The sequence below is a fragment of the Salarias fasciatus genome, chromosome 10, assembly GCF_902148845.1.
Source record: "Salarias fasciatus chromosome 10, fSalaFa1.1, whole genome shotgun sequence".
In the NCBI taxonomy this organism is placed as follows: Eukaryota; Metazoa; Chordata; class Actinopteri; order Blenniiformes; family Blenniidae; genus Salarias; species Salarias fasciatus.
In genome coordinates this window covers 10,478,316-10,621,408 of record NC_043754.1, presented here as the reverse complement: position 1 = coordinate 10,621,408, position 143,093 = coordinate 10,478,316, and the positions used below count along the sequence as shown (strand labels likewise).

The following is a 143,093-nucleotide window of genomic DNA, read 5'->3' as shown; positions in this document are numbered from 1 at the left end:
TGCAGGTAGAGGAGGACAAAGCAGGGCGTGGGGCCGAGTGTGTGAGGCAGCGATCTGATCAGGGAAGTGAAAACACCGGAGAGGCTCCAACGCTGCAGAGTCCAAAACGTTCACACACCTGGATCCGAGCAGCATGAACGTCCACAGAGCGAGTTTAGACCAGATGAGATGCTGAAACGAAGTTTTTTAAACTTCAGGGGAACGATGGAGCTGCAGAAATAAAACACAGGAAAAAAAAAAAAAAGAAGATAATTTTCAGAGATTTTTGTCTCTCATTAAGTGAAAACGATACAAACAGCTAAATTTAGCTGCTTCAGCTTCAGGATCAGAATCCTGGACTCATGCATGTTTCCACATCACTACAGTCAAGGTATATTACAGCAGGTAATGTGCAGTATAGTGAAGAATGGACATCCAACAATATCTAAAGTGAGAAAAAAATACATATTAAAGCCTAAAGTTACATGTAGAATCAGATACTTCAATAGCAGAGCTCCAGACTGCTGCCACACACATTTATGATACGCAAACATTGGAAGTATAAAGTGTGGAGAAAGGAAGAAAACTGAACACCTGTACTCAAGTTCAACTTTAACAGCAGCCTACAGTTACTTTTTGAAGTACTCCTAATCACAAAATACTGAAGTAATCCTCAAATTACTTCTGGAATTTCTGGAAGAATTAGATTCTTTCTGAACCATCAGATGTTTTAATGCACTGCCAATAGCAGGCATTTCATTAAATTTATCTACATGGAATACAGGTAAAGTCTGCTTTAAGCAACAGGAACAGCTGCAGAAATAATGCTGGAATCATGTATGTTAAAAGAATCAACTGATTAACTGCAAACACGTGAATCAAAAGGTTTGAGTGTTAACAGAAACTGTGTTATGATTTTGAATTAGAATAGATTAGCTGCACTTAGGTATGAGTAAAATTATCAACGTCTAAAAAATACTAAAATACTATTTATTTGAAGAAATGTGAGTATTTGAGATCCACTGCAGGTGAGAGTAAACTGGTTTATTTCTCTCTCACTAAACTCCGGCTCCACTTTCAGATGATAGAATCAGTATTAAGTCATTAAAAAGAAAGAGAAAAAAAAAAACTGAAAGATTTGACTTACTGACCCCGTTAGGAAAAACAGAAATGAAAGCTTTTTGTCTGTCAGGCAACTTTTCTTTTAGAAGAGATAAAAAAAAATCCCTGAGTGATTTGTTTTGAGAGCTGCGTCATGTTAACAGCGTTGTAAATCTGCAGCACATGCCCTCGTTCAACAAACACCAGAGCGCTAAAAACACAGGGAACTTTTTCTGCTGCGTTTCTCGTCTGTTTTGCTGCATTCTCCTGATAATCATGTGCATGTGAGGAATCTTTCCCGATTCCCTCTCGGCTGCCGTCTGCTTTCTGTCGCTTCATCGCGACGGTGAACGTGCTGCGTGTGTGTGCACGGCGGCAGCGTTTCGCAGAATGGAGGGAGACGTTTGACCCCGCGGTGCCGTGTGTGACGGTGTCGGCATGCCACGCACCCCGCGGCTCCGGCGTCGTATGGAGCCAAACACACACACACACACACACACACACACACACACACATACACATACACGCACATGCATGGACGGCACATATCCACACACTAAATCCCTGCTGCAGTCTTTGCAATACATCCAGTCTGATTCTCGTTAACCCATAAAACATGTCTGACATATTAATCAGGTCTGCATGTGGGGGTAGAGCTCCGCCATGGCACCGCCGTGCGGGGGGAGGCCTCTCATTGGGCCGTCTTGCGCGTCTGAGCGGCCAATAAGAGGAGGCCGAATCGCTCCTCTCCTAGCAACAAGACTCCTTTTTCTCTGCCCGGCGCAATCAGCAAACTGACACCCCGAATTCTGCAATACCAATAAGTGCAACTTTACAGCGTTCTGCGGCAGACGCGGGGAAACACGAGTTTGTCCTTTTCCACGCGGGGTGGAACCTCTTTGTTTCCTCTCCCTTTCTCCCTCCTCTCTCTCTCTCTCTCCTCTCTCTCCATCTTGGCTGCAGCTATGTGCATTCAGGCAGCTCCTGTCTCACAATCTTAAAGGAACAGCCCTGCATATTTAAGGGTTTTTTTTTTTTTTTTCTTTCCAGCGCAGGGGCATTGTGGGTAATGGTCTGTACTTGTTGACCTCACAATGCTGAATGGCGGGGCCTCTCTCAGGAGGGAGAAGGAATACCTTGGCACAGAGCTATCATTTCCCCGAGACACTACCAGCCGGCCCGGCCGCTCTGAGCTCCTCTCTGTGTGCAGATGTTGCGGTCGCGGCTCGGCGCGTTTCACAGATCCAGCACAAATCTACGAGGAAGGAGGAGGAGGAGGCCGAGATTAAATATTCCTCGACAATGGACGTCTCGAAAGCAAACAAATTAAAAGACAAGACTTGGGAAAAGGACGAAACAGAAGAAAATTTGAGCGCGATTGAAGACTGATTGCGATCTGTAATGGCTGAGCCTCGCTCCGCGCAGCACCTGTTGCCAGGCTACAACGCCGCACGTGTACATGGCTGCGCGACCCCTGACCCCCGGTGCATTCCTGTCCTTGGCCCTCTGGGAGTTGTGGAGAGCAGAGCACATGTTACATGTCTGCACAGCAGTCTCAGATGACCAGAAATACATCTTACGGCTATTGTCCCGCTCAGAGCCGGTTCAGGTGGGGGGAAAAAAAAAGACAAAAAAAAGAAAAAAAGACACATGAGATATTTTGCATTTCTGTTCACGCAGCGTTCAGTCTGTCACTGTAAACATATTTAAATCAGAAGAGGAAGCAGCGGGGTTGAGTCCGAGGAATGCCCGGACTCCAGTACAGTCATAGCTGTGTGAAATTTGACATGAGACAATGGTAGAACAGTTTGACCTTCCACTCGCCAGGCCTCTCAAATACAGCCCACCAATATCTCGTGGTCGTTATAGGTCAATTGGGGTGCGACGCAAAAAGCGTCTGGCAGGTTGAGAAGTAGATAATTAACTACCCATATGACCTCTTGTCCTTTTCAGCATCTTCCGTCGAGTCTCTGAATTGTTGAACAGCGGGAACAGAATCCCCCACAAAGCTCATTTAGCCCAGTTTCAATGAAGATGGACAAGGAGAGAGCGCCGGCCCTTTGAAGTGTTCTCCCTCCGTCCTCCTCCGGCCCCATCTCCTGCCCGGCCGATCAAACCGTTACAGTAGGAGCAGCCCCGCCACGGGGCCACAGTTCAACCCGAGGTGACCCTTCCTCCCACCAGACCCGCCCTCCTCGGGAGGAATGCTGCAGATGGGAGTTTTTAATATTCCCCGACACTGTGCGCCCTCAAATTTGGCGGTGCGGCGTTAACACAAGCTGACACCGCAGATTAGCCACAGACATCAGGAATGCCGCGGCCTTTCTGTGCCACGTGGACTTCGGCCAAAAAGGGCCTTGAGGTTGCAGTGGCCGGAGCAACCCGCGAAAAACAGACGAAGGCCGCGACAGGAAGACTCCTCGGTGCGGCCGTCTCACCGTGAGAGACGGCGGGGAAGGGGTGAAGTACTTCGGACGTAGTTTTCACAAATACACACTTTTCACACAAATATCTGTTGCATGTATTTCATCTGGTGAAGTCTGATTTATTTAAGTTGGTATTAGAGAAGATTTATTCAATTCCTCTTCCTCCCAACAGGACATGTACTCCTCACAGCCATACGACTGTAAATAACACCGAGATAACCTCCGTAGGATCTGTGATGTATCCGATGCTTTTAATGAACTTCAGCTTCCCTTATTAGGAGCTGCTGTTTTTTGTTTTTAATCACCGTTTGCCACTCTGTCAAGCCGTCATGAGTTCATTAGCCGGCTTCCCGATCGGGCGTTTTAACACAGGAACAGGTGAGAAGGTGTTAAACTGAGCGCTGCGCGGCTGCCGAAAGCGTCATCCCTCTCACAGCAGCGCACGGCGCGGAAAATTCCAGACTTTGATAACAACCGATCAAATCAAACACACCGAAATAACAGCTCAGCTCATATGTGCCACAGCAGCAACACAGGAACATCCACACTGGACGCCCACGTGCTTGAAACTTTCATACTCTTCAATTCAAAGGTCAATGGAAGCAAACTCGTAACGAGAAGTCAGCCGATTCAAATCCAGCGTCGCTTTTTCCCTCAGCATGTCCTGTTGCTTCCACACCCAGGTGAACCAGAGATACCGACGTTACTGCCGGTGAAAAAACATGAGCCTGACATTCATGTGAGGCCAGGCTGCAGGCTGAAGGCTGCAGGAGCCGAGCGGCAAAGAAGCAACAGGCTGAAGAGGACAGAGTTTAGCACGTTTCTGAACGCTTCACACGCCAAACAGAGAAGGCTAGTATTTTGACTGTTAAACCTGGGAGCCTGTTAGAAATGTCAAGACTTTCGTGATGTGTGAAAAGATATTTAATTCAGATCAAACTGGGCTGTGTGAGGACGCTGGAAGTGAGCAGCCGGAACGCCCGCCTTCTCACTTTGCCTCTTCTTTTTTTACTTTCAGAGAGAAGAACTTGAGTCGCTGTACTTCATCTCGTCCTCATCCAGGGGTCTCAACAAACGAAAACACAGCTACTGCTTCGCACTCAAGGTTGATGATTTCCATACCTGGATGATGTTAGACACACGCTGAAATGCTTAAGAGAACGCCACAAGATTGAGAGAACGATTTCAGATGGCATCTGTCGGATTACACTCGGGAGTATAATGTGTCTTTGTTGCTCCAACCTGTGTTCGTCTCTGCAGAAGGATCTTTACGAGTTTATAAGAATATGAACATGCGAGTGACTGGAGGGCTGGGAGACAGATCACAGCAGGCACTCAGACAGCTGATCACCACAGACATATTCACAGAGAACAGCAGGTTTTTAAGAGGACGAAGCTCTGAACACCTGATGTGTGACCCAATCCTTTAAGCCCCACTGAAACAAATCAGCTTTAGGTATTTATCCACACATGCATATTAACACCAACTTTTACAAGCCCGGATTGAGCTGATTTAATTACAGAATTAATTGTGAACACATTAAAATCAACACCTGATCAGGAAAGTGCAACAAGTGATTCAGACGCAGCGTGTTTAGAAAGTTCCTCCCAGCGAAAAGATGCACCAGTGCGTGAATGATTTCAGCAAAATCCTTCATTTTAAATTCAAACCTCATTTCGCTAAATTCCCTGATTTTCATCTGCGGTGGCATGTGAAGTAGACACACACACACACTCACACACACAGATGAAACACACCGTCAAAAGGACGAATCCGCGGCTTTATCTGACAGATATTTCAACCTTGGTTTAGTTTGATTGAAGTGATTTACAGGCTGTGTCATGCTGCTCATCGCACTCCGGGAAAAAAAAGTTGTTCTACAGCGAGAGCTGATCTATAAGGAGGGAGGTGAGGCGTTTGGAGCAAACATCTCCAAACACAAATCACCGTGTTGTCGGCTTCGAGCAAACAGCTGCAGCAGACTGAATATATTTTTCAGGCATATTTTTTTATTTTTCCGAGTACTTTTTAGTTTTTACTCCGAACACGCCAACACAAATACATATTCCTTCTACTACATACCGTCTTAAAACTGGTTTTAACTTTTTTTCAACCACTACAGGGACAATTTATAGACTGAAACTGTAAAAGGAAACAAAACAGAGATGAAGTTACGTTAATGATGTTTTTTGCCAAGACTTTCCAACCACTGTTATAATTATTTAGAATTCTTAAATTTGGAAAATAATGTAGTTTCTTTCAGAGTCGCCCCCTAATTTCAAATGCATGTTTTTGGACTTCAGAATGAAAACATTGTACCTCGAGAAAGCTGGTGTGTGCACAGGGAGAACATGCAGAGTCCACACAGGACTGGAGTCCAGTCTGTCTGAACAGGACAACACAGTGGAAAAGTTCATGTCTTTATTTTGTCCATACATTTTACATTACAGATAAATCTAAATAATTTAAATGTTTAAAAATATTATATTTACATGTTATGAAGCTGCAGTCAGGGAAAAACAGCATTTGGAAATACTGGAACATTTAATTGATTCTGATGTTTTTCCAGTTTGTTTTTTTAAAGTGGAAGTCGAAATAATCACACTTGAAAACTTTGGAAGCATTTCAATTGAGGTTATTAGCGTAGAAAAAAAAAATCTAACACAGCAATTATTATTTTAATCTATTTTTTAATATCATTATGTAGCAGCTTCTCTCTGGATTGAAAATCAGAGGTGCTGGAGCAGGGGACAATATTTTAGACAATATAATAAAACAGAGCTGAAACAAAACTAAAGTCTTTATTTCACTGAATTAAAACTTATTTCATGAAGACGAGGATAACTGGATGTCTCACTAAAAAGATTAGGGATGCACTCTACCTGACGGCAGGGTTTCACATAAAGAAACAAAAACAATCTTCACAGATTTCAGAGATAAAAGTAGCACCAAATACCTGAAATTACTCGCAATTAATTGCAATTTACAATTTAATTATGAGTTACTGAGCCAATAATATTATTTTACTGCTTTACATCTACATTTTGTTCCTAAGTTAATTTCCACATGATTTTTTTATACATAGAAATGTGCTTTAAACACAAACAGGTGAACAGAATAGAGAGACAATGCAGTCAAGTATCTAAAAATCGGAGTAATGTATGCTTTTTTGGAACAGTACCTTGTAAATTTAACTGTAGTACCGGAGAACATTTTGAGCATTATGAGAGTTGTTGTACTTTTTTGTACAGATTTTCAGAACTCTTTACCTCTCTGATGATGGACAGAGTAAAGTCAAACCCATGAAAGTGTTGTTTTTATTTAGAGACAGTAAATTTGCATTAAAAACCATCAGTAGTTCTCTTTCAAAGTGAAGATTTAACTTGAAACTGTCATCAAAACTGGAGACAACAAAAGGATCATCACTGCTCCTGTCAGAATGAATAACTTTGTTTGTTCTCTCGTTTGAAAAACGAATTGTTTCAACTTTAGAATCAGATGCTGCAGAACAACCAACACGTCACATGAAAAGTGAAGAAAATGATAAACTTTCAAACTACCTATAGACGGCTGAAGTGTGTGTGTGTGTGTGTGTGTGGATACTAAACTGATCGATAACAGACGTTCGTCAGCAGCTAAAAAATATCAAGTAATGGAAGGAGAGTCGTATTTTACCAATTAGGTCGACATGTTAACATGGGATATTTAATCACTGTAGTCAGATTACAGTGTTTCTGAATGACGATAAGGCATAATATTAATACAGACATAAATTACAGAATAACAGAAAATTGACTTGTACCAATAATCTAGAGGCAATATTGCAACTGTAAATGGTGCAGATCAAGTCTTCACAGTGAATAAGTAGCTTGATAAATCAGTGTGTTTGCTGTTTGCACTGTGCACATATGACCATGATTGATTACATTGGTCTTCTTCGCATTTTTTTCCGCAGGATATACTGCATTTTATTGTTTTTTGCTGCTCTACACAAATTCCAGCATCATTAAAATGGGTTGTAGACCAACAGGAATCTAATGAGATCACAACTGGAGAGATCATCTGTCTTTCTGTAGAAGGAATGTGTTTCTTATTGATCGGTAATGTATTGACTCTTTGTGTGTTTTCATGAGCCAAGTGGGTGTAATAAAGGGTTAAGGTGTGTTCTGCTGGTGTGTGTCAGACTTTTATAGTTGATCCATTTGCGATGGAAGCTTCATGTATTGAAGAAAAATCTACAGGTCATTTAAACTGCAGCTGATTATTTCCATTTGAGAACAACATTTACTGAAACATTGTGTTTAGAACGTTGTTTTTCCCCCCCTTCATTTTGGAACTTTACATGAAAAAAAAAGTGCAAAACATCCCAACAATTACAGCTTGAGAAGAAACACGTGACAACTGAAAAATTACAGTTGCAGCGTCAGTTTGGACAGCCTGTAATTGCTCTCTGCTTCCCTCACAGGTGCGAAAACCTCGACAGGTTGTTCGGCAGACGATTTTGGGGAAATAAAGATTTTTTGCAGAGCACTTCTGTAAAGTGAGGAAAAATGTCCCCCTTTAATTCAGATGGCAGAGTTTATTCTCATATAATTGGTTGGTAGTTCAATCCCCCAGCTCTACTTGCTTTCTTTTTTTTTTTCATCCTGTGCCAAAGTATCCTTGCGCAAGATCCTGAAACCTGATTCCCTCGAGTATAAGGACCTTTATCGAGGCGGCTCTATCTCAAGAGGTGTGTGTGTGTGTGTGTGAGAGTGTGTGTGTGTGTGTGAGTGTGACCGACAGTGTAAATTGCTTTGACACTGATAAAACTGATAAAAAAAAAAAAGAAGCCATATCCTTTCTATATTTACCTTCTATAGTCATGCGAAGGAGTGTAAATGCCAGATGTAAATGTGATGCGAGAGTGGATGAAATGCAGGTCGAGCTCGACTGTTTATGCGATGTAGGAAAACAAATGTGATCGCTGAGCCGCTCCACCGACACACGTATGAACTCATTTCACACGTTCAGCTAAATGTCACAACTCGACCCGCGATCCCCTCACAGAGCGAACCATCGCGTTGTTTCCATGCCAGCCGGAGTCCGGCGCACCGATCAGCGTGACGATTTGTGTCAATTACACGGGATATTTTTATAACCGATGTAAACCGTGTGGTGGTTAGCACCCTCGCTTCACAGCGAGAAAATCCCCGGTTTGAGTCCAGGTTTGGAGGTTTTGGTTTGCATGTTCTCCCTGGGTCTGGGTGGGTTTTCTCACAGGCAGTCGGTTTGCAGAAGATGGACGAAGCTCACTTTTATGTAAGAAAAACAAAAAATGTCTGTCAGCTTCCGTGTTTGGTGAAACAGCTCGCCCATCATCTCATGACCGAGCTACAGTTCGACGCCAACACGACACAAACATGTCAGAGATCACCGCCAACCTCCAGACACACGAGTGTGAAGATGACAGACTGGATCGATACTTTGTTTAGCCCGAGAGCAGCTGCTGACGGGGGAGCCGAGATCACAAGAGCTCGATTTCAACGACCACACGAGACGCCGCACGGAGACGCTCGCTGCCGGGAGAAGGACCTGAGCCGGCCAGACGCCTTGTGTGGTGCAAAAGCTCCATCTGCTCCCCGGAGTCCCGGATCACCCTCCAGCATCAGGCTAATTTTGAAAACCTGCCCGGGTGTTGGTTATCTAATTGAACTGTCCGCAGATGCCACCAGTAAAAAAAAAAAAAAAAAAAAAAAAAAAAAAACCCGCGAAAATACTTGTGTTCTTTGTTTCGGCTCAACTTTCATTCATGAATCCATCCAATCTGATGAGATTTACATGAAGTGACGTTTACATGTAGCAAAAGCAATGATGTTTCAATGTGTTTAGGCTTTTTGTTTATTTACAGAAATGCTATAAGTCACTCAAAATGATGATATCTGAAGTCTGGATTTGGAAAAAAACTCTTCGTCTTTAGGTTTGCATGAAGACAGGAGGAGGCGGGGTTTAATCTCACAGCTTGTTTGTTTGCATTTCCAGGATTCGGATTGGCTACCATGGCTTCCCGCTTCTCGTCACACCGCCCCCTATAGGTCTGGCATGCTCACAGAGGCTCTTAATTGAGGTTTTCATGCAGATTTGTGTGAATTATTCTTTTCTCTTTGAAACAATCTAGCTTGAGCCTCGTTGCTTTTGAAAACACATAGAGGTAAATTTCCTTCTCAGTGAATACTCGGCTGCGTCAACGAAGTGAGAGGAGAAACAACATGGAGGCAAACAGCAGAGCTGACTGTGAGAGTTTGCTTCTGAGTCCTCTCTATCTTTATGCTCCAAAAAAAGAAAAGAAAAGGGAAAAAAAAATCACATGCAGGGCCCCGGTCTCATTTCTATGGCAACCTGAATGCTATTATCGTACCTTGCCATTCATTATGAAAGGACTCCAGTTGATGGGGAGCGAGACGGGGTGTAGCGAGGGGAGGACGGCGCGTTGCATTTTCCCTGCTCACAGCTAGGAAACGGGAGCAAAAGTAATGAATGGGCGCGAAGAAAGAAACACTGTGCTGTCCAGCATGCAAGAGAATTTACCGACACTCACCGGGCAAGGGTTCGATAACCACAGATCACTTTCAGTTGTGATGACTGCGATAGATGTGATAAAAATAAATAAATAAAATGAGAAACGTTATGTCCCTAAGATATTCTCTGCTTTGTTTAGAGATAACTGTTGTACTTTCTGCATGAGCAAGTTGAAATACATTATCCTCATCTGTAACATCTGTCTAGAAAAACTCGTCTGTTCATTTATCAAGTGTGTTTGCATGTTTCAAGGATCTACAGTACAGATCCGAGCGAGAAACGCAGACAGCCGGAGAGGAACTGAACCTTTTTCAGAACGTTAAACCGTGAGGATGCAGGTTGTTGACACAGGAAAATAAAACAAAGTTGCATCCTGCAACAGGAGGGAGATGCAGAGCAGCTCCATAAAACGTCAGGAATGGAACTCTGACTGAGATCTTTGTCCTAACCTGTTATATATCATTTTTATACTAATTATAATAATTAACTGGTAGCCTGTCCAGGGTGAACCTGGATGATGGATTAACCATATAAATACAACATAGATCAAGAATTAAATAAGTACATTAGTAAGAAGTGCAGTTTTTTTGTATTATAAAGTGAATCCAGTCAATGTGTGTGTGATAAAACCATTTTGTGTTTTTTTTCTTTCAGATTAGGGCATCAAAAACTCGAAAAACACTTCAGTATGCCCTTTTGTCATCCCACGGTCTGGATTTAGTCAATGCTCTGCATTTTCTCTCCGCTCAGGTGACCACAGCTCCAGCAGACGGATTTCACTCTCACCTCAGCAAAAATCTTTCAGGAAATAGTTTCAGTTACTCAAATGTCACATGAGTGACGCCTAAACTCTGCTCTTCAGATTTGGTGCAACACCGCGGCAGGTATGTCATTAAAATAATCCATGACGTTCACCCCGGGTGGAGCAAACTGCCTCCAACAAGCCTGTTGTACGTATGGCCCTAATGAAAGGAGAATAATTACACGCGTTAAATAGCCCGCCTATATAACTCTGCCTGCAGACGCATGTGGTCAAGTTAGCCACTTATGGGAAAACACAATTTACAGCAGCTTTTAATGATCCTGTGAGTTGTTGAGTGCAGTTAAATACATGCGAGGGCAGGAGCGGCGGCGCTGCTGCTGCTGCTAACCGTGTGAGCAGAGTTAGCGAGGTTAGTGTGACAGTGCATTAGCAGCCAGAGTCCATTCTCTGCGTCCCCAGAGAGGCCAGAGCGGGCATATTAACATTCCCCTCAGAAGGGCCACAGGATCTGCCTTCAATGCCGTCTGACTCCAAACAAAAGACGGCGTGTCTGTGTGTGCGTGCGTGCGTGCGTGTGTGTGCATGTGTGCAAGATGAGGAGGAAGGAGGGAAAGGGTCTACAGTAGGAGGAGGAGGAGGAGGAGGAGAGCAGAAGTATATAAGTGTACTGCTGCTGGCTCTGTATAGATTTACATCCCTCCTCAGGCTGCAAAGTGAAAACCGATTAAGAATTCTGACTCCCCACATCTGCTCCAACATGAAAACATAACATTTTTCAGGCAAATGAAGCTTCTCATTAGCTTGTTTCTCTCACTATGTGGCTGACTTAAAAAAAAAAAAAAAAAAAGTTTTATCAAATGGACAAACAAGTAAAAATCGATTCAGACTGACATCATTATTTCTTCACATCGGTTTGAGTTGCTGTGTTTGTCTTTGTACGACGCTTGAGATCAGCACCTCCGTGACACCTGAACTCCATCAGAAAGCAGATTAGTTGCTATGCAAACTGTAACCAGGTGATTCGTGAGCAGCTCCTCTTACCTTCTCCCTCATATGAGGCTTCTATTTTTATTCATGCACTTCAGTTTATGCGATGTTCCTTGACGGCTGTTGTTCAGACCTGCTGCATGCAACACTTACATGCCGGCGAGTTGCGCCGCGAGACGGCCTTCCGAAATCTCATTACGGAGAGGATACTCGCACTGCCGCCTGGCCGCATCGCCGTCGTACAGTACCCAGTAGCAAACTGTAGACAACCGACTTCCTATGCATTACTGAAACATCTGGGCTTCATCACCCAGTGCCTGAAATCTCCCTGCATTCCGTGTGCAAACTGCAGCATGTCATGCAATCTGTGTCTCCTCTGCTGCTGTGGAGATAATTCACCGCAGTCTACCGGGGGAAGCCCGGATTCTTCTTCTATTCAAGCTCACGGCATCAAAGTATTTCACCAGATTTAGAGGCGTTTACAGCACAAAGTGGACAAACATAGATTGAGCTTTTTTTAAAGACTCAAACACGCCAGCAGTATATTTCCTGGTGGAGAAATGAAGAAATCATGAATGAGATTTTCTGGAAACCTTGAATATTAAACATTTTTCTGTGAATTTATCCCATAAATGGTACAGCAGAAAAAGTGAAACAGCTCACACAAAAATTACTTGCCATATTTGTATGCGATTCCTGGACAATAATTTGTTCTTAGTGGTTTGAAGAGTCTTAAAAATTACTGTAGTTTCAGGCAAACCTGAGTATAAACCACATCAGTGGGGAAAAAAAAAGCATCAGGGAGCACAAAACAAACATGCCTTTCACTGTCAGGTTTCTGACCATCCCGCATTTAGACCATTAGCCTTCTTTATTTTGTTGATCACAATAACAATTTCTGTTTGTGCTCGATTTTTTTCTGCTCTGTTTCTGTTTCATGCTGCATCTTTTTTCATTTCCAGTTACTGTAAATTCTGCAGTTAGCTTTTTGCCTTTGGTGACATACTTAAAGCATTTTTTTTTCTTTTTTTTTGGGTGGTCCCGTAGCAGCATGCTATTGTCATACAGTCCCATCTAGTGGTCCCTGCTGGTAAGTGCTGTTACATTTTTTGAGGTGAGTAGTTTGCCGTGCCAGACAACAACAACAACAACAAAGTGACTTATCATCCTGAAAATACGATATATTTAGAAATGACTTATTCATCAAAATGAGAAGTTTGGGTTGACGCTGTTTCAAAGCAGGATTTATTTTATTCCAGCATGTTTTTAAAAAGAAAGCTTAGTAAAAATATAAAGGAAGAGGGTATTTAAAAAAAAGAAAGAAAGAAAAACTAGAATTTACTGTAATTGTAGTACAGATAAATAAAAGTAGAAATTAGGCTTTAGAGTAAACCCTGAAAGTGTAAACATTCCAGCAGTTGCAGATTGAAAACATCTAACTTGCACAAGAACATTGATGCTTTTTATTTACCAAGGATCTTATCATCCGGTAACAATATGATCAAGCATTCAGCCAGATGAGTGATTACCCGAGGTGCAACAACGTATGAGTGGCTACAGTGTGGTTCAGACTCTGGGAGGGGCAGCTCATCCTCCGACGCTTGAAAAATTGATTGTAAATTAGCAAAAAGTTGAGTAACCATGAGTACTATAAGCATTTGGTAAATATGCGATTCAGATTTGTCTTTTCTTGCCAAATTTAAAGGTCAGTCATGCATCAGGAGTTTGTTCATGTTTCCAGTTGTTTTTTCCTTGCAAAGGATGCAAGTTTGCAAGTCTGCAAAGTCAGTGCTTGTTTGCAGTAACGCTATGGGATGCCTTCTTTTGCATTTGGGTGCAATGATTGTTTTTGAACAGTCCCTGTATCAGATTTGCATGTCGGTTTCATGCTGCATTCACCTATTAGGATTTGTACTGAAGCTAATCTAACTGGTGCAGGCAGGTATACTGCGCATCATCAATGTAAATCAGGTACTTTAGAAGGTTTTTGCATTTTATGCAGTGTGCGCAGTCGACCTGTCAGCTAAAAATGAAAGCAGATCTTTGATCTTTAACTCTGGAGGAGTGGGCTAAATACCGGGGAACACAACTGTAATCTGGTCTAGTCAGATGTGATCAGGTGCAGAAATGATGGCACATGGTTTCCCTTTTAAAACAGTGTCTCTTTCATCTGCGAATGATCCCCTGAGATCAATACAAATATGGCAATTCACAGACTGACAAAACATTCGGAGCATCTGACTTTAATTAACCAAATTATTTCTGAGGCCCTGAATTAAAGAATTTGTGTGTTGTTCGCTAACTCTTGTAAAATAAAAGTCCAAATACGATGTTTTCTTCTGCAATTTGGCATCACTTCACAGTCAGACAAAACACAGACACACATTTCCATACATGTTCCAGCCGTGGATTTGGCGTCTTTTTTCCTGCTTTGCCGTGAGCCAACACACAGACGCAGGAAACGTCTCTGTAATTTGTGCGTTTCTACTGGGCGTGATCTCACGGCTCTGCCTCAGTCAGCTGGGGGGGATCGTGGCTCATTTCCACTGACCTAAAGAGGAGAACATCACATGAAATCCGGCAACATTTGAACCCTGCAGCAAAGCAGCCTTTGACCTTGTAAATACAGCATTTCCGCAGAGCTGCAGCATGTGTACATCCACAGACACAAGTAACAAAGTACCACTGGCAACCTCGGATGCATGGATGTATTCTCCAGAGACGGCTTGTTTTCTTCGTGGTCTTTATGATTTCATTAGTATGGTGTCTTCTTGGCAGAGAGTCTGAGTGGATTGGGGACCTTCTGAACTCACTGTTGTATCACTCTGGCCTCCGCCTACTCACATCCACATGTTTTCCACCAAAGCACGGTTCAGTGCAGCAGCAATACCATTTCCATACGTTGAAATGTGTTGTCTAGATTTGGATCATTTGTTTACGATGCATCTTTCACTGAAATTTAAATTTTAAAAAAAATTACACAATTCTGTGCCATAATCAGATTCTGTGCTTACTGATAAGTGAAGGTGACGGAAATGAGACATTTCAAAAATTGAAGATAATACAGAATGATTTTTAATGTAATAATATTGTATCGACTCTGGGCAAACGGCAGAGTTTCTGTCGGGCAAAATTAGGGAGGACTTTCTGCACAGGGTTTTTTCTGCTACCCTCCCTCTTTCTTTCAGACACACACAGAAAGATGTCCTACGCACAGTGCATGTTATATAGAAGAAGTGCACGGATTAAAATCAGATTAAGGGACAGACGATGGTGCATGTGCTCACTTGAGAGGTTAGAAATTGATCCTGCAAAAAAGAAAGAACACATTTTTTTTACACCATCAGTCGTGAAGGGGTAACTCGACAGAATGCTCACTTGTTTTAATGCAGCAATGCGCAAACTGACACTCAACAAGTTGCGGTATGTTGATGTTCTGACATTCTTGATTCGGTAAATCTCATCACCGAAAAGTTCACATTTTCTTCTTGGAACAAAAAAGTGCAAATGATGGTTTATGACAGTGTGATCTAGAACCGACTCTCCCGTTAAAAAGTTGCAGGTACGTCAATTTGCGAAGCGCATTAATAAGCTGTTGCACAGGAAAGTAAAGGGATAAACAGTCCAGGTGGCAGAAGAAAGAGGGACTGGCGTTGTGTCGGCCGTGTCTGGGTTCGGCGGTTCGGTTTAAGTGCAGCAGAGGCGGGCAGACTGGCAGCACAGGCAGTAACAAGATGGCGGCGGTCTGCAGCAGAGAGTGTAGCGAGCTCTGTCCAGACAGAGAGAGAAGAGGCAGAAAGCCGAAAGCGTAACCTGCTCGGGGGCACCCGGGTGCCAAGTATCACAGTGATTCGGAGCCGGTCCTTTTCCACCGGGGTGGGGGGGGGGGCAGAGCGGTGCCAGCCCCCACAGGAGCACTGATAGGTGAACGGGGTGCGAGAACAATGGAATGGCTGCCTCCCAGACAGAGCCGCCGTACTGCAGTGATAAGGGAACAGGAAGGAGAGGAGGAGGAGGAGAGGGGGGTGGGGGGTGGGGGGGCTGCTGCACAGGAGGTAGACACACCTGCTCCTGCCGCTGGAGCAACAGCAGCTACTGGAACAAGCAGCAGACAGAGAAAAGAGAGCCGAGCTCGATTCAAACGGGGGGCGTCCAACTCAGTCGTCCAGCGAGCAAGGGGCATCTCGGGACTCTGTGGCGGCTCGACTGAGGTCGCAGCAACACGGGGCAATAGCTGCAAACGACAGGTGAAATCACGCACTGACATATGCCACACATTCACATGCCTCACATATCCTTTCATGCATTTGAGTATGATGAAAAAAAACTGGGAATTTTTACATTAATTCAACTTGGATGGTCAGAAATAACTGCGTGCGTGCGTGAGTGCGTGCCACCCTTACATTTCATATTCAGTGCATCATGCCTGAATCCTGAGCTGAGCCTTCACAATAACATGATATGTTAATTTCGAAGGCAACAGTCGATTCCTACTGCAGGTAAGTGGAAACTAATATGTGCTCAGGAACAGGCGCCAAAAACAATAAATAATGTGCATCTCCGATTCCGAAAAAAACAAGCTGCATATCCAAAATGTTGAGGTTTGCTGCGAGGATAGGAGCTTTGGAATCGATAGCATTCCGTCTTCACTTAATGCATTTAAAAGCTTTTTGAATCCAGGAAAAACGATCCGACAATCTGTTTTCTCATTAAAAACAACATTCAAGTCACAGTTAAACTTTTTCAAACTGAAGGACGGTTACATAGTTCTGGGTAATGTGTGATGCGGGAGCGTCGTCCTCAAACGACCTCCACTCTAGTCGGTGAGAGACCGATAGCGGCGAGCTCAGCGCACTATTTAGCGATGAGTCTAGTTAATCTGAATATAATACCATCAAATAATAGGAATTATGATTTTTTTTTTTTTACATTGAATTAATCCCTAAATAAAGAAGCTGAACATCTGCTTGCCTATTGTCAACCAAAAGCCTGTCATATTAATGTCTGCATGTCAATCAAACCTCCTTCTCTGCAGATATCATACAGTATGTTGTGGAGTGTAATACAGAGAAAGAAAAAAAAAAACCTTTCACACTGGCAGAAAATGAAAGATCTATAGTCGTATCAATGGTCTGCCATTCTCCAAGTTGAAGGAAAGAACCTAGCCTGGGGGCAAGGCTGCAGGTGGGGGGTCTTAACAGTGTGTCGTGTGTACTCCAATACTGTACACACATGCAGTGATGAGCGTGTGGCATGAGTGCTGGAGCTGCACACACGTGGACGCTGGCTGCTGCTTCCCTTTGTCTCGCTGCTGTTGCGTTTCTGTATTAAGCTGAGGTGACATTTCAAAACCAAACACAAATCAAATCCTGAGGCTCTACAAAGGTTTGGTGCGATTCCTTCTCGCTGCCTGGATGTGCTGGTTCCACTCGGCGCCGGAGCTGAACGAGGCCAACGTTGACACCGTGACCTACTGCCGCAGACCCACTGCACTGACACCACGTCACGTTACGGCGCTCACATTTTCCCATCAAAACATGGAAAACAAAATTGTGATTTTTGCAGAGATGAGAGGGATGACATGTGTTTACTTGACGCACGTCTGCTGGGAGTGGATACTTTTCTCCCTGACAGAAACATCAGAGCGATTTAAATGTGGCGTTACAATAGCAGACGTGCACATCAAACCTTTACATATCAACTTTTTCCGTGTGATACTGGCAGCAGCTGTGAAATGTTAGTGACAATGGTGATGAAAGATCAAGTAGCTTCGAGTTGTTAACACAGACCAGACATCTCAGACAGCAGCAGCCAGATTCTCCTGTGTACGGATGTCGTTGGCGTGTTTGAAGCTCCCTTCTCGCAAGCTCATTGGCTCTCACAGAAATGTATCTATCTTGTGTTATACGCTGCCTGCATGCTTTTCGTCAAATGCATCTTCACACAGTCTACTAAAACCAGGCTGTGGAGGAAAAACTCTCGATACGATTTGAAGTGCGTGACAATGCCAATGAGTTGCAGATTTGTAGAAGTCACTGCTCATTAGGAGACTTTGACCGCATGGTAAAAAAAAAAAACGCCTAACAAACTTCCAAATTCCTTGAGGATACTTGGACCAGAAATGGCATCTGTTTGTGTTTGATACGACTAAAAGTGCCTTCAAATCAAAGTTGAAAATAGAATTCGGGCTCAAAGCTACCTGTCATTCAGCCACATAATCGCATCTCAACACAACTAATGAAAGAATGGGGACAAAGCATCAAACAGTATCCCTGCTGAAAGACTGAAAGCAACTTGAGAGAAGGAGGAGGAGGAGACATGTAAAGGGTTATGTACTGTAAGAGTAGATGAAAGGAGGGGAGAGCTTGAAATGAAGCTGTTAGTGTGATCACAGGATCGACCAATCACAGAGCGCATGAGATGGACGGCGAGGCGGACAGTCCTGGACGGTGATGCTTCAGCCGCTGACGACCTGGAGTGGCCTCACATAAAGAGCAGCATCAAAGCCAGGGCTATACGCTTACTGACTGCACTAACACCTGTTAAAACGGCTCTAAAATGCGACGCTGCTGCTCGCTGCCACATCGTTTTCGTGCATTGTCTATAAGGGAGACACCCTGCTGCGCACGTGTGCCGGCGGAATATAATTCCTCCTCAACCACACATGAACGTTCCCTATTCAACGTCTTCTATTCACCCACAACAAGACGCACACACGAGTGAGTGTATGTATAAATGGTGGCGCATAAAACGAGAGAGAAGAGTTTTCATGAGGTCAAACACAAGTGTACTGAGCTTTCAGTGTCACGCTCTCACCAGTACTTTGTGCTGCTCTCAAGATCAGGCATTAAGAGCCTCTGGACAGAAGAACGGAAATTCATAAGGGAAATGCAATGTCATAAAAGATTATAATCACCTTATTCAAAAGGCTGATTTGTATTTTAGAGCCTGATGTACAATATATCTGTTACAGCCTTTATGCATTTTGCTGTCAGCGTGTCTCTGTAACTACACGCAGCACGGCGGTCTTTTACAGCCTGACTGAGGTCCTCTGTCTGTGTTAACACGTGTAACATTAGTCACCATGGGTGTAACCTTAGTCACAAATTCCTCATTCATTCATTGAACCTGCCCAAAAACGCAGGGATACTGTAAATGTGACAGGCTTTCGCCATGTCACCCCACCTCGTCTGGACATCTCAGTCACATGTCCTTCATGCCCACATTCCTCTACTCATCTCTCCCCCACCCATCGCCCCACACGCTGTGTCTGCCTCTGGGTCTTAACCCCTCCGTATCCCGAAAGGAACTCAGCGCTCCTCCATTTTGGCCCTACGCTATTTTTGCTTTGGGCGTAGATGAAATAAACATTCTTTATCGCTGCGTCTTGCTACGAAAAACCCAACGCTGTCCCTTCTCCGCTGCGCTTTGTGTCTCTCCGCCATGTTCTGCCTGTTTTACGGTACAGAGATGTGTGAGTGCCCCTCGCAGCTCCCAAGAACCCAACCCGTGCACATCACAGCAAAACGTCACAAGTTAGGGTCTCAGGGAATGAGAGAGGTACAGATAGCTTTATGTCTGGCCTTTCCTACGCAACACGCAGCCGCTCGTCTGCTGCACGGGCGCTATGGCTGACACTGGAGCAGACAATGGCAGCTTCCTCTTTTCCTGGCTTTGTGCTGTGCTGTATCCTCCCGGTGAAGCGCTCGGACCCGGCGTACTGTACATTAGCTTTAGCTCATCCATTAATATCTTTTCTGGAGCATGAGGCGATTAGGAGCGTGCCGTTCCGGGGTCTGAGTCAGACGCTGGTGCACGTCGTAAATCACAGGCATGAAGTCAGACGTGAAGTCTCCGATACAAAAGCCGGCCACAGCATTGCCGCTGGTGGGGACACACATGCTGCACACACTGCCCTGTGGTTATCACTGCACGTACAGACAGGCAGCACTGTTCTATCACATGACGTTCAGAAGAATGCCTCTGCCTCTGCCTCGGCATATTTCGGCCCTCCTGTCGCAGCCGGGCTCAGACGGACGTGCAACAAGAATCGATTCTCAAACATCTTTTCAGTTTCCACGCCAAACGCTGAAAATCCTGCGGCGTGCACGCACACGCGGCAGTACTCAGTCAGACAACAAGGGCAGCAGCAGAGAGCAAAACTGGACTACAAGGGTGTCACGCTCGTAAAAATCCGTCCCCAAAAATGAAAAAGGCACATTTCGGCTTCCTCCCTCTGCCCCAGTGAGCTCTCCTGACACGCCGGGCCTGTCAGTCCTCCGAGACCGCACCTGCCAATCACACGGCTCTGACTTTTGTGGAGGGAAGGCTCATTCGTCAGGTGGACTGAATAAAATCGGACTGCCGCTGACACGGAGAGGAGGAGGAGGACGAATGCGAGGCTGAAAGGAGTGGCGAGATGAGATGCGAGAAGGGAGAGAAGGGAAGACGAAAACTCACCCAGCTGACCGAGGTTGGCGGAGGCTGCCGCAGTCCTCTCTCTGTGTGTATGTGTGTGTGTGTGTCTGTGCCGGTCAGCCTAGCAAGAGGAAAAGAGGATGGGGCCAGACGAGAAGAAAGGAGAGAGAGCTGCGAGAATAAAAGAATGCTGCGGAGAGAGAGAGAGAGGGAGAGATAGAGAGGGAGAGAATAGAGGAATATTTTAGTGCTGCTATCTCAGGCTTTGTTGAACGGATCATTCGGACAAGCACATGAGGCTGCTCTAGCAGATTGCTGCTGTCTAGCCGTCTGCTGCTCAGACATGCAAGACTGTACCATGTGCAACCAGAGAGAGAGAGAGAGAGAGAGAGAGAGGGAGAGAGAGGGAGAGAAGCAAGGATGAAAGAGGGGCAGGTGTCAGGTTAAAGGGTTAAAGTAGGTGAATGAGCAAACTAGTAGGGAAGGATTAAAATAGAAAAGTGATGAGCATGACTGACACAAAGCTAAATATAGAAAATATGGTTAAACGTGGTTAAAAGTAGCCTCCACATAAATGGCAGGAACCAATTTGAAATATATTTTTCAAAAGAGGGGCTGAAACGGGATGCACTGCAGTGAGGTCCAGCAGACAAATGGCATGCACAAGGAGGAAAAAGAGCAGATCAATGGGCCTGTACCACTACCGCACACGCATGCTGACTAGTACACGAGAGCAGCAGCAGATCACAGGAGACACACAAGAAAGAAAAAAAGCAACACACCACTGACAAAGTCCCAAGTCCTTGACCACGAAGAATTACGATACATGGTATTACAAACATTCATGCAACACACATCCAGTCTTGTCGCTCAGTATTACACACATGACGACACAAGGCTCTCGTTTATCATCTGAAATTAAAAGATATGGGTAAACGTTTAAAAACGGCAATGACAGAGAACGGCAAAACAGCCACGGCAGTGAATAATAGGGAAAAATGTGTCACGCCTGTTGCTGTCGCCCCTCAGCCTGCAGCTACTCACCCCTCTTTCTCCATGTGACACTACGACCCATCTTTTTCTTTCTCTCTCTCTCTCTCTCTCTCTCTCTCTCTCTCTCTCTGTCTGTCTGTCTGTCTCTGTCTGGCTCCATCTGTCTCACATTTTCTCTGTACTTGTGCTCGGCGCTTTCGTCTCACTACATCACACCTCTCCGCCTGTGTCTGTGCCTCTGTATTTTCTTTCCCTCCTCTGCCTTGCATGCTTCATATATTGCAGGCTCAAGTCCCCAGGGCAGGCAAACTGTAGAGCCTCTGCCTGCCTCTCGCCTGCTACACAGAGCAGCGAAAACAGAGTGGGAAAGAGAAATAAATATCTTCTATTCATTTCCTCCCGCAGCTGAAATCACTTAGACTCTAAAGGCCTGCAATATGCAGGAGAGAGAGAGAGAGAGAGAGAGGAAAAGGAAAGGTAAAAGAATAAGGGAGAAAGTGCTAAAGAGAGCATGAACACACAGTAGCAGAGAAAAGAACGGTAGGAAGGAAAACATATATTTGTCTTACAATGTTTGTGTCAAAGCTCCTTTTCATTTAAAAAGAAAGAGAAAAAAAAATCCTCCTCCAGTCAGCAAGTCCAGTATTCTGTTCCTGTGTCTCTCGCCCTCTGTGTGTGTGAGAGTGACTGGGTATTACAGCGTGTTTCAGGGAGAGGGTGGGAACAAGAGAAAAGGAGGGAGCAGGGGAGAGAGAGCGGTAAAGGAAATGTAACTGGAAGCTTGGCAGTGTGCTCGTCTTATATTTTATCAGTATTAGTCACTGCGAAGCGGCAGAAGAGGATTGTGAAAAAAGACGGGAGACAAGACAGTAGGAAAGCGAGACAAATGTGGAGGGGGGGGGGGGGGGGGGGGGGGGGGGGGGGGAGTACAGAGGGAATTACCGGAACAAGGTTTCTCAACAACACACAATAGGCTGAGATCGGTGACAGCAGGAAAATGGCCTGTGTGGTCCCACATTATCCCACTCTGTCTGTCCCTCCGCTGCTCCGAACGGATTCGTGTAAGACGACGTTCGCCTTTGTTTTAGAAGGTCAGTCAGAAAATAATCAAGACAGAGCAGAGAATTCTCCCTTCTGGATCTAATCTTTCTTTCCTTTTTTTTTTTTCCTTTTTAAATATCAGCATTATTAACTCATCCTTTCAGGATGAAATCGTTTTTTTTCAAAGAAACCGAGTCACAGAAATCACATGCTGTGAAACATCCTGTGTATTGAAATGTGGCTTTACATGATAACCATTTTTCAAAGTGCCTTTCTTTTTTTTCTTTTCCACTTCCCCTCAACACACACACACACACACACACAAGCAGAGCTAACATTGGCACAACTAAACGGGACTATTTATAGAAATTTTCAATGAAGACAAAAATCTACACTTTTATTCCACAAGGAGGGTGGGCTGTGTGTGTTAGCGGGTCACTGGGGAGGAGAGCTCCTGTGTGCCTCCTGCTGTATACTGTAACACACTGCCTCATGCCCGAAACACCTCGTTCAGATAGGCTGCAAATAGAAAAATAAAAACTGAACTATTCTCTTCTCACTCAGGCAAAAACAGACAAAGCAGGGTGATTGTGAGAGTGGAGGGGGAAAAAAAAAAAAAAGAAAGAAAAAAAAAAAAGACCCTCACGCCGTATTTACTGTAACTGAACGCTCCTTCTCTCGCAAAAAGCGCTGCCCCGTACCAAGGGCCCCTTCTTCATTCTGGCCCACAGAGCTTCTTACTCCACCTCTATCAAACCCGGTGGCCTTGGGACGGAGAGCAAAGAGTTTAAGTGGAAACAGTCTTTCATCACCATGACACTCCCGGCTCTGCACATCTGCACACAGCAGCGTGCCGCACTACTGGGATACCATGGCTCCCTGACAGGGCTGCATCCAGCCTCTTGTTTTATTTAATGGTTTTGTTCTGAGGGAGAGCCATGCAGCAGGCACACTTTCATGTGGCAATAAAAATAAAGACATACAGGGAATAATTAATTTCACTACTGCGCTACATGATGTTGACATAGTTTGCTACAAATAGCTCATAGTGACCCATATTACTGAAAAGAAAACACGTAAAAATAATCCAACCTAATTGAGAAAAAGAAGAGAACCAGCACTTTTTAAACACTGATTTAATTGACTGTCCATTTAACCAGAGCATGAATTAAAAAAAAAAAAAATGTATGACCAGCAGAGATCACAAACACGCAGCTGAAATACTGTACATGAGTGAGGAGTAGTAAAAAGTCCCATGAAACACGGCGCACTAAATTAATTTGAACGCACCCCAAAGGAAGCGACAGATCGTTGTGTTTTACAACGCTGTCAGGACCTCAGATGAATTCAGGGCTCTGTGGGTTTTTTTGAGGGGGTTTGAAGCAGTGAAAGTTACTGACTGTTTTGATCACAGCAGTGTGTATCTTTACCACACTGCTGCGCAGAGGAAATATGTCGTTTTGGTTAAGTGAAACTGAACTTTGTACATAATTGGCTGCCACGACCGTATTCTTCCCCTGCGGCTGTATGGTGTTTCCCTTCAGTGGCATCTCTTTCATCAGGGTGTCCCACAAACCTCACTGGAGCAGCATGTTGGGGCTTTTTTCCTCAAACTCCCACCCTAATGAACTTATGGCTATCACAATAATTTGATCTTCTTCTCGCAATTAAAAAAAAAAAAAAAAAAAAAAAAAAAATCAAATGGGAGATGATGATGTTTGTTCAACACGCGTTTTCTTTCTTCCAGTGCGCGACAAAATTAAAAACCTTAACGGAAGGAAGAATAATGAAAGAAACTGTATTAAGGAACCAGTGCATTACTAATGACCGGCAGTGTGTGAGGTGTGTCCTCAGGGAAAGCTAGGAGGCTGTACAGTTATCTCCTGTGGTGTCACTCTGAACTATACAACCTACTACCTCAACCTGCGAAACACAAGACAACTGCAGGACGGCCGCTTCGACGGAGAGGAAACCACCGGAAAAAAAAAACAAACAAATATTCCACATGTTGTGATTCCAAATGATATCAGGATGTAGACCGGCGTGACGATTCTGGTGGATTTTAAAGAACACTAACTGAATTTAGCGCAAAACATCTTGTAAGATCCAGTTATGCCATGAGGAAGTGTGATTCCTTGAACAGCAGCCAGTAATATTACAGCGTCACAGCGTCATCCAGCCCAGCCCACCCAGTCTGGGTGGGGTCACTGCGTAAAGACACAGGAAAAGTTTGGCTGGCAACATCCTGTATCCCTGGTTTCAAGGTCAGATGGGGTAAAATGCAGAACGCAGACATTAAGGAGCAGTCCCAGTCTTCATGGCGATCCGGCGAAAAAAAAACCCAAATAAATTAGAAATAATTTCTCTGGTCTTGTCGTTTTTCAGGGAAGGTGCTGCACTGGCCAGGATGACACATACCTATAGACACGAGCTTGTGCAGACAGTCACCACAAGTTCGGATCTACGGGTTTGTGGCAGCTAGCGTTTGCCCCTTCAAGAGCTGATAAGAAACACACACACACACACACACACACACACAAAAAAAATGTCCAGGCAGAAACCTTTTAGCTCCACTCATTCAGCACACCACTCCTCTCATTGGCCGTTGAAGCTAACACGCCACAATGGGCAACACTGTGATGTTGTCAAGCACTGAGATTTAGGAGTTCAGTCTGTTTCAGCCTTTACATTCATTTAGAATTAAAGCGTTTGGTGACAGTACAACGACAGAGAAGTAAAACACGGGTCCTCTCATGTAATTTTCAGACTTTATATTTATTTAGATAATTTTTAATGTGGCTATTAAGATATTTGCCCCTTTTCAGGCATGCAGCATAGACCACCCTTTAAATCAAGCAATGGTCGTGAGTGAAGAGGCCAAAGCACATGACTGTGAAATAGACGTGATGCTCAATGTTCAGATCACAACATAAATATAAGACAGGATGCTGTACTGCATGTTTTATATCTGCACATAAAAATGCACCATAGCCATTACTAATGACTGATTTAAAAGCAAAAAATATCTATTTATATTGTACATAATAACATTTGAAGCTGCATGGAATTTTTAAGAAATACCACAGTGTCTCAAGACAATCACAAGACCTTTGTATTCTCAGCAAAAAAGCCCAAACACAAGTATCAGTTCCAGACAAACATGCAAAAGCCAATTTTACCCCACAACAAGCTTCTTCAGTCAAAAAACTGAGAAACCGCATATTGTAACTAAAATCAATTTAAACTATAAAAATCGCACCGACGCAGGACACAAAATAAAATATCAGGTCTTAAATCCTTCATCTAAGACTAATACTTTGTAAATACTTGCCATGGCGTGCAAAATTTGCATTTCCATTATGTGTTTTTTGACCTCCATGAACTCAAGTGAATATTCAGTCAGAAAACAAAAAGCAAATAAATAAAACAACATGCATCGCAAAAAAGGAAATTTAATCCGAATCATATCCAGCGGAAAAGAAATGACGCCGAATCACACAAACAGAAAGAAAAGTGTAAGTGTTATAAATCGCTAACATACCAGCAGGGCACAGGCTGGACCTGGTGGTCAGACGTCCTCTGGAATCAGATGGAGTCAGGCTTAAGGAGTAGTGTAGGCCGGTGCTTCAGCGTAAATCAAGAACCCTGTAAATACAGACACACAGGTCACCCCAAAGTGACTGAGAACACAACAGCAAGCCCAGCATCCACAGAGGAGGAAGCCCGTAGACACAGATCCCCCAAAAACCACACACTCTCAAACACGTGGTGAGGAGGTAGGCGCAACCTGAAAACGTGAAAACGGCTGAAAACTACAAGCAGCACCACAACAATTGAGACTTTTTTCCCCCCCCCCCTCCTAAAACAGCTAAATAACAAACAAAAGTAAGAAGGTAACATCCCCTCGTTCTCTCCCTGTTCCGCCCTCATAACCCGCTGTCCGGTTCCCATTTTCCGGGGTACAAAAACCTCAAGTCGGCTTTAAAAAAAAAGGTACGGCAAGAGAGAAATGGCAAAAGGTTGAATGCGGTAAGATGTGGATGAGGAGGAGTCGCAGCGCAGGGCTGGCTACAGAGAAAGTGGAATTTGTGACAGAGCAAAGGAAAGGGTGGTGTTTTCTTTTTCTTTTTTTTTTTTTTTTTTTGGTGCTTCATTCTGCTTGGCTTTTTTGGATCTCAGCAGGATCCTTGGCTACAGCTCTGTCTCTTCTTAGTGCTGCCAAAATTTGGACATATCCCTTTGTCTTTAACTCTGTTACATAAAATCAAATTGAGAGATGAGAAAAGATATAACTTAAAAAAAAAAGACAAGCGGGAAAGGACCGGCCAGCAGAACTACGGCGCAAGTTATTCAAGAAAAGGAAACAGCATGAGTTAAAGTGCTCGGCAACGAGGCGAGAAGCTTAGCAGCTGAATGCAAGGGAGACGAAAAAAAAATCTTAAAAAAAGGTCAAGATGAAAGAATTGTTTTTTTTTTTTTTCGCGTCTGAAATTTTTTTTTCCCCCTGCAAACATATTATCTCCCAAGAGCAAGCTGCAAAGTGTGTCTCCTCTGCTGCTACTACACAGCAGCCGAAGCCTTTCCAGAGCTATGCCACGTAGTGAGAGAGGGAGAGAGAAAGCAGCCACTTTCTCCTCTCTCCAAAATGGCTGAGGGCCGGGAGAAAGCGCAGAGAGGAGGAGAGGTGCTCCCCGTCCCGCTCAGGGGAGGGCTGCGAGACTCGGCGAGCATCTCTCCCTCTCCTCGCCCGTGCCCTTTGTCCCGTTAGCCGTCTCTCCGGCTGGACGGATCGTGCACAGCTGTGTTGTCAAGTCCATAGGAAACTCTGCCTGGCCCGCCGTGCGGGCGGAAGGCTGCCACTGTGAGCGAGTCGGGCTCATACGGTTTATTGTGCGGCTCCCACATGCTCACATCGTGATGCTCACCGCTAATGTGTATTCCCGCCGACGCCACGTGCTTTATGTTTTCCTTTTAATGCCCGGTCTCTGCATAAAGCACGGCACAAGAAAGTATAAAATAAACCTGATGTATTGAAAATTTTACACTTCTATGTGAAAGTGGCTTTATTCAGCATGTAATCACATCTTCAATTTTTAGCCTACTTTTTTTTTTTTTTTATAAATGTGTTAATGTTTTTTAGCACATAATGTCCTCTTTTAGATTTTTTTGGGACATCGCCATACAGTCTGGAATTAGACAAACTATGAAGCGTTTATCAAGTGGATTATTTCTGATGAATAGGCTTGTTTCTTGTGCTCTTGTGAGTCTGCCTTTCTGTACATCCCCCCTTGTCATCACAACAGCACAAGTACGTCACTCGATAGCTTGACTACTGCACTCAGTTGTCATACATCCTCATACTTCTGGTATCTCAAGGTTTCATCTACGGGGCGATTCGGTCTGTTGTGTCTTTGCTGCTGTAAAGACCATATAAAGCCTTACTGAGTCAAGTCAAAAATGGAATCAGAAATGTAAAGCTTTTAAAAATGGTAAAAGTTACAAAGACTGCAGAGTGACGGAAAACAAGCAGTGCTTCACTTATAATGCAGATACAACAAAGAACAAAAACACAATGCCATGTTACACAAACAAAATCCTCTACTTGTTCTGTTGACTCTCTATTTAGTGACATTTTATTATTCTCTATCAAAAGATGCACCAATAATCTAATTATTGTTTTATATTTCTTTTTCAGTAAAAGGAGACTTTTTTTTTTAAATCGTATTTTGGGGTCAGATTATGATCGCCTCTCAATATATTTTGTTTATCTCTTAAAAAACTGCTGTCATTATCGTTGGTTAATTGTTCCCACCCAACATTGACATGGAGTTTCCAGACTTGACTACTGTAGTTCTCTTAGGCAAGACCTGAAAATCCCAGGAGGACGTTGCACCACCAAAAGCAAGAACTCAAGACAGATTTTAAGCAACTGCACAAATGGCCAGACATTTCATTTAAAAGAAAAAAAAAAAAAAAAAAGCATACATTCGCCCATGCATCTCAGCTTATTAGTGTCATGAAGGCGCTGGTTCAGGATATGAAGTACCCTGCATACTCGTTTTGCCACAGCATGCCAATGGGCTGCTGTCTGCTCCATGGTCACCACTTGAATCTAAATGAACAAATTTGACTTTCAGGATATTGCCAAGAACCCTGTCACAGTGCCGACACAGAGAAGGGCCTCTCCAAAAAAACAGAAGGTTGAAGAAAACAGGGCGACCGACATGGGCATAACCCCAAACCTCTAACAAGGTAACCCCTTAAAGCCACTCTCGGAGCCTGGGAAAGTGGGGAGGAGAAAGAGGGCTGCCAACAAAGGGATAAAAAAAGAAAGAAAAAAAAATCATTACTGCAGTTTGTCATGCAACAGCTTTATGTCAGAAAACGACGGCTCAAGCCTGAAAAACAAATTAATATTGTATTTGACTGTGATGGTTTGATTTTCCTCAACCTTGTCCAGTTGGTACCGATAACCTGTAGTCATATAAGACAGTTATTCACCTGTCCACTGTTAAATATGGTCATGTTCCTTGTTTTCCTGTCCTCACACAACGTAGAAAATTTTTTGCTCGTCTTAAAATGCCGCTAATGAGAGGACATCGCTACAGCACATTGCAGCCTACTCACTAATACTAATCTCACCTTGGTGAGCTTTCTGTCAAAGAACTCCTCGTTTCTGGTTTTGTCCTTACGGAGGCTCCCAGCTTTCACTGAGACCGAGACGAAACACACCGCAAGAGTTTCAGTTTGAAACCAGATAGGAACACTTAAAATGCCTTCACACTTTTCTATCACAAGGTGTGTTAATTCCTCACGTTTTGTAGCACTCAGGGGCCCGATGCACACATCAGATGCTTTTCTGTCCCTTTTTTTACGTCCGCATCATGAAGTAGACTGATTTTAATTACAGCTGTAATTTTTTAACATTTAGAAAGGCAAGTACTTGAACCCGAACAATTACCGCAGCTACTTTAAATCTTCATTGCAGCAGAGGAATGAAACAGCAATGATATCAACTTCTATTGGTAATGATTAGTAAAAAAAATCACTATATAACAATGTCATAATGTTATGAACAATCACATCAAAAATATACTTTTTTTTCTGCTAAATCGGACGCTTCATAACTTTGTCGGTGAGTTGCAGGAAGTTTCTCCAAAGCAAGCAGACATCCGTCTAGTCACCGGCATCAAGTGGCTTTGCAGCCCGATCCGCCGATGCCAGACATGATTTTTCCCGTATTGACATTTTCAGGGAAATGACAATCAGTTTCTGAGTACCTTCATGCAATATCTGGCTTCCCAAGGGGACGGGTCCTGCCAGTGCCTGATTTTAATTGTTTGGCCACAGCAGTCAAAACATGAATCAACCGCCTGCAGTCCAGTCTGTCCGCTGCACCGTCTGAGGGACTCGTGCAAACAGCAGAAACCAACAGTAGCACCTGTCAATACACCGGTGCTGAGATTTCAGGGACACCGAAAGTTTGTTGCGGGGACATAGTGCAACACAAACAATGAGCCCGTTTCTTCACTGTAGCGTGAACTCCGCGCTAAAAATGCGAGTGAAAAGATTTAGGAGGAGAGATAAAAATCTGCTCAGCGCTTCCATGAAGTCTGTTCAAAATGCACAATAACGCTACATCTATTTATATATTTATTTAGATGTAGACAAACACACACACACACACACACACACACACACACACACACACACATTGAATATGAAAATATTTCTGTTTATAGTCACTTGGAACAGTTTGTCTACTCAAATGTGCTTTTGTGCAGAAAAATGTTGCTGCTCTCTTTAAGCCCACCCACAACAAAACAGACATAAGGACATCAGACAAACCCATCTGCCCTGTCTGAGACTTTTACACAAAAAAACAAAGTAATTCACAGCTTGGCATAATGATAAAAAAAAAAAGAAAAAACCGTCTTGACTACAGGTGTGCAGACTGCCTTCCTAATGTCTGAGTTGCTCATGTATATATAATGACGGTTTGACGATGTGCGTCCAAAAGCTCTGCACGTGTGTTTAACCTCAGTAAAGCGTCCGGCGGTCGCCACCTACAGAACCCAACGCAGGAATAATCAGCTGTCTGTGAGGGAGGCCTTCATTGTACATTTCATTTCCATATTCGGCCCCCTGCAATTGAGTAAATGTGTAAAAGCTGCGCCACATGGCGCAATCAGACACGGGAGCGGGATGAAGCAGCAGCGGGAGACGGCAGTAGTATTTATTACTGTACGTTTTCATTCACCCTCGTACATCGTTGCTTCTTGATGTTTCAGTCCATTTTTATCTCGTCCACCAATCCCCCCCCCCCCCCCCCCCCCCCCCTTCATCTCGCCCATCTCTTGCAGTTGCTTGTCCCTCACTGTTCCCTCCTCTCGCTTTTCCCCTATCAAACATTCTGCTCACGCACAACTGCGGCACCCTTTCTCCAGTCCTCCCCATTAATCCACACCACAGACATCTTGGCCCACTGTCTCGTCTCTCTCTCTCTCCCTCTCTCTGTCAACGTGCACTCCCAACGTCTCGGAGTCTGGGCCGTTTCAGCCGAGAGGAGCGCCCGAGCCGTTTTTCACAGGCCACGAGGCCTCCTGAACGCGCTCTTTACTGTACAGACAGTCTGCAGCGTCCAGACAGCAGTACATCACACACCCCCTCCCTCCGAACACCACTCATTAGAAAACATAAGACGGCATCCTAATGAAAGCAAAGGTCACATCAGGATAAGCTGTGCTCCAAATCTAACACACACGCACACACACACACACACACACAGAGTATCTGACCAATACGTTCATCCATCTGTGCTCAGCATTTACTTTTACTTGCACAAAAATATCAACACAAAACAAACTGGTGCTGCAGCCGGCTCCGATCAGACTGAAGACGCGAGAGATGAGTCAGGAAACTACGCCGTCTTCACAAGTGGAGACATTACGTTCAGCGAATTGGGCTCGCTTGATGAATCTGGGATTGATCTGATTAACCTGCTTCTACGAGTTCCGCGATCCGATTTTGTTTTAACCGACTGCAGATTTACTCAGAAAAACACGGTTCAGCAGAAACCATTCGCAACATCTCCTGCTGTCACTTTCGCCCGAACTTACTTTGTAGACACACTTAAATAAAAACAAATAAATAAATAAAGTTGCTGATTTTTTTTTTTTTTCTTTCAGTGTGAACTTTCTTTCCTGAGGTTTAGCAGTCGTGGCTGGACTGCACTGCAGTGTTTGACAACATACTGGCAGTAAACTGTATTCATCAGATAATGTACAAATACAATCCATTATGGCACCCCGCTTCTGAGAGCGAGTTAAAATCGGGAGCAAGTACAATGACATAGCGGGGGTAAGGCTGTAAAAGGGAGAAAAAAGATCTAATTACTGTATTAATTACTTAATTTCTATTCATCGGCAGGAACCATTGGCTTGTACTAATCACTTTAAGAATGCAGCCAAATGCTCAATATTAACACATCTTCCATGACAGGGGGAAGAGTGCGGGGTCTAGGAGGGGGATAAAGAAATGCTGAGATTTATGGGGAAATGAAAGCAACCGGTGCCATCGGGCTCGCAAAAGGAAGCAGCTCGATGTGGACATCAAGGAAGAAAACTCAAGGAGTCCAATTTTTCCCTTTCTTTTTGAAGAGCACTTGTTCTTTATTTAAATGCCTACTTTTATCTGGGGAGTGCACAGAACCGAGATGCAGATGGACAGATGTGGTATTTCCAGTTATGAAAACCCCGGCTGGGTCTTGAGTTTCGCCCCTCCATCTTCCTTTTCCTCAAATAAGGTCTCAAGTTAGATTTTACAGCGGAGCTTAGAAACCGTCCACAGTGCCTCATCAACCACCCTCCTCTTTTTGCCATTTCTTTCTTTCTCCCACCCTCCACTCCTGCCGTTTCAGACCCTTATTTCCCTGCCCTCCCTCCCCTCCTCTGCCCTCCCTCCTCCCTCTCTCATTCATTCAGTTTAATTTTGAACTCTGCACTGGTAGGCAGGCAAAGAGGGTAGCTCCATGGTTACCTGGCACCAGGCCATCTCATTACACTGCCAATTGATTCTGGCCTGCCGCCATGTCCGCTGCCTACATCCCCCACACCCCGCACCGTCTCTGCACCCCAGACTGTCTGCAGCAAAGGAGATTTCAGAACACACAGGGCGGAGAGAGGCAAACAGCTTCACTTACGTGCATCAAACTTGGCTCGCAGACACGCACCACTGCACACAAGACCGACCACAAACAAATAAATCCGATACCGACCCGCACAGAGGCGACATGAAAAGCTTTGTTCACGAGTGAAATGTGTCTATTTAAATCTACATTTATAGCCGCAGCCCTCCACAGTTCGCTGCAAGTCTACAGAGCCGCAGCTGCGAAACTGTTAATATGAACAAGAAAAGGAGCAAATAAAATCAGAACAAATCACGCGCCCGAAGACTCAATCTTAAATACGAGGATCTTTTCGAGGTGAATGATTCATACAACTGCAAATTTCTATCTTAGTCTGATTTCAGACGCCTCAGATTAAAATAGCAGTACGTTAGGACGACTTGGAAAAAAATGTTAGAAGCTAAAGAGAAACAAATACAAATGCATGCAGGATACTGTGCATGTGTGTGTGAGAGTGTGTTGATAAATTTACACTGGAGAATATTAAAATTCTGTCTTTAAGTCCGAACCAAACTAATCAAATTTCAATTCGATTGGCCTTTCTTCAACTCAAATTCCAAAAAGTTTGAGAATAAGTGTAAGCGGTTATAAATTAGATAAACTGATTTCGCAATCCTAGAAAATATGATATATTATATCAGTGTAGGATTTGTTCTAGAAGAAGCATATCAGTGTTTACTGGTTTCATGACTATAACCTCATTCATTTTACAATATCAGCAAATCTCCAGAATTTTGGAAACAACACCCAAAACAACATGACATTTTCAAAAAATCCAAATAGATTCATCTGCACCATGTCAGTCACTTGAATGGGCATAAAAATTATATTTTGGTTTTTGGAGGTTTGCCAATCAGCAAAAAAAAAAAAAGTGCTAAAAAAAAGTTATTCCAGAAGAAATGAAAGGATCAATGGAAGGGTCGATATTATATATGTTTCTATTCATTCTATAAGAATAAATATGGACTATAGATGTGACGGCAGTCTTGGTACAAACAAGTGGTCCGATTTTGTCTTTTAAAAAATCAAATCAAATGTTTGATTTACAGTTTGTTGGTATTTCTCACATTTCCAAAGACTGAAGACCCAAAAGCATTTCTCCTTCATGCTTTTCAGTCAATTCAAACCAGAATAATCCAACATAATAATGTCAGATCAAGATTCGACCTGGAGCACTAACAAATTCTGCATATACTGAACAGTTTATTTAGTTATTTATTAATTTTTGGGTTTTTTTCTGCATACTTCAGCGCTTTGCAGGCGGCCCTGCATCCTATGAAGAGTTTTTAAATCTGTCAAGTTTCTTTATTAAACTCTGGTCAATTCAGTCTCGACACAAACCCTGTATGAGCTACTTTAGTTGTTTATTAGTTATAATTATAAACCATCTCGAATGGATCGGTGGCACTGAGGAAGAAAAAAAACTCACATCTGTACTCTCACAATGTCCCAAAAGCACAAACCCGATACGCCGTTGACAGGCTGAAGGGAGGAAGAGAGCGGAGCGGGTGACCACGATACGTCCCCTCTGTCGGATCGCTGAAAACTCACAAAGTCACGTTGGCAGAATTTTGACGCCGCTGTAACTTCTCACTAAACACTGTCAGATATTGCTGGCGCTGACTTTTAAAGGGCGTCCGATAATAGGCGACGCTTGCCTGAGTCTGAGGAGTTTAGCTGTACACTCAAAACTTTCCCCATTTCATGCAATGACGCACATTTAGTGCAGTTTCAAACCAACATGTTCTTTACAAGGTGATGCAGATATTGAGATAATTCAGTGCAGATTTCCGGATGGATGTTCAGTGACTCATCTCGCCCTGTGAGAGTCCCGGCGGCAGCGAGCGTCGGGGCGCTCTCGCTGGTGAGACTTCATCCTACACAGCATCTGTCTAGGTGTGACTCAGACTTTGCCTGCCACTCCTTCTGCCACTGGTGGCAGATGCCAGGGTCACGACCTCCAGCTCCCGGGGGATTTGAGGGGATCAGGAGTCAAAGGGATCATAAAGCCATATGACAGCATGTCTACTGTGCCTTCAATGTCCCCGTTCATTCATGTTCCAGTTAAGAATGTACACTGCTGTTTTTAAGTTAACTGTGGTTTATGTGCGGCGGACGGGGTTGGATCATGGGCGAATGAGTTGGAACTGTGTTTGTTGGCTCCACTGAATACGTAGCTACGGCCCATATTTAGTGATTTATCTGAATACGGGGCGTAGTGGTTTCCTGGACTGTTTACTGGAACACATATCCAGCGCAGTCTGTGCTCATGGACACCACAGCCATTACAGATGTAGCTACTCAGACTCGGATTTCCAAGACGCACCTCCACACCAGCACCCACCTGTAGGTGCTCTGCCCTGTCCTCTTTTGCCATCAGCTATCGCCTGAATTTTCTTTACATTAAAATCCACAAAACATGATTTGGAAATCTACAATGTATAGATTTTGTAAACTGAAAAACCAGATTATTATTATTATATAACAAAAGCAGGAAAATATCCTATGCGAATGCAATTCAACAGCAAGTGCAAAAAAAGAATAAACATATTGCTAATTATTATTCACTTTTATACCCGCTGTCATATCCCGCTAATTTAAGCGTGTTTCATTCACTAAAAAGTAGGCTAAATCAAATCAGTGCAAGTGCACCCCCAAAACGTCTGTGAATCAAACCCAATCAAAAGGTGCTCTTTTCTTCATTTTGGGAGGTTTGCACACTTCATTTGCAACTCAATCTTGAGAAGTGATTTAACCGTTTGTCTCCGGCAGCAAAACAGAGAAGCCGCGAAATACATCAGTACCTTCCTCTTTGAGATTCGACTGCACAAAGCCAACAGATGCAAGCTATAACATTCATCTGCTGCACTGTACGGCCAACCTTGTTTTTCCTTTCATGCGTGCTGAAGGTGCCTGGATTTGTTTTTACAAGCAACCTAAGCGCTGACCCCATGGTACAGAGCTCACAAAATCATCCAAATCAGTCAATAAGACAGTTTTATTCCCTTTCCCAAAAACATCCATTGTGGCAGCCTCGGCCACTTAATTCTGACTTTTACGGTGTGAACGTACAGTTGTGTTGGTGCAGTCAGCGAGTATAGAAGGAGCAGCTGCAGCGGTTAACATGAGATTGTAAGTCTTAATTCTTTGCTTGTGCAGTGACCTTGGGGATTTTTTTTTTTCCTTATTCCAGCCTCCAACAGTTTGGTAATTTCATGGCCCAAAGAGACATCACTTGTGTGGAAATGGATGGAGGAGCACCACTGGAAAGAAATTTCACAAAGCAGGTGCACTGTGCATTTCGGCAGAAAAGATGAAGCTGGTGCCTCAACTTACTTATTTATTTATTGCAAGTATCCACTTCTCCACTTCGACTTTCACAGCTTCGGTTGGCGAACACAGACCTTTCTGAAGTCACATTCGACTTTGTACAATCTATTGTGGTTTACTCAGAATTTTACACCTAAACTCACATCCAGACAGATGCAAGCACGATTCATGTTCATGTCTGAAGCAAACAAGAGGAAAGCAAAAACTATATACACGTCTAATTTGTAGTCACCTGTATCTGCAGTTACTGTATGAATCATTTCCTTCACCATAAAATCAAAGATGGCTTCAGTTTGATTTATTAGTTTGACTTCAAGTCTTTCAGCACCCAAAGTAAACTCTGCCAACGTCCGCACATCAAATGCTCATCAGCTGCATATGGTTCACCTCACGACCAGTAAGAAAAATTTGCAGCCTTCCTGTTTTCCCCATCTCTAGATGATAAAAGAATGAAGTAGAATCTATGGCGAGTCTCTGTAGAAATTCCATGCAACTGACGAGCACACACTCATGACCGTGTACGATAACATATCGTTTTTAAATAGTCTGCTTTGCGTTAAGACGATAAACCTACTTTATAGTTCCAAACTGTTGACATTGCATAAATATTTAAATTTTTATCTATATTACTCATTGTTATCATCATATCCTCACAAAATGTTGCAAGGAAGAACACAGCAACAAAAGAAGCAAAAGGAAAAAGATGATGAAGATGCTGATTCTGAATTTTTTAAAAATGCTTTTCAATCCACTGAAACACACAACAGGCTCAGTGGAGACCATTCCTCCTATGTGCATCCACACTCATTAGATGGGATCAACAGTTGTTACTGTTGACTGTGTTAATTAATACGTCGGTTATCAAATAAGAAGAATCAGTATCGAGACTTCTCAAAGTGAGTCTGTCTCTTCGAAAACGAAGGATTAAAGATGGGCCTCCCTACTTTGGGGCCCCTTTCCTGTACATGCACACGGGTTGTTTAAGGACACAGTGAACCAGGCTACCCGATCTAGCGAAGAAGGGGCCAGGCAGGGGGAACAGTGACGGGACGGCCAAGTGGAATAAACTCTCATGGAATCCTAAGAGCCGGAGCTGCTGGCTTAAAGCGAGAGGGAGTAGAGAGAGACGGCGGAGGCCGGGGATTGGCTGACGGCAGAAGAGAGGGAGGAGTCCGATCACCGGGAGGAAAGGAGGATAGATTTATGGACTTCGCCTGCAGTCGGGGGGGAAAAAGTAGAAAGAGAACAATGCGAGTGTGCGAGTGTCTCCCAATGTGACAGTTTCTTAAAGCAAAGTCACAGTACAGTCGAGAGACGGATTGTAAAACATCTCCATTATAGCCCCGAGTCTGGAATTTGTGACATACTCCTAGAGATGAATGTCCCCGCAGATCTTTCCCCAAACAAATCCGCACGCTGCACCTCAGAGCAGATTTGATTTGGTCCCCTTACAGATGACAACCCATCACACCTGCATTCTTGGGAGAATGGGAGCTGCCACACAGGCATTCTCCTGCTGCCCCCTTCTGCCCCTTCTCCATTTTCGCTCCCCTTGTTACCTTGCCCCCCCCCCCCCCCCCCCCCCCCCCCCCTCTCCTGCGTTCCTCTCCTTCTGTTGCTCCCCTTTCTGTGTGTGAGTGTGTCTGGGTCCTGCTGGAGAGGCTTTGTCTGTGAACACTGGAGCCCGGGCTGGCCCACGGGGGCCCGATCCATGAATACCCACACTGTGAGAGCCGCTCTTTCACTTCACACCACTTTCTCTACTGGAATGCCTGAGCAGTGAGGTAAGAAACACGTGCGCGCGCCGCCGTGCGTGTGCACGCACGCACGCACGCACACACACACACACACACACGTGTGTGCAAACAGTACAAGTGCGCACGCACACACACATTTTCTCTCTTTCTCTGCCTTACATACGTGCACGCGCGTTCACACATACACCATACTTTACACACAAACTGAGTGAGTCATGCAGTGATGAAAAGCCAGTGTTTTGTGTGTGAACCCTCTCACCCTGGACTAACATCCTGAGAGCCTTTCTCCTCCATCAGTCCCTGCCAAGCTCTCTCTCTAATTAAAGACCACTGGGTCCAATAGCATTGGCCTAGCTTCCCTCCAGACCATGCCCCCTTCCCCGGCTCACAGAGGTCCTGAGCAGAGCGGAGTCTATGTGGAATGTGAATGACGGCGGTGATTAACAACTTCCAAGGATTTCTAATTCTCCCACTTAATGGTATGCCTGTTGCAAGATTCATGTCAGCGTCGGGGAGGAGCTGCCAAAAGAGAGAGACTTCCGCTGACGAGAGGCCGTCTGCGTTTTCGAAGCACATCACTCTGTGCCTTCCTGTGTTTGATTTGAAACCTGCAACATCCGTGCTTCAAGCAAACAGAATCTATTTGAAGTAAACATAAATCCGGATAAATATTAAAAGCGAATAGTGACTGTGCTTTCGCCCTCATGAGGGATCACTTTTGTCAGTACACACGCAGGCCCATGAGATGGAAACCACCTCATTTGTGTGCAAATACGCTATGATTGAATCTGCACTGGTCTGTAGAGCCTTATTTTTACCGAGCACATTTGTGCCGCATTGAAAATCTCAGCAAATCACCAAGGAAGCTTGTGAGCGGCAAACAATTAAGGGGAAGAATTTGAGCGCGCACTAAAAATAATAATAACATAATGAAGCATCTCTTAGTTAACAGAATAACTACATGCAAAGGAATAATTGTCCTCCGAATATCTATTAAATTGTTGCTTTTAGTTTTATGCGATTGCATCATATTGTACTGTTAGACTGTAAAAAAAAAATAATCAGATGAAAAACAAAATAAGGATCATGCCTGAAACGCTGGAGCCATTTCATATCTAACTACGACAGTGTGCTGAATTTATCCATACTGGCTGGAGTGTGTTTGCAGGGCTGCACCCAGACCTGGATCAGACTCAGGAATTTGTTTTCATGAACGGCAATCCGCTGATTAAAGCTTGATCTGTTTCTGATCCTGATGACAGTTTATTCAACATTACAATACAGTCAGTGGCATGATAAGGCAAAATCCAAAATGTTACACAAAGTCAAATCAAACCATCAAATGACGACTCTGATTAAACTTAACTGGGGTCATCAGATAATCATAGTAATAATAATAGTCAGCGCATAATCATGGAACAAATATTGACTGAGGAATGTCTACTTTTAGTTTCCTTGTCGACAGCCTCTCACAAATAGCCGTGACAGTTTACAGAAGCCTCCTCCCATTTGCCCAAATTTGGGTTGCTAACCAAACCAGGATCTGCCCGGGTTGGAAAACCACCCCTCGGAAACCTGCCGGTGACGTCGCAGACGCTGCATCCTCAAAGTGTGTATAGTCTGCGGTCACGCCTTTCAAAGTTACGCTTTTTCATTCATTTTCTGGAGGCTGCACCTCTGAGTCATTTTACCAAACAACAAGCGGAGTGCTCTACTTTGGGAAATGCCAAATATTACAGAGACATTACCAGACTGTTACACATGTCTGCTGCGGAGGAGGAACGGGGCAGTCAATCATCTCGACCTATGAGACGGCAGTAATTGGTCAGAAAGAAGGAGAGTCAGAGTAAGACCTCAGACAAGTAGCAATTAACTCCTAAACCCTTTACCACACAACAACAGCACGCCGACTGTCAGCGGACCTAAACGGGTGTCTCAGGCAGTGTACCTGGAGCCGCAGCAGAAATCCATCCTTCACCAGTTCTATCACATTATTGGCAAGTTCCTCTCAGATAAAGAATGTCTAAAGAAAATCTACAATATTTATTCAGACAGTGAAGATAGGGCTGAATTCATCAATGAAATCTCAATCACATTCTGCCAGGTTTAATGATATACATGTTGACTACACATTGGCTCAGTGAGAATTGTCCTACCCCTTTAATGAATCCCGACGGATTTCTACTATTTCTACTATGGATAGAATACTATGGATTTCTACTATTTCTACGATTTCTACTGTGGAATTCACTGGACGAGATCTGCGATGTCTGTCAGTATCGATGACTTTCAGTTCATTACTGTTTGTATGTGTATCACCTTTTTCGGATAAAAATAAATGTTAATAGTTTTCACGAGCGATCCTCGATCCACCAAGTCTGAGTGTGTTATGAGCAGTTTTGGGTCAAGAGGTCCGAGCAGTGGCGCTGAACCTGGATGGTTGAGGCTTGAATCCCACTGGATCATCATCAACAGTCTAATTCACCAAACCGCCATGTTATTAAAGCCACATAGCTAATATATCATACATCTAGGCACAGAAACCGAGGTCAAAAATGCTTCATCCAACATGAAAGATGATAAACCAGCAAAAACAATAACCAAAACAGGAAAACCGCTGCACTCACATAAGCTAAACATAACTTACATCTATCATAACTACATGAACCTACATCTGTGCAGTTTGCATATCAGTCACACACTCACACTCCCTCCCATCAGGCTTTTGGAAGTGGTCAAATCATTTCCTCTGACAGCTAGTATTTTCTGAGAGCTTCATCCATGACAGTCTTAATTCTGGGCTGTCTGACAGAATTTCCTCCCTGTTTCTCGTCTTCAGCACAGACATCAGGAGAAGCTAGGAAGTCATTTTCACTCATCATGTATTTATTTCCTCTGTGGCAGCAAAACATATTACACAAGTCTTCAAAAAAACTCCTACAGGTCAAGCTCTGCTTAGTGACTCAGAAAGACTCTGACGCTCGGTGGCCCAGCCACATTAAAGCCACTAAATTCATAGCATAGGCAAATGACTGTCTGCTCCAAAAATACTAAACGACGCTGCGATTCAAACCTAAGGTCCAGTAAAAAGAAAAATCTTTCATGTGTGGCAATAAAAAAAAAAAGCACCCAATCCTCAAAGAATAATTTCACTGCACATGTCTTTCTAGTCACAGCTAATGCTACCGAAGCAGCACAATTAGTGTCACTCTTCCCCAACTGCAGGTCAGCAGTTCAGATGAATGATTCAACGCTGTCTCCGCAGAACAGCAGCTTTCTGCTCCAAAGCGATAAATCAGGCAACTTGGTTGGGTGTGTCTTCACAACACCATTTGAGACGTGATTCACAACAGTCTCGATTTCACCAATCAAGTGACTCGCCTGTGCGTGCGCGCGCGCACGCGCGCGTGTGTGTATGTGTGTGTGTGCTTACAGTTCTAGGGTGTGTATTCAACACTGTGGTTTCCTCCACCATTGTGTCTGTGTTTGCCTGATGACTCAGTCGCACTTTTACTTGCGGTGAGCACATGAAACAAGCTGGTCATTCAACCACATTTGCGCCAACATAACTGGGAATTGAATCATATCCTCGGCCACACACACATACGTGCCGTTGTCAACCCGAAACAGTCGCAAATGGGTCCACTGTGTAGCGATCAGGGTGTGAGGGAGAGGTCCAACCGAGTTAATGCTGCTCTCAGAGTCCTCAGCTTTTCCAACACGCAAGAAAAAACCAGAAATATATGAACAGAGAATACACACTCCACACGGTCATTCACCACCCAGAGCAGTGAGGGGGGGGATGGAGGAGGGCGAGATGCAGACAGTGGTGCTACAGCGGTTGGCAATCTCTCGTCTCTGCAGCTTCAACAGAAAAGCACAACCAGCACCAACCAGCGTGGCGATCGATGCAGCCGGAGAACACTAAATATTCGACAGGACTTAAAAATCGGCATTGACGTTGTGTGACAGACAAGACTGACGCCTCATTCTTTTTAGGAGATGCTTTTTTTTGTAAGCTAATGAGGCTTGTCTGAAAATTACAACATTTTGGCAATATTAAGGCTCAGATTAATACGACTCATCTTTTAGTGGCTCAAACTGTGAAGAGAAACATCGACGCCTGCTTTTCTCGAGTTTCAGTTTTTAAAGAGGGTCTTTTCCAGGTGAATTCTGGAGGTGACACAAAAACTCTGGCAAAAAAAAAAACAATCTGATTGGATCGGATGTCAGAAGAAGTGAACACACTGAGTCCACATGTTCAATAAAGCGTCATGATGCATAATTTAAAAGCTCAGAGTTATTACGACTTCGCAAACTAATGCACGGCAAACAGCTTGGGACATCACTTGACTGAAAAAACCAGAAATTTCAACTATTACGGGTGTTACATGAGTACGATGTGCATCACTAAAAGTAACGGGACGATTTTCAGATGGAAAGTTTTCAATGGCATTACCAACAATGCATACATGTGTTATTACAAGGAAAATTCAAAGATTATTTATTTGAAGATGTCAATGGAAACTTCTGGAGGTTGTATTTTAAGTTAATAAGATCAAATCTGTTTAAAATAATTCATAAATGTTGAATTTCACAAAGAGACAAGATAACTGTCTTTGTAGTAGGATTAGTGGTGGGCAGCACAGCAATTCATGAATGCCAACCTTTTTAAGTCTTTGCACATTAATTGTTTATTGTTGTTGTTGATGTTGCTGTTGTTGTAACCCCACAATAAAGAAACACACACTTAACTCACCAAATCACTATGTATTTTGTTTTCATGCCCAATAGTAGGAATGTTGTTGGGGCTCTTAATTTTGTTTTGGCGATGTGCCCAGGTTAATGCAAACGAAAACCACCCATTGAAATAATGAAACACAAGTGAAAATTATGTAAAAATAAAAATATCTAAAAAAAAATGTTTATACCTACAAACAGGCTGATTGACATTGCAGACACTTTTAACACTTGGTACCAAAACAGTCTCTTTCGGTGTTTCAACTGTGAAAGGATCAGCGCTGTACCTTGTTTGATATGACTGTTGTTGGTAAACCAAAAAGTATTGTACTTCTGTATACAAAGCAATACTTTTTATAAACAATTGCACAAAATACTACTTTTGACTTCGTTACTGAATTTTGCATCTACCAATCATCAATTTCAAAAATCCATGCAAGTATTGGAATTAAGAGTTTTAACCATTACCCAGGACTAAATTGGAAAGATTCTCCTTTTAATATGTTTTTATTGTTTTCATGACCGCCTGGGAAGAAGCTCTTTGCGGTTACTGTTGGGACAACAGCAGCCGGGGGAACACGTGGCTTGAATGTGGTTTTATTTGAGTGAAAGGAACTCAACATATTTATCATTTCATAGTTAAAGCTTTTTGAACAAACATGTCACTGCCAAGTCAGGAGAATGGAACAAATAGTTTAGAAGCATTAAGGCTCTGAGGGACGATCATACATGGACCTGACATTTTAATCAAGCGGGGAATTTCAATGGAAACATTAAAATTTTAAAGAATTTTTCATTTCACGGTGAATTGATTCAATGAAAATCCCCTTGACCCATGTCACCGTCATCCTGACCCCACATCACAGAACTAACTGCTAATTTGCTTTTTAACCGTCACCTGAACTTTCCACAAAAGCTAATCGGACTGAAATCGTAACACTCACAGACGTGAGGTTGCTCACCGTGATAAGTGTGTTAAGAAATCAAATGTTGAAATCTTTTTACACAATCAAGAAGCTGTGAGAAAACAGTATTTTTCTCCTCTGCTCATTTTTTACTGGTGGCCTCCAAAAGTGAAGAATGTACCGGAGTGAGTGACTCTTTACAGACTGGGAATTTATAAATATTTTGTATTGTTCTGGTTATAAATTCTTACATTATTCTGAAAAATACCACTGCTGCACCATGGATTACACAGAAAAACACATTTGTATCCATCTGATTAACAGACTAAATCCACTAGTTAAATGGTTCTCAGACTTAAGGCCGGGACTCCCCAAGAGAACATCAATGTCTATTTTATCCACTTTAAATTTTTGAGAAAAATCACAATCAAAATTATTTGAAGAGCTTTCAAAACTATAATAAAATTGACAACTGAACATTCTCGTGTATGATAATAGCCTCAAAATGTCACATTTTGAAATCTAGAAATATATATATTTGTATACGGACAAAGTTTTTCATTCAGATTGATGCCGTCTCAAAGACACTGAATGGAAAAACGTGAGCCTGTGATCTGGACTCGTTGGGAGTAATCGTCTCTTGTTGTCTCGTTGCAGGTACCTTGGCTGGCACCAGAAGAGTCATGACATGTAGAGCAGAGAGCTCATTAATGGAGAGCTCCTCTGTCGGCTGGCCTGTGATATCTGCCATGTGTCTGCTGCCGTTAAGGCGGTACTGCCACGCTGTGTCAGATGAGGTAATAAGCTTTTTTTCTGCTGTAACTGAGTTGGCGAACGCTAAGCTGACAAGCTGCATCCTGGGCTCGTTCCTTAAGTTTTCAGTGCAGTAGGAAACAAGAAGCTTCACATATTTGAGGAGGGTTTATTCTTTTTCTTTCAACGCGCCGTACCAGCGCAGAAAACATCTACACTGCTTCAGTGCCCAGAGAAAACTCGCCGGCATGGCGTTTTACAAAATGCACTGATTACTGTTGCACCGGCCTTGTATGAATAAATGATTGTCCTTCATTCAAGACAGCAGATAATTACATGATGCTGCTATAGATCAAGGTGAGCTGTGGGGCAATCCAGCCTGAAACCCAGAGGAGAGGTGAATGAATGAGGGTTTCAATGACTGTTATTCAAGCAGGGACCAAACATCCACTCTCTCATTTGTCTTCTTTGGTCTTCGCTCAGCGGAGAACAATATATCACTTGGAGGTATCAGGAACAACCATGGCATTAGCCAATGTTGTCAAGAGCAACCAGGGGGTGGTTGGTGAGATGCAGCTGATTGGGATCCTTCTGGGGTGTAGTTTCGAGTGAAATGATTAATAATGAGCATTTTTCATCATTTAATTAAAAGTATAGTGTGAAAAATGAATAATCATATGGATTGATTGAGAATTATGTGCACTCCTCAATGTTTCCGAGTCATGCGTTTCCCCATTATATCGTAGTGTAAGTTGTGACTGTGAAAAAAGGCTGCAAAGTTCAACCCCCCTCCTCCGAATTGCATTTACTCTTCTTTTACTAATGCTTCTTTCTTTGCTGCAGTGTTCTGTGATTGGTTGGAATCATGTGTCAAGTCCCTTCAGTCCTGTGTGGATTAGGAGTTTTATTGGTTGCTGCTCCAGCCTTGCTCTACCTCCGCCAACCGCCCAGCTCCGGAGGCCAACGCAAAAATGAGTTGGCAAAGTGGTGGGAGCATCAGGTGGGGCTGCACTCCCGAGGAGGAGGAGGAGGAGGAGGAGGAGGAGGAGGAGAAAAGGCACGCTCTGGGCCACACCAGGTAACAGCGCACCCAACATGGGGGCAAGTGCTCGTCACTCCTCTTGACTTACATCCACTCTAATGGAGGATGGAGGGATGCAGGGGAGTGTTTGAGCACCTGTGTCTGGTTTATTGAGGCAGCGGTGAAGTCAAATTCAAAACGTAAATCTATCCCAGAAGTAACATCAGTGTGGTGAAAGTAGGTCACACAAGGGTAGAGAATTACAGATAAGTCAAAGTCATGGCCTCTCCCAAGTCTCATTCAAGCCACCCTGTCTGCACAGACTCACAGACGAGCTCTCAGCTCACATCAAAGCTGAAAAGTATTAGCAAGACCGGCTGGCATCAAACTCAGACATCGCAATGACATGACGGCAGAAAAAAGAATAGCAGATTTAGGACATGTCATTGCCGTGATTCACTTCATGGAGCGTTTTAGCATACATGACAGACACAAATAGCATCATCCTCACGCAGACAAAACAAGAACCTCACTCTCACTCACACTGTGTAGCCCTGAGGTGATCATCAACATTCGCCTGGTGACATTATACCAAATTTGACAAACAGATCATGAAATGGGAGTGAAGATTTTTTTTTTTTTACAGTGATGATGATGTTCCTGTTGCACTCTTGTAAAAAAAAAAAAAAAAAAAAGCACACAGCGATGGGTGTGACTTCCACCTGCAGGTCAGCACAGGAAGTGAGACTCAATAAGGACTCAACTTACCAGAGAAAACTGGCTGGTGCTCTCCATGCACCACAGAAGGTCCTACAGCCACCTATAGAGGAGAAGAACAACGATGAATACATCATAAATAGCTTATTAAACTGTCTAAATGTGGATGACAACAGTGCGACAAAGTACTGAGTATTTAACTGCTCTCACACGCACATCAGGGCTGGAGTCTAATATTCTGATCAGTGCCAGAGTGGCTCTTTTGCAAAATGAGGTCAGGATTTGGCTGCGAGTGTTATGTAACCCGGTATATGGGCCAGAATAATAGCATTACATATGAGATTGCAGTTCAAACGGGAGTCATGGTGGTGAAAAGCGGGCTGATGCAGACTGCGGCAGCGTCTGTGTTTTTAGGCAATGGCTCTATGCTCACAACAGACAGACATGCCCCAGAGAGTCGTCTGAGCCTTTTTTCTTCTTGCCTCTTTTCATTTCGCTTTATGCTCTCCCCTTGTCTCACCCCTGTGCTACCATTCTGTTTCTTGCATTTTGTTTGTTTTTTTTTTTTTTTTTTTTTGTTCTTTTGCAAATTCCCTGATGTCGCTGGAGTGACTCTTTACTACCTCATCTTTCCCATTTTGTGTCTTTGAGAACAACTAAGAGACCCCCAGGATGACTGGTTGATAGATAGATAGATAGATAGATAGATAGATAGATAGATAGATTCTGTGGCGGGGATCTCATTAGGGTCTTGTCAATCTGTCATTGCCACTTTTGTTTTGTTTTTTTTCTCACTCTCTTGCTCTGGAAGGGTGGGATATCCGCATTGGTTGCTATGGCACCAGACAGCTCCTCATTTCCTCAGACAACAGCTAACTGTGATTGTGTATCAATGTGTGCATGTGCGCCGTGTGTGCGCACACATCCACATGTCTAATTGTGTGTGCGCGCGCGAGCGACGCATGCATGTGCAAAGTTGCAGCAAAGTGATAATCATTGGCGTCTGGTTTTGCAATCAATGATGAAATCCACTTGAGATTCAGAATCTGCGACACGTTAACAGCTGTAACTCCACTCCGTGCTATATTTTCAATTCATCTTCTTTTTAATGACTCGCTTGACTTATTCATGAGACGTTATTGGGGTTACAGCCGCCATTCAAGTGCAATAGAAGCGGAGCCGGTCTCCATCAGTTACTGAGCTTCACACTTCAGTGTCTGGTTTCGCCTCTGCTATTTGTCTGTCCTTTTGCCACATGTGAGTCTTTGTGATTTCACAAACATACATCTTACTGTAGATCTCACATCGGTCCATGCCGACCTGCTCTTTCTTCTCAGTTTGCACTCCAGCAGATGGCAGTGTCTGCTCGACTCTGCACTGTGCTTCTGCCAAAGTACTTCCATCTGAATGTTTATCTAAAGGAGCGAAGGGGCTGAATTTGTCTCAAAACATATTTTCAACCGGTCTTTAAAAGAAAAAAAAGCTGAAAAGCAATCAACGCCTTGTGTTATTTTACTTTCCACTCAGTCAAGTTCATCCATCGGCACATTTATTGCTTGAATTAAGCAAAATATCAACTGTTAAATGAAAAGAAGAGTTAATATCCTTCACAGAATCAAAACTCACAAAACACTTTTTAAATCTAAAATAATTGCTTTTACTAACAGAACTGGTTAAAATAACACAAAAGTGATTCGCAGAAAAAAATCTCCAAATGATAGCATAAAGTAGATGAGACCTAAAAAGAACTTGATGTTCTGACAGCGAAGGTGGTAAAGAAAGCCAGCAGTTGTCTGTCTGTCTGTCTGTCTGTCTGTCTGTGAGTCTGTGTGTGTGTGTGAAGAGGCTATGGTGTTGGGTGAAAGAGGTGTGTTTTTTTTCCACCCTGAGGGGCCTCAGGCTGGGGTAGGGTGAGGCGGAGCTCTGGGGAGGCGCAGCATGGGGCGGGCTGTTTTAGCTGAACTCGGTGCACTGTAACAGCACTCGGGGCGGGAGGTCACAGAGTCCAGCATTCCTCCAGAGCGCTGTCTGTTTACACGACTGCTGCGGTGCCTGGGGGAGGTGGCAGCTCCGCATAACTACACCATCAGATAACAGTCATTGCTTGCATTTATGTTCATCATCTACCAGTCAGATAAGAATCCTTTATTCATTGTTTCAAATATTAAGAAGTGTTTGGACTTCATACTCTGCTTGGCCCTTTCATTCTAATTGCCCAGGACTTCTAAGTGGTCTTGAAGGCTTCAGAGGAGTCTCAACCCTTTGTTTATCCAGTCAGACAGGAACAGTGATATACTGTACACTTCCTCATTTCTGTTTCTCTCTACATTTCACATACACACAGATAACGAGGAAACACATGCGATATTAATGTATGAACTCAGTATGACCTAAACACTGGAGTACAGTAATTGTAATGTGCACAGAGTGATTTATGTGCTGTACAGTTAGCACACAATACTGTGCACTAATGAAACAAATGGGAATTTAATCTTGAAGCCATTATGGGACATTACTCATTTTTTTTTTGGGTGGATGCAACATATATATTTTGATTGGCATTAGAATGCACGACTATACAGTCTGTACTGTTTGTTCTAAAGTTTTGCATCATATCGCTACATAAATACCGTTCAGTTCACTGCACTGTGGAGCTTCTAGACACACAATGACTCCAATAACCGCGAACAGATAAAGTCAAAGTTGAAAGTATCTCCAGGCAGGACCAAGGGGCTAACCATAGCTGACATTATATGAGGTGGGTCAGACTAAAAAGGGCTGTTTGAACCTCTTCACAAGTGGCCAAGCCTATCAAGTTATTTATGCAAGAACAGCTTGGGCTTGGTTGGGCCGAGTTGCTGCTGGCCTCTCTGCTGGACTAATCCGGGCTGAACTTTGTGTGTAGCTCTTCTGTGCTTCTGCTCTCACATCTCAGAGACGAGAAGCCAGCTGGTCAGCTCCAGGAGAGCACAACAGAGATGGGGAGTGACACCCAAGCCCCAGAGAGACAGTGCTCTGACTGTACTGCGGACGAGGGAGGGGGGTACGGCTGTCAAAGGCTCCATTGTTTGACGGGCCAGCATGTTTTCACGTGCAGCGCATGATTCTCACTGCGGGTCTGAACTATAGCCCAGTCTGATCTAAACTGTCCGGGAGGATGTAGCTGTGGCCTCCCTGGGCAGGTTAAAGTGTAACTGTGTCCGTGTTTTCTCAGGAAAGTGTGTTTATCTAGAGGACCAACATGGAGGCCCTTTTGTTTAACTAAGTAGCAAGGCTCGCCCTAAAAGTAAAGCTCTCTGAAACACACCGGAACCAGGTGGCCCTTCTGTGTTCCATTTACTGCTAGTTAGGAACAATTTGCATGACCATGTGTGGACCCAAGTGTTTGTTTACATGTGTGGCAAGGGAAAGCCGAACGGAGATACACAAACTCTCACATATTAAACAAATATGTATGATTCACAGAGAAACGTAAGATGGGTTTTGACATCGAGCCCCGTGCAGATGGGACACAGTGAGAGCGCGCACCATTCAGAGGCACCTATCTCGCAGCGAGCGCAGGACAGCTGTGGTCAATTAAATGCAAATTGTGCGGCAGCGCTAAAAGGCAAATCCCAGTATTTTTCAACCTGCTTCTTGTTCTTATGTTTGTGGCCAGTTCTGACTGCAGGTCACAACTTTCCACTTACAACCAAACTGATCACAACAAGTGCAACGGCGACAGTTGCAACATGAATTTTTAGAGGGCAAAAATATAAACTCTTTTCATGTTATTGTCCTAATGTCCGCTTGCTGCTCATGCAGCCCAATGAATTTAGAGCAATCAATCACTCAGTTGTCACTTAACCACAATGGTCATTCATATTTAAATACACTGCAAAAACCACAAAAATGCATGAAGAGAGGCAAGAAGCAACAGATTTCATTCTGAGCAATAATTTGTGTGTTTGACAATGTTAATGTTACGCTTGGAAAAGGACTGTTACATATCAGCTGGCATGCAGGCATTTAATAATCAGCCTACTACGATTAGCAAAAGCAGGAAGATCACCAGTTTGCAGGAAAATTGATAAAGTGCTGATTTGAGTTGAAATTAAAAGTAATGGAGTGATCATAATTCACCCTGAGAGGATCGTGAACAGCCAAGCAACCAGATTACTGAGATAATTCACTGCAGACCAAAAATGTTGACCTCATGGTGGCGCTACAGGAAACATCATAATCCCACAATCAATCTAATAAAACCTATATTACTTGCTTATCTATCATTCTATTTCCCATACCACTTTATTACTCTGGACGGGTCACCAGTCCATGATAGAGGAAAAACAGAGAGCTGGACAATCTCATAATTCACACCTGTAGGCAGGTTGGAGTTACAAATTAACCTTTAAGGCATTTTTGAGTTAGAAGGAAGAAAGCAGAGTGCTTGAGGACAGTCCCACGACTATGAAAATCCCAAATAAACACTAAGATGGGAGTACTAACCACTACACCCTGCTGCAGCTTTGATCCAAGCGGTGTGAAAGGTGTGGACCAAACATGCGGCCCGGCAGTGTCTAAACACTCACCGACAAACGTTTCATCAATTAGCTTGATGCGGCCTGGTCTGTCCTCATCGACCAAACTGTTACGGATACCACCACCAACACAACACGACAGTGGATCGTCAGCTTCTTCCCAGCACAAGTTTGTTTACTTTGTTTCTGCCCGCCGCTGCCGGGGACCGGCGTGCCAACTGCTGTCAATCAAACACACACGAAAACAAACCGCTGCAGCAGCAGCAGAGAGAAATACAAGCAGATCTGATATTTTCCGAAAGGGCTTGTTTTTTTTCTTCTCCTGTTTATGCAACAAAAACATGTCGACAAAGAACTGACAAATCACTGTGACATGAATTTTGACGGGTGAACGTAATGACAAAACTTGCTTTCAGCTGAAAATGAATTTAGCCACGGTGGAGGGCAGTCAACTGTAAATATTATGTTCATATTAGAAAAATGTCAGGTTTTCAGTTCAGCATCTACCTAAAGCTATTCATGCATCTGACATCCATTTCTATAGCGCCTCATCCAGTTCAAGGTCACACACACACACACACACACAAGGTAAGGTTAATTTGGTGACCCTGCAGTGCACGTAGGTGTGAACGGTTCTTTCTCACTGTGTTTGTTCTGTCATGGACGAGTCACCCGTCCAGGGTGTTTTCTTGAGCCGTCCATGCTGAGCTGGGATTTTAAAATTCAATAAAGTCAAAATAACTTTAACAAATTCTTATTTCAGGCTTCTTGACTTCTCCCTGTGTCTGATTGCGGTTCTCTGTCCTGATGTGTTTCACCTGTGTCTCAGTGTGATTGTCTTCACCTGGCAGCTCTGGTATATGCTGGGACCTTTCTTGTGTTCTTGCTGGTTCATCTGTGTTTCAATAGTTGTGTGCCTGTGATTTTTGTTTCTTACGCTCCAGGCTTTTCTCTGTGTTTTTTGTCTCGACTACATTGATTTGTTGACTGCTTGTTCCACCTCTGATTTCCTTAGTGGTTCTAATAAAGGTCCTCTGACTTAAACAGTGGTGTTTGGCCCCAGTGAGCAATCTCCAACAGGACATGCCTAACAGTAACCTGAAAATAAATGAAAACTGGACATTTTTTTAATTTATTTTTTCAAATGTTGAGAGAACATGTCCAGGAAAAGGATCACATCTTCTCCCTGTACCTACAGCAGTTGAGTATACACAAAAATCAACCAGCGATAAGACTAAGATGGTTAAAGCAAATGTTAGAATAATTTTATAGGTGCACAGGTAGACAAAATGACACAATACAATCCTCTATTATAGCCACAATAATTTGGAGGCCTTGTGCTGATTTGCCAGATACCCTCCTGTGGACCAAGCATGCACACTGAAAACATATGGACCGGCCATGTTTGAAAACAGGTCAGTGAGGTTCGCCTGACCTCAGTCTGTGGCCCGGCAGTCGACCCTGGTTTTCCACAGGTCTGACATTAACCAATTTTTAGTACACCGGGACATTTTAATCAAACATAATTCAATGTCCTGAAGTTGACTCTATGGAAGTGCAAGTTATAAACGGAAACGGCAAAACCCCGCGAGTGAGAGCCTGACGTCAGACTGATCTCATTTCAACTGTATCGCAGCAGTTTATTCAATTACATTGTGACCTGGAGTCTCCTGACTGCGATGACCAGATAACAAGCTGACATTATTTCAACACCACAAGTTGAGTCACAGTTGACTAAACTATATCAACTCACTGTTTCCGTCTCTGCCCAGAAGTAGCTGAGAAACTTTAACAATTGAATTTTAAGGCAGAATTATCATGAATGATTGTTCATATTAGTCTGTGCTCAATACTGTCATTTCCTTCACAAATAAATACCCACATACCCACTCCGCAAAGATTTCTAACATTTTAAGGTGATATGATGCCCTTTCCCATGCCCAAGGGTCCTGAATCAGTCTGCTACGAAGAAGAGTACTGTGAGGAATGGAAAGCAATCAAGGATGTTGGCCAATGTAAGCGAGAAAAGGCGAAAGAAATGATCTCATTTCATAAACAGAATAAATCCCAAGGACACCGTTATTTTAGCAACAAAACATGACAACTGCGAGTTTGGAAAAAAAAACTTCCTGGTTACATTGTTTTTCAAATTTTTCTAAACTTGCACATGCAGACTGGTGGTGGTCAACAGGTTTGTTTGCCTATTTTGCATAACGAAAAACACACCACCGACTAGTAATATGGTGTTTAAAACAGATTTTTGTTTGTAGTATTGCGTATGCTTGCTATTAAGACTTTGCCAGCTGCATGTGTAACTATTCTGAAAAGTGAACGGGGAAAAAAGATACTTTTCTGGAGATTGTTCTTCTGAGTAAAGGACGACAGCTATCCAAAAAATGAGCGTGGATCTCCAGGAAAATGGAAATATTTTCTGCATGTGGCTTGTGTGACAAAAGCCTCACAGCTAATGTCAAAAGCATCTGTACAATGTTGTTCTATCTCATTCTCATGAAACTTGCATGCTCAGCAGTAGTGAATTTGCACCTATGAATTGCTCCAAGCTTTGCTGTGAAATCAGTGACGGAGAAGCATTCAGTTTGTTGTTTTGATTTAGCGTCACTGCCGCAGCATAGGAGCGTGGATCTAAAGTGGACATACGTTGTGGAGACAGGAGTGAAAACGTGACAGTGCTCACACTGAGAGAGAAAAAGGTTATCTGACAGGAAACAAGACGGACTGTCTCTTCTGGGAATCATTGATTAATGGGCCTCACTCGAACCTGCCTTTGTCTTTCAGCTCAACCTTAACAAGGCTTAATTACGACACACGTCTGACTCTGTTTTTTCAATAGCCTTTCGTGCCTGCTGCCAAATGTTTCCATATGTCATAATTGTAAGCTTTCACGAGATTCACAGTGTAGTGCTTAAATAATAAATCAACTGGGTCAGTTTTGGGTTAATATTATTACAGGTGTATTGTATCAGCACAAGATTGCCAAAAGAAATGCTGGATAATAAACGCTACATATGGCTGCCATAATAGTTAATCAATTTTAAGGCTTCCTGACCATTATAGGTTTTGTGCTTCAAGCAATGTAGTTTTTTTTTTCCCCTGAATTTTACTTCATTAAGTTCTGTGAGAGGATTAATTTGCAGGTTTAGTAAATGGACTTCATCTTTATAGAGCTTCTTTTTTATAAAAATCTCTTTAGCACCGTGTCAAAAGGCTCCATATTGTAAATAACATTCAGCCACAAATCAGTGGTAAAAGCTGCCATGCAAGGTGTTCACACACCACAGGGAGAAATTTCAGGTTCTGTGTTTAGCCCAAGGACACTGGACACAAAGGCAAATGGAGGACTGAACCACCAATCATGAGAATATAGGACAACTCCATCATGAAACTGTGAAGGTTTTTCTCCCATTTGAATGGGCATACTTGACATACATTCTGATAGCCTCTTTGTGAGCTGGCGCTCACCATGATATTAAAACATGAGTTTTAGATTCAAGATCCCTCAATGGGAAAAAAAGTCAAAATCAACCTGAAAGAGATTGTTCACTGTTTACTACCTCGAATGTAAAATTTCACCTGTTCTGTGCAATCTAATGTCAAAGAAAGTTCATGGTGAGGATCTGTTCTGATTATTTCACAATTCTTAAACTCTAGCTACTACTCTTATGGTTTTGTACTAAAGCTTATTTTATTAATGTAGTTTGTCTTCATTATATTCAGTTATAAAATGTAGACTTTGATCAAGTACATACCAATGTCCTTATTTGTTGCTTTGTCACAAAATGCATCCTGGAGTTAACTTTTTCCAACGAAACAGTCATCCTGAAAGGCTCATCTTGTGTTATTTCTTGAGAATGCAGTCAAAACTTTGAGTTTAGACTGTTTCTGAAAAATAAATTAAAAAAAACCCACTAATTTTTAACAGCTGAGACAACAAAAATAAAAACACAATCTAGCGGCATTAAAATGAATGACAGCCCCTTTTTTGTGTTGATTACTGGGATATCTGAATCTAATGGAGCCACCAACAATTAAAAAACCCAACTCATTACCATAAATTTAAGAATGCAAAATCCTTCCCCAACAACAACAACAACAACAATCCATATTGCTTTAAATCAGTCATTGGATGCCCTGCAGGCCGGGAGACCGGTTGATCTATCCTGGAGAGTTTCTCAGGTACCTTCTATACAGTCCTGGATTAGAGAGATGGATAGAGAAATGTGTGTTACACAAGAAAAGCTAAACCTGGAATTTTAAGAGATGTAGGCACCTTTAATAGATCTTTAACAATAGATTATATTCCTCTGTAAGGCTATTGAGTGAGATGATCTTCATTCTTTTTTTATTTCCTCCTGGCCAAGGCCCTTGTCCTTGACCATGAGCTTATCCTTTTGACAGGGTTTGTTTATTTGTTTGTTTGTTTGTCTGTTATCAACATAACTCAGAAGGTTACGGATGGATTATTTTGAAATTTTCAGGAAACATCCGAAATGGGACTAAGAACAAATAGCTAATTACATTTTGGAAGTGATCTGGTTTTGTGGGGGGGTGAGCTGTTTTGCAGATCTCTGCGCTCTCCAATTCCTTTTCTAGTTCTTTTTTTTTTCTTTTCTCTGTTTTTGTTTGTATGCAGCGAGGTCAGGTTCCATTTCATTGTGCATTTAGTGCGGTATATGTTGTGTTTTTCAATGTTTCTATTGGATTTTTTTTAAACATTGTCCTAAAAAAAAAAAAAAAAAAGTCTTTATCCGTTACTGATTCTCGAAGGCTGCTATAAAAGAAAAAAATCAATCATTAGAAAGTACTGAAAGACGCATTGCAGACAGTGTATGAGCTTGGATTAAGACCTAACCTAACCTAACCAGTATATGATTGGTTGACAGGCACGAGTGGATCCATCCAGCCGACTACAAGTGTTGTTAATTTGGGGGATTTTGTGTTCTTTATCGATCCCTCTGAGGGAAATCATTCCTCTGTATTTCAGCCATCCTATTTCTATAGTATGAGACCTGGGGATCTGATGGGGTTGGCTGTAGGATTCGAACCTCAGATCCAAAGTACTCTTTATCATCGGGGTCAACACTTTCCTCAAGGCAGCATAGTAATAGTGAGATATAGTATGAAAATATCAATTGTGGAAGGTCATAACAGCCAGAAATAAGTTCCTTGACGATATGATTGGAGAGAGAACAGGCGTATCTGCCTTTCGTGACCTTGCTAAGTCCTTGAACTCAGTCAGTCACAAGATCCTCCTCAACTCTCCAGCATTGGCCAGTTCACCGTGTGTTAGGACTGGTTCACCAGCTGAAAGCATCTTGTCAGAACCACTTATCGACTCCAAAGGTGTGCCTCAGGGCTTCATCTCAGGCCCAACTGTAAAGTTAATAATGTTGCCAAGGCTGCTGACAGTTACTGGAACCATCCATGTGCTGATGTTACCATCCGTCTCCCCACATCTACGCTTCAATTCGACCTGTGGAGCAATCTTTTTTGGCAACCTCCATCTCCACCTTCAAATTATTCCACCAGTCCATCAAGCTCTGCAGTGCTGATTGTCTGACCTATTATTATGTTAACTACTATAAATACCTCGGATTCTGGATGGATTCACTTCTGTCTTTCACCAAACACATCAATAACCTTGAGGAAGTCAAGACCAGACGAGCTTTCGTAATAAATCTTCTTCCTCTCACACTGTTAAGCACCCCCCCCACCCCCCAAGACCAGAATACACCCAATTCTGGACTACAACTACAAAATACTATTTGGCATGACCCTAAAAGACGAGTGACTCTTCATCATTTAATCCTCTGCTTTGCCACAAACACAACTTTTCACACCCACCACTGCAATCTATATAATCAGATGGGCTGGCCCGCTCGTCCTACCTGCTGGGTCCGTCACTGGTTTTACGTAATCTATACAAAAATCCAGAGCAGGACACCGCCCTAATCTGTCTTCTCTTCTTCGCCACGCTCACAACAAATATCATACTAGGTCAAGTGAACACATCACGCTCAACGTCCCCAATACCTCGACTAATTTTGGCTGCAAATCTTTTCGCTTTGCAGCAGCAGACGATTGCAACACAATCGAAACACCCTCGACTGCACAACTCACCTAATTTCGAGTTCAAACTCAGGGAGATTACAGCCGACTACTGCCTATTGTTGGCCACACTGACTTGCATACACTGGCACTTAATACTTATCTTTAATACAACTACACATAAACATTATCTGTCAGGGAAATCTGATTGAAAAATAGATTTGAGTATTTTTTTAACAGACATGATGATTTGTTTTTATTTGAGGACAAAGTTTCACCACTTATTCCACCTAAAGTATCAAAACTTTTATCTTTGGTTAGTTTTACTTTGTTTCACTTAGCTGGAAGAAGACGAGGTTTAACTAGATTGTAGCACTATAACTCTTTTACCGTTTAGACAAAAACTCACTTCTTTCTAACAATTTAGAAAAAAAAAAAGACTTTGAAAATGAAGCATTCTTCTGGAAATGACATGTTTAACATACTGTTTTTTTCCCCCCCACTGGCTTAGGCACAGAGCGCACTGCACACAGCAAAGCCTTTGTAGCAGGTTGCTCACACCAGCTGGAGTCCAGGACAGCACAAAAATGTTAAGAGGTTCACCCAGAGGGGTGCTCTTCATGAACCGCTCTCGCTTCTCGCGGCTCCTCTGCACACTACCGCTCTGTCACGTGTGTTACCTGAGGAGGATCAGGAAGGCAACATCTGGATATGTTCTGAGGGCTGTAATTTTAGACCCTCTCCAACACCCTTAATCCCCTCACAGTATGTTGTTTATTTTGGTCCTGTTCTCTGGTCAATAGCCAGATTTCTTAGAAACAGCCACCAGGTTTGCGTGGCTGACATAGTGAGGCCCCGCATAGCAGAAAAGGATCTGGCTGGTGTGGAAGCTTGAGTGCACCGAACACAAGCGCCCCTCCAGTTAAAGAAGACAACTGATCAATAGGTGTGTTTGTCAAGGTAATTCACGTCTGCTTTGTCCCTCTGTGCATTGTGAGCTGACATTTCTTTCTAGGAACTGTTTTGTTTGCATTCCAGGAATTTCAGCTGAGCTCAGAGCAGCATCGCGGTTTCCATTAGCGTTTCGAAAGACACAAATGTAAAAAGCAAAAACTTCAAGAATCAGGATTCTTTCTCAGTATGTAAACTTCCTACACGTTTAAGGACTGAATGATAACATAGAAGAGCAAATTCTCAACCTATAATGTTATTTGTCACATTTCACATAATTGAATATTAAGATATATTTCTGCAAATATTTATAAAGTAAATATAAATTACTTCTGAGTAACAGTAAGATTTAAAAAAAAAACAGCAACATGCAAACATCACTGTTAAATTTACCATTGGAAAATGCCTTGGATCAGTCTACAACAACAAGGATACACAAAACTCAGACAAAGAGTTAAACCGCAAAACCAGACAACCACTTGTGAACAAAAGGCAGAAAAAAGCCCCGGGAGAAACCGACAGAAAAGGAGAACAAAGGCGGAAGAAACCGGTGGAAGAGAAAAAGAGATGCAAGAGGGTCAAAAGGGTAGAGCGAGGTTTGAAAAAAGGGAAGAAGCGTGGTCATATTTTACAGCCGACGGCAAGCGTGTGGTCTGGCAGGCGCACCAGGAGTTAGTTTATTAGAGCTGTTTCGTTTACGAGGGGCTGTCCCGCCTGAGAAAAAATGAGCAGGTCCAAACCAGCCACCTCTACGCCACCGTCCTGACACGAGGACGCGGCTCGGTAAAGCGCCGCACCGACACAGCCCTCGTATATCTGAACCATATGTAAGCACAGATTCACAGGCGCAGCAGAGCTCTTCACACACAGTCATCAATCCTTAAATAGAACACTTACTGTATATTACATGGCTGCCTGGCCGCTGTATGCAGAGTGTCAAGTATCCAGCATGCAGGAAAGACTACATTATGTACAATCAACAGCAGAGGGATCCAAATGTGTTTGAGTTTACAGATTCTCACAAAAGAGACTTCAGCAGCGTCTGGTCCTTGAGAGGAATATTCACATGAGATTTATTTACCTACAAACAATCCGTATCTCACATATGTCAAATAAACGTTATATTTAGTGTGATTTTCCTGAATGTCTACAGACCCAGCACAGAGCCAAAGCCTGCACTCAGCTGCACTCAGCCGCTGCTGCACACGTCTGCATTAGATAATTTCTGGAACATCACACACACAAAGTGTTAGTCAAAGGAAGATTCATATTGTGAACCCGTAATCAAAGTAATAAAAGTTAGTGTAATGCAAAACAGTACAAGCAGAATGAATACCTTTTTAGATTGTTCTGTTAAAAAGGCTGGATAAAAAGCCAACTGTTACATTTTCAAACTTCAGCAGACGCTATTAAGACAAAATAGATAAAACACAGACTGAAAATCTTTATATAGCTCACAATATGAAGAGAAGAACACTTTCTGAGAAACAGTAGTTAGTTTACAGCTTAAAAACAGCCTGTTAAAACTAACGTGCGAGAGCTGAACGTGGTTTCTTCATCATGTGTAAATACAAACGCACTCCGTCCAAGAAGAGCACAGTCATTTTTATTAAGAGACGTCTCCTCTACAACTGCCACGCATGGGCTTTTCGTAGCCAATAAGGCCTTGGTCATTAGTTTGTTCAGGGATTACTCTGAGCTGTTTAGTGAAATGGTGTATGATCACTGCACTGATACTGTCTTTTCAGCATTAAGCCTCGTGCCAATTACTGCAGGGATGCAGGTTTTCTCTCACATCATTTCACCTGCCGCCCAGGCTTAGCTCTGCCCGGTGACAGAGAACACAATCACTCTAATTTTAGGATCAAAACACACTTGGATTGATTTGCTGACTACAAACGCCTCATAACCAGACAATTAAAATTTCTGATGAGCGCCTCACACAGACACGCTGCTGACTCCAGACACCACACACTATACTGACAATCTATTAAACAGCTTGTGAAAACAAGCATAAAAGTGAATATGTAAACATCACATCCTTCTCTCTGTGCAACAGAACTGCAATTTATGGACTGACATCAGTTCTGGTACCAGTAACGAGTCGGCCTCAGCCGATGGTCATGGCACTGTGACCTTCAAGCCCGGCTGTTGTTATTTTCCACAGAGGTCAGCAGCTAAGAATGTGAAGCATGCAGAGCCCAAAAACATGCCTTTCTGTTCCCAACAACCCCCACCACTTTTTTGAATATATATTCATGTAGCTGCTACTCTTAGGCTGCGTCTTCATATCTGATCGCCTGAAATACACGAGCAGTTTAAAGCTTACTGTCTAGCAACCCAGTCGTCCTGCAGGCCCTGTTTAGTCCCCAGTCGACCCTGACACACACTTTTAACTTTCCTGGGATTGTGGTACAGAATTGTAGGGGCTTAATAGGCTGCCATAGTGACACTGGTCAGTATTTCCAAGAGCAGCGATCATTAGAGAGACCTGGAGGAAAAAAATAGGGGAGCTATTTTAATCTGTTTCCCTGCAGGATATCCTGGGACAGCATGTAGATTTTCAAACAGAATAACTCACAACAGATAGTAACATGGGTTCAACCAGTTTCAGACTCCTCAGCTCTGTGTGCATTTACTTTGGTAAGGTATCCACAATAAAAAAATACCTTGAATTTATAATCTTTTATGGCTCAGAATTTATAATTTGCATCTTAGGAATTAAATAAATGGTTCTGTTATGGAAAAACGGCCATTTAAAAGTATATACTAATAAAGCAGAAAACCAGTCAGCTTTGTGCCTGAAAGCAATGTCTGCAATCCAAAACATAAGGCATATAAATCTGTATATACCAATTAGGAGCATAAGCTGTTTAATCGAGAGCCACTCTTAGCTGTGCAACAAAATGATCATAATTATATCGCCTGATGAGGATCAAATTTAAATGAATCACTTTTTACTTTGCTTGGCACCAAACTACAAACACAAAAACTCCTGTGGAAAAATAGCTCATTAGTTAAAAACTTTCACAAAAACAAGCTGCCTTTCAGCATGACTAAACTCCAAACTAGTGATAATGTACCTTTAATGAGCAAAAATACAAAAAAATAACCTTACTAAAGGCAAGAGTTACATCAAGGCTGTGTTTCATGTCGTCTCTCTCAAAGAACTCAGCTTAAAACTTATTTTGCAACCATATACAAGTTAAGGTTGAAAAATGTTTAATTAAAAGCTGTTTTTGATCCCTTCCTTTCAGTTACGGAGGTCATCCATACAAGTTTGCAGAGTTCCTACATGTCAGGCTGAGGAGCTTTCACCAAACCTGTGACTGATAACAACAGCGACAGCCTGGATCTTTAACAGGGTGAACTGTGGGGAAGTTTCTTGGTTTCTGTAATGCAAATCAGGAGCTGAACGACATGCCAGTTAGATGAAAACGCTGAGCAAAAGTAACTGACAATGGAGGGATCGCCATTAACCAGTGTTGGGAAAGTAATATATTACCAGCAATGGCCATTGCTATGTAAAGTCATATGTTAAGGTCAATGTTCACACAACACTGGCCAGTTGAAGTAATATATTACTTAGTGCACACTTCCATTAACCTATTAAACCATGTTGACCGCCACAGGGAGAGTCAGCAGGTCTGCACAGCATCAGGTGAGGAGTATAGCGATCATGATGTGATTTGTGATAAATAAACCTAAGCAGACAACGTTAATGCATTTCTGCTTTGAGATTTGTTCTTCCAAATAACAGTGCTCTTTCTCCAGCCAGTAGTTTATACCAGCTATAAGGGGGAAGTGTTTTATTTTTATTAAATTATTCGGATGGTGATCATCGCTGTCACTGAGCAGGTGGCTTCGGCCTGCAAACTCTTGTAAGTCAAACAGCCTGTACTGATAGCTAGCCTTGATGACTGTGGAGTCTGCAGAGGCACACAGCAGCTGGATGAGGCCTGAGATTGGTTATCCTCATCAGTTCATCACGTTGCTTCTTCTAAACATCTCCTGTTTATTTGTATTGTTCCTTTTCAGTACTTTCACAAGTGGACTGTATTATTAAAATCTGTGAAATAGTGATTTAGATCTGACCGGTTACTAAACTTGGACTTTTTTTAGGTGTTTCTGAGAGTTTGAGAGATGTGTTAATATTTCAGAGGACTTGTATCTGAGTGGTGTGTGTCAGGGGTCAAAAAGAAGAAAAAAATGTGAAAAGTCTTTTGAAGGCATAAAACGTTTAATAAACTTCATCGGTACTGATGCTCTTTCTTGCTTTGTGTGTCTCTTTGGTTTGCTTGTGACTCATTATCTGTTTTCGAACTGACAGGTCTGATTGTCCTCAGGCCTTTATCAAGTCCGCCTTATTAAAAAACTAATTTATGCACATAAGTAATAACATTCTTACAACAACCGGGAGAAGAAAAAAAAGTCGCTCTTTTAGCCTTCACTTTGGCCCATTGCTTAGGTTCATTTCCACCAGATATATTCTGCCCACATCCTCTTCAGCTGCCAATGTTTAACATGACTGTCCTTAACTCAGCAAACTTCACAACAACAGCTCGAGCAACAAACACTGAACACCTACATAAAGCAACAACGTCCCTCAGTGTCAGCACACTGACAGGCTGCTGAAAATGTTGCGATTGGGTACTGTATGAGGAGGAATCCCCTGCAGAGTAAAATAAGGTATGGCAATCCACTTCAGTCCTTTTTTTTCTTGCTTAATCTGTCATATTAAACAGAGAAAGTCCGTACAGATTCTTTTGAAGTTAACTGCTGTCATTTGAAGCAGCAGGAGCAAATTCTGTCTGTTGTGGAGTGAAGACATGACACTGTCCTGCTGCTTCCTCTGTGTGTGTGTGTGTGTGTGTGTGTGTGTGTGTGTGTGTGTGTGTGTATTTCTGGACATGTGAGATGTCTGAACAAATGAACACGAAAAAAACAAGACATACCCTGAGAGCAGCAGAGCAGCTGAGTCTGCTCTAAAGATGAACCACAGACCGGCCAACACAACTCAGGAAATTCAACAAACACAACACCACACACACACACTTAAAGAAAGGAGAAACAACAAACAATCAGTGTTACGGAGATATACAGTCTACTTATCTTTACTGCGGAAGTTGTACGAGAGGATAAAACTTTCACTCTGATTGTGGCTGAAACAAAACAACCTGGAGTAACTCCAGCTGTTTGTGAGCAACTTACCCTTTTTCCAACACACGCCTGACTGTTGTCAGTCCTTCGCCTCAGCAAGGCAACTTTGTTTCTCCGATTTCTTTCGTCTCAAGGTAGAAGCAGAAACTCTCCAAACACACAATTCCTTTGCTCTTGAGTTTTTTTTTTTTGTTCTTCAAACTCTACCAAGTCCAGTTGTGTTGCTTTCCTGCCGGCTGCTGCACGAGCCGCTAACATGACAACACTGACAAACAACCGGCGGAGAGATAATGAGCAGGACCAGTGAGTGCTGAGACTCACAGGTGCATGCAGAGTCCCGGCGCCTGCAAACAGAAAGAAGAGAGGCACAGACAGCTCAGAGGAGCACGGTTTGAAACGGCTCCTTTGCCAGTGGTTCCCCTTGTGAGGGACTCCAACCTTACTCCACCTACCTCCTCCTCCCTGCACCTCCCCTCCCTCTCTCCCAAACAGCTCCAAGACATGACAGGGAAAAAAAAAAAAAAAATCAGAAGCCGCTTGTTTGCTGCAACTTTGTCCCTGTGAACAGAACAGAGCAAAAAAAAAGAAAAGAAAAGAAAAAAGCATAACGTCTTTTTGCTTGTGTAATTCATGAAGCTTAAATATGACAAAGTTGAGGAGAAGCAACAGATTATGAACAAAGGAGAGAAGCCTTTTGTTGACTCAATGAAGAGAAACACAGGGACAAGCTGAATGAAGACTTGAAGAACTCTTCGTGACAATAAAACCCAAAACTAAATCTAGAGCTTTAATTTCACAGTATCTTCGCAGATCAGTGGTGCTGAGATAAATAAAAAGGAAGATGAATGTAGTCATGATTATCTTTGTAACTCTGCAATAAAAAAAAAATGATGTGAGTGTTTTTATAGGAGAAAAGCTTGAAATGTCCTCTTCTATTGAGGAAGGCATATCTTTGTGCTTCTTTTGATTAATTGTGAGACAAAATTTCCTTGAACTCCGTGATAAATGTGATTCAGTTCAATGAAAAGGGAAGCCTGTACAAACTAAAGTCAGCTGCTGTGACTATAAAACAATACAAACTCATTAGTGTTTCACTTTATGGGAGCTCAGCACAACAGAAGAAAACACTTATGATGATAAAGATCTTTTTTTTTCCTTCTTTTTGTTTTTTAAATCTAGGGGTCGAGAGGTAAGTGGAGGGATTCTGGAAACATCCGTCAACGTCTCTTGGACAAATGTTGGCCTCAAACAACTTCTGCTCATTCTCGCCTGAATAACATCTGAACGGCCCGGTAGTGTTTACATAAGTCAAAGTAAATCTTGAAAAGAGAACAACCTGACAAGAACTCACTCTTTTGTTTGACATCACGACAGCTGAATATTTTCCTGGCTCAGTGTAGAAATCCAGAGCCAGTCAATGACCGTGGCCCTCGCAGTTCTGCTCAGGCTCCGTTTCCCTGACTGAGAACCGAACAGAAAATATGACATCTCGGATCGCCGGACCAGCTGGCATCATACTGCCTGCAGTCGATTCACATCCTGTGGTTCTGGTACTCTGAAGGTACGTCTTTATTAAATGTGGTGGCCTCACAACTCAGGACAGCTGTGTCCAACCATTTTATTGATCCAGACTAAATCTGTAATTGCAAAACTTTCAAGGAACTTGAGATAATTCAACTTTATTGCCATTACATTTACAAGTGAATTTACAAGTGTGCTCCATCCTCTGCTGAAAATAAGAGATTTTTTTTAATGGTATCAAAAGCTGTTGGAGGTGATTGATAAAATAACAGGTTAAACTGGGAAGTTAGTGCGATGATTACATTTTAGTCCAATTCTAAACCTCCGCATGCTGATCCATCCGTTTCATCGACTTTACAATATACTCACACACTCTGCATGGCACTCTGCATGTGTTTCACCACCAAGGGAAACTTCACTCGTTTCATCAGTTAGAAATTAACCGAGTGAAAGTCATCGGCCTGTTTCACACTCCCAGAGCACGTCCACGTCAACTCCTACCATTTATTATCTTTTTCCAATCAAGCGTAATCTCTCAAATTCAGTTGTGAATGAGCAGCACAGCCAAAGCTCCTTGAAGCAAAGCAAGCAACAAGGTCGCGTCACACTGCAGTCACCTGATGCTGCTGTCTGCTGCTGCACCATCTGTATCACTCCTTTCACTTGTAATTTGGGGTTTTGCCATTAACTGGCCTTCACACTACACTGAGCACGATCAGACCTTTGACTCTTTTTCCACAGTGATTTTAAGGACGCGGAGACTTCAGTCTCCCGGTGTACCGGCTGATCTGTTATCAGCGAACCGAAGCGTGACTGACATATGTGACAGCCACTTTGGATGTGTCTCACTCACAGACTGTTTCACCATGTTTCTGACAACGCTCAACAAAGAGATAAGGACCTATGGCTGTTTCTAAAACTGACCACTCTCCCAGCGCAGGGCCTCGGGGCGCTGGAGCTGATCCCCAGTGACTGTGGGCAAAGGCAGCGTGAAACCTGGAAAGGACACAGACACAGGGAAACAGACACATTCACACCTACAGGCAATTTATACACACAGTCATAGACAAACACTTGTTTTTTTACTGTCGGGGCAGGATTTTATTCACCAATAACAACCACTGAGGCTGCTCAATAGACGGTGGAATAAACAAAAAATAGCTAAATACCACAGATAATTTCAGCGTGGCAAATATTCAAAATAATATATTTATGTGTACAATAAATGAGATTGTCGCAGGAATTTAGAAGTTACTGATGATAATGATTAAATAAATGATAATGAATTCTATGTGGTGTAACTACATTTTTTATTTATTTATTTATTTTTTTGGGGGGGGGGGTTTCATCCTGCAGCCGAAGCATTTTGATTCACCCTCACAGCTTCAGTGTTTCCAGCTGGTTTCAAGAGGAGAAAAGCACAGTAAATAACACAGAGACATAGTTCACACACTGGACCAAAACAAGACTAAAAGCAGACTGAACTGGACTCTGAATGAGGAGGTGAACACAAACAGCTCCAAACAAATGCAAATGTTCAACTGCTGCCTATCAACGACATACAGCTCTGTCAGTGTTTACACATGACCGCACTGCCCCATGTGGACAGAAAAATTAATATTTAGCTACAAACAAAACACTTTCTGAGACAAATGCACGCAAGAACAAGCACAGAGGAACACCGGCTGGGTTCTCTGAGCGAGTTCTCTAAAAAACACAGGACTATCTTCAGTGCCAATGCTTTTTTTCTTCTTTGTTTTCTACTTTTTTAAAGCTTTAAGATTCAGGAAAAACAAGAAAAAAAAAAGAGGTGTGCATGGAAGGCCGAACGCTATACTGTATTCTCCATGGAAAACACATGTCTGAGGGCAGGATGCTAAACTGAAAGTGTTGGATTTTACTCCAAACACAAAGCAAAATATCAACACGAAATAAAAGACAATTAATAAAAAATGCTTCAATGAGTTCTAATTTCTTCAAATAGTTGCGAGTAAAGTGAAATATGTCGCCTCATTGCTGAACATGTACCTGAACCAGAAGAGGGGCTGCTCTGTCGTCTTCCTCCAACTCCTAATTAATGAGCACGAGGAGGAACAACCACGTCTGAGGTGCTTTTTTTTTTTTATGTATTTTTAGCATGGCAAAATGAATTAGCCTGTGTTGTGCTAAATTGTTTTATGTTCATTATTTGAATTTTTCACATTCAAATATTCACCGGTGAAAAGTCAAATTTTGAGTCGATATATTTCAAAATCAACTTCCATCCTGTGCGCGCGAGCTGACTGAGACTGGTCAATATCGCCATCTAGTGTTTCTCAAACTCGGTGTTGTAATGTACAGCTGAAATATTCAGTCTCTTCTTTTTAATTAGAGCCCTCAGTCATTTTTAACTGCAGTTTGCACTTGCAGTGTAATTGACGCACAATGTCATAACAGCAATTTAAACACAATTTTACAGAACAAAAACACACACATTCATAGTGCCACAAAATTGCTTTATTCATTTTTTTTCTGAGTATCAATAAACCTTTATATTCCATAAAGCAAATATTCAGCATATGCAATAAGTACTTAAATTATTTGACGTAGTCAGAATTAAGGAAAACTGCCGAGATTTGAGAGATGAGGTGGTTATCAAGCTGACAGTGTGTTAGGGGCAAGATTAACAAGCTAAGGTTTTAGTCGATGCTCTTGCTCAAAGCTCCCAACACGACCCCATCCTGTGTGTTATGGTAAGAATTTATGCTCGTCATAATGACGCGCCGCCCCAAGATAAGTCCTGAGGACCATGGCTTCCATGGAGCTGGAATAATGCATGTGGACACAAACAAGTCAACGTAAGAAAGAACTGATATGACATTTACAGGGACGCACCAGACTTACTGAACTACCCACCTCAGCACCGGAAACAATGAAGATCATCTCTCTCCCGTCTGATTGTCAACATTTTCTTTGTGCTTTTCCTTCATATGAGGGTTGTGGCTACGAGTTAAATAATCTTTTTTTTCTTTTTTTTTGACACATGGAAAAATATTTCTGTGGTACTATAAGTCTTTCTCAACTAATTCTTGTCACAGTGTGTGAGAGAAGGCGGCAGAACGCGGAGTCCTCGCCGCCTCCCTGTCCGCCTGAGGACGAGCCACAGACGGAGACGAGACAACTTCTCGTGGCGTGAGACCTGAAACTTCAGTCATCGAGAGATGTCCGGAATTCCTGCAGCACCTCCACATTTTGCCCTCAGAGGTGCAGCATTTAGAGAGAGACACAAATTGCAGCTCAGTATGTTGTGATCTCCGCACAAGCTGTACTTTCTCCTTCCTGAGCCAAGTGTCTGCCTCAATTTGAGTCTTTTGTTTGTTTTTTTTTGCATGTCTTTGATGGAAGCCAGACCTTTTTTTTGGTAGTTGGGCTGGATTTATAGCTGTGTAGGTGAAAAATAAATAACTTTTAGCAATTTCAGGCTGCCAAAAAAAAATACAAGAGCCAACGACAACAGCCCATCCTTCAGTCTTGCGTGAGCATCTCCCTCCAGTTGAAACTGTGATTGGGTCCATGTGTCAGAGGCAGAATGGGCGGGTCGACCAGCTGCCACACCCCGGTCTCTCCCATTTCTTCACAGGCACAAAAACCCAAGTAAGGAATCTGCACAGAAAGGAGGACAGATGTGCATGTTTATCAAAGAAAAGGAAAGAAAAAAAGATCGGAGAGGGAATTACTGAAGAGGATGCGGAGAACTGACTTTTCGGACAACTTGGACAAAGTCCTTGGAGTTTTGTGGGGTGAGGCCTTGGATCTGGCGAGTGCAAGCCTCCAGAGAGGAAGCATGGGCCACGATCAGGACCGTGTTTCCTGTGTGAAAGAGGTAGAAGACATAGAACTGCATTCCACAGATACCACAAGCTCAGTTCACTGCTAATGGACTCGGCCGCTGATAACCGGCAGATTCTTTAACACATTCTTTCTTTCTCCTATGCAGAAATATAAATTCCTCTTTGATAATTGCACCATTACTCTATAACTTTTTCGAACTTTGCCCAACTGTTTATTTTCCACTTGATCAGTCAATGTATAATGTGCCAAAAGACTACATTTAAAGGAAATATAAACTTTCTACTGCGGATAGACGTTTCTGCTGTACTTTACCCAGGTTTTTGCACTCTGTCAGGATCTCTCGGGTCACTTGGAAGCTCCTGCTGATGTACGTGTCGTACGACTCCGACACCGCCAACTTGCCAATGGAAATATGAGGTCTGGAGCCAGAATGTCAAAAACAGGATGTGTTTGAAACTGGAGCAGCACAGACAGAAGCTCAAAGCAGCTGTAGAGAGGCCGTTGTTGCTGTGCACCTGTACGTTGTGTCCACACTCAGGTTCGCTGCAGCCAGATCAGCCGGGGGGATCCAGGCAGGTAAACATGTGCCCGAAACCCACTTCGTCCATTCAAATAACCCAGGCTCCACACGAATCTTCACCTTTCCTTCCAGCTGGAGACCTGTTAGAGTTAGAGAGAGAAAATGACAAATCTTGTCTCTGAAGTCTTTGCACACAAAGATTTTAATATGTTACTAGTGATAAAAAAGTAAAGTAAGTATTAAAAGTATAAATTCAGATACACACTTAAATAGAAATTATACCAAAAGGAAACTTGATTAGACATTGTGGTCGAAGTATTGATGAAAGCTGGAAGTTCTTACCCTGCACAATGTGCTGAGCTGTCTGGATGCAGCGGAGAGAAGGAGAACAGTAAACAAAGTCTATCGTCGTGTGGCTTTCTAACAGAGCTTCGCCTGAGATGGAGGAGAACACACACAGGGTCAGTCCGCCGGCAAAACGGCATCCAAATAAACGGCGTGTGAAACACACTGACCCACAAGCCGGGCCTGGGTGGAGCCGAACACAGTTATCGGACAATCTTTATCATAGTCCCGGTGACCTCCGCTCCTCACTGGGAGGCTGGATGGCATGTTGAGATTAGAGCGGATGTATCTCCCTTCGCAACACAAGAGGAGAAACTTATGAAGTACAAAAACAAAAAAAACGATCTGAATGAGGTTTTCAGCATGAAGAAATGAGATGATTGTTCACCTTTGGAGTCAAAGCACTGAGTGATCCAGTGTTTGCCAAACACCACATCCATCCTCTCACCGTGTCGACACACGAAGAGCCGCATCCTGGACAGCGACGGCTGGTTGGCGGACTTGGAGACCTGAAATGAAGATAAATTACAAACAGTGAGACATCAAGGAGAATCAGGACAGACATTACCACGCTTAATGGGATGTGAGATTTTGGAACTGGAGTTTCTCCATGCAGGTCTCACCTGCATCGGGGGGCAGAGGCCCGGCAGACTGAGGGGATCCATAAGACTGTCCAGCAGACTGTCATTCAGCTGTCCGTCAAACAGCAGCCCGCCCACAGAGCTGCTGGAGTTTGACGGAGAGGCAGAGTTGAGGAAAGAGTGCGACCTGCGGATCAGACAAACACAAAGAGCTCAGCAGGAATCACTCATATTAGTGATGCATTTTATGTTTTTTTTAACCAAAACAGTAAGAGCAGATCACTGATAATACGGCCCAGAGAATGGAGAGGATGAGTCCAACAACAGAACTTCAACCACACTGTGCACATCTGTAAGTTTTAGTTACTACTATCAACTGAAAGCTGTTGATCCACAGCAAAACAAGCCTTTTGTTTAGAATGCTGTTCCCCTCCCTTACCCGTGGACGACCCATGTGTCGGACTCGTCGGCGCGGCTGACGTAGTTCTCCGGCAGGAGGCCGGACAGCCCCGTGCCCAGAGACGTGCCGTACACCCAGCCCTCACTGGCAGTGGTCTGCTCCACCGGAGACATGAAGATGAAGTCGCCCTGCACCAGCTCCAGCTCGTCGTCATTCTGAGGCACGTACGGGTACATGACTTGCAGCGTCTACACGGGGCAGAGAGGTCAAAGGCTTCAGGACGACGGTCATCAGTTCAGGAGGTGAAACCGGCTTATAAAAGGAGAATCTACCTCATGGTTGGCAAACCGAATGTCCCTGGAGTAGAGCACGGCCAGCCAGTCACAGCCCGAGGACACATCCATGGCTTTGGCCAATTTCTCCAAAACTGGAAGGTGACTGGCTTGGAAGTGATACGCCAAAGTGACGTGGAGTTGTTTCTTATGAGGCTCGACATGAACGTCTGAACAGAAGAGAAGAAATATAAGCACACACTGTGTTTTTTCATTTTCTAAATATCATAAAGGAATTGTTGTGGTAATGGGAAGTAAACAGGATATAAATAGAAAGGTTAAGCACTATCCACAAACAGAAATCTTTAACACGTCCAATCTCCAACAAACCACCCTCTGTACACAACAGACTGCTGCGATTGTCCTGAACTCGTACCTGCTTTGGATGCCGCCTCTGTAGCGAAATCGGCCGCAAAGCTCTTCAGGACCTCGGCCATCTGCTCCTCCACAAAGAGTCCGATGAAGGTGGAGGAGGTGTATAGCTCCAGGGGCAGGGGCATGGGGATGCGACCTTTCCACTTGGCCACAGTGGCCTGGAGAGCATCAGTCAGAGCCTCCACCTTCCCATCAGCACACTGGAGGAGGCAGACAAACCACAGATTTCGTTACACACTGGATGCTTCAGCAGATGTTCTGTGATGCAGCACCAAAAGCTAACATTCAATCTTGTACTTTTTTGTTTGCACGTATGATTTTGTCAATTTTCTTTTGCAACATCTCGGATCGGACGGCTCTTACAGCGCACGGTGACGTGTATTCAAAGCAATAATGTGGCTGCTGCTGCATGAGTAATGTCAACACAAAGGCAGACGGCCGGGACTGACCATGAAGAACTGGCAGAGGGTGATGTGGGGGAAGATGTTGTGCGCCTTGTTCTTGCCACAGGAGAGGCGGGACTGCTTCCAAAAGTGTGAGAGCTGCTGGAGCAGCGGTCCGCTGGGCCGCAGGTACAACACATACTCTCTGGGCAGAGGGTCGTCCAAGAAGGGGTCGTCCACGTGGGAGAAGAGCCTGAGGCGGCCAGGGTGGGAGGAGGAGGAGGAGGAGGCAGAAAAAAAAAAAGAGAGAAATGAGGGTATTTATGAGGTGAGAGCAGCACTGACATCCAGCAGAGGGCAGCACTGCTGTAACAGCACAGTGACACATCAGTGTAATGTTGAATTAGGTCACTACATGTTTCTGTTTGATGACCTGTTAAAGATTAATAACTGTGTGTGTGTGTGTGTGTGTGTGTGCGTGTGTGCGTGTGTGTGTGTGTGTGTGTGTGTGTGTGTGTGTGTGTGTGTGTGTGTGTGTGTGTGTGTGTTTTGCTCTCACCAGTCACAAGCCGCCTGCACATTCTTGCCTCCTGTGGAAACAAGAGCTTTCAAGCTGCAGAGACAAAGAGAAAGAGGATCTCAGTGCAAAGTCCCGATAATCAATATCTTCTCTTCCGGTGCATTTATGAGGAAGAGGCTGCTTCACTTCCACCCTGTGACGATGTACCAACAGAAAACAGCTGGAGAGAGCAGCAAAATGACAACAAGCACATCATAAACAACAGCAAGAAGCTGATTAATCTCAGCAGCCACGATTTTTAAATCATCTCCTTAGATGTGAAAATGTTGAAAACAGTCTGCTTCTCTGATTGATCGAGCGAGCCGAGCCACTCAAACATGCAAATCCCTGCATCCAGCACCCGCTGGGGCCGAAACTGAGAGTGACTCTGGACTCAAACGGGCTGCCGGAGACACAGTCCATTAAACAATCTCTGGCAGAAATCATCTCATAAGCTCCAACAATACAAAACAGCCACATGTCACAATATCGTGATGGGCTGTTTGTGGAATAACAGTTTGGGTTTAAAGGTGCTGGAACTTAAAAAAAAAAAAAAAAGAGGCAGCGAGCTGCCAGATGAATATGTGTCATTTCATAGAGTTCTTAGGACTTTTCTTTTTTTTTTTCCTGAAACAAGATGAAGCTGATTGCTTGATTACTCTTGAGTGCTCCAAATCTAATTAGGTTCTTCTTATTAAAAAAAAAAAAAAAAAAAAAGAAAAAAAGCTGCGACTTGCAGGCTGCCTCTGAAGGGATTTGAGAAGTTTTCTTCACAGAGTATCTGTGACTGTTTGAATGATGAAGCTTCTCAGTGACACACCGATCCGACACACTTACAGCCTCGTTTTGCAACTATCTGGCACACAAGAGCACAAAACGTCCACTTTAATATTCTGAAAAGAGCGTATTACAGTAGAAGACTATGGGTGTGTGACATTAGTTAAAAATATGATAATGTTGTTGATCACCGCGATCATGACTTGTGCATTGACGCAGAGGATGAAAACAATGTAAAGTGACGCTTGAATCTGTTCCATCCATCATCTTTTTAACCGCTCAGTCAAAGTGAAGGTCCGACTTTATTTATCAGAGATCTACATGGAGTTTACTCTAAAACATCGTAAAAAGTGATGCCGAAAATGTTCAAATGGAATTGCTTCCTCCACACTAAAGACCGTTTGCTCATTTGTCACAGCCAAGTGAATAAAATGTCTTAACTTCTATCGATCACTGTTAAGATCAGGAAACACAACCTGCTGATAGTTTGGACTCGAAAAGGCCCCCAAGCCAGGCTCTAGCCGGGGATTTCCTCTCTGTGAGGTGAGAGAGCTAACCACTACACCACCATGCATCTGTTTCATTTAATTATCAAAAAGCATCATTGAATAACTGAGCAGAAAAAAAAAAGTAATGATCTCATTACAGCTCGAATTGCTTGTTGTCCATTTAAAGACCGAAGATAAAGGCCTAGTCACCACCCTGGAAAAACAAAAACCAAAACTTTGAACTAAAAGGGAGAGCCGTACCATCCTGGGAAGAGAGCGCTGCTTGTCACTGCCCTGAATGCCCATTTAAACGAAGGGAAAATAGCAATTTACTGATGAAACTGAACCGGCGTTGTCTTCTGTGCCGCTGAACGGCGGCGTGGACGCGTTCGCAGCGTCTCGGTGTCTGACAGCGTCCATTGTGGCGCTCTGGTGTTCAAATTCAATGAGCTATTTTTACATTTGTCCCACTGAGAGGGTCCTAGATACGGCAAAGTCCACCGCCCCCGGGGCGCCGTGCCCTGACAGCGCGCGGCGTGCGGAAGCCGGGATGGCAACGCCGGGCCTACAGGAGCGTAACAGATGGCTCACACACACACACACACACACACACACACACACACTTCAGCCCAACACCAGCTACAAAGACAATCCAAACCTGGATTAATGTCTCCTGTGAATCCATGCGAACAGGCTTACAACAGTAAGATTACAGACTTTACCTAATTTATCCATTTTTTTTTCTTTTCTCTTGGCAGTGTGACGCACCCCTGCATGTGGAAGGCTTAAAGTCATCTGTTGGCTTCAGACGTCTTATTCAAAGATTCCACCTGGTGCTGTGCGGAGGAGGAGGAGGAGAAGGGGATTTTCTCTCTGAAGGAATGACGGGATTACATGCAGATGTGACTGAAACATCGCAGAATCCAATCTGGGACAGAACATTCGATTGCTTGCTTTCTTATCGCAGTGATATTTTGCGACAGAGAACAATTTGCGCCGTGGAATAATAGCCGAGGTCTCACCACACGGCCCTCCAGGAAACTTCACACACAGCGCGGCACTATTTGGGAAACGACAAGCCAAAAACCCAAAAAGCGGCAGATTTATTTCCAAGTACGACTTTTCAGTACTTCTAGTTCTATCAAATGTTTTGCAGAAAAGCAGGATTCAAACTGCAAACAGCAGCTGTGGCTCCATCCATCCATCCATGCTTTATACTGACAAGGGTCACGGAGGGGCTGGAGCCAATCCCAGCTGAGATGCGGTGAAGGGTAGGGTACGCCCTGGACGGGTCACCAGTTCATTACACAGAGAAGCAGTCAGTGGCTCGCCATGTGGAAGAGGCATTCGACATCTGAAAGCTGTCAGAGCATCAGCGGAGAGCGGGGGAAGATACGCTGCTCTGCCTTCTGTGGTTTCCAGTTATTCCGAGTTTTTGAAAACGCACATTTGCAAAGATAAGCGTGGCAAAAACAGGACACCTGCAGTGTTTACCTGTACTTCTGATATGTGGAGAATCAAAGTCAATATAAGTGACAGTGAAAGAAAGTAAGTCTGTGGATAAAAGTGGATAAAATACTGATCCTTTTTTTTTTCATGTTTGTCACCTCAAACTGCAAGGAAACACTTCTTTAGAAGAAGTGGTCAGCTGAAAAGACCTCTGGTCTGCAAAAATAAACACTTCCTAAATCAATTCCACCATTAGACAGCAAAAAAAATGTTTTATGCAAACTTTCTTAACTGCTGACACGTCCTTTTACTTTTTCTTCTCGCTTGTTTAATCTCTCCTTTGATTGTGTTTTTTTTTTTTTGCACATTTAATGAAGTGTCAGGAGGCGCAGCTCGGACACTTAAAAAGTGACGGCACGCTCCAACACAAGTATCGCAGTTTGATGACGGAAGGCTTGTTAGCAGATAACAGAAACTGGAGGTCGTGACCCTGCAGCGCGGGAGGGGCTGAAGCAGCGGAATATCGCCGGAACATCTCCGGCTGTTATCTCCAGCTACGAAACCACGGCGGCGGCAGGACTGTAATCAGTCATTCGGCCCGTCGGGTTCCAGGGGAGAAGAGCGAAGCGTAATCACAGAGGAAAATGTGGCAGATGAGATGAGTTAGTGTTTTTATGTGTCACTGAACCAAACTTCCTCATTTCAAACTGAGAATCATTTCCAGGGGAGATAATTTGTGACTAGCTAAAGAGGATGTGACTGAAGGGAGAGGACAGCTGGATCTCACCTGCATTACTCCGTTTACGCCATCTCCCATCTTTCTTTTTTAATTTCTTTCAACAAATTTTAACTTGCTTTCGCGGACTCGGATATGTTTCCCATCTGTCCCCAGCGCAGCTACAAACAGCTCCTGACCTCAAGTTTGCTCTCAGCAAAAGAAGTGAGCAAGTTATTTATAAGCTGCATTTCCTCTTCGCAGCTTGACGAAGATGAGAAGGATAAGAGAAAGTGACAGGGAGAACTCACTCTGGATAACTCCCGACTTCAAACCGGCGGTGGAAGTGACAGTGAGCATTATTAGGCGGGAGCTTTTAGTTTGTTTGCTCATGCGCCACTGCTGCGGGCCGTATTGGAGACGGCTTTCCATTTCACCCACATATGGGGAGCACGTTCAGTTCCTGTTTCCACATTTAACCCCGCTGCAGATTAAGTGTTCTGGCAGCCCGATGCCTGTTTAAACAGCAGTGTTTTGGGTTTTTTCGCGTATGTAAACATTCCTCCCACTGTTTACTTCAGCGAACTTGGACGATTTCCAGGCCGCCTCGAGAAACTTAATGCGGCTGTGTGGAAATCATAAATTAAAAGTAGCAAAGAATTCGGCAAAAACTGTGTCACCCGCGTACGCAGCGGCAAACAGCACATGCAGCTCGATGCTCCCCAGAGCCCCTCCCCGACTCGGCTCTCAAGGCGAATCAACATTTCCTGTTTACAAGCCAATGGCGAGCACACATCTCAAACCACTTATCACACCAGCAGCGATGAGAGCTGCCGCTGCTGCTGCTGCTGCTGCCGCCAGACTGCACCCAAAAGGAGAGCGATGAACTCTTTTCTTCAGTCCTCCTGCCATAATGAGACCGAGCCCACACGTTCACATCAGCAGCATCTTGACTGAAGGATGCTCGAGCTAAGATGTTCTTTAGGCAGTCAGGGTCACAGGGAAAAAAATAAATAAATAAAAAAAAGTTGTGTGTAATTAGGGTAGTGTGGGTTTGAAGAGGAATAGTTGACATCTGGGAAACACACTTCAATTTTTCAAGAGTTTGATGAGAAAACTTTCCCTCGAGCTGACGGGGCCGACTGTAGCAGCACCGCCGCTCTTGATGAAGACAAGAAAGCAGTGAAACAGCGAGCACCAGTGATCACAGTCTCCTCTTGAGCACGTCTAACTAACCTGATGGGGCAAATGATGAGAAACTGACTGGATTTTTTTTTTTATTTTTTTTAAATGAAGAGCATTGTCTGAGTCTGAGAGGTATTTTTAGCGCCGGGTGACGTCGGCGAAGCGAGTCAAAGTGCACAGAGCAAATGTTTCACTAAGAATCCGTGGCACGACGCCAGAACTGTGATGCATCACACAGCACTCCTCAAAGTCCCGGGATGTGTCATCTGAAGCAGAGCTGCAGCCACGCTCGGCACAAACAACACTCCCATCGGCGCTGTTCCTCTCAGACCAGACTTTCAGCTCACTCTGCAGATCCAGACGAAAGAGAACGTTAAAAAACAACTTCACATCAACTTCTAGAGCTTTTATGTCTGTCTGTTTAACATCATGAACAAAGTGTGCGGTACGCAGAGTTTCTGCCTGTTGACGATACGAAGCTCCCCGCCGTTAAACTACTGTCTCAAAAGAGCGCTCTGTAAAGGTCACAAGCCACTTCCGGAAATGGGCGACTTCCTCTTGGCTGTCTTTAATACAAGCTCAGTTTGTTCTGAGCTGCATGCGCAAAATCCAAAGAGGCACGTTTATTCGACGCCCCGACTTTGAGTTATGTTTTGCTTTTTTTTGACTTTTTTCTTTTTTCCATTTCCTGGAGTCCTTTAATGAACTACCAACCGCCTCTCACTTTCTGTGGAGAGTGGAGTTCTAAGCGCGGCTGCTTCGGCTGAAGCAAGTGGTATGAAAGTCATGCGAGGAGGTAGAAGAACAGGATCTCGCAGTCAGCACTGCACGCCGACTTCCTGCTCGCTCACGCATGCAAGGCTTCGGTCGGGCTCAGAGAAAAAAAGTGAATTCATCAAACACGATCTTATCTCAGCTGAATGCGTTACAATTCACAGAGCTCGGTTATTTTTGATGCTTTTGTTTGAGAAGTCTGATGAAAAAGAAGATTTCTGTTTTGTTAACTAATGCTCGGGCATCAGCAAGCAATTAAATTCACAATAAATTGAATTCATTATAAACTCCAAGTACCTCAACACTCACAGGACACGTTAAAGAAGTTCATGAAGCAAAACGGCCAGAAAATTTGATGAGTGCAACTTTTTTTTCCTGTTTAAGAAACTGCACGTTTTAGATCTTTGAATCTGGGTCCTTTAACTACAGGAGAAAACAAGCTGACATTTACTTTCGAACAGTGATCTGGAAAACTTCACAGCGTCATCACTTTGTCTCACTGGGTTTCAGGAGTGATTGATGACACCACTATAACCTAACTGACTCATTCAGCACGAGGACGAGACGTGTGCTTTTCTCTGTTCCCACATAAAACTAATATGTCAAATAAATGAAGAGGCGAGGAACATACAGTCACGTAGAAATTAATTCATTATAGTAAGTTACCACAGAGGTAATCACTGATTAATCAAAGAAAATGTGTTAATAACACATTGTGGCACATCTTCCGGAGTCTGAATATTTTAAAACTGCCTAAACACATTAGGAAAGTCATTTTTTATCTATAGATGTTAAACCATTTGACAAATTTCTATGAAAGTGGTTAGATATCTAGTTTATCAATTGTAAATATTTATTTTTTTACACAAATGTTTGACATAAAATAACCAAATTATTATTTGCAAACGCTGGTTAATTATCTGTACGATTAAAGTAATATACATTTTTGGTTTCTCAAATGGTTTTCACAGGTTTCCTACGAACAAGAGAAAAAAATATTTAGATAAAGAACAATATTGGAGCAAAGCCTGGCCACTTCTAGTGTGTTTTTGGTCTTTTAATGTCACAATAAACTTGTGGGCAACAAACTGTGGGCGGAACCGAAAAAGCTTGTGCAAGCAAGGAAGTCTTTGATCACAGTGAATCAAGGAAAAGATCAGATTTCTTATCGTGGTAAATTTGTGGAGGGACGCCAAAAAAAAAAAACACCTGACACAAGGTAAAACGACGTAAGCAAAAATCACCAAAACAAACCCTCCAGTGATCAGCGGAGACAGGTCGCTCCTGGATTATTTGGATATCATATTAGACGTACATCCACGTATTTGGAACCTGTTTCAATCACCAATTAGTGTCGATTGTCTTTAACCAGCCAATCTTAATGACGTCCACGGCGACAATAATGTGTGAGAAAACACCCTTGAACACTGTTTCCACTTCATTTATCACTTCACAGCATCTGCTTGGTTAGCGCCATCGTGTCACGTATTGCTTCAGCCCAGCGGTTCACCGACTTCTCTTTTATGTGTTGTTAACATCAGACAAAGACACCAGACGACAAAAAAAGAAAAAAGAAAAGAAAAAAAAAATCCCCTCTTAATTTGTAATTTCATTTTTGGTCATTGTTACCGCAGGTCTAAAAAAATTTTATCCTCAACTTCCTCATTTATTTGCACTTTACTAATATAGAATAGTTTACTGCGTCAACCCTCTCAAAGCACCTCGCATGGCTGGTGAAGCACACACACACACACACACACACACACGCAAGGTGATGGTCTTTTGGATTGAATCAGCTCTTCTCTTCAGGCTCCTCGGGGAAATTTGAACTGCTTGAAGGTGTGTGATTCCAACTCGCTGGGTTATTTTGGCAACAAGCAGGACATTTAGCTCATTGATGATATAGAAACACACACACAGTAGCACTCGGAAGCTTTTGGAACTTTAAATATGTTGACATTCAGTACAATAAAAGCCAACGGGGGGAATTTAAAGACCTTTAAAAGCAATGAAAGAGTAATGTTTAACCAGACACAAGGAAGAACAGTCACAGAACATATTGTCTAAATGAAAAGTGACTGCTGCTGGTCACCAGGTATCCAGGTGTGAAAGACACTCGGAAGGCAAAACATAAACCACAATCAAGTCTGTAAAATTCCTCAGTGTAACTTATGAGGGTCACAAACGTATCTGGTTCAGTGGAGCTCGGCGAACACGAGCTCAGGGTCTTTTTTTTTTTTTTTTTTTAAATGTCTGTGGTGGTTTATTGGAATTTGGCTGGTTTGAGCAACCTTTGGTTACCAAATCCCCAGAAAGGCCGGAATTTGGCACGAAAAGCTGCGATCTCCAGACGGAACCAGTCCCACCTCGCTCTGAGCGGGATGACTTTCTAAATCTGCTTCCAGCCGTCAGACATTATCGACGCAGGAAGAAACGGCGCTGCCCGTCCAGCTTATCTCTGATGGCTCTAATCAATTCCTGGATGAGTCAGCAGAAAGCCCCCCCCCCCTCACAGTTAAAACCAGTGATATTCACTATGTATTCACGATCCCCATCACCTCGGGGGGGAAAAACCTGAAAACACAAGGAAGTCCTTGTTTCCTTCAGCTATGATAGCTATCTGGGTTTCTGCTATATCTTCTCCTGCTCCCACCAGCAGCGATGGATTATTCCGATAACAAAATATGACTACAGCTTCAGTTGGATTTTTATTCCCACTATGATCTCTTTGAGGTTTTTTTTTTTTTTCCATTGTCTTGAAGTGTACTTTTTGTGATTTATATGTCTATAAAACTCATTTATCTTCTCTGTGCAGACCATTAATTCTTGACTCTGTTTAAACAAGCCGTTTCAGCTCCACGGTTTGTGAGTGCCCCCCTCCCTGAAATCCCACTTTCTTCTGTTTGTTCAGCTTCCAGGAAGCGTTTCTTGCCGACATGCCGTACCGAATGTTTTTATTTGGACACCAGCCTCATTGTTCTTGGTGGATGTTGCTGTGGCTGGAAAGCACAGCGCATTGACTGAAAATGGCCTAAATAAGAGTATCCACAAGCCGACATCAACTCCTGAAGACCTGATCCAAACTGAGCTTTAGCGTCACTGGACTTGCTCGAGTTTAATATATTCAGCCTCAAGTGTGTCTATTGTCACAATACGTATAGATGTTTCCATCACCAGTTTTACAAGTTGTAGTGATGCCCGCTGACGTTACATCAGACGGGACGTGAAAGCATTCAGCCTCATTAGAAATTTATCGTCTCGATCAAATCAAAGTGTACCAGCCCGTCGTCAATAATTGATGCAAAGTCTGCAAATATAACCAAACGCGGTCACTCATTTTGTCTGCGGCGGTTCATTAGGCAGGAGACAGAGAGCTGCAGTCTGAAACCATCAAAGCCTGGACGACCTCATCCAGCGCCACGCATGATAAGAAGACCTCAATGTGAAGATATTGTCTGTCTGTATGAAAGAAGAAAGGCTTCTCGACACTTTAAGTCTATTTATCAAGTCCCCGATAACAGTCAACAAGCATCACTTACGTCTCATCCCTTGTTTTTACGCGGGGAGACGGTATTATGTTCCACAATTCAGACGGCCGAGACGAGCAATAGATCTGGAAGTTAATCGCTGCACTGAGATTACCGCCACTGCAGACAAAAGTGAGCTATTTCTGATTTCTTTTGATACCTGAGAGACAATTTGTAGGCGCACCACACATCCAGACGAGCTTTTGTGCGAGTGGAGGCCGCTGGAAATTACAGTGTTTCATACGACGTGGAAGGCACCAACAATGAAATGAGACACCGTGATTATAACTCAGGTGATCAGGTAGACCGGGTACAGCGTGGAGGTCGAGACATGAAAGCCGAGCTCGCAGCAACCTGCATTTTGGCTTATAATTATGACTGGATTCATGTGAAAGGACGTCAGAGAGTAGCTGTACGTGAAGAGGAAGACCTGGATCTGAATCCAGGCCCTTTTTGAGTCGAGCTTGCATGTTCTCTCTGACATTTCTGACAGTTTCACTCTTTAAAATGCAGAATAACTCAAAGTAATATCTGATTTAAATGCACTTAAAAAGGCTTTCATTCTCCAATCGTCTGTGAAAATAATACATCGTTTACTTTCTGTTTATCAAGACAAAAAAAGAACAGGTGTACAGTAAATGTCATGTTTACCTGCCCATCTAATAAGATTTACTGCACCCAATAATATCCCTAAAACCATAAAAAGTAAGTAGATTCAAAATTACACTGAGTTCAACTTTCATAATCATATTTGTCCAACTTATTATATCAGTACAGGTCTGTTGACTTCAGTATTAATTTTAAGAATGAAACCAAAACGTAAACTTGTACAATTTCAAAGGTCTTCTTATTAACATTATATCATACAACAATATAACACCATCTCCAGTAACACAAATAGGAGAAGCAGTCAGGCAAAGCATTCTTTTTTTCCTGGGTTTTTCCTTTAATCATAATTACACAGTGTGCAGACTCCAGTCACAAGCCAACTCGGTTTGATTCTTGGCAGCTTCTTTGCTCAATGATGAATGAAAGGTATTGAAAGTAAGAGAACTGCTTCAGACGTCAGCGAGCATCTCTCAATATTGATAAAGTTAACTTCTTAAAATGTTAAAAATAAGGCCAAATGCTCTTCCTCTTTAAATCCTGACCCTTGAGTTCTCACTGACTGCTCTGGAGGTTTTAGATCAGTACCTCCCAAACTTATTTAGCCTGAAGCCAAACCAGATCTCCCTCATTATTTTTCTGTTTAGCCAAAGCCTTACAGTGAAACCAGCGAGTGAAGCGAACAGCCACCTACATGCAAAACTAAACCAAATAGACATTTGCCTATGCCTGATATGAATTATTATATAGCTCCTTAAAAATAAGCAAATGTAATGTTTACAGCCTCAGAAGAATTACCCAGACTCCAGGTTGGGAAACATGTTTTACATTTAGTCAACATCTGGCTGCTACATGGTTTGATGCAGACCCAGCAGGGAAAACACTCAGTTATAAAACATGCATCTCGGTTCCTCCATGGAGTCTAAACATGTCACTAAATACTGCATAGCCCTTCTGCCAAGCATGGATTCGGGAGCAAAAAACTTCCCAGTAAAAAAAAAAAGGGGGTCAGATGAACAGACCCCACGGGTGTAACGCAGCACACAGCTGGGCAGATGTGCAGCCTCTCTCTCTCTCTCTCTCTCTCAGCTGCTGATGCTGATGGAAGGAAACTTTGGAAAACAGAGGGAATTCAGCGCGCGGTGATGGAAACCCTGATTCAGAGAATATTTCGGAGTGTGCTGGGACGGCGCAGCTGCTACTCACGCCCTGGTCTTGGGGAAGCCCATGGACAGCAGCACGTCCAGAGTGCTCCCATGTTTGACGGTGTTGGGCCGGTTCTGGCGCTGCCTCCGCGGGGTCACTTTGGCGTACAGGTCCTCTTTAGCTGCCATAACTCACTGCTCCATTAGGTCCCGTCGGCTCCGCGGCGGTGTTTTTCGGAAGCGGTAGCCCGTTTTTTCGGTGGCGTTTACGCGGAAGCACGGAGAAAACGCGAAGCGGCGAGCATGTTTGGGGCTGCTGTGTGAGCGGGATCGAGTTGCCTCCTGACGGCTCGCACATGAAACCATCAGCGGGGGGGCTCAGCCATGGGGAGTCACTCCTGCTCCCGACCCGCCGTCCCCCGGCCGGAGAGGCATCACCGGGACCGCTGCTCGCGCCGGGTCGGTGGAAGAAAACGGGAAATCAGATGCGACTATAAGTGAGCTTCTCTCGCGGACGAAGTCTTATTTATGAATGGGTCCTGAGTGAGAGCAGCTCCAGCCTCCTGCGCGGCCCTGCGGTTTAAAGGGACAGTACACCATTTGAGCGACGACGACGAGACGTCCGCGCGCCCAAAAGTAACGTCCACGCTCCGGTGGTCACAGGGGAGGGGGCGTGTTGCTGGAACACATGAGCGACACAAGCAATGAGATTACTGCGAGCAGGTGGGACGGGACCGTGGAAAAAGTTGATCACACTTCCTGCCTGCGAGAGTGGGAGTCAGCATTCCGCGCATGCGCAGTGCACACCGGACGACGCACACGCCATCAGTTGCCACAGCAACTCAGTTTATCCTTTATTTTACGTTTATTTCGCACAAATGACACAAAAATACAAACATTTACTGTCATATCACAAAACAAATTGTTTTTTTAATATATGGCAATAAAGTTGCTGGATTTAAGATGCACTTTTTGATCCAACATTTACTTGTTTGTGTCATCTCATTCGAGTGTCATGCCAGCTTTTCAGTGTGGAGTTTACATGTTCTCCCTGTGCATGTGTGGTTGCACTCTGGGCTTCTCCAACAGGTTTATTAAAATCATGCAGTTGTGGCTAATTGATGCCTGACATGTGATTGTGAGTTTGTGTGATCCCTACCCTGAACTGGATAGAGGGACATGGATTTCTCTCATATCCTTCACTGTCTCTCAGAAGCTTCTTGCATCTTTCACTTGTGTTTTCATTGTTCTGTTCATCATCCATCCATCCAATGTTTCCAAGGCTATTTGCAAACATATGTCACACTGGAATTCCAATTCAATTCTATGAAGAGAGTGCAGTAGCATCAGAGTTTTGTCATTTGCTTCTCTGATATACATTTAGATAGATAAAATAAGAGGAGTAAGAACATCCCGTCACCCAATAACAGTCACAAATTAAGGCACTCAGTAGACATGGGCCCAGATCAACTTTTTATTAAATATACAATCAAATTACAATCATCTCGTCTAAGATTTCTTAAAAAAAAAAATACACGACACGTTTCCAGATTTCAATGTTGAACCTGAAAGTTTGTACAAAGTCATGAGATGCGCTCTCTGTCCAGATTCAACGAGTGGAAGCACATGACCTGAGTATTTGTAGATACTTTTAGTTAAAAAATGATGCGAAGAAAATGTTATTTTAGTGTCAAGAGGTAGAAGACAGACAATATCAGGATGTGTTGTCAATAAGCAGTGACTAATCTCTGGACAGCTGTACACATAGTGCCTTTTAAACATGAGTAATTAAATGAGTAGCATTCATTTCTAATTCATTGTGTTGCCTTTAGTTCTAGATATACCAATAATAATACATCAACCAGAATGTGTGTCTATAATGTTAATGTCCTACAATCACGTAACTATGAATGTTAATGTTAATGAAGTAAATTCAAGCTTTTAAATTCATGTTGGGAAGCTAATGCTTTTATCTATGTAAATTACAAAAGGAAAAACCTCTACATTATTTACAAGAAAGAGACTTTCAACTTTGACAGAAAAAAATCTTGTACGTTAAATTAGGGAGTAGAAAAAGGCACACAAAGACACAAAAAAACTTACAAATATAAAATTAATCACACACTGCAAGTTTGTCCTGCTCTCTGTAGACTGGAAAAGTGAAAGTGGACATTTCAATGATGGGTCAGTAAACGTTTTTTTTACTAAAATTGTGTCAATCAGGATGGTTTGTATGCATTTAGTTTCACAAGATGTTAGGAAAAAAAAACAGAAAATGAATCACACATGGAAAACATCTGTGAAAACAACTCCCCCGGTAATCACATTTCACTTCACTTAAAAAGCTCTCAAGACATTTCGACACGACAGAACTCGTAAGAGGGGTTAAAGAACAAAGCAAAGCCGTTTTAGCCTCACGTGCTAAACTATGACAAAGAAGACCAGTCACACAGATCTATAAAAACTGCACCACACAATCTCAGACATTAAAACCAACTTCTCCTCTGTCGGACTATACCACAAACGACGACTTCTGTTTGAAATCCCCCTGTAAAATAAAAAGACCAAACGTAACAATTTAGAGCGCGCACCTTTTGGCTTTTGTCTGATTAATTATAGAAAACAGAACATACATGAACATGCATTACAAACTATGACAATAATACTCAAAGATGACAAAAAAAATTAAATAAACATGCTTACATCGTCCTCATCACCGCCGCTGTACAGTGATGACGGGGGCTGGTACACCACATTGGACTTCTGCTTGCTGCTGCTGGAACAATTTAAATATTTAGAAAGTCGGAAATTGCAAACAAGTTTATGGAAGAAGCGAAAAGAGATGCTGAAGTAGAATTATCAACAAGATATAAAAACTTCTCTCACCTGTCGGCCCTCTCTGCAATGGGGAAATAAGAGAGATAATGTCAGAACAATGAAGAACTTGAAAAACATTTTCATTTTTTATGTTTTTGTCTGGTCAGCTGGATGTGACAAAGGTTAAAAGACACTTTTTTCACTGGAGGGAATCTTGACAGCTGAACCATCTAATGATCATCCGAATACTTAATGAGTAATCCAAATAGTGTCACTTCAATATTAAAGTAGAAAACTCACGAGGCAGATATCCCTTCTTGTAGGCATACCAAATGCCGAATGCCAGGACGCCCAAGAGCAGCAGACCCACAATGACCCCAGCAACAATTCCACCAACGTTTGGGTCACCTTGGAGGAGAAAAAAAAAAAAAAAAAGAATTACAAACAAATGCAATAGTAAGTACCCACATGACCGACATTTCAGGGATGATGTAAATATGATAGCTTGCTGCAGTCAAGCCAGGTTGTCATTTGAGGACAAACTATCAATTATCCGTTTCAATAGGAGAAGCTTCTATGCCAACATCGATGGCATTAAGGAATATTTACAGACATTTTCACAGCCGCTTAATATGCAATAACTGAAACATGGATAAACTGGAAAAGCTATTTGAGCTGGAGGGTGATGAACTAAGGAGTATAAAGAGGAGAAAAAAAGGTGGGGGAGGTGTTGCAATATATGAAGACATATGAAATATTTCAAGAGTATTTAAGCAACTCAATGACAGGAACTGTCCAGTTAAAGAATATACAAAGAATGGGGAACATAGTGACTGTCTGTGGATGACTAAGGGATTACAAAATGCCCGCAAGAAGACCAAAAAAATCTTTGACACAATAAATGATATCTTTGTAAAAAAAGTTGTAAAAATACGTCAGAGTTATTGTGTCAGACTGGATTAAAATATATTTACAAGAGACAACAAATGTTTGTTTAGCAAGGTTTGAACATTGATTGTGGTGTCCCCCAAGGATCTGTGTTGGGCTCTAAATTATTTATTTCATATATATAAATGATATTTGCACATGTCACAGTGTTGAACATGATTTTGTTTGCCAATGACACCAATATTTTCTGTTAAGGAGAGAATTTAAAAGATTTGTGTAATGAGGAGTGGGATTAGATAAGCTTCGGCGTGCTGCCATTCATTTTAGAGCAAATTATTGGCTTTTGGTTTTTGTTTTTTTTTTTCTTTTATGTTGAAATGTTCAAAATAAACTTTCCAAATCAAATCAAGTGAAGAGAAATCTCACACTAAAAGAGGATTTTTAAATAAATATGAGGAGCACTTACGAATTTCCAGTCTCGTAGGCCTGCAACTCTGAGGAGGACCAGCCTTGTTGATCGCCTCGCAGTGGTACGAGCCCGAGTCCAGCTTTTGTGCAGCAGGAAACACCTGGAAACAGGCAGGATCGAAATATTTCACTTATATGAGCAAAAACAAAACAATTGTCACAACACTAAAGATGCAAATTAAGGAGGTGGACCTGACCAGTTCGCCCTTTGCCGGATCGAGCTTGTAGGTTAGATTTTTGAACGCTGCCATCTGGGAGGGGTCTTGGGGCAGAGGGGTGCCATCCTTGTACCACTTGTACGTTGGGGGCGGCGACCCGTTGCTGTCATAACAAGACAGCCTGACCGTCTTCCCCGTTGTCCCCGAGGAGGGAACTCTGCACACCGGCGTAGATGGAGGTACTGCGAGACACAATCATCCTCTCAGACCAACACAGCATCCGCCGCAGAGCACATGCTCACTGAAATAACTTCAGCATTGATCATTCAGAATAATATAGTAGTTATTAGTATTAAAAGATTATTTTTACCCAACACAGTCAGCGTCACTGAGACTTCGCCAAAGTTGCTGCTTCCGGGCTCAGACACCTCACAGTCGTAGCGTCCGTTGTCCTGACGCGTGACTTTAGACAGCCTCAGACTGCTTCCCCTGAACAACGACGCACGGTTCGCATACGGCGCTGCGGAAGAATCTCAAGGTCACATATACATGTATAAACAGAGTTTAGAAGACCACATGAAACTAACTTCATTGATGCATCAGCCTCCATGCAGAATATAAAGATAAGAGTGTTTTGAAAATACAAAGGAAAATTTCCAAATCATCAAAGCCAAAAGCAGCAAAATCTTCTTCCTTCGGTCACTGACAGTTATTTTCCATATGATTTCTAATAGTAGAAGAATATGAAATGTCATGCAGTATCACAAAGCTTTGTGAACAAAGATGACAGAAACTAAAGATAGAATAAAAAAAGGTGTTGCGATACTGACTTGTTGGAACTCCATTGAAAACCACATATGTCTGTGAGCCTTTGTTATTCTGAAATTTCCACTCGATTCTGGGGCTTGAGCCGAAGTCTCCTGAATATGTGCAGGTCAGGTCAGCATCTGAAACAGAAAACACATTTTAATTACACACTTAAACTTTAATGGAAACAAATCTTTCCTCGGTTAACATAATTTAATGAGTATCTTAACTGAACCAGAGTACATCTTTACTAACAAGATCCAACTCAAAAATATACTGTAGAGATTAAGAGATTTCACACAGAAAATATGAAAATGACAACTAAGTCCATAAGTTTTTCTTGTCTGGTGACATTTTACATTCGAATATACAGCAAGTTTAATTGGGACACACATCATATCTAAATATAAAATTCAATGGAAACAAAAAAAAAGATGACTGCAGAACAATAAGCTTAATGACAGCAGTAAAACAAAGCTAAATCCCATTTAGTCCCATATAAATGTAGTGGAATGAAATGTTTTAAGCGGGATCTTTCTTTCTTTGTGCTTCACATCCAGAATTATTTTGAAAGGGCGAACCTTCATTTTCTCTCGGCTCCACATTTGCATTGCTGGTCGAAACTGAAAAGCTGTTCACACCTAAAACGACAAGCAAAGTAAAGTTATTAGATGGAAGACGGCGCACAGGTTCAAAATTGAAATGTTTGTCGAACTTGTTAAACCAAAAACAGGCAGAAAAGTAATTAGCTGATCGTCAGAAGATTAAAGAACATTTTTATCTAAAATGATCGTAAACACAAAGTGTATTACTTCAAGAAAAATGAGCGAGTCTTTATTGCTGCTGTCGATGAGCCAAACTTACTGCACCTCTTTGATGTAACTGGCAACAAAATCATTTCAAATCAAATTTTCTGAAGGATACTAATTGCTGTGACTTTGCAGTTGGAATTTGCTCAACTCAACCGTAAATCCTGCATATGGAATCATCCAAGCATCTTTACAAGATAATACTATGAAATTGTGCATTTCCCCATAATTTGATTCAAAATGTGAAACCTCTGCATGACATACATTTATTCACACATAAACAGAAGTACTCACTTTTTAAAGAGATGCCATAGTTGGACAATTAGGATTTTAAAAGTTTTTTATTATTATTTGTTTATTTTTTGTTGGCTATCATCAGTGTGGAAATAACTGAAACAAACATTTAATTTGTAATTTTATTCTGTTTTTTTTTTTTTTTTAACACCCACATTGGCAGTGGTTCACATGCCGGCATGCTCATAAAAATCGAGGGAAAAAAAAAAAACCTCCAGTGACAAACGTGCTTCTTGTCAAACACACAGAGCATGCTCAGCAGCATTCTGGGTGGGGACTTTTAAAAAAAAAAAAAAAGGAAGGCAGTTCATTCCTCTCTGCTGAGCCGGAAAGCTTCCGGTGAAACTGTCTGGCTGATACTCCTTTCAGAGGCACGTCAGTGATACAACACACACACACACACCTCACTAAATCATTAATGCAGGCAGACTCGGGTATATTTATTTCAACATATGCCTCACTGCGACTTATTGCAACACTTGAATCACGGCTGTTATTGTAAGTGTGTGGTGTGTGTGCTCCAATAACAGCCACTACAGAGAGCTGCAGCAGGACTCAGTTAATCATTACACATCTGTAAAATTCTTCACTGACCACGTTTCCAAACTTACTACTAAAAGATATTAGAGCTCACGTTCTTTTACAGCTCTTAACAGTGGTTTTCAAGTTATTTAAGGCCTTATTATTGTAAAGACTTTAATGACAGACTTCCTTTAAGCCTGGAGGCGTCTCTCACTGGCAGTCTCGGCTCAGATAAAGCACAGTCACAGTTTGCTGGGAAAGATAAAAAGAAACCAGATCACAACTTCCTTGTTTGTGTATTCTGTGAGTTTCAGCCCCGGCGTGGTAAATAACTTTCGAGGTAAAGTGTGGGGACTACAGAAACCTGCTGGGCTGCAGGTGCAGAATGGTTACTGAGGAAGGTTTCAAAACTTCAGAAGACAGAGATTAAAATGCAAAATACATTTGGCAAATTACATTATGTGTGACTCAACCTGCCCTTAAAAAATACTCAAAAAAAAAAACATCAAAACATTAAAATACTGTTGGGGACCTAAATATGAATACAGATGGAACTGATCCATGTCAATCCAGATAGAAAAGCAGAGGTCCCATGAGGTAAACTCAGAACTTTCTAAGTGAAAATTTGTTTTAGGGTCAATCAATGAATAACATTAAGGTCAGGAATGAGTCACAGCTGAGTTCAGGGCAGGAATGCATAAACTGAAGTCACTTTCTGCACTGACCAACTCTCACTCTCAAACAGCAAAAAACATAATGTATGTTTTTTTTGTTTCATAAAACATGTTAAATAATTACTATTGCTTCATTAAGATAATGATAAAAACTCAGAATAGCCTTTAGAAATGACAAAATACTGTATGTGATGGTCACAATGAGGGGATAGCGAAAATATGTTATTGGTGATATCAATCTCATAATTATGATTCAATGTGAGGATTCATGAAAATATCAGTACTAATATGAAGGTACAGGGACACAATATTTTCATGAATGAGCCATTAAATTCTGTGCCACTTTATGAGGAATACAATATAAAATACATACATATATTAGTTTTTTCCCCATATACTGTTCAAATTTTCAAATATTTCTGATTTATTTCAACTAAAGTTCATGTTTGACACGAAAATCATCAGTCTAGCCTTGTAAAAATTACAATAACTCATAAAATTGGATTTTTTTTTTCAATTTAACTGGAAACTCGATTGAAAATGAATAAAAAATGCTTCTGTCGAAACGAGGGACAAAAGAATTTCCTTTTCAATGAGATTCCAATGTAGAAACACGCGCGCACCACACACGCACGCACACGAGTTTATTGTTAAAAACGCTTTTAAAAAAAGTTTAAAATAACCTCCAAGTTGTAAAAAGACTTTTTTTTTATTACCTCTAACATGAATATCTAGAGAAACTTCCTTGATACATAAAGGCAGAAGAGGCAGAGCAGGCCCGAGACTCCAGGAGAGTCCAAAACAACAACAATATCTTTACTATTTAATGACTAATAATCATCTGAGCCCTGATATCTGTGTTACAGAGTTAATCGGTGCTGGAAAAGCGGACATTGAACCGTTTGTTTTGTTAAAAACACACACAAATGGCCGCACGACTCACCTGTTGCTGCGCAGAGCAGAAGCAGGGAAACCCAGGCTGTGGCGCTCATGTCGCCGCTCGGTCTCTAACTCTAACAGGGCCTGGAAGACCAGCTGGAAACACGACAGAACCTAACGATTGAATAAAAATCTGTTTGGCTGCTGTTGTATTTTTTTTTTTTCAAATCCTCTCTCTGCAGTGTCCGTATCGGTGTTTTTCCAGCCTCTCACCTGAGGAGTCCGTCCGCCCAGGTGTCGCTCCGCCCCGCGCCGCGCCGCGCGTCTTCCGGTGTTATCTGATCCCCCGCTGTCTGTGTGGGAAACCACGGCCGGTAAAACCGGTCTGACTCGTTCAAAGATCGGCAAAAAACAGAGAAGCCGAGTGTCATCGGAGGGAAACAGCTGACGCTGCTGGAGGACTCACGCACCGCTCACGCACCGGGAGCTCTGTCGTCTGCGCGGACGGCCAGTGACACAGATTTTTTTTTATAAGTATGAGAATTTAATCTGCTTTAGCAATTCCTTCTTCAACATTGGCATGATATACCTCTCAGAACAGATCCTCTTCAAACCATCGGAATTAAATATCACGAAGTAGGCATTAATCCAAATATAATAACTTTCAATTGTCCAAAAGGTATCTCTAAATTTAGATGTGTTTCTAAAACACAAGAAAGCACCAGACCTCATGTCTACCTCAGTGCCAACATTTGGTCTAAATATAATCAGAGGTCATGCTACTTCTTCTTTTTCTAATTGAACTCAATTCACTTGTTTTAATATAGAGCCAAACATGACAATCATCGAAAGGCACTTCAGTAGAGAATAATCCAGCGATTCAACCTGAGCAAGCATTGGAGAAAGTGGCTACAGAAAATCCCTTTTAACAGGAGGAAATCTTTGCAGAACCACTGACCACACACACAGAGTGTAGGGTGAATTAACATGCATATGCACAGTTATGTGCACAGTGCACATGTTCAGTATAGGATGATATCAGATTTTAAATAAATGATCCAAATGAAAATTTATATTGACATAAATAAATGTAAAGGCTCAACTTGGTTCCAGATGAGACCCTGTAATCAAACTGGCTAGATGTTAAAGCTAGTGGTCATAACAAGCAGGTCATAGGTTCAAATCAAAGCCTTCCTGTGTGGAGTTTGCATGTTTATTTTGGGCATGGTTTTTCTCTGGGCTCCATCCGCAGCTTAAAGATATACCTTTGGGGTTAATTGGTGAATCTGAGTTATGAATTGCTGTGAATGTGTGTGCCTGCCCTGTGATGGACCTGTCTCCTGCCTTCGCCCATAGCTAGCTGAGATCGGCTTCAGCACCCCACGACCCTGAACTAACGACCCTGGATTAAAGAGAGATGTCAGAGTCGATCTCCATTTTGATCACTTGTGGTTTCTAGTTTCGAGAAACAGGTTTGAGAGTGAAAGGATGACAAGTCATTTGGAAATGAGAATGCTAATTTCCTGTGAAATGTCAAGTAGCGGTGAAGCCATGACTCACACAAGGTAACATGCATGACTTTAAACTCAACAGAATGTGTTCAACAGTGATTCATTAATGTGGCATCACGCAGAAACACGATGGCTCAACTGAAAACTGAACGCATGGCGTGGTGCTGTTCACATATTAACAGTTGTTCTCCTTGTTCACTAACACAAAACACTGTCCCCGCACATCTTCTGGAGCCAAAATGAGTTGAACAATATAATGTCCTCTTAAAATTTGATCTTAATTACAGGCTAATCATTCTGCTATTATAAGAGAACACATCACATACATAGAACATTTATGAGGCTGTATAATGGGTTCATTATTAAGAAATGTAACCTAGCCTTTAAAGGGAATTGTTTTCAGGATATTGCATCATCCAGAAATGCCCATTTGATCTTGTTTCTGCAGTGAAATGACTGTCCAGTGAAGCAGATGCTGAAACTGTGATTTGACCCAGTGCTGCCCTCTACAGGACATCAGCTGAATCCCCAATATGGAGCTGATCCTGAGCCAGAGCTGCATAAACAATATGAACAGTAATAATGGTAGATGGCTCCAATTTAATGAACGGCATTGCTCCCTGTTGACGGTGTTTCATATTAGTTTATTGTCATTTTTACAGTACAGCAGTGCTTGTCAGTGCATTTACGTATTTGTGCTTTTTGCTACACACCACCTACTCAACTATATACACAAGTAAAAATCCTCAGGTAAAACACTACGTCATAAAAAGCATATTGAATGTAAATTTATAAATAGAGTCATCACTACTACTGTGAATAAAACCTATAGCTTCGAAGGCATACTCGAAAAGCCTCAGCCAAACGTGGGTCATGTATCTCAGGCACAAGTGAAACTCAAAAACAAAAACTAGGACCGTGTTTTGGTTTTTCTTTGCAACTATCGCAGAGGAACCCGATGTGTCGTTTCAACATAACAGAGTATCATAAAAGTGTAACTTTATTGCTGAGGCATGCACCAGGAGTCGTTCAACGGGAGCGTCATCGTTTCAGTTCAACACCTTCCTCTTATCTCTGTGGCCTGATCGGTTTCTTATCGACGAGTGCAACGCAGCCTTCCATTAGTGGCACAAGGTCGCCTCTGTCTGCCCTTTTCATTTGGCAGGCAGGAAAAGACACAGGGGACGGATTTCATTCAGGCAAAATAGATTGCCAGCCTAAAGTGATTCGACTTGGCAACAGTTCACATTTCAGAGGTTCAACTTTGCATAACTTTGCCGGCAGGACTTCATTCGTTTGATGGCGTCGCAGAAAGCAGCTCTCGGCCCCCTTTAAGATCCTCCTAATTGCCTTCCAGAGGCAGTTCTGATCCTGTTCACAAGACTGAAGAATATAGCTTAATATCGTTCATCGCACTGAATCTACTTGCTAAAAATATTGACTGTAAATATTATATTTCATTGAATATAGATTCTGGATTAATTTAAGACTTCAACACATTCATGCTTTTTACGTATTAGCCTGTGTGGATCTTATAGATTTATATCATTCTCTGAATCACCTGTTTACATGAGAGAGTACTGTGGAGTACAGATTGTTATGAAGCAACGTGTGTGTTTAGTACTGTATGCATAATGCAGAATTTGCAGGCCCGCGACGTACCAAATATATACTTTGAGTACATTCAGTGTAACTTATTGCACTTTGTGCATACACGCCACTTCAGACGAGTCCAGCAGTCACCAGATGATCATGGATGCAGTGATAACGTTATGCAAGGGGCTCGCTGACTTCTTCACTGCCAGTGGACTTCCTGTAGCATGTAAAGTGTCACCAAGGTCAGGAGCGGGCCGCTGCAGCTTTGTAACAGGACACTCCACGCCGAGCAGGGGAGGAGCAGCTCTGCAAGGAGAACGGCGGTGCAGGTTAAACGGGAGGAGCAGAACTCACTTTGACGTGCTGCCGTGTTTGTGGAGTGAAATAACAGGATGTGCATGGCCGTTGCAAACAATGCCCACAGGAAGAGGCTGCTTACTTTTGTCGACCACTGAAGTCTTGGTCACAACTTTCCCCGACTCCACGGCTTTGATGTTGCAGGTGAAGTTGGACTTGCCTTTGGGAACGTTTTTAAACAGCAGGCGGCAGATGTTGCCCGGAAAGAGGCGTACTTTGGCTCGCGTCTTGAAGGGGGCGTGCTGCTCCTCCTCCGGGTCGGTGGTGTCAAAAAGTCTCTCGCCTTGCGTGTACTTGCAGTAGACCTCTGGTGACTCAGCAGGGGGCGCGTATTTGCAGTCCATCCTGAGGTGGTTCTCATCTATAGAGCAGTAGGCCAGCTGAATCACCCTCTGAGCTGAGGTGAAGCCTGCGCGTGGTGGAAGACACAGAAAGCAAATACATTTCATCATCCCACAATTTATTACGACACACACAGACTGGGAAAACATTCCTAATCATCAATATTTGAATTGTTCTTACCAAAAAGTGCCATTATTGTAAAGAAGAACATTCTCTGGAGGGTTCTGAAGGGGAAAAAAAGGTGCAGCTTCAGCAAATTAATCAGCCAATTTACTCTGCATCAGAAAATATCTGTCACATTATTGAGGGTCCAAACAAGCAAAGCTGACTGTGCTGGAAAACACAGTCAAATTTTCAGGGACCACACTTCTGCAGCTTTTATGCAATCCCACAGAAAAGTCCCCTTGCCACACTGCTGAGGAGCCGATGACAACACAGCCACTCTGTTTCAGCTGCAGCCACATCAGCTGGAAACTTCACTGCCGCATTTCTGTGCAACATCTCCACACAACATAGACTGATTTTTTTTCTCTCTCTCTCATTGTAATCGATGTGTCAACGCAATATATAAGAGCAGACGGCATGGTGCAAACCTTTCAGCCTCAATTCTAATATTTAGATCAGTGCTGCAATTAAACCGTCTCCATGCAGAATTATGGGATGAAAACATTTCTTCATTAGTATTTGACTGTAGCGCAGAACATGAACAGGTATTCAAATCATTCTCACCTTGTCTGCATTTTGAGTCTTCCTCAGCACTCTGCAGTGTGATGCTGGGGGTTGATACAGTAGAGGTCGGCTTATAGAAGAAACAGAGGAGAGAGGGAGGGGGACATAGAGAGAGAGAGAGAGAGAGAGAGAGAGAGGGAGAGAGAGGAAGAGAGAGAGAGGGAGGGGGAGAAATGCTGCTCCACTGGACTTTGGGGACATTTCTCTGTACTGTATAACATTTTAGATAGGTTTTTCATCTCTGTCACACTAGAGGACAGAGGATCACATGTCACTACGCCGAGGTCTGGATCAATAGCCAAAGACCGAGTGAATGAGCGAGAAAAAGGAAACGCTATGATGAGGGTTTGATGAGCTGAGACACCTCAGCAGCTGATTTACATTTCCCCATTCGGTGCGAGTACAATATGTGTCAGCAGTTTCTCAGCTCAGTTATAGTGCATGTATTGAATATACAGACGGTTTTATGTGGCACCTATGCGTCTGATGGAAGTAAAACAAGTGTCACAAAGAGGACAAGAAAAAAAACATGATCAGAATGGATGACGTCATATAAGTTTGAGGGCTTTTAATATCAATATTAATGTGAAAAATGTGAAAGGATCAAAGTGTTTTCAGTTAGTAGCACACAGCAGTGACTGATCCTTCTGGTTAAACCAACACATCCGCAAAAACTCCAAAAGAAGATCACTGGGACAAATTCAGCTGAGAATTTTATTTGACTTATAAGAATGTAAGGCTCGGGGCAGCGCTGGTCTAGAGGATATGAGAGCAGACATGTGACCAGAAGTTTGCTGGTTGAAATCCCACAGCCAACCGTGACTCCCTGAGTGAGGAACTTATTTCCCAACTGCTCAGTGCGTCATGAAGGGCGTCTGGTACAAAACGTCAATATCAAACATGCTGATGTTTGATGTTAGATTACCCCATAGACCATCAATTAAAATGTTACAATAAAAAGTCATTTTAAAGTATTTGTCATATAAACGTACTTTTTGGGATGTGTCTGCACTGTTTTTGACCAAAGGAATGTCCTGAGAATATCCCCTTCTCTCCTCACTGGCCGTGAGAATATGCTCAAGCCCTCTGGAGCTGCTTCAAATAACATGAATATGTTTTTAAAAATAGATGGGTGGCAATGAAGTGGCCTTGAGGAAGGCACTGAATGCTTGGCCCGCATGCACTTATGATTTGTGGTTACACAGCAAAACGGTTGAAGTTTGGAGTCTGTCAAACAGCTGACTTGCCAAACAGCACGTGGTCCGTCACTCATACATATTGATGAATGACAGTTTTGACTTTGGAGTATTTGTGATTCCATCAATGGTCAGCTGTGTCAGAGTCTGCCAGTTGAAGAAAAACGCCTTCACTCGAGATCTTCAATCCCCTTGAATCGTTTATTTATGACATATTGAAATCAGACAAAACACCACAACTGAATGACACGTGAAGAGGTGCATGGAACTGTGCATGAAATACTACATGCACTGGTAGAATCACTGTGGTCTTGGACTGTTATTGGCTTTATAAGAACGCATTTGCAGTGTTGTGCTGTATTATCCTAAAAACACTAATAACAACTGAAATCCCAGCTTGTCAGCTCCACTGAGCAGGAGCTACATTATCCTCTGCATCCTCCGCGCCGTGCTCATCCATTTTGTCAAGGTCCTTCCTGGACAGCTGCTGAACCAGTGCCATACTGAGGCGGTCTCCCAGGACTCCGACAGAAGTGTTGCAGGACCGCCTGGAAGGTTCCAGCCACTGCACACAGTGAAAGATGAAGCTGGTGCATTTCTGCTGCTTCACATCGTATAATTTACTCTACATATTCTCGTCTCGCCGGTGCACGCCAGAAACAGTGCCAGCAGTATTGTAGTGATCTTTGCCAAAGCAATTCATTAGAGATTCTGAAGCTGTGATCCCCGCTGGATCCTGCTGCTGCTGATACACACTGCAGATGAAACATAAGCTTCACCTCTTCTCTTCCTATATGTGCACGGCACTATATGAGTATTGTACCACTAGTATACAATAATAGTCCATCAGGCACTACCCTGAGGTTGTTTAATTCTGTAAAATCCATGAACCCATTATTATATATGATGACTTATTGGTATCTTCATCCTACATATCATCCACAATAGTTGAAATGGTGTGTAAGATGTACATTAAAACGGCATCCAATGATTTTACCATTTGAGTTTGGTTTTTTTTTTTGCACAATGCTGCATCCAGTCCTCTTTTAGCAAATCTCCATCAACATGTGAGGAGAGGGGAGGCCAGTAGATGGAGGTTTAGGGAGGGAAGTTGTCCAGATATTACTTGTTGCAGGTTTTTCATCTCGTTTGCATCTTTGTTTTATTACGAAGAAAATTCTACTGGCAAAAGGTCTGAACTACAGTGATGTCAAATCAGCTCCTGGACCCATGGACTCACTGCTTCATGGTGTTGTGATGGATGCATACTGAGGTGCATCACTGTGCTGCTGAAGGAACTGTGAAAAGCTATGTGCAGATCAGACTTATCTCATCTGGACGCTTGACATGTGTGACACGGAGCCCATGGTTTCAAATTTTAATTCTTCTTGCACAGGTGTTTGGTTATGATTGAAAATGATTGCGTGCTGTTTCCAGTTGGATTTACAGAAGGCCAAAACTAAACTGGAGTTGCACAATGATAAAACAGAATTCTCTCAGGTTTTTATCGTGTCATTGTGACGTGCCATAGAAATAGTCTTCTTACCTCATTGATGATACAACATAATATATACATAATAATAAAATATCTTAATACAACCATAGATACAGTATTTTATAGGGACTTGAGGAGAAACAAAAGAAAGTAAACATACAAACTGTTTCAAATCAACCCCATGTGTAGAAAACTCAATTTCTTAATTTCCATTTTGAAAAGTGTTGCAAAAAACTTGTAGAATGTCTGAAGAGCAACAAAAACACATTCAGCCTTTGTTGCAGAGCAAAATGAACAATTTTGCCACAGCAAATGACCTTGGGCAGCTTTTATCTGTGTGATGTTCATCTGTTTTATCACTGTGGTCAAAATGTGAGCCTGATTTTTTTCTGAGGACACTCTGTCCTCACACTGCTACTGGATTCTGCAAAGTTAGATAAAAATGTGATAGTCCTCACAAAGTTTTCTCACAGGCAGGAGACTGACATTCACTGATCTCTTTTGATTGAAGCAAACATTGCATTTTATGCATGTAAGAAAGAGAAAAACTTGACGTCAGGAGATATCAGCAGAATGCAACTTCACTGTGAGGGATTTAAACTTTTATTAAACTCAGGATGTCACCTCAGCCTAGATCGTGTGCTAACTGTTCATCAGAGATGAGGCAATGTGAGCATTTTAATAATATGTGTTTCTTAAATGTTTAATGAGGTTTATCATTAACACCCTATTTAAAAGCCTACTTAGTATGTTTAATGTCATATTATACCTAATCTGTCTGGATATAACAATGACTCACAAAAGAAACAACACACATTCTTCACATGTGTATGTAAATAAACCTGAAAACATTCCTAAATAGAAAAGCAGTTGTGCAGTTAGTCCTCCTTAACTTCAAATCCAGCCAGAGTTGAAGTCATGTGTTTGAAACAGATTTTGATATTTTTCTAAAACTTTTTTTTTTTTTTTTTTTTTTGAAGCACTGTTATTTTAAATTGGAGGACTGAATCTGTCTGGGCCACAAGCCAGCTGGGGTTATTTGGTAGCACTTCCGGTTTTTGTCCTGCAGAGGGAGCTGTTGTCTTGCGCCGCGCATTGACCAAAAAAAAAAATCAAGTAGATTAACTGAGTTATTTGGTTTGTGGTAGTTGTGCGTGTGTTGTGAGTAACTAAATACCTAGAACAGATCATCGAGATCATGTAAGAAGTTTTGAAAACGCTACAGTTGCGTTTTATTGTCCATTAATAAGCAAATCAGATCTAATAGATTTTTAAATTGCATAACCAGATCTAAGTTGATCCTTTTTACTTCCAGTTTATAGTGAACAGTAATGTGACTGATAACAGACTGGGAGTGTGTGTGCTCCAGTGAGGGTGTGACAGAGCAGAGGGTAGCAGTGCGGCGCTGCTGGTGCTGATGCTGGTGCTGATGCTGCACAGCACTCCGGCAGCGGCGCAGCGAGACCTGCGGACAGGGACCAGACTGCAGGTATGTCTCACTCCGACGAATGATCGAACCGCCTACATACGTGTGTGTCCAGATCATTGTTTCTGCATGCATCAGTAGCTGCTCTGCGTGTCTGTCCGGTTCAGCTCGGTTCCGCCTGCAGTGAGGTCAGGGATGCGCAGTTTGCTGCAGTGCCGCGAGACCGCATGGGCGTAGTCCGGACCGCAGAACCGCAGGACCCGCACGTCCAGGGCCCGCTACGGCGGATGCTGTCTGTCCGTGCGTTGTTCTGTTCAGAGGCTGCATGCTTATTTCGTGTCTCGTGTAGAGCGAGGATGTCTCGTGTTTGTCAGTGATGCTGCATGAGGACGCAGGCGTAACTTTCTCCCGTTTTTTTTTTGTCCCGTGCTGAACTTCGCCAGGCCACAGCCAGCTGTGAAGGTTATCCAGCTGTTCGGACACATCTGCCACCATGGAGCTGCACCCCCTTTTCACGGCCTGTCTCCTCTTTGGAAGCGTTATCATGACGCATCAGACAACTCATAGTATGTCAGTCTTTTCTGTCATTTCCTCTGCTTTGTCCAGAGCGTCCTCTGAGGTTGTGGTTTGACGCATTTGTGAACCATCCTGAAACATGTAAACACTTAATGTTGATTACATGATAGGAATAGATCCTCAAAAGTAATAAATCTGAGATGAAGTCTGCACTGCAGTGGTGTCACTGTCTATCATTGAGATGTTCAAGGAAGGACAGCACTCAGACATATTTCAAAGACAGCCCTAATGATTGTAATAAAGCCCTGCAGTGATCTGGACTCCAGCATGTACCCTGGTAGCTGGTTTCCTATGAGTCCAAATTGGGACTTTCAATGTATTTTTAATGGATTTCACCACATTAATATTGCAACTCCCTCTCTTCCTTTCAGTCAGTCATGCTCTCTTTCATAATGAAATGTTTTACCTGTATGATACAAGTTAAAAAGTGAAGGTAAAAGCATTATAAAAACCAAAGTTATCTTTATTATACATACTGCCTGAAGTCACTGTGTGGTTCTGACTATAAGGTGAAGAGGTTTGTTTTTTAGGGGTTAGGGTGCAGTGATTTAGAAAACCACGATAAAACTTTCTGTATAATCTAAAGCAATAAAGCAGCAATATTGGAGGAGACCAAAGCCACAGCTCTGATTTGAACAACCTGAGAGCAGATTGGAAAATGTGACTTTAGACAGACTTCATGAGCCTCTTTCAAACTGAGAGCTAATTCTAGTGCTGAGCAACATGACGGGATTTTTTTTTTTTTTACTGAATTAGAGTATTAAACAATAAAGGAACCCTGACTTTTTTTAAGGTTTCTCCTTTTATATTTTGGTGAGCATAGGCTGTGCCTTCAAGATTTGTCTCTATTATAATGGGCTATATGCACAGCTCCATTACTTCCTGAAGTTCAGACAGCACCTTTATTTCCTGTGTTTCATGATAGGATGAACTGATTAATCCAGGTGTGTCTGGCCATTTAATGAGGTCAGACACACCTGGATTAATCAGTTCATCCTATCATGAAACACAGGAAATAAAGGTGCTGTCTGAACTTCAGGAAGTAATGGAGCTGTGCATATAGCCCATTGTTGGGCTGATCAGATATGAAAGAGGAGGTTTAAAGCCTCTTTTAGAAACAATCTGGAGGACTTTGAAGAGAAAAAGAGTTAAAAAAGAACAACAGGTCCAGAGTTACTGTTAAGTTATCTACCTCTCGTCCTTCAGAATGAAAAGACCAAACTCTGACTGTCCGCTCTCTCCCTGCTGCCTCTCTTCCAGTGAGCTCAATCTCCAACTTCCTCTTCACTCCTCGCGGGCCTCAGATGTTTCCCTGTCTGACTTACTTGGAGCGAAACGTCCGGGTGGACTGTGAATTCCCGCCCACCTACCAGATCCCGGGCCCCTACTGCGAGTACCGGCAGGACAGCCGGCTGGTGGGCAGCACCTACCCCAACGCCGTCATCTACGTCTCCACCGAGGACCGGCGGAGGAGCAACGTCAGCCTGGTCAACCCCTCCCTGTGCCGCCTCACCTGGGCGCCGCTGGCCGACGAGAAGCCCTACACCTACACCTGCAGGGTGTATCAGGGCAACAGCTGGAAGGAGAACAGCATGGCCGTCCATCACAGTGAGAGCCGGTTGCTTTATTGGGTCGTTTCATCCAAACACAGTGATCCTGATTTGAAATCATCTGTTTCTGTGTTGCAGGGATTCTTCCAATCTGCTCCGCCATCAGCGTCATGTTCCAGTCGGCGCCGTGGCTTCTGTCCCTGCTGATGTCTCTGCCGGTCGCCGTGGGTCTTCTGAGTCCTTGAGGCTCCAGCCTCAGGGTAACACTGCAGCCAGGGAGCCTTTCTGACGTGATGTTTGTTGACTTCCACTAGTTTGAACTTTGGCTCGTTGTGTAACTGATCTTCAGCAGTGAGACGAAGCGGAATAGAAAATACAGGATCTGACTATTGTTTAAAGTGCGACAAAATTTATGTTATTAGTGCTCACTGTTCCAAGTGTACATTGAACAGTTTCACAGTTCTAGACTGTAAATCATTAAATGAGACATTCTGTGAACAAAGTTGAGTTTCTATTATATAGAACAATTAAAAAAAAAAAAACAGATTAGTTAAGTTTTTTAATATATTATCTTCATCAGCTCCCTCCTGTATATACTACTCATTGGAACCTAACTTGATGAAAATATTTTTTAATTAAATAAATATATACATATATTATATATAGAATTATAATTTTTTTCAGGGAAATAAAAAGATACACATTAAAGATTTATATTTCCTCTTGTTGCATTGCTTAAGAAAACTTGAGGATTAGTTGCTCTGATATAAAACTGGAGATCAGGCATGTTAAAAGAGGAACATCATTTAAATGCATACATTGGGCACCTGCTCCGGTTGATCGGCCCATAGTAATAGATTATTAAGGCCTACCTGTTCGCAGCAGTCATTAAAGAAAATTACTTAAAAAAAAAACTTTATATGTTTACCATGTCTATTAACTATATTTATTATTTTATTCCCATGGCTTTATCAGCTGAGACAGGCTCAGTGATGCTCAAGATGGAGAAGAAGATGGAGAAAGTTAATAATTGTAATGACTGGATGAAAACTCCTCATATATTAGAGCAAAGTCGACTCCCAGCTCTGCTTGTTCATGTCCTGAAGTGTCCTTTCCTGACACCGAACCTGAGAGTGGGCACCCGGCATGGCAGCCATCTCCACTAGTGGATGAATGTGTGTGTGTGAATGGGTGACTGTGATAAACACTGTTTAATCCTTTGAGATTGTTAATCGCTCTGAAAATCTGCTCTACAAGTAAAGTCCATTTCCAACTTGTTGTCTCATAGGTCAAAGTTTTCTTTTCGATTTGCTTCTCTGAGGTGCTTCCGTCATATTTAACACACGACTGATACGATTCCAGCCACTGCTGGTCTTACCTTCTGCTTCCAGTCGGAGCAGTTTCACCCTCCTCATAGTCTGAAATGGTTCGATCGGGCTGAAAGCTTTACTTTCATGTTAATTTGCTATCAGATTATCAAGGATTAAACACTTGCACTTTATTGTTTGCCATTTAGGGACGATTTTCACCTATTTACTCAGCTGCACAAGGCTAACAGTATGTGACCTGGAGGTGTATTGAGGTGGATGTTCTGATTTTTGAATGAATGCAATGAATAAGTACTCAAACACTGCCTTTCCTGTTGGGCTTCTCTGATGCCTTCACTTTCAGACGATGCCTGTACATCAAACACTTCTCAGAAACAATAAATCCTTCTACTCTATGGTTGACAGCAATAAGGAGAATCCTTAACAATGCCCTACATTACCGTTCCACACTTGAAGACCATTGAAACTCGTCAGTTCAGTCCTTGTTCTTGTGCTTTTCTTCCCAATGGCCTAAAAAGACACTGAGGTGAAGACTGTTTTGGCTGTTTGCTGAGTCTGTTTAGTGTTGCGGGGCTGGTCTGTAGTCTTGTAGCTTGCAGCTGTTATTCAGATGTGTCACTTTAAACACACACGGCAAGAGAACGATAGCAGGACAGTCTTCTCACAGCAAGTCCTCTGTACGCACCTCGGTTTGTTTCAATAGGAACTGCTTTAAAATGTTCATGGACACAGTTTATGTAGATCAGGAAAAATAATTCAAGCACTTTAGTATTTTCTGTTTTGTTTCAATAAATCATTAAATGCTTTTTTTCATGCTCTGCTTAAGCTTCTCACCTAATTCAGACTCTACACTGTTTTCCTCAACACATATCCAAACTGTATATTAAACGTCTGGTCTGCATTTATGTTTTATTGCCATATTTTGCTCGTCATTATTGTTTGCCTACGAGCACTTGTGATAAAGATGTGATTATATATTGTTTGTTTTTTTTTTTTAAATAGGCAGGAAAGCTTGTATTTGAACTTATCCTACCACCAAAGGTGTGCTGAATGCTACAGCCAAATGAGTAAAATAAATAAATAAATAAATAAAGGTTATGTGTTATCCACGTTTCCTGTTTTCTCTGTCATGCAGTTTGTTTCTTGGCTTTGTCCTGCAGAGGGAGCTCTTATGAAGCGTTGACTAAAATGATCTGCATTGACATCAAATAACACCAGAGGTTCACCAGAACAAACACCTTGTCTTAAAGCCTTTAAGTCCAGTGTGAGGTTCTTTGCATTGCCTCGCTGTTCAACGGTGCTATAACAATAAACTTGTCTTGCTTTGCTTTGTCTTTGGGTCTTTTTCACTATGTTGTCATTAAAGTTACATTCAAGAAGACAGCTCAGAGGAAGAGCAGCATCACAGAATCCAGATGTTGCAAGAGCAGTAAGAAGGATCTGCCTGGCTCTATGAAATGCAGATAGACGTATAAATGCATGAAAACAATTTAGTATAAGTGAAGCATTTGCATAACGATTGTCTGTTCCATAGGAACAGACAGTTGTGAAAGATCTGTAGGCTGCTGCCAGGTTGATCTCATTGTGGATTCATCTTTATCTTGACCTCCTCCAGACTCGTCCTGCATCTCTGACGTGGGATGTGCACGTACATGTTGTGTTTGATATTAGCTGAGGTCCAAAACCCCCAAACCGCCTAATTTCCTGGCTTCGAGCCTGAGTCACAAAGTTAAATTATCCCGGCTGCAGCTCACTCCTTCAGGAGAAAACCATCAATAAAGGTTCATATTATTCATACAGGCATGATAAGCCCAGAGGTACATCGTCCAAGCGTTCATCTCCCTCTCCAGGCAGATTCTAATAGAGGCTCTGCAGTTTTTTTTCTTATGAGTCAATTAGGAGCATCAAGCAGTAGTGGGAGCACAGCAGGACACATCTGTGTCGTGAAGTCTGTGGAACAAATCCGGTTTGTGACGTGATGTAGTAACAAGTTACCATGTGAATAGCAGAGTGAGGAGGGGAGATGCAGTGACGATACAGATTGGTAAACAGAGCTCATTTAACCCTGTTTGACCACCTTCCAGATTCATGACACACCAGGACACACGTCAGCTTCCTGTTTAAATTAAGACATGAGTATCTTCCCTTCAGAGTGCTTTTTCTCCACTCGTCTCTGAAATTTCATAGAGCAAAATTGATCACAGATTTTCTTAGCACGCCAATAAAAAAAACAGGGTATTTCCCAAAACAAGAGGATGATGTTTAGCACGTGGCTTTCATACTTGGACTTGGAGCATGAGGCCGACTGGATGAGTCCCAGTCAAACCGACAAACGACAGCGTGTGTCTGTTTACCCCGTGTTTCCACCCGCCGTCCTCCGCTTCCTTCAATGAGCAGTCAGGCAGGAGATGTGACCTCCTTGACTCCACAAACAGCCCCCTCCACAGAAAGCTGCCCTCAATGTGTGTTTAATGGTGTGTGAAAATGTGAGGATCGCCGGTCATCAAGCGAAACGGACTGATTTCGAAGGAGCTGATCCTTTATAAGGAACTCATTCAAATACTTGAAAATCTGAAATTTATTTCAAGTCCAGGCTGTTATTGCAGAAAATTTCCATGATTTTTGTTTCTTATCAAATGTAGCCTATGTAGAGCTTATGAATAAGGGATCAAATATGTTGGAAGCTAGGAAATTGGTCTCAATCGTGCAGTATTTCACAATTTGATCATGCACAGTCAGAACTGAAGAAAACACAAGAAAACAGCTAAAAACAGCTAAATTTATTGTATCTCATGTACACAAACATCAGGTCTAACAATGCAAGGACATAAAAAAAAAGAAATTTTCCAATAACTCTACAAAATCACACATTGATGTTTTTTAGGTGCATTAAAAGTCAAAAATATACTTTAATCGAGTTTGAATGTTGTATTTACACGTCTATCGCTGTGATAGAAACAGTCATTTGAGTTCTGTCTCTCGATCTTCATTTATCAAGTGCACATGTGGTGATTGATGCATCTCATGGGAAACAGAGAAAAAAAGAATCCTCTCAAAAATACCTGGATATGAATATAAAAGACTCTTTTTCAATTTTGCCTGAATTAAATGTGCACATAACTGTGTCATTGTTTTTTTTTAATGATAAAAATATATATTCCAAGCTACTTTTTTACTCTTGATAATGATGTTAAAAATGTCCGACCGCGCATTTATTGATGTCATTATCTAAGAAGTACTTACATGCTATGACTTATTTACATCCTCCTTTACAGTATAACTGCAAATATAAGTTTTATCATGTGGCAGATTGATTTCCGTCACGAAAAAATAAACTAGTAACTACCAAGAAAGAAAAAAAAAAGCCAAAGCAAGACAACACATTCCCCCGAACAGGTCCAAATATGGCTGGCTTCAGTATCAACCACGAAAAAAAAGAAATAAACAATATGTGCAAAATCCTCTGTCAGAGATGACAAAGAAAAAAAACTTCTTTACATTGCTCACTGAGGAAATATGGCTGGAAAAAATCCCTTCAACACTTCAGAGGTAAGAAACATTTTGAGGTATGCGCGTTCATATAGAGACTGAGATTATGTAAACAATGATGTCTTACACAACAATACACACAAGATCACGCTTCAGCACAAGAAACATAGAGGTCAAAAACATATTAATGAAGAAGAAAAAGAATATGTACAACATCAGGAGTCTGGGAGAAGGTGTCGGCACACTGAATTGGCACAATGTCTTCATAATGTGTTTGGCAGGTTGAATGCATATTTGTTGCTGTTTGGAGGTAAATAGCAGGAAATCTGAAGCCATTATCCTTTATAGTTTGATTATGATTTCTCTGTTATCACACAGATCTACTTTTAGCTTCATTCTGTCTCCAAATCGTCCCTTTTTCACAAATCTGGCAAAACGAAAGAGCTCTCTGAAATCCTGGATTCAGTTTTCAGTTTTACTGAGACGCCAAAGAGGCGGACAGGTCGACCTCCGGAGAGTCACTCCTTACAGGTGTTACGTCTCTTAATTACTGCATTAAATCAGCATCGACTCAAATCGAAACATTCACAGAGTGGATGTCTCTTCGTTAACTGAGAAAAACGGCATGGTCACAACAACACAACACACACGGCGTACTCAGCACACACACACACGTTTTTACAGGCATACCAAGCACAAAGCAAGAATCAATGAGCAACAGTTGAAACTAAAATATAAATAAATACCTTCAAACAGTATATGGCTGAAATGACAAAACTGAGAGGAAATATTGTTTTGTCTTTAAATACAACTATTAATTATCATGCAGACACTACACTGGTTTATCTGTCGCTTAAACCTAAAGAGTCATGAAGAAGCAGATCCTGAAAGTCCTTTTCAGGTGAAGCTGTTGAATTTTAATCAATCAGAAAACATAACCACATTATTTTTGGCAGCTGTTGGGTTTGCTCCAACAATCAAGTCAACTTTCCAAGATTGCTGTTAAAGTTTCAGTTTACATTGTATTTACACACAGGACCTAATGCCAGGTCCCAGGAACGCTCTTCTGTTTTCTTGGTTTTTCTTTGTTTTCTGCCGATACTGACGTCCAGACTGTATTAAGAACATCATCAGATCCAGTTCAAAAATATTTTACATCTATAAGGCATTGTGGGGTAAATCTCCAACTCTGTTGATACGTCAGATTTACAACCGCTACTATGTGTATGTTTCTAAAAGCAACTTTGGTGCTCTGTGAAGAATCGAGGTTGGTTTTCTCCACTTTTTGCAGCGCAGCACGGTGGTGTGATGTTGAGAAACACCTGGAAGAGAGAATCAGAGATAAGAAACACGGAGATGCTTGACTCGTCGTGACAGTACGAACTCGCTGCCGGACCGATGCGTCGTCTCACCTGCCTGCGGTCCACCTAGCCAGGCACCCAGCTGTGCGTGGTTGTACTGACCCTCTGGGAAAACCCATGGGAGCCGGCCGCAGGGTCGAAATTAAAGTCCAGCGCTCCGCCGTCCATGAGGGTGTCGTGGAGGACAGACTCCAGGTCGCATTCGAACTTCTCAATGGACACATTGTCCAGGTCGCTGGGCAGCCGCTCCTGATGGGGATGGGGGTGAGCGGAGTGAAGTTCCCTGTAGCCACCGCAGCTGTAGACGTCGTTAGTGTGTGCTGGATGTCCGCGGGGCGGCTGCATGCATGTCCTCAGGCTGGTCATCTGAGGAGGGGCCCCTGAAAGACTAGTCAGACTAGTCAGGGGAATCATGTTACAGCTATTCAAGTCCCGTGAGGCAGCGGGACTCTGGCTATGAATAGCTTGTGGATTTACATGAGGAACTGGGTGACTCTGAGAGGGATTCATCATTTTCACCCCGTTGTGACCTCCCACATGGGCCTGGCTGCGGTACGGGGGCAGCAGGCAGCTTCCCCTCCCGACCTCGGACATGGCTGCGTCGCGGGAGGGCATCAGGTTCCTGCCGGTCTCTGCGTCTGCAGTCAGCAGCTCTTTGAGGAGGCCGGCCGGGCTGACGTACTGGGTCTTATAAGCCCCAAAGCCTGGCTTGGACTCTGGAAGTGTCTGCATGGGAACAGGGGACAGGGAGTTCATCCTCACCTGCCCATACAGGCACTTGTGGTAGTCCTGGGGGTGAGGGGTCAAGCCGCTGGAGCTGTAGGAGCCACTCTGAAGCATGACGGGGGAATGTGAGGAGTCTGAGCCCAGTGGGGTGGTTTTGGGAGACAGCAGGTTTAGGTTATCCAGCAGATTCTCCATGACGTGTTCTGAGCCAGCCTGGCCCATGGATCCAGCCACTTCAGACAGGCGAGGCAAGGTGGAGGTCAACTTGGGCCCCGCAGTTCCAGGATACAGTACGTGGCCGTCGGGCTCCCCCAGATCATCCTGTTCAGAGGGGAAAGGTGAACGCCGACCACTCAGGGTGCTGGCGTCGGAGCTGGTGCGCGTCCTGAAGGAGCTCCAGGCCTCCAAGTCGTCATTACTGTGCGAGTTTGGGCTTCCCAGCCAGTTGGAGTACTGGGACCCAGGGCTGGCTGCTCCTCCCTCTGCCCCCTCCTGCACGGCCATCTGGAGAGACAAATCCACAAAAACGCATCCATAAAGCTACAGATGTATGAACACAAATGATCTTCGGAGCAGAAACAGCTCCATCAAAGGCTAACGTACCTTCTTCTTCGTTGCCCTTCCTTTGCTCTTGACAAACTTATTGTTGTTGTCCATGGAGGCAGCTCGGCGCCGAGGAGACTTCCCATTCTTTCCTCCCTCTGGGTTCAGCATCCACCAGGAGCTCTTCCCCGTTCCCTCGTTCTGGATGCGGACGAAGCGGCTGTGCAGGGACAGGTTGTGTCTGATGGAGTTCTGAATGAGGAAAGGAGGGAAAGGAGGGAAAGAGCGCCACGGTCAGTGTCACGGAAACACTACAGTTCTGTGAACGCTACAATGTGGCAAGAGGAACTAAAAACAGAGTCATTTCAAAGACTATACTTAGTGCAAGTTGGTCAACACTGGAACTGTTGTAGTACAGCTACAGCGTTTTGGTGGAGGACTGAACAGACATGCTATTCAGACCAACCCGTGGCTGTACAGTGTTTGTAACTAAGCATCTGAGGCGATGAAAAGACACACATTCTTCCTCTGCGCACAAATGTACAGCGGGTCGAGGAACGCGAGCTGATCCCAGCTATGGGCAAAGGCAGGTTACACCCCGGACGGCGGAGGGCAAACACACAGAGACAGACTGTCACGCTTATATTTAAGCTTACAGGAAATGCTGGGTCATCAATTAAGCCGGAAAGCATTTAGCGTTTTTAGATGTGAAAGGAAATCGGAGTACCTGGAAATAAACCCACATACCAACCAGGAAAACATGCAAACTCCACACAGGAAGATCATCAACCAGACTCAAACCAGAACCACTACACCAACTTAAGGCTCAATAATGACAACATATTAGTGCTTTGTTATTTGTCAAATCTGTTTAATTTGGAGTATATGTGAATAGTTTTTTCATGAAATGGACTCTCCTTTTGCCAAATATTGTTGTTATTGTCCTAAATGCTTCTGTTCCTACAAATAAACCCAATAAGCATCACATTTTTTCTCCGTTGTTTTATTCTAAATCACATCCTTTATTGCCCATTTTACTGTCTGCTAGTTTTTTAATTTACCTTACGAGTCAGTGTTGATCAATTTTGAATCATTCCTTAAATTGCTTGTATCTGACCTAAGGAACATAAGAAGTCCCGTTTTAGATTTTATTAGGGTGGCCATCCTCCATCCCACACCCTCCTCACCACAGGCTTTAATTTAATGTTTCCTTTCATGTTTCCTGTGATCCCCACCAAGTTTTATCTGCTCAGTGCGATCCCACCCTTCCAGCAAATGCAGAAAAGAGACTAAATTTAGATTTGAAAGACACGCTACAGGAAAAAAAAATTAAAAAAAACCCCAGATCAGAATCATTACATCTGCACATAAAGACACTATTTTATTTGCACCAAACTTTGACAATAACGTTACTGAAAGAGCTAATTCAAATTACTCTGGTTTTAACCAGCGTGTTCCCATTTTTGAATGTGGTCTCATTCGGCCTTGTCCTAACATGCATACACCTAAAGCCCCATTCAGTCCATTTTTTAATGCTACGTTATGAAACCCAGAAAGGACACGGAGGCGCCTCCTGTGGTAACACTCTCAGGAAGAGAAAACAACGTTGGTTAAGGGGCAGAAAGGCGGCCGTACAGGATACAGACGCACCGCACAGCCCGATCTCCTCAGATAAAATTCGGACCTCATATTAAAGCTGCTGAACTGGACGGCGCGTAGACTGAAACACCAAAGTGCAGCGCAACGTGCTGCAGAAGGGAATTTCCCCATAATGCCCATGTGAATGAGAAAGCAGCTCCCTGCAGTTAGTGAAGCCAGATGTCCCCAACCACAGGATTCAACTGGGATAGACAAAGCATGAAGATAAAGACGTTCACATTCAAAACAATAGATGGATTGTGTGAGAGGGGCTGTGATGTATCGGTCTGGGGGAACGTCAGGCTTTTGTCAAGAAGACGTCGCATTCGGCTTAATCATATTATAGGATTTTCTTTTCCTTCTAATGCTTTTGCATTTAGGAATATTGAAGCTTTATAACAAGAAATACAATAATGTGGAAAAAAAAAAAGCATTCATAATAAGAGAAGCACTTTTTTTCCTGAGAGCTATATGGAGTGTGTCTCTGCAAGCAAAAACGCTGAACCACCAGTTCAACCTGAAACTGTACATTAGCATAGAGTGAAGGCAGAGCTCTCTGCAAAATGAGAATGTTTTACTGAAAAGAGGGTAAGGGGAGGTCACAGGGTTCAGAGCAAAGATGGGGAGGGAGGCAGAGTGAGATGTTTTCGCCGGCAGAGCCGGGGTCAATGAGTTCAGCGTGTGTTGCAGGGCTGACAGAGACAAGCAAACAGGTTGGATGGAAAAGGAGCACAGGGAAGAGGAGACGCATCAGATGTGACACATTGGACCTGCTTTTGTGACTCGCCATAATAGGCTCCTCACCGCCACCAGAACCAGGCTCCTCCCCCCCTCCACTTTTTTAAGGGGGGGCTTCCTGTGACTGAGGACATCCTACACACACACAGCCCGAAGACACTTGAGGTTAAGCCGAACTTACTGCACGGTCACAGAATGCAGAAGGACGTCATTTCATTTGTGACCTTTTCTTTTCGCTTTTTGTCTTTTTACGCAATCTCAACCTGTAAGTGAGCACAGGAAATGAGTCATTAATGGAGAACACGAGATCTCAGCAGCGCGCTGCCAGACTCAGTCTGCTAACCAAATACCAAGTCTCGCTCCGACAAGGTTGAGATCAGTGCTGATATGCAAATATCTCCAGCTTCTGATTAGTGCCCACAATAGATCAGGCACTGCATGACTGGATCCTGGAAAGGGGCATTCTCCTCTGGGTCTAGGATAATCCCTGTCTGAGACAGACCTCACCTCAGCCAAAGAGAACAAAAGACATCCCCTGCCTCACTAATTCTGGAGGTGCCCCACTCGCACATTATTTCGCTGAAAGCCTGACCCAAGGTGGCCTGCGTGTTTCATTGTTGCTCAACTTCTTTATAAAATGCATTGTCACGGCTCCCACTTTAAAACGGACTTTGAAGCAGTAAATTATGGACACCTGTAGCTGCGTTAATGCCAATCTGAATGCAAAGCAATAAAAAAAAAATTCTATTTACTCTCCATTGACCTTTCTGCACGACTGGGGAAATTCCCAGGCACAGATTATGAGAGTCTGTTAAGAGACATAACTGTTTGAGGGGGAAGAACTTTTCAGCAATTAGAGTTCAAATATAAGCCTTGAACCTCAGCGTGTCAGTTCTGAATTGTAACATAAGGCTTCTTTGCCTGGACCATCTGCTCCTCTTGACTTGAGGACGGAATCCCTCGCAGCGCTGCATCTGGTGTGAACGAGCGCTGCAACGTCACATACGTCCAAGGTCAGCTGGTACAAGAACGACTGACATGAAGAGCCCACTTCTGACTAACTCTATTTTCAGTTTGCCCTTAAAAATACTATGCCGAAGACAGGAGACACGCCAGGGGTCCCCTTGCTGCTGCAGGACGTGATTGCACAGAAAAAAAACCCACGCCGGAGAATCATCCTCGATTGTACAATTTTTATTTTTTTTTAAGGCACCCAAAAAAATCTGTGATCAATGCAAGGAAAACAAACTCCGTGCCGCATGAAGTGACACCTCCTTCTCAACTTCAAAACAATCCCATTGACACAGCTGCTGTTTCTTGTGTAGCGAACCATGAGCCTCGCCGTAACGGTCGCAGAGTAAGTCAACAAACAGGGCCCGCTCGCAGAAACAGGTGCAGCCGCAGTGAAAGTGGCCTCACTTATAAGTGGTCCAAACATTTTACATAGCGCATCAGACGCAACCACAGACAGGACAGAGGGTCTCCCAGGAGGCCGAGCGCTCAGGACCAGCTGCTTCCTAAATCGCACTATCAATGAAAATGGCTGGTATTTACTCAATAGTGAACATGAATCAGCTACATGTGGAGACCCTGACAGTTTTTAGTTAATTGTTGTACAATGTGATATTGCTCTGATATGGTTATCCGCTCGTTGTTGTTCAAGACTCTGTGAACCATTGTCTGAGTTACCCTGGATTGTCACATATTTCTGCAACTGTTTAAATAAAAATGCGCGGTATATTGTTTTGCACTGGGATAAGTTTGCAACAGCTTGTTGATATATATGTAGTTTGCGTCTGAAATCACAGACCCCAGCATTAAAAGCATTATTTCTGTACAGTTGTTGTCCAGGCTGAACTTGTAGAGAATGAGGAAGCATATGAAACAATTGAGCATGTTTCAGTGTCTCATTAACAGTGTGTCAGGGAAGTAACCACAAAGAGTTCAGCAGTGACAAGAACTTTTGACCTGACTGTTGACCGAACTCGGAAGAAATTAATAGCTTTTTTTTTTAACTGGGTATTTGCAAAACTCAAAATGTTTAAGTATTAAGTGATTGCAATTATGAAATAAACTTAAAATCAGGAATTTGTCTCTATCCAATATCATGTTTAGCCAGTTTGTGAGACCTGGAGCTGATAACATCCAGAACAGGACTAAAGTTAGTCTGCATCCTGAAGGGTTTCCCAGTTCATCACAGAGAGACGGACAAGCAGCCATGAACATACTCACACAATGTAGGAAAAACTAAGAAAGGAAGAGAACGAAACAGCATGTTTGCCTGAGACTATTGATCATTGCTCTGCAGCATGTTTCTGCATATGTATAATTCTTATCAAATTAAAATATAAAATTGTCATTTTTCCACTTTTAGATTTAAAATACAGAATTACTTAAATCAGAACAGCAAGCAGCTACAACCACAAATCATTCAGAGAGCTGTAAATACGAGAATTCGACCGAGTGCCACTTGCAGAGATTACAGTATAGAGACAAGCCACTTCCTGACAGAGCCTTCCTGAGCACCCCTCCCCTCCCGCATTTCTCCTTTGACCCAAGACGTGCAAGCGAACTTTGTAAAGCGAGTGTGGGACCCGGGGTTTTTTTTTTTTTTTTTTTTTTTTTTAATGCTACAGGGCGGTGAAAAGGCGATCAAAGCTGCAGAGGAAGAAGAGTGCTGCAGTCTGTTGTGTGGAGAGCATATCGCCTCTTCATGGCTCCGCTCACAAAGCAGCCGAGTTCATTAACACTGAGCATCAAACTGAGTGACCTACTTCTGCAAAGGCTTCAAAGTGGGACCCTGAAAAGGAAAGAGGAGCTTTTTGTTTGGGGTTCGGCTTCAGATGAACGAGGAGGATGCAGACCGGAGAAGTAATGTCTTGAAGAGACACACCCAGACGATAACTGAAAACCACACTTGCATATTCAGTAATACTAGAGTGATCTGAAACTTCATGTTCGATAGTTCTCAGTCTCTGAAATGTGCAAAGAATGTGTGTGTCAGTCAAGATTAGACTAAGAAAGACCAAATTGTTTTTCTTTTTTCTTTTTTTTCTGGATTGCACACTAATTTCTTTTACCTTTGATCACATTTCTCTTTCCTCACTCCTTCTTTGTTGCCTTCCCCTGAAGCCCGTCTTTGCATTTTGTGTGAGCGAGGTGCGGGACGGGGCTCTTTTAGCTAACACAACATAAAGGGGGATTATTATCCTTGTGCAGACTGGAGCACAATGCAAAGATCCACATGCCACAGATTCCTCAGACTCACACGTGTAGACGGCAGACTGTACACAGGCCTCGGCGTCCCAGCCAGCCAGTCAGCTGATCGCGCCCCTCCTTCCCTCAAGCCGCCGGCTGCTCCTCTCTGAAAGCCCCTGCCCCAAGCCTCGCTTTCTTCATGGGGTTACTTGAAGCTCTTAGTGGGCCTCTTAAGTTCAGGGCAGGCCTCCCTTTTTAACCTTGTGATCCCAAGACAAATAGCTGGCAGTTATTCAGGTTTTTTTTTTTTTTTCTGCTGCGCCTTTTAGTAGCTGTCGCCTCTTTTCAGGGTTGTGTCCTCAAATGGAGTTCATAAACTAACAATGACAAACCTCTCTGCTCTAGATTATTTGAAATCACAGTTAGATTCATTAGTATCCAGTAACCGTGCTACAGATAGTTTTGCTCAGCGAATGCCACTTGTGGAACGCAGAATCCTGTCTTTGATGTTTTATTACAATCTGGGAAAATTCTGCAAGGAAGAAACAAATAGTGTGAATGGATGCACAAAGGGAATCCATTTTTTCAACTATAAAACAATTGTGAGGCCATGAGTGAACCCTGAGTCATACTAACCACATTTTCAGTCTGTGATGGAGGAGGAAACATGTGGAGGTTGGGAGGAGTGAGCCAATGTATTTACAATCAGGATCATTTTTAAGTAACAAATATAAGAAACTCTTGTCTTACATATCACATAATTCCCATAATAAATAAATATATTGTTAGACAAAATAGAGTATGATCTTTCCCCAGGCCAATCAAGTATTTTTGGTTCCCCATCTCATGTTGGTGATGCAGAAAAAGTGACTAGATGATGGTCTATCCCGGCATTCATCACCTGGAAAGGGTCTTTTCAAAACTCAATAATAATCCAATGCAATTCAATTTGTTATGATAACGCATGAAGAATACCAACACTTTTTATTCATGAACAATTAACCTATAATTTCTACTCCTTTATCTAATTCGGGGTTGCAGGAGACTACAGCCAAACCCAGTGAACTCTGGGTTAAGACAGGTCACACCCTCGCCGGGTCGCCAGTCCATCACAGGCAAACCCAGAGAGAGAAACGACCACAACCACAGAACTGTGGTAAATTTAAACGGATTAACCTTGCACGCAAGTTTTTGGATTGTGAGAGGTAACATGAGGAACCTGTGAAAACCTCCACTCAAATAAGGAGAACATGCAAAAGTCCATGTCTCACATGTCCATATCTTCTCCCACCCAGGTGGGAATGGTGTGTATCGTCAGTTGATTCAATGGGTGTTGTTCAATTTCAGTCATACAAGAGCTTTTCCACTGTGCAGCTCGGCCGGTCCTGAAATAATACACTCGGTGTTGTCTGATATTAGTTTCCACAGTGGGCATGTGCAAACATCATGTACCCAGCAGCCAAATCTGCAGACTGCACATTTGTGGTGTGATCCTTTTTATACACACAGGCGAGATGATACAGTGAGATAAGCCGCTTCACAACACACACACACACACACACACACACACACACACACACACACACAGGCTATTTTACAATTAAAGTGTGCAGATATTTTAACCACAAAGATTTGCTTTGTAAGCAGCATCACACCTGCAATAAAACCAATTGCTTTTCTGACAACTTAAAAGATGTTACCTGTCAAAATGTTTGATATTTAGCAGCGTTTTTTTTTTTAATGCATACTTTGAAGTAGCCGTGGGAGTTGAAGTCAGAGGCGCCACTTCCTGTTCCAATATTTAATGTCATGGTTCACTGAGAAAAACAGCAGCAGTACCAGTAAAGATGCTCCAGTACGTTGCATACGGCACGCTGGCACCAATACCCCCAGGGGGGGGGGTGGGGGGGGGGGGGGGGGGGGTGGGGGGGGGTGTCTGGTGGCAAAGACGGTGCGATCAACTAAGCTTCTCTCAGAAGCAAAACAATAAAAGAATCTCCCTGACACGAGAGCGACAGGAAGCTGCGGAGGCAGCAGCGTCGCCCTCCGCTCCACCCATCTCCATTTAGAGTATTACAATCACTGAGGTTCAAACCCGGCGCCCTCCACCCACCATGAGGTCCTCCGCTTATCTCCATCTGTCACTACAGCTAAGGACACTCCTGCATGTGGATTCTAAAGTCAATACAAAAGCCAGGATATGACGCAGAACACAAAAAAACCAGACCAATAACTTTGCTCATGCTCGGAATGGGATTAAAAAAAAAAAAAAAAAAGAAAGACTTCACATAGATTTAAATGCACCTCTTGATCCGTGTACGGCCCTCCTCTTTTTCCTACCCTGACCCTCGTGTTTTGCAGGGTGGGGATGTTAACACATGGCACTGTTTTCCATCCACTCGGCAGGAAATGCATCATAGTTCATTGTGGGGGGACCGTCGTGTTTTTTTAACAGGAAAGTGTAAAAATAACTATTAGCCAGCGGTTCCAAGGCCTGGCGGACATGCCAGCATTTAGGAATGCAGAGGCTGAAGCAGGGATGTGTTGATTTTATGTAAAAGACAAACATGCGGGAGATTTTTGGGTTTAATTGAAGCCAATTAGGAATGTTTTTACTGAGCGAAATTACAAGAAATAAAGAAAGAAGCTACAGAAGAAACACACAGGTGCAAAATGGAAATAGAGCGGTATTTCCAACTCAGTTTTGATACAGTTTACAGTAAATGTGCAAATAAACGATCTTTTCAAAATAAACTGAGCAAATCATTGAGAACAAATTGTGATAATCAGAGATTACAACTGAGTAAAATATTACTATTACAAGAGAAATTGATTATAACCCCCTTGTTTAATGGACATATTGTGTTCATTATTTGCAAAATTGTGCTGCTGAAGTTAACTTTCTGCGCTCCACGTGAACAAGCGCAAACACCTTCAGCAAAAAGGCCTGAGAGAGGGCACAGGAGGAAGTGATAGGATAAAGAGCAGCGATCCCTTTCTCCGAGCGGCAGCATCCGCTGAGGAAACTCTAGAAGACAGGGACACAAAGATATGAGCACACGGCTCAGGAATGGAGGATGTTTGACGTCGTTCCCAGCATCCCCTTCTTACAGCCCCTTCCCCTCCGACACACTCCCCAACACTGATTGAGCTGTTTGTGTCGCCTCCTGTTATTGTCAAAACGGAGGGGGGGTTCGGTTTACTCCGCACTGCTTCCCTTTTCCAAAAACTATCTTCTTTCCCAGAGTGGGACTCCTCAGAGAGCGCAGATGAAAAGCTAAGAGGGAAGAGAAGGTGGTTTAGCTGGGCGATAAGTCAAATGCTAAGCTGGGATCAAGATTTTCACGTGGGGGGGGGGATTTGAACAATGGAAAATATATTTGATTGAGGTTTCCCAAAGGCATTTCCTGAAAACTTTGACATTACATCTCCTGAGAATGCAGGGGTTACAGGCGGGGCCACAGAGCTGTAATATAAATTTAACTCCGTGTTCAGAATTCATACTTTTCCTCTTCAGCTGCTCCACCTTTGAATTCCCCCCCCCCCCATGCTCCTGGTCCATTTCCGTCCATCGCGGCCGGGCGACCACCCGACTGGTCAATACTCAAACCTGGGTTAACATCTTTTTCTTTGTGTGCTAAATATTTCCAAGTCAGCGATCACAGATTTTAAATTTCAAGAGGGGTTTTCCAGCTTTTCCACAAACGAAGGGAGAGGCAACCATGAGTCAGGATACTTGCGGTATTTCAGGCTAGACTGCACCCACATACATTTGTTTGGAAAAGGAAAACACATGAGTGAAATCTCAGTTGTCCATTTTTCTCTTTGGTTCGACGTCAGCCGTCACACACTCAAGCCTTCCTGTTTAGCATCTTTAAGAAATAATAACAGATGATTTGCTTTCACGTTTTCACATTCGGCATTTTTCTGAGTTTCATTTGACTTCAAAGACAGAAAGGGTCTCAGCTCACTAATGGTTTGTTTACAGTCACAGCAGCTGGTTGATCCTCTGCTGTTTTAGAACTGTGTGTTTCCTCAGTGACACAGCAGAGTGGCGTGTGCTACCGCCGACAGAGGAAAGCTCTCCAAAACTTCAAAGGTGCCGAAGTTCAGCGGCTCGTTTAAAAACTGAACAGCAGACTTGTTTCAACTCATGCTTACAGACTTGGATTTAAAAAAAAAACTATTCTGTTTCTAACTTTTCAATGAATATGTGCAGAATCTGAAACCAGTGAGAGCACCTAGAGGCATGAGAGACTTCTTCTGCGGATCCCTGATTAGAGTGAAGCATTGCAAAGCAGCAAGCTGCCTTAAAGAACACATGCTGACGGAATTTCAAATTCATTTTTGAATTTAAAAGTTTAGTTAAAGTGCTTGTGCGTTCTCTCTTGGTATTAAGTATTGCAGCAGGCAAAAGGAAGCCTGCTTCTTTGACACCACTGACTGGATGGTGAGAGTGATAAGTTAATAAACTGCATTCATTATAGATCAGTGATTAAATGCCTTTTCCTGGCCAGGTTTTGTCTTTTCGATATCATAAAAACAAACAAATATAAGGTAAAACCCAATTATTTTAAGAGAACAATCACCTTTTAAAATGAATTTATTGCAAATGTGAGAAGAACTGTAATGGACCATCTAAACTATCAAGAGGGCAAAAGCTGTGAAAGTGTCATGCAGCAATAGAGCAGCGTATGCAAAAAAAAAAAGTCTCATCAGTGCATGCATGCACACAGATTTCGTTTCAAAGTGTGTGTGTGCACGAGTGCGTGTGCGTGGGTCGTTCACCCTTCCTGCACACATCAAAGCCCGAATGCATTGCTCTGATGCGCTGAACGGCGCTCTAAATGTCACATGGGTGTTATTCTTGCCTCTGATATTGGGTGTGCAAACATCAGAATGAAGCAGTCCAGCTTCACCCGGTCAGCCTCGTGTTTACATGTGTGCGCACTCACGCTTCCCAGCCACACGCACGCGGCGGGCACTCACCTTCCAGCCCGCGGAGCTGTTGCTGTCTCCTTTATCCTTGAAGTAAGGCACGCTCTTCACCATCCAGTCGTAAATCTGGGACAGTGTCAGCCTCTTTTCGGGCGAGCTGTCTATCGCCTTGGTGATCAGGTCGGCGTACGACATGTTCCCCCAGGCGTTCCGCCGGGACGAGCTGCTCTTCCTCTGGCCGGAGCCACCCAGGGGTGACACCCCGGGAAGAGGCACCTGTTGCTGCTGAGGAGGCAGCTGAGGGCCCGGGAGCTGCTGCTGCTGCTGCTGCTGGAGGTGATGCTGCTGCTGCTGCTGCTGCTGGTGATGGTGATGGTGATGATGGTGAGGATGATGGAGGTGGTGGTGATGCTGATGCATTTGCATACAGTTGATTACGGTGCACGGAGGCTTCTGCTCCGCGTACTCCTCATAGTCCTCCTCCAACAAGCCGAGGCTGCTGATGAACTCTCCCCCCGGCTCCGGCTGCACGGACGGCGCCGGGGACGACGTGTTGGAGCTGGCCGGGTCCACGAGCTCCGGCCGGGGCAGCGGCCAGGTGCAGGACCGCGGGCGGGACAGCGGCTCGAAGTCCGGGTCTATGTCGACCGGCTGCGGCTGCGGCGCCTCAGCCATGTCTGGGTCACTGTCACTGTCACACAGAAACAACCGGCAAATAAATAACAAGACACTCAGTATCATGAAGCACAATGTGGGTTTCACGCACCAGACGGTAGAAGTACACCGGGAAAAATGAGAGAGGTTTTCAATGGCGAAAAGTTGAGTTGAAGGTCTTGAGTGAAGTTGACACCATCCTGCAGCAGCTCGTTTCAGCTGAGCAGCCCGCCGCCCTGTTAACAAGTACCACACGCTGCTGCCTTCACGGACCCCCCGCAGGCTCCGAATTATCAGCTCCGCCACCTGACTGCTCAGAGCCTTCTAGTTCAAATAGGTCACCTTTTAGCATGGCACTGTCATCTTTTCATTTCAGATGGAATCAGATGACCCAACGAACTAATTATTTGAAGTGAAAGGGATCTGATTCAAATCTTCAAAGCAGAGTTCCATGAAATGTGTGGGTTTGTAGAAACTATCAGTCATCTAGGTCATGATGTCCCCTCTTCTGGTTTTTCTGAAATTAAACAAAAGGTTACTGGTTCTACTTGGGGTTTTTTTTTCAAGGTGCTCAAAGACTCAAGAAACCACGACTATTGAAGAATGTTTCAAATTAAGTCAGCATTTATGGACGCGTAGGAAGTTGATTACACCAGTATCTGTATTTGCTTCCACAATCCCGTTATATTATCGTAAAAATGTATTTCATATCACTTCTCTCAGAGCGTCTTCAGCACCTGAACGCATCACAGAGGCAGCTGGACGCGCGGACTCCCCCTGGAGGACTTTCCTCCATGAACTCTTCCTCTATGCTCTCTTGAGAGATTCATTGTAGATTTTCTTCACAGGTGCTTTAATATAATATCAAATCAAATCAAATTCTTTGTATATAGCACTTTTCGTACAGATAAAAAGCAGCATAAAGTGCTTTAATACATGTACACAAAGCAGACAGTCCAAACTTCCAGCTGTGACTATACTATGATTTTGATATTATAACACAACACAACAAAATATAACAGTACTTTAAACGCAAACACGTCGACCAGAGAACTGGTTAGTACAACACACACAAAAAAAAACACATTATACACTTTTAGTACAGACTGTTTATTTTGTACATGAATCCACTGCCTGTTATTGAAATATTGCAAATCCTGAACTTTTTTTTTTTTTTTGCAACCACATCTCAGTGCTGCCCTCTACTGGGTCCCTGCATCACTCCCCCACATCTCACTCATTCCCGGCATATACATATCAAAGAATGAAGTGTGGCCAACATCTTATCATGCCAATCAACTGTGTTTAAGGAAAAGTGAACAAAATGTGGAAATGAGGCACTTTCAAACGTCAACCTGCCATTTTCCACTTTCTCAGACAATGCGCGTTGGAGGGTGTTTTTAGGCCAGAAGGAATCCGTGTGGCACATTGTTAAGAGGTTGTTTAACTTTTAAAGCACTTCCCCTGCAGAGGGCACGAGGTTCAATGTCTCATTATGTTTTTACTGTAGACCTGATGTGAGCTCCTCCATGCTCAACACTGGACGGCCTGTGAAAACATCATTAATCACCACCGCAGGCGTTTGTGTGCCTTCTTTGACACTTTGATACAAAAATATTTTTTATTGTTGAAATTCCAGAAGAATTGGTCCGAATTTATAGCCGCCAGGTGTTGTTTTCAGAGGAAAGTTTTTTTTTTTTTTTTTTAGGCTGAGTTATAATTTAGCTTACATTTGATTGGATTGCATAAGATCCAAAATAAATCATTGCCAAATCACTTCACTCTATTAAAAGTCACCCAGTCTTTTTGGTTTTCGTAGTTTGAACAGCAGGAAAAGTTTTGTGCTGGATCTGAGGCAGAACGTGAAATACTGTACAATCAATTATATAAAATATGAGTTGGGATATTTTCAGTTTCCCAAATGTCTGGGCTGTACCACTGACTTAACCAAACTGCTTTAAGTTTAAACTCATTCAACTTCACTGACTGACTTGCTCTCTGATGCTTTTCTTTTCTTTCTTGCTTACTATTGCAGTAATCACTACATTTTGCACTATAAGGTATTAAAACTGGCTTCATGTTGTCCTTGTAATCATTGGCAAATAGACATTTTCATCATGTGTACTCAGCACCACAACAAAGAAAACCTTTTGAAGTTCAAATTTAAAGGTCATTATGGCAATAATTTATTGGTCTGGACCACACAAGATTAAATTGGGCTACATGTGGGCACTGAACTAAAATATCTCACACCTGGTGTAGACCAACTTTTGACAGCAGGGTTAAAGGTCAATGCAAAGTTCTGCAGACAGTGAAAAAAAAAATAACAATACAGAGTGATGATCAGTCATCTGCACATAATCCTGAAAAAAAAACTGCTCTAAATTGTTTTACTTATGAGAGCATATTGGCCATTTGTTTCAGTGCTATTGTTGTAGGTGACAGTTCATAGAAATAGAATATTTTGGGGAAAAAAATAACTCACATAAACATTGTAAAAAATGAAATACCAGTTGCACTTTATTATTTTGAAGTTGTGTGCATGTTAACATTTTGTTGCTGGAATCTAGATTTGATTCAAAGTCCTGTTCAACAGTCTCCAGAAGTCAAAGCTTGAACTGTGAGCCTGTGTGGAGAAAGACGAACACAACTGCTGAGAAAATGTTCCTGTTTCCATGAATCCACATCCAGCAAATTCAGAAAGCTCCAATACACCATCTTTAGTTTAATTTAGGTAAACGTCAGCTTCCTTGAGGACTTCCTCTTTCTGATTGAAGTAGTCTCTGAACCAAGAAATGTGCTCCTTCTTCTGCTGCACGGTGAGGTAAGGGTTTTTGGACAGACCGGCCACCACCAGCTCCATGAAGTGACGCACCGGCCCCTGTCGGGGGAAGCCCTCCTCCAGGTGCTTCTCTAAGAATATGTGCTCGTGGAACGGGACGCTGGCTTCTTCCTCGAGACCTGACAAGAAGCAAGAGCGCCTTCAATGTGTCAATCTGTCAAACCCTGTTTGTTTGTTAGAATCAGATCCGGGCCGAGTCACTCACCAGCTTCATTATCGATTGGGTACAGCCACATTTTGCCCTCTTTAGTCCACTGGATCATTTCCTCAATCCCATTGCGAGGCAGCTGGTTGGTTGATAGGGACAACTGGTGTGCAAAGTCTACGTCCCACAGAGTTGGCTCAGCTGAAAGCATGACACCACCTTTAATCAGCAAATGTTAAAACTGACTTAAAATTGTTTAACACAGCAAACATCTCACAAATGTCTCATGAAAAGTTTTTGATTGATGGTAAATGTTTATATCCAGAATGAGGGAAGGCAACATCCATGATATCCACCAAACAAGACCATTTATCAGGTAACAACTCAAAGCTTGGTTGACATTTAAAAAGAAATCGTTGCAATCCTCCAGAGTTACCAAGCAAATGCTACTTGGCCTCAAAAATATGATGTCTAAAATAAAATTTAAATGTAAAGTAACAACTGAGTTTATGAAAAGATAAGCAGAAAAGAAATATTTAACTGAAAGATAAAAACTACAGATACAGATGGATGAGTTTGGGGTTTTTCTATGTTACAGCAGCAGAATACAACCAAACTATAAATGTACTACATCTGCTTAATCAAATAGCAAGAAAAAAAAGACAGAAACTTCCCAAACACAACAAATGACTCTCCAACAGCATGATCAAATATTGTTAATCAAAAAATATTATTACCATCTGTTGATTCAACAGCATCTTCATCGGTTGGAGGAGAAAAGATGCCAAGTCTTTTTCCAGAGAACAAACTCCTCCTGGACAAAAAAAAAAAAAAAAAAACATAAAAAAAAAAAAACAATTTGTGAATCTTTGTTAAAAAAAAACCATAAACATAAACATTTAGTGAATCTCTGTTAAAAAAAAAGAGGGGGAGGAGACTTCAAGGTGCGATCAGTGTTTTTACCGTCTCTGAACACTGGCCAGCTCAGAAGTGATTCCTCTGGTCGGCATGTATCCTCGACCGTCGTCATCAAACAGGATCTGCCCAGCTGGTGAGGTGTTCTGTCGGTTGGGGCTCCTTCCAACTTTCATGTCAGCAATAATCTCTCTGAGAAAATAGTGTGAGATTTATCAGTATACATTTTTTTCCATTTGCTTTGATTGCAATGCTAATGCAAAAAATAAGCTTATTAATGTGAACTGATACACACCCAAGATCGTTCACGTCCCCTTTCTTCTGAGCGTCGGCCATGGCCTTACGCTTCAGCAGCTGTTTGAGCAGCTCTGACTCGGCCTTTTTCTGGTTCGGGAGGGTTGAAGCGGCTGCAGACGCTGCTGAGACTAGACTTGGATCCAAGCTCTCACTGTCAGTGAATGACATAAGGTTGGAAAACACTTTAAGGATGCAAAACAAAATCTTGTAAACAAAGTATCATAGCGGCCGTGTGGTCACTCATCATTACTGCAAAACAAGTGTTTTTCCTCCAGCTCTCTAACCTGTTCAATGAAGCCTCCCCCGTCGCCTGCTGAAACATACTGATGGTGCTCTCCATAGCTGGCTTGGACTTTTGCTGTGCGGATGCCACTGGAGTTTGAGTTATCCTCAGGGATTTCAGCTTCCTCTTGCTGGTGACTTCCACCTTCATGGCTCCAAGAAGGTCCAGGAGATTCTCCTTGCCGCTCTTCACTGCCTCAGTCTTGACTTGTGTTTGTTTCATCACAATTTCTTCTTTTTTATCCTCCACCTGCTGTGCTGTGGCACTCTCATCCACTGCCTTTAACACCATCGGCTCCTCCTGTTGTTCTGTCATCTTTGGTTGGTCTGTATTAACTGAGTCACCCTTTTTCTCTGAATCTGTCGTTTCATTGTGAATAGAGGGGGCGTCACTGTCTTTCTTATCACATAAATGGACAGCGCTAGTCCTGAGAGTCTTTACCCCGCCTCTATTTGCAAACCTGGAAGGGGAAAACAGAAACACTCATCTTCTTGACATTTCTGGATTGAGGAAGTTACATTGAGAGAAATGTTACTGTTAGTCATTTGGTTTACTCTATGCTAATGTGAAATTTTAGCACTGTGTGGGGTTATATCTTATTTGCTTTTGTCCAGGTTTATTCGCTTTGAACATTTACTGGCCATGAACACTCTAAAACTGATGGATGTCTTCCGTAAAATCAATCTGACGGTCCCGCCCACCAAAACAGATTATGTAGGGAGAACTGTGAATCTCTCAGTTATCATGGAAACAAGTGAAATCTATCTATTTTTAAAGTAACACCTCAACGCGTTCTTCAACAAATGCTCCTTATAAACTGCTGCAGTGTCCGTGTTGAAGCACTTCTGCTGATGATGACCGTGAGAGAGTGAACTCACCTGAAAACTGGAGCTGTCGCTTTGTCACATTTAGCTGCAAACACACACGACTCATAAACACTGACCGAGGGACTCCCAGCCGCAGATACAGCTCGGAATAAAACCCTAAACATGATTATTTCTTGCAGTGTCCTTCCACGCTCCAGAAGTCCGTCTCCGTTGCAACGGCATAAGGTCACCCCAGGAAACTCGGAGAAAATCAAAGGTTCCGGGCCACACTGTGCTTGATATTTTTCCTTAGAGACCGACATATTTAAAAAAACACACACACAAACTCTTTTTTTATTATTATGGAATTTAATCTGAAATTTTGCAATTCTTCACTAAACATTTTGAATGAGCATTCTCTGTGCCCTTCACCCTAAAGCCCATACATATCGAATTTATAAATAAATAAATAAATAGATAAATAGATAGATAGATAGCTAAATAGATGAATAAATAAATAAATAAATAAATAAATAAATAAATAAATAAATAAATAAATAAATAAATAAAAAGCTTAGTCGGTCGTGCTTTCAGGAAGTCTCGCGCGATCTCGACCAGAACGTGACTCAAAATGGCGACGGAACACAAGCGCTAATTCAGTGGCGGATCTTCCAGCTGCAGTCGGTGAATTAGTTTGTCATTTACACCGTAAGATGGAGATTTGTAGCGACGATACAACCCAGCCATACTCTTAAGGTTGCAAGCACTGAGTGGTTTTATCCGTTTAAGTTCGTGCAGAGACTCCTGAAGGATAAGTGCAACTTCACACAGGTAAAAGCGTTAACGGAAGCTAAGTTGTTAGCATAGCAAGCTAACATACATCCATTTTTTGTGCAGGATAAGTTCATTTAAGCACGCATTAAGTTCACTGAAAGCTGACTAGTAATACTGTGTGTTTGATGTGCGATGAGCGTTCAGCGATCGGGTGAATATACTTTTACAGTGTGTTTTGTGCTGCTTGTAGCCAGTTCGGTGTTGTTCCGTCTAAGTGGTTAACCCGCTCTCTGGGAAGCGGGTTTGTTTACACGCTCCAAGTATTTAGGAAAACAGACAAACGCCAGTGTTCACACGGGGTTTTACATCTTCCCAAATTGCAGAGCAATTTATTAAATAAGTGTTTTTGTGATTTTTGAAACTGTCGTGAGAGAATTTTTTCCGCTGAATGTATTAAATGTTAAAATGTACATCTCGTCATTTCAGTTGCTGGATAGTATTTGACATTATCCAGATATCGTGAGCTTTATACTTTTACATACTGGTAATATTTGGTTTATTTACAAATATGTTCCCTAAGGCGAATATTCAAATTGACGCTGAAACCTATTTGCCCAAGTATGTGGTCTCGATGAGAAACATTTTGTTCTTTTCAGACCTTCCTGTTTTTTAAAGTTGTCCGCGCAGGATTCTGTAAACATTAGACTACTCAATGTCTTGTACGTAATTATCTGTAGTGGAACAAATCAGCTGTCACCAGTCGGAAGTGTTTTTCTTTAATGCATTGAGTTTGACCTTTTTATTATTTCATAAAGATCAATAATCCAAATGTATTGCTTGTTGCTTTGTTAATACAAGGGGGACTGTCACCAGAATTGTGTCAGTCAGTGTTTTGCCTCTGCTCTTTTTGAGATTCAAACATCCACCCCTTTCTCTATACCCAGAGTCTAGACTCTGCTCTCACAGACCACAGGTTGCAGCGAGCACCTTGTGAATGAGCAAGAGAGTCAGGTTTATTGTCAAAACCTTTGAAGCCGAGATTGAGCTGACACTCAAGAAATTAACAGTTCATCTGTCCAGCCATGTCCTCAGGGAGGCTGCGAATTGTATTAGGAAGGCGCAGCTGTCACATCCAGGAAAGCGGGCCTCTCATTGTGACTCACTGAAAAAGTGGTCTGAATGCAACCAAACTCAAATCCTGGAACACATTCAGACGACTTCCCAACATTCAAATCATCTTTAAAATGCCATTTTTCTAGAATCATGTCCAATATTAATATTTATACACACAATGTGAGTAAATCAATTTGGTTACCATTACAGTGAGATGTTTGAAATTATCTGTAAAAGAAAAAAGTAATTCAGAAGTATTTTAGTCTGTGATTTTTTTTTTTTTTGCTAAATTTTCACGCATTTTGTTACTGTGAGCTGGATTCATGTATGTACATGCATTGTTGTAATCCCTTGTGTTTGTCGTGGCAGCCATGGCAGAGGAACGTCGGCAGAAGCAGTGCTCAGTCGTCCTTCCAACAGAGTCGATGAAGGCCATGGCAGAGTCTGTGGGAGTGGGGCAGCTACAGGAGGAGAGCTGCGTAGCCCTCAGTGAAGAGGTCAGCTATCGAATAAAAGAGATTGCACAGGTAATGCACGCTTCATTGATGTAGCTATTAACTACTGCCTAGTCAGTTACATGGACATTACATTGCAACTGACATAGATACAAGTTCAGTGTTCACTCAATCTGTGGTTTCTTTTCATTTTTTCCCTCTAAATAGGATGCCTTGAAATTTATGCATCATGGAAAGAGACGAAAATTAACCACGAACGACATAGATAATGCTCTCAAGCTGAAAAACGTGGAGGTAAGAGACGACTTTCCCATCAGGTGTGGTGGAGATAATAATTATATCTTAAAAAAAGGAAAAAAAACAAGAAATCTAACTTAATTCTGCTTTCATGTTTTTCCCCCCCTTTAGCCTCTTTATGGCTTCCAGTCCCAAGAGTTTATCCCCTTTCGCTTTGCGAGTGGCGGTGGAAGAGAGCTTCATTTCTACGAGGAAAAGGAAGTCGATCTCAGCGACATAATAAACACACCGCTGCCCAGAGTTCCACTAGATGTGTCTCTTAAAGGTGAGCAGTCAGTCGGGCGTACATGCAGTTTGACTCCATCGTGCTGTATTGCCTTGTGTTGACAGGTTGGTGAACCAATAATACTTGTTCATTATTCCACAGCTCACTGGTTAAGTATTGAAGGAGTGCAGCCTTCTATTCCTGAAAATCCTCCTCCAGGTTAGCCCAATCTTTCTTTTATTATGTGACAATTAAAAAAAAAAAAAAAAAAAGTTGTTTGGAATTTTAAGATATGGGATTCATATTTGTCTTAACAACTTCCAGTACCAAAAGAGCAACAAAAAGCTGAATCTACAGAGCCCCTCAAAGTGGTTAAACCTGGTCAGGAGGAGGAAGGTACACCTCAAGGAAAGACTCAGGGCACAACGCCCCCTGATAACAAAGGTCAGTGCAACATGTGTTTTTACTTCTTTCCCTGATTCTGTTTTGATATTGGTGCCCCTTGAAAATGTGCTCATCTGGGTTTGTTTTTAGGAAAAGAAAAGGGCCTGATAAGGTTGAAACCTCGCAGCACTCACGAGCTGTCTGTCGAACAGCAGCTCTACTATAAAGAGATCACAGAAGCTTGTGTCGGCTCCTGCGAAGCCAAGAGAGCGGTAAGTCCAATCGGTCTTTTATTAGCATGTATTGAATAATTACACAATTATTATGTTTTCTATGAGAACAGTTATAGTGCTGGAAAATAATTTTTTCACTGATGTTTGGGATAAATTATGTTCGTTTTGCTGTTTGCTTTGCAGGAAGCCTTGCAGAGTATCGCTACAGATCCTGGACTGTATCAAATGCTGCCAAGATTCAGCACATTTATTTCCGAAGGGGTGAGCATGTTTTGATTTTTGCCTCTTGTTGAACAATTCTAACCTGCATAAAAAACTGCATATTTGCGGAAAGTGCTGACTTCATGCCCTCCTTAAAGGTTCGTGTAAATGTGGTGCAAAACAACTTAGCTCTGCTGATTTATCTGATGCGGATGGTAAAAGCTCTAATGGACAACCCAACTTTGTACTTGGAGAAATACGTAAGTATGGAAATTTGGCAATGTAGTCAAAAATACTCAAAGAATATATTATGTATTTATATATTCTCTCCTTTTTTGTGTGTCTGTAGCTGCATGAGCTCATCCCAGCAGTGGTCACCTGCATAGTGAGTAAGCAGCTGTGTTTACGACCAGATGTTGACAACCACTGGGCTTTACGAGACTTTGCTGCTCGCCTGATGGCCCAAAGTTGTAAAACTTTCAGCACGACAACCAACAACATCCAGTCCCGGATCACCAAGACCTTCACCAAGGTGAGTTTATGCACTGCTAGATGTGTTGAGTCAACAACTCTTTGTCTTTTTAACTATAAACTAACAGACAAAAACAATCAAATGAACCTGATAAACCATAAACACCCTGTTTTGCTTAATACAGTCAGAATCGTAATACCCCTGATGCTCATTGGGTTAATTTACCTACACCAAATAAATACTGTACCACACAGCTCAGTAAATTTAGATTTATATGCTGGTAAATCAGGACAGTAACTGGTTCACACACTAAATCATAATGTGTTTTCAGAGTTGGTTGGACGATAAAACTCAGTGGACGACACGTTACGGCTGCATCGCTGGACTTGCAGAACTGGGACCAGATGTATGTGAAACTTTGCTTCTTTTTCTTCCTGGTATTTTTTTCACACTGGTGCCAACATTCTGCTTTTGTTCTCCACAGGTAATTAAGACATTGATCCTTCCCCGGCTTGCTGTAGAGGGTGCTCGCATCAAAGCGGTGATGGAAGGACCTGTTGTCTCCAACATCGATAAGATAGGAGCTGACCACGTTCAAAGCCTCCTGCTGGTAATAAATCCTGCTGCAGCAGCATCTTGGATTTAAATGTAAATGAAAAGAATAGTTTGAGGTGCCATAACTCTTTCTTTTTTGGCCTTCTTTAAAGAAACACTGTGCCAGTGTCATTGCTAAGATCCGACCTCAGGGGGACAACGTGGAGCAGTATCGGGCAGACTATGGCTACCTCGGACCGATGCTGTGCTCTCATGTAATGAAGGCCCGGACTCAAGCGGCATTGCAGGCTCAACAAGTCAACAGGACCACGTTAACAATCACACAGGTACTGAAGACTGGAGGCTGGAAGTGCACTAGGGGACGACTAAATCAATTGGTATCATATGAACTGATCAAGTGCCGTTAATGAACGCGTGATGCCGTCTTCCCGCAGCCTCGTCCCACCCTGTCAGTCTCTCAAAGCGGGCTGAGCGGGTCGACAGGTCCTCGCACTCCCAGCATCATCAAGGTACCAAGCTCCCTCACCCTGATGTCCCCTCGGCCCGGAACTCCATCGCAGCCATCTCCTCCAGCAACAAAGTACATCGTCATGGCAACCAGCGCCGGAGCTGCCTCCACCCAGCAGGTTCTTTGGGTTTTTTTCAGTTTCAAATCCAGCTAGATGTTGTCAGCAGGATTTACATGTTTGTTACTTTTTTCATTTTTCCATCAGGTGATCACCATCAGCTCTTCGCAGTCGGCCTCGCCAGTCACCAGTACAGTTCCCAGCGCGACTTCCACCCTGCAGCCTCTGGTCAAGCTGGACTCTGGCAGTGGCCCCGGACTGACTAGTTCCAGACCTCTGCAGAAGTACATAGTCGTATCTTTGCCTTCATCTGCCTCATCCTCTTTGGAGCCCAAGAGCTCGGTGCTGCCCACCTCAATCTCCTCCACCTCACTGGACACGGGGATGAAGCTAGACCGGTCCGAGTCTCCGGGAGCGAGCACGCAGTCGCCACACTGAGACCACTTGTGTGTTGTAGTGGAGATTCTTGCCATGTTGGAGCAGCTGAACACACCAGGACGGTTGTTTGGGCTGAACTTGAAAGGGTTAACTCTGGGGCGACATGAAGGGGAGGAAGAGAACTCTTGACTGATGAAGAGTAAAATATGACCAGACATTGTAAATATATCAGTGCCCAACAGAAAAAAAAACACCCAATCAATCTGTGATATCTTTACTGTTTCAGCTTATATTCTAATTGATTTCATGTTCTTTTTTTACCCTACAATAAATCCGATTTTGTATGAAATCCTTTCGGTTGTGTTTGATATCATGAGTATGAGATATATGCCGAGTGGTTTATATCAGTTTCCAATCATTCATCTGTTTAGCAAAACCTGAGCTGTTACCCAACCTGCATTGCTTTGGAGGTCTTGAAATTATTTTTTAAAAATTACTTCACTAAGAAATGTTCATATTTGTAATTATCTGTGAACACATCTGAAGAGTAGATTGATAAGAGCAGCAGTTTGACGCTGAAAAACCTTTTGGTGTTGATGTTACTTTGACACGCAGCCTTCCCAAAACCTTGTAGCAGGTAGTGCTCTGCAGCAGAGGTCACTTCTGATGGAAATGTTCTCCTGACGTTTTAGTGGCACAACAGCGATGGCCTCAAACTCCCCAGATGTCTTTTAACTTGGATCTCAGTGGGACCTATTGAGTAACATGATCAACTGTTCTCCAACATTAAGGATCTTGCTCATATTGCTGTTTGCTGCCACAGAGCATGTTCACGTGTTTTTGACTTCAGGCCAAGACTATTCAGAGCCGTTTAGTGACACAAGGTAGCTGTCATGTTTGATTAGTGACTTCAAGGTCCACTCTATTGTATCGCTTTTCATGTTTTCTCATGGCTGAGTCTGAGTCCGGCTGATGAAAGTGTGTGGTGTCGGGTTTCACTGCTTCTTTGTCCCATCCCATCAACCAAGAGATTTAACAAATACTGAGTCAAACACCTTTGTCTGTCTTGGCTTGACTTTTTAAATGTGACTTTCTGCACAGATACTTGACAAGGCTCATTTTAAACAAATTTTGTGAATGAATCCACATGAGCTATTTCTATTGTTGAGATGGAGTCCCGCTGTCCACTCAGAGTGAAGGGGGAGCTGAAAAGTCATGAACCTTTCTCATGTCACCGTTTGTTACTCTCCAGCACTCAGATGCTGTTGGCGCAAAGTATTATTAAGGCCTTATGTATCAGATGGGATAAAGAGGTTGAGTTGAGAGAGAAACAGACACAAAAAGAAAAATCCCATGCCTCCGCATGGAGAACATGCAAACTCCAGGGACTTTTTATCACTTTGATTTGGCTCAGATATGGGGAAAAATATTAAATAAAGGCAATTACTCCATTGCTAAAGTGTAAAATCTTTAAATTAGTGGCACATCATTGGTGTAAAGAGGTTCAGTTAACGGAATCGTGCATCTTTATGAGTAAAATCCGATTTTAATATGAATCTTTAGTCTTATTTTAAAACCGGAAGCACTGCGGGAATCGCTTCCGGTTTGTAAATTCGCCGACTTTTGTGTTGCTTCAGTTTAACACGTGCAAGATCGACTAAAAACTAAAGTTAAAGTCAGAACAAGCTGAGGTTCAGTCGTCGGTCCCGCTGCAGAGATGGATTTCAGGGTTCGCGCTTCCACCAAAGAGGACTGCAGGGACATATCGAGGATGATCATGGTGAGGAAGCCGCTATCCACGAGCTTCGTGCACGCGCGGCTCGTTTGACAGCTTACTCCCAAAAACATAATTTGCACGTTTTAATTTCAGGAATTGGCGGTTTATGAAAACATGCCCGACCAGGTGAAGATCTCCCACGAAGGTAACGCTGTTTGTCCCTATGATAACAGAAATACCGCGGACCTCCATTAAAGTACACCGTTTTTTTGTGTCATGTATGCAGATAAATTACAACCTTTGTGTTTACTTGAAGCGGGAAAATCACAAACGCACTGAGCAACTCAATAAATCATTAACCTGAAGGTCCAGCAGGAGGACATTCTGCAGGACGCATTCATGCCTTCCTCCAAAAAAGCCAATGCATAATGTAGAAAACAGTTAAAAGTACATTCATGCATGCAAAATCAACCAAAACAAGCAAGTTGTTGAATGATTATTTTCAGCAGGGGTGCATCACTGCGCCAAAACAGAGAGAGATGGACAAAAACACCTGCATGCTGCACATTCACACTTGTGTGCAGAACAGTGGCTCTGCAGCTTCTGGACATATTTATTTCTCAGCTTTTGCTTCTCCTGTCATAATTCATCAATATTGACATAACAGATAATCTGTTCTCGACCCTGTTTACAGTGTGTATGAGTCTGTTGAAAGTATAATGATCTTTGAGATTAGATTATGTACAGTCGTGCAAGACTTTGCTGCTGAACTTGGGTGATTCTAAACAGACTTTCTCATAATCAGTAACAGCAATGAGACAATCTGATCAGTTAGCACAGCGGGCTGCAGGTTAGGTTGCACTGAATACAGCTATCTTTCATTCAACTGTATCAAATATACATATTACATAATATTAAATGCTACTTTTGCACATGGTGCTTTTTCTGTGGCATTATGTGACGCTGCTTTGACGGATGCTGCATTGTGAGCATCCAGCTTGTTCATGAATAAACATTTTCAAGCTCAAGTTGAAACCTGCAGACTGAAGATGGAGCTTCTTCGTGTGAGGAGGTAGGGAATGTATTTACTGCTTCATGTAGGAACGCACAGGGGATGTAACGCGTTACTGCCTGAAGGTTGTCTTCGGATAACTCAATTAAAGTGAAGTTTCTAGTGTTAAGCCCGAGCACTGAGGGTCGCGTGTGAAACTTGTGCCAAACACGCAGATCGCAACACTTTCTGATGTCATTCTTGAATTTGGTGTTTTTCTGTTAAAAGATGGATTGTGTGCATTTGTGTAAACGCCTCTGGGTTTCACCGCAGAGCTGGAGCGAGATGGCTTCTGCCAGAATCCTTTCTTCGAATGCCTCGTTGCAGAAGTGCCCGAGGAGCACAAATCTAAAGACGGTGAGACTTTGACTGTGTTCTTTCATCCTCTTTTCTGTCGCCGTGTTTTTTGCATTTCATGTGGATGGAAAGGTGTTTTAACCTCACTCTTTGTATTCCATCTTAACAGTCTTGTACGTATTACTAGCAGATCATGCAGCAATGTAAAGCATTTCAGATGTTACTGCAGATCATGTCAGCTCTCTGATGTCTCCCTGCTTTTCCTTCTGTTCATATAGGACATACAGTTGTAGGATACGCCTTGTATTTCTACACCTACAGTACGTGGAGGGGCCGGTGCATTTATCTGGAGGACCTGTACGTGATGCAAGAATTCCGAGGTGGGATGTGTGTTAGAAGACTTAAACGAAATAGTTTTAATATGGTTAATTTTATTGCACTCAGAAAAAAAACTTATGATTTACATTTGTTTTCATATTTTTTATGACTGTCTTGTGTAGGAAAAGGAATCGGCAAGAGTTTGCTCTCCAAAGTTGCTGCGGTAAGGATGACTTTTTTACCTGGATGTTGTGTATTAATCTGTAATCTGAATCTTCTTTTCTACTGTAACACCGTGAAAGCTCAGGATTAATGTCGTCATTGTGGTTCTCTCGTCAGGTGGGGAAGGAGAAGCAGTGCGCGCGTCTGAATCTGTCGGTGTTGGACTGGAATACTCCATCTCGAGACTTCTATGCCGCTAAAGGGGCTCAGGACCTGACTGACAGCGAGGGCTGGCACTTCATCCGCTTTGATGGAAAAAATCTGGACAGTTTAGCAAATGAAGCTCCCAAAGACTAGGAGGTGGCCAAGAAAGGAAGAGCACTTTATCCTGTTCAGTAATTTCGCATTTATCATTCTTTTAAAAGATCTCACTACAAACCTTGTTTCTCTTTCCCACAGTTCAACTCTAACTCTGATTTTACAGTTATATATAGAACAATTGATGTAAACTTCTTTCCTTCAAACCTTGTTTCTACATGTTAGTTTTTCAGATTGCAGGCACTATTAAAGTTTTGTGTATTGAATTATTTGTCAAACTATTTGAAGTCTTCACCCATAACATCCAGCAGGTGGCGGTTTAGCCTCTGCTACAGAAGGCGCACTAGTAGCACATAGAAGCTGGTCAGCTGAATCTTTTGGAAATACTGCATGTTTGATGAGTTTCATGTAAGATGAAAACTGCACATGAAAACATTCAACTCCATATTCATGTGTGGAAACTTTGCACCAAACTTTGAAAACTAGGGAGATGGCAGTAATGAGCTCAATCGGGACTTTGTAGACTTCTCTTGCATTTTCCGAAGTTCATTTCTCTGAATTCGTGCGATGTTAAAAATGTAGTCTTTGCACATGCCTCTAAGTTTTTATGCTTGATATTTATTTTCAAATGAGATTGAATCAGTAGCACATTCAGGCATTTTTTTTTAAAGCTACAAGTTTTACTGGGACACAGCTTGGCCTGAAGTGAACTTCGATGCTTTGTGAACTCTTTAATAAGGCGTAAACTTTGATGGAAGTTTTAGATGCCACATGGAATTCAGAAACTGCTGCCACAGAAGAGACAACACCCAGTGTGTTTGGGCTTTATCACTACATTCACTGGAAGAATGTCTTGGAAATCATATTGTGAGTGATCTGACATTTGTAGACTGTTCTCTCAATAAGGTGCTATTCTTGTGCCCACAATAAATGTATCAGACGGTTCAGGCCTGGTGGAACTCATGGTGTGTTCATGGATTTGATTGATTCACAGGGACTCGGCCTGTTTGATCGTTTCAGACTTGGTAACAGAATAAACAGTAATTATGTATTGAAACAGGTAAACTTGAGATGGATTACATGTTTTTGGAATAAATTAATCATTAGAACACTCATTAAACATTAAAGCACTGTTACGCTTCCATGCCAGTGCCCACAGTTCACCAGTCTAGTGTTGCTGTGGAGGCAGGGCGCACCATGGATCGGCCCCCAGTAGGAAAATCAAACAAACGCACAGAACCCTCTGAAGATGGTCTAATAATCCAATCGGTATCTGACCTTGTTTTTGTTTTGATTTTATCTTTAGTACACTCACTGTGAGCAGATTGCACTGACCTCATCACAGATTGTGCGGAAATAATGATCTCTGAGATTAGATATTGCACAGGAGTGCAAGGCTTTGCTGCAGGATTTGTCTAATTAGATTTAATCAGTGGCAGTAATTACATTCTAGTTTACATTTTTTCAGCTTGGAGCTGAATATTGGCCATCACTGTAAATTTTAAAGGATTTTAAGTGTTGAATGAAATGTTAGAATAGTCGGTTTCTGTTGTTTTTGTTTGCTAGTAGCTGGCGTCATTTTGAGATTCATCGTTATTTTGTCATGAAAACACGTCTCCACACTTTTTAATAGTCTTGCTTTTATATGAAAATGCATTGGTGATGGTTTATTAAGCAATATCATTGAGACAAAAATGTTTTGTCTGCTAGTTTTCATTTATTTCAATCAATGGTACAAACATAGAATGACTTGTGTCAGTAAAAACTCTTCGGCATGAATCTTACTTTTTTTCTTATGAACACAGTGCACAGCTGTACCCACATCGTATCCATAACTTCAGTGAAGCTCATTGACCCGTTGGGAGATGCTCTGAGACAACACACACACACACACGCAAATCGGTCTGACTCGTGTGTTTCATCTCACCTTTCCATGTATTCAGCCATGAATAGTCAAATACGAGGCTGCTGTTCAAACAAGTCCTGGAACTAAACACTCCTTTATTTGAGCATGAAAACAGGTATTTCAACCAGAAATGGTCTTACTGCTCTGAAGGTGTTTTAATCAATCAGTCATTATTCACTATTGTCACAAAACTGTTTTTATTCAGGTATAAAACATTCAAAAAGTCATTACAATACATCTTATAAGACACACCCATGTCATAAACAAGTACATATCAACTTCAAAATTAGCACAAAGGTAAGTTATAATCCTGTTCATCCTGTTTTTTCAGCATATAAATAAAACCACAGTCGGTCAAACATCTGGTGTTTCTAGTTATATGAGACACCTTTAATATCATTACAGCAAACATTACTTGAAAGTTAACTTGACAAACAGATATTTTTTTTATTCAAACACCGTGTACTCTCAGATATATCGTCAAGAACACACCTCAGCAGATCGCATCGCTCTTCTAATTGACAACACCACCTTGCTCAGGAAATGGTGCAACTTTGAAATTTCTGAACTGAAAAACGTGTCCGATTTGAAGATACATACACAGGAACAAATAAACATGAAGCGATTTATTACAGACATCATACACTCAAGTGGAAATAGTTACATTGAGTTAAAAAGTAATGATCAAAATGGTTCCATAGAAATGATCATGTGTGAGTAAAACATGAAGATCTTTGTATTTGTTCTATGAAAACCAAACCACCATGTGTCAATCAGCACTGTTTGAGAAAATGAAAACTTTACTCTGGAGCTCTCTATGTATGATGCTCAACTACAGGAGCAGTCTCTACACAATGACACATTCACGTATGCCATATGTTATTGAAAACATGAAATCAACTCAGAATCAGTGTTTTGTAGTAGATAGTATTGTAGTGCAATTAGAAAATGTAAATGTATGCCTTCACTTTCTCTTAAAACAGGTGGATGCTGCTTCTCCTCTCAGACGTAAGCATTTCTTCCATAGTTGCTCGGCGCCGTCTGAGACGTGGCCACCGTGGAGAGCACGTAACCTCTGGTTCCGGGCTGGTATGGATACGGCCTAAACACACAGAAGAGGCTTTTATTTAATGCAGATCATACACACGATACACAATACGGTGCGAGGCTTTCGGCTTCAGATACTCACACTTTCTCACTCTCGGTTTTCAACCTGCAGGCGCACATCAGGCACGAACCTCCACAAATGGCCAGCGTGGCTGAAGCCCAGCCGATGTACAGGCCCTCTCCGATCTCATACCTGCCACACAGAAACACTTCAATGGACGTCGTTATGTAAAATGTCTTGTCTTAAAATTCTGGCGGTCCCAGAAGTCAAACGCCCTGAAATGACCGATGTCGGTTGTAATGACTCACTTTGTCCCGACGTACAACTGGTTAAAGAACTCCTGGGTGATGTTGGCGGCGTACCAAGATATGGCGATCATGGTGCAGAGCCCTTCAAAACACAAAGCACGGTTTACTTTTCACAGTTTAAACATTGGTTTGAATTTGCAGACAATACAAACAATGCATGCAAGTAAATTAACCCATGTTTAAAAAGTAATTCCTCACTGTATAACTGTCATTTTTCATGAGTTTATGAATATTCGTCACAAATAGCTGCTTCATTAGGCGTTTATGCAGCTCAGCTAAATCACCTTTTGAACTGGTTCTCTACCTTCTGGTATCTGGTCATTCGTACTCACAGGTTGACAGACCAGATGTGTTTATGTTCCCAGGTGTTTTCTGGGTGGAAGTGTTGTGCCAAATTACTTGTGGAAAACTTTTATCAGGGACTGGTGTTGGCTCTGAAGGACACAGCTCTCTTTTCAGGTCAGTGATAAATGCGCGCCTGATAAAGTCGGGTGTGTTTACCTTGAAACAAGAAGAACGCTCCTCCGATGGCAGCGATCCGCCCCTTCAGCACGTAGTTTTCCCCGCCTATTTTGGAGCACTGCATTCCCGCCAGAGTGGCCACCAGTCCGAACGTCCCGAACACAATGGCAGCAATCATCAGAGCTCGGGAGGCCTGAATGTAGCCTGTGTGCGAACAATCAATCAAATGTTCAATCACAACAATGACGCACCGTGTAAAACCCAAAGAAAGAATGCTAACAGGCTTTTTACTAAAGGAACACTGCTGTATTGGAGCATCGAGTAAAGTTTATCTTGTTTTTATTTGACATGCAGCCAAAATGATAAACCTGTCAAACATATCACATGTAACAACAGATAAAATACAGCTATCCATAAGAGGAAGTATTTGTGTTTGGCTTCATGGTTGTCTGATATCTCAGTATTTATGTACTGATTACAGATTATGAGAAGTATTTTAGTTTTTTTTTTTTTTTTCAGCATTAGGATTAAGAAGAAAAGTATTTTTGAGCATCAGCCTAATAATCTGCATGTGAAAAATGTTTTACACATAATTGCCATTAAGTATGTTCATTTATATGTTGTCCACTTTACTAATACATGTCCTGTTTTGTTTAAGATAAGAGACTTTAGTGTCATTGTGCAGGTGTACAATGAAATTTGTCTGGAAAAACCCGACAATTTGCAGCAGTGCTGATAGACCGGAATCCATCATAACTACGTTTAGGAAAATATAATTTAAAAAGTTGAGGATCAACATTAACATTGCATAGACTTACAAACACAAATCAGTGTTTTCAGTTGTAGTTGTGGTTACTTTCAGCATTAGGTTTATTGTGGTCGTGCTTGTTCATGCTCTGTCGTCTCATCGTATCTCACTGCATCTCTTCGCTGCTGATTATAACCGAACAATAGACGCTGCTGATCGTAAAAGTGCCGCTAATCGACGTGTAGATAAAGTAAACGTGACAGAAAGCACTAATAATTATGGACAGTTGCGTTCGTTTCAGGGTCGGATCGGTTCACTGAACATAATGTTCACAGATGAAGTTCTCGATTTTCCTCTGCGTCACTCAAGCTGTTCCTCAACACAACAGCTGTACAGTTTCCTCAAGAGTCAAGCGTCACATACCATTCAGCGCGAGCAGAGATGGAAAATCCCGACAGTTGTGAACTCCGGTAGAGTCCGTGGCGCAGGACATCCACAGGTTCTCATAGATGGTTGATGTGGTGATCACATTACCGTCCACCGTGGAGACTCTCCAGTATCGATTTGGCAGGGCGACCCCAACCATGAGCCACGCCAGAAAGCCCAGGAAGAAAGCAAACGCTTCTACGGCTGGATTCATTATTCCCTCGCTTCTTCAATCCGACCAGCACGGTGTTATCCAGGGAGAGGGACACTAAATACGAACGTTTACTCTGCCGAGTTTCTCCCTTCAGCAACAGGAGGATTGGTTGGCCACACAGCCCCAACCGCGCCACACCGATTCCCAGCAAGCCCTGTGCTAATGTGCCACAGAAAATCACTAATCAATGATTAATTCCTGACAGCCCTCTTATGATTTCCCCCATTATTCCCTCTTCTATTGAACCTTTTCAAAGTCTCCAAATGTTTACCCAACCGACGGGACAACAGAGAGGTGAAGTCCAGCCTTCACACTATGTACGAACGTCTATAGACTTTAAGCCATTTGTCACCTTTCGCCATTCGCTTTGAACACCGTGTCAACAATATTAAAGGTTATCGATGGGATTGAAGTCACCTATTGGTTGTGCTCTTCACCCTCTTTTCGAGGGGTGATGGCACCGAGGGGTCAGGGTGCCTCACCACAGGCTGACCCAGAGACGACCGGGTTTTCTGAGACGCGGATTAGATGTTTGCTTGACTGACATCCCAGAAGACTTATTAGACCTTTAACGCCATGGTTTTTTTTGTTCAGACATGCATAAAGGTTTGACTTTTTCCCCCCCATTGGTTTAAACTCAAACTTCACAGCACTTTCTGACTATATGAATAAAAGTTATGGTGGTTCAGTGGATTTACAGAAGCATTGATAAACACCAATAAATATCTTGACTTGCTGGTTTAATTTGCATTATTAATTTCAACAATATAAAAGCTGAATACGCTGAACACAATGATTAAAAGATCTTTTATATTATGAAATTAAAAGGACAGGAAACTATTTGTTTATCATCCTACAAAAATATTTGCATGTTCAATAGTTTTTTTTTTAGTTAATGTAGTATTATAGATAAAATTGTAATCTAGAACACTACTTGTCTTCAGACATTCCCATAAAATTGAGATAAGCTTTGGTTATATGACAAAAAAGAAAACATACATACACTGGAAACAGCTCAGCAAATTCCAAACCAAGTATTTTGTTGCATATTCACAAACATATAACATATTCTTTACTCAAAATACCAGGAATAACAAAAGAATAAAATTCAATTTAACAGTTAATTTAAGTTATAAAGTCTTTCATAACAAGGCAAGATGACAAAACAGGATTATCTAGCTCCATATATGTAGTCCATAATAATTCAGCTACTAAACAATTATTTATAATTTGGTAGATAAAAATATAAAACTGTGAGTCTTTCAATCTTTTAAACAACTGAAAACTGCACTTTTCTTCACATAATAGACGAGAAAGTGCAACATCAGCTGCAAAATACTGCTGAATCATCAGAGAACAGTAAAGTATGAATGGCAATGTACAAAGCTTTAGATATTGATTAACAACAAACAGCAAATCCAAATGGAACAACTTGTATGTGACTAGGAGAGATATATCTATTTCTTATCAAAAGAGCGTGAGGCTGCGTCTACTTTTACTCACCTGGGAGAGCGAAAAGGGATGGAAAGTCTCTACAGTTATAGATCCCCGTTGAATCACTGGCACAAGACATCCAGAGGTTCTCATAGACTGTGGAGGTTATAATCACACTCCCATCTTGGGTGGACTCCTTCCAATACTGATCATGGAGTGAAACAAAACTCAGTATCCAGCTTCCAAAACTTAGAAAAAGTGCTAAAATCTCAAGGGCTTCTTTCATCTTGAAGGTAGCTTTCTCTGTCAGTAATTAGCAGAAACAGTGTTGCCTCAGTGAGGAGCCCTATTGGCACCTTCTGTATCTGATGTACATTTTTGGGTCAGCGAGAACTGACTTTTTCTTCCCGTGCACTCAAACCTGGATGAATTTGAACATTGATTTGTTGGCCGTAGCTACATTAATAGTCTGCTATTCCCGCCCAAAATTGATGACATTTCACATGCCCGGCATGGTACTATAGAAATGCAAGTGTGCAATGACCCTTTCTTTCCTCTTTTTTCATTGGCAGCGGAGATCGAGATAATCTCTTGTAAAACAGTCATCACGGCTCTAAATCAAAGAGCCAACAGCTTTAAAGACGGGAGTCGGTGCCCCGGTCAGTCACATCGTATTTGCTCCGAGGTGCTTCTGAGGGCACTTCAGGAGACATTTAACAAGATATTGTTTCATTCTGTAGAAGATTTATTTGAAACTATTGCCAGTAAAACTTTGGTCATAAAGCAAAACCCACATAAAACTTTAACTGCAGTTTCATGAATAACACAATAAGTGAAAGGAGGGAAATGATGAGATATTCCTATTTGTATTTGTGGGCTGATGGTGGGCAGAAGATTTTTAGTTGTTCACATGATCTTGTCTCGCTTGTATCTTCTTTCATATCATTGGTAGCAGGTCATTTTAAAGAGGTTATTTTAAGTTACTTATGTAAATACTTATGGAGAAAGACTGACTATAAGGTAAGGCAAACACTCAAAGCTGAATGAAATGTGTCTGGGTGACTTATTGAGGACAGAATACGTTCTTTTTTATTTAGTTCTGGTTAAGCATTAACAAGTTTGCAGCAGGACAAAAGATGCCTTTCTGTTTTAAGCTTGAGCATATAGATTGGATGCTTGTTCTGTTGAAAAGTTGTGTTGACATAATACAGTGCTTTCACCTTAAAGAAACTGGCCAAAGGCCAGGCTGTTCTGGCACACCCTTGTCATTAATTACTTCACCCTATATGTGCAAGAAACGCATAGAAATGTACAAATATACAAGATTAGAAGTGATTAAATAAATGTTAACGCTCGATCTGTGTATCTCTACAATAGTCTAAGTAGACTTTTGTAAATTAATGCAGATTTGCAAGGTTTCTTGGTCTGTATCTTATCAAACTGTCAAATTCTCGTCTGTCTGTCAGCAGTCAGAAGTGCAGTTCAAAGTGCTATCATATGCATACATTGTGGAAGCATTCAGACTTTAACATATAGTCTTGTGTCTGTTAATGTTTCATTTCTTGACCCTTCTCCCTCAGACAGCTGGGATACTCAATCAGTTGTGTCCGCATTGACCTCGTTGCTTAAAGGGAAAGTCTCCAACTAAACCTGCTTCGAACAGAACCCCGAACCAATCAGTCAAAGTCCCACTGGAGTCAGTGATTTTTAGTCTTTCAATTTTTCTGATGTATGTGATAATTTAACAGCTGCTGCAGCAAAAGCAATCCAACACACACACACAGACACTACACGTCTGGATTTTCTGTGGTTTCCTTGATAAATGATGTAGTGGAATAAGCCTTTGTGTAAGAATCCACTCATTTGAATTAAGAGCATGAGTCATGTTTGCTTTCAGTAATTTGTGCCTGCAGCGAAAACCTGTTTGAATAATGTGTCATATATATATAACTTTGAATAGTCGGTATTTGTGCGTAATGTGTAACGGAGTTTCGGTGAAGGCACTGCTTTAAAACCTCATAGTAATTCGTATATCCCACCACCCTATTACACACACAGGCACATGTAACAGGAAGTTTCTTCTCTGCTTTTTGTGTGCTTATATTCATCA

General features: G+C 42.6%; 7 protein-coding genes and 1 long non-coding RNA gene across 11 annotated transcripts; 3 read left to right on the top strand and 5 right to left on the bottom strand.

Moving 5' to 3' along the window:
- Positions 1-66,372: 66,372 nt before the first annotated feature.
- ubash3ba (ubiquitin associated and SH3 domain containing Ba) lies at positions 66,373-82,550 on the bottom strand. 2 transcript variants are annotated; one of them, XM_030101035.1, is made up of 14 exons: positions 81,948-82,550; positions 71,221-71,274; positions 70,728-70,914; positions 70,280-70,478; positions 69,904-70,073; positions 69,611-69,819; positions 69,225-69,358; positions 68,979-69,110; positions 68,761-68,883; positions 68,588-68,680; positions 68,241-68,385; positions 68,038-68,144; positions 67,634-67,743; positions 66,373-67,536 (listed from the first exon to the last, which is right to left on the bottom strand). In XM_030101035.1, the coding sequence occupies exons 1-14, from the start codon at positions 82,073-82,075 to the stop codon at positions 67,399-67,401; spliced, it is 1,929 nt and encodes a 642-aa protein (XP_029956895.1). In that variant the 5' UTR covers positions 82,076-82,550; the 3' UTR covers positions 66,373-67,398. The 2 variants fall into 2 exon arrangements, with proteins under 2 accessions (XP_029956895.1, XP_029956894.1); XM_030101034.1 differs by having other exon boundaries at positions 68,979-69,099; positions 69,214-69,358; positions 81,948-82,547.
- A 796-nt stretch (positions 82,551-83,346) lies between these two features.
- Positions 83,347-90,515, bottom strand: f11r.1 (F11 receptor, tandem duplicate 1). Of its 3 annotated transcripts, none has more exons than XM_030100883.1 (11): positions 90,476-90,515; positions 90,267-90,358; positions 87,606-87,665; positions 87,048-87,164; positions 86,588-86,737; positions 86,257-86,459; positions 86,058-86,160; positions 85,004-85,111; positions 84,773-84,785; positions 84,590-84,662; positions 83,347-84,434 (listed from the first exon to the last, which is right to left on the bottom strand). In XM_030100883.1, exons 2-11 carry the CDS (start codon positions 90,313-90,315, stop codon positions 84,399-84,401), a joined length of 912 nt encoding a protein of 303 aa, XP_029956743.1. In that variant the 5' UTR covers positions 90,316-90,358; positions 90,476-90,515; the 3' UTR covers positions 83,347-84,398. The 3 variants fall into 3 exon arrangements, with proteins under 3 accessions (XP_029956743.1, XP_029956742.1, XP_029956744.1); XM_030100882.1 differs by having other exon boundaries at positions 90,267-90,376; positions 90,476-90,506; XM_030100884.1 differs by lacking the exon at positions 90,476-90,515 and having other exon boundaries at positions 84,590-84,659; positions 90,267-90,469.
- An 11,460-nt stretch (positions 90,516-101,975) lies between these two features.
- Positions 101,976-113,218, top strand: LOC115395373 (uncharacterized). The gene is made up of 4 exons (XR_003932268.1): positions 101,976-102,113; positions 108,662-108,666; positions 109,562-109,565; positions 113,206-113,218. It is a non-coding gene; the product is annotated as an uncharacterized LOC115395373 (long non-coding RNA).
- Positions 105,081-119,804, bottom strand: LOC115395371 (forkhead box protein O1-A-like). Its single transcript, XM_030100880.1, has 5 exons — positions 119,706-119,804; positions 118,991-119,630; positions 108,488-108,679; positions 107,210-108,388; positions 105,081-107,119 (listed from the first exon to the last, which is right to left on the bottom strand). The coding sequence occupies exons 2-4, from the start codon at positions 119,612-119,614 to the stop codon at positions 107,225-107,227; spliced, it is 1,980 nt and encodes a 659-aa protein (XP_029956740.1). The 5' UTR covers positions 119,615-119,630; positions 119,706-119,804; the 3' UTR covers positions 105,081-107,119; positions 107,210-107,224.
- Positions 119,805-122,268: 2,464 nt separating this feature from the next.
- Positions 122,269-125,122, bottom strand: mrps31 (mitochondrial ribosomal protein S31). Its single transcript, XM_030100932.1, has 7 exons — positions 124,954-125,122; positions 124,077-124,535; positions 123,791-123,943; positions 123,544-123,687; positions 123,318-123,394; positions 122,641-122,781; positions 122,269-122,554 (listed from the first exon to the last, which is right to left on the bottom strand). The coding sequence occupies exons 1-7, from the start codon at positions 125,064-125,066 to the stop codon at positions 122,319-122,321; spliced, it is 1,323 nt and encodes a 440-aa protein (XP_029956792.1). The 5' UTR covers positions 125,067-125,122; the 3' UTR covers positions 122,269-122,318.
- Positions 125,123-125,512: 390 nt separating this feature from the next.
- On the top strand, positions 125,513-130,772 carry taf6 (TAF6 RNA polymerase II, TATA box binding protein (TBP)-associated factor). The gene is made up of 15 exons (XM_030101589.1): positions 125,513-125,712; positions 127,138-127,295; positions 127,431-127,517; positions 127,632-127,785; positions 127,888-127,944; positions 128,050-128,169; positions 128,260-128,381; positions 128,526-128,603; positions 128,702-128,803; positions 128,893-129,075; positions 129,347-129,421; positions 129,500-129,625; positions 129,723-129,896; positions 130,005-130,196; positions 130,284-130,772. Exons 2-15 carry the CDS (start codon positions 127,140-127,142, stop codon positions 130,572-130,574), a joined length of 1,917 nt encoding a protein of 638 aa, XP_029957449.1. The 5' UTR covers positions 125,513-125,712; positions 127,138-127,139; the 3' UTR covers positions 130,575-130,772.
- A 1,389-nt stretch (positions 130,773-132,161) lies between these two features.
- On the top strand, positions 132,162-135,060 carry sat2b (spermidine/spermine N1-acetyltransferase family member 2b). The gene is made up of 6 exons (XM_030101033.1): positions 132,162-132,294; positions 132,385-132,436; positions 133,556-133,639; positions 133,858-133,959; positions 134,080-134,120; positions 134,237-135,060. Exons 1-6 carry the CDS (start codon positions 132,232-132,234, stop codon positions 134,414-134,416), a joined length of 522 nt encoding a protein of 173 aa, XP_029956893.1. The 5' UTR covers positions 132,162-132,231; the 3' UTR covers positions 134,417-135,060.
- A 2,225-nt stretch (positions 135,061-137,285) lies between these two features.
- On the bottom strand, positions 137,286-139,549 carry cldn15b (claudin 15b). Its single transcript, XM_030101157.1, has 5 exons — positions 139,333-139,549; positions 138,201-138,365; positions 137,700-137,781; positions 137,473-137,583; positions 137,286-137,385 (listed from the first exon to the last, which is right to left on the bottom strand). The coding sequence occupies exons 1-5, from the start codon at positions 139,547-139,549 to the stop codon at positions 137,286-137,288; spliced, it is 675 nt and encodes a 224-aa protein (XP_029957017.1).
- Between the last annotated feature and the right edge of the window lie 3,544 nt (positions 139,550-143,093).

Bases quoted from the DNA above. Each gene is read 5' to 3' on its own strand.
- f11r.1 (XM_030100883.1), bottom strand. From the start codon at position 90,315: ATGAGCGCCACAGCCTGGGTTTCCCTGCTTCTGCTCTGCGCAGCAACA. The intron at 87,165-87,605 runs GTTCGCCCTTTC...TTTCTGTTTCAG, and splicing joins GGAGCCGAGAGAAAATGAAG to ATGCTGACCTGACCTGCACA. The intron at 86,460-86,587 runs GTAAAAATAATC...TGTGTCTCGCAG, and splicing joins AGTGACGCTGACTGTGTTGG to TACCTCCATCTACGCCGGTG.
- ubash3ba (XM_030101035.1), bottom strand. From the start codon at position 82,075: ATGGCAGCTAAAGAGGACCTGTACGCCAAAGTGACCCCGCGGAGGCAG. The intron at 69,111-69,224 runs CCCCGATGCAGG...TTTGTAATTTAT, and splicing joins CAGTCTGCCGGGCCTCTGCC to CTTCATTTCAGGTCTCCAAG. The intron at 68,145-68,240 runs GTGCACAGCAAC...TTCTGGCTCCAG, and splicing joins AGTGTGGACACAACGTACAG to ACCTCATATTTCCATTGGCA.
- LOC115395371 (XM_030100880.1), bottom strand. From the start codon at position 119,614: ATGGCTGAGGCGCCGCAGCCGCAGCCGGTCGACATAGACCCGGACTTC. The intron at 108,680-118,990 runs GTGAGTGCCCGC...TTCCTCATTCAG, and splicing joins ACAGCTCCGCGGGCTGGAAG to AACTCCATCAGACACAACCT. The intron at 108,389-108,487 runs GTACGTTAGCCT...TTGTCTCTCCAG, and splicing joins GAAGGGCAACGAAGAAGAAG to ATGGCCGTGCAGGAGGGGGC.
- mrps31 (XM_030100932.1), bottom strand. From the start codon at position 125,066: ATGTTTAGGGTTTTATTCCGAGCTGTATCTGCGGCTGGGAGTCCCTCG. The intron at 124,536-124,953 runs GTGAGTTCACTC...TTCCCCTTCCAG, and splicing joins GCGACAGCTCCAGTTTTCAG to GTTTGCAAATAGAGGCGGGG. The intron at 122,555-122,640 runs GTGAGTGACTCG...GCTTCTTGTCAG, and splicing joins CCCAATCGATAATGAAGCTG to GTCTCGAGGAAGAAGCCAGC.
- taf6 (XM_030101589.1), top strand. From the start codon at position 127,140: ATGGCAGAGGAACGTCGGCAGAAGCAGTGCTCAGTCGTCCTTCCAACA. The intron at 128,170-128,259 runs GTCAGTGCAACA...GTTTGTTTTTAG, and splicing joins AACGCCCCCTGATAACAAAG to GAAAAGAAAAGGGCCTGATA. The intron at 130,197-130,283 runs GTTCTTTGGGTT...TTTTTCCATCAG, and splicing joins GAGCTGCCTCCACCCAGCAG to GTGATCACCATCAGCTCTTC.
- cldn15b (XM_030101157.1), bottom strand. From the start codon at position 139,549: ATGAATCCAGCCGTAGAAGCGTTTGCTTTCTTCCTGGGCTTTCTGGCG. The intron at 138,366-139,332 runs GTATGTGACGCT...GTTCGCACACAG, and splicing joins ATCTCTGCTCGCGCTGAATG to GCTACATTCAGGCCTCCCGA. The intron at 137,386-137,472 runs GTGAGTATCTGA...CTGTGTGTTTAG, and splicing joins AAAACCGAGAGTGAGAAAGT to GCCGTATCCATACCAGCCCG.
- sat2b (XM_030101033.1), top strand. From the start codon at position 132,232: ATGGATTTCAGGGTTCGCGCTTCCACCAAAGAGGACTGCAGGGACATA. The intron at 133,640-133,857 runs GTGAGACTTTGA...CTGTTCATATAG, and splicing joins GGAGCACAAATCTAAAGACG to GACATACAGTTGTAGGATAC. The intron at 134,121-134,236 runs GTAAGGATGACT...TTCTCTCGTCAG, and splicing joins TGCTCTCCAAAGTTGCTGCG to GTGGGGAAGGAGAAGCAGTG.